Below are 144,179 nucleotides of genomic sequence, written 5' to 3'. Positions count from 1 at the left end.
AAAACCTTGTGATCCTAAACCTCCAAACCACCATACTACTCCTTTTATATTTTCATCTTTTTGTATTGCTAATTGAAGTACTTCAATACCAAGTACATATAACAACAGAGACAGAGGACAGCCTTGTCTTACTGATCTGCTTATTGGGAAGGGTTTTGTTCTAGCCCCATTTGTTTGTATGATAAATTCAATGTTGTTGTATAGTGTTTGAACCCACTGTATAAAAACTGGTCGAAATCCATATTTTGTGAAGTATGTGTATTATAAAATTGATTTCTATCCTGTCAAATGCTTTCTCTTGATCAAAGAGAATTAATGCACCTGACAGATCATTTGACTCCATGTATTCTATTATGGTTTTAATAGACAAAATATTATTTTGAATATTCATACCTTTTTCTCCGAATGTTTGATTTATATTAACAAGTTCTTCTATAAGTGCTTTTAATCTATTTGATAATATTTTACTTAAAAATTTTTTAATCAAGGTTTAATAAGGATATTGGGCGCCAGTTTTTCAAGTCTGTTTAATTCACCCTTGCTTTTATATATTAAGGTTATTATCCAAGTTCTCATACTTTTTGTCATTTATTTTTTCTTAATTATGTTATTATATAATGATTTTAGTAGTGGTTTTATTGAATCTTTTAATTTCTTATAAAATTCAGCTGTTAGGCCATCAAGACCTGGAGATTTATCTTTGTTGAGTTCATAAATTGCTTTTTTATTTCATTCTTTGAAATTATGTCATCACATTCATTTTTATTAATTTCACTTAATTTTGGGAATCATAAATTTTTTGTATAATTTGTTATTGTTTCTTCAGGAATATTTTGTGACATATAAAGTTTAGCATAAAAGTCTCTTATATACTCTAAAATTGCTTCTTTTCCTTCTACTTCCTGATCATTATCTTTTAACTTAGTTCTGTTCCTTTGCATTCCTCTCCTAATTTCTTCTCTTTTATATATACCTTTTCCTATATTATGTATATCTTGAAAGAGACCTGCTCTTATTTTTTCTCCTTTAGTTCTTATTTCATTTATTTCTTCAAGTGTTTTTTTCTTGCTTTGTCTTTTTCTTCCTGTTCTGTTATGTTATCATTTATTATTTTTATACACTCTCTCTCAATAATTTTACAATTTTCTGCTTGCATTCTTGAGTATTTTTGACTAATTCTTTTGTATTCTTGTTTGATCTGTTCCCACAGTTCATGAATATTATATCCTTTTAAATTGTTAGAAAAATTATTGATTTCTTCTTGATATTCTGGTAAACTTAGTACTGAGTTGTTTAATTTCCAGTGATTCTTTCCCCATTTGGTTGAGGATAATATTTTAATTTCAAGCGTTATGGCTTTATGATCAGATATGAAGAGGTGAGTAAAATGTTAGAACTGGGGGTGATTGAACCCTCCAACTCGCCATATTCTTCTCCCGTAGTACTAGTCAGAAAAAAAAGATGGAACGAACCGATTCTGTATCGACTTCCGACAGTTAAATAAAATCACGGTGTTTGATGCAGAACCAATGCCAGATATGGAGGGTCTATTTGCGAAGTTTTTGGGCAAACCGATGAATTTCCAAATTGGATCTGTCCAAAGGATATTGGCAGGTGCCCATTGTTCAAGAGTCTCGTGCATTGACAGAATTTGCGACCCAGAAAGGATTATATCAGCTCAAGATAATGCCATTCGGGTTAGTAGGTGCCAGTGCCACCTGTTGTCGTTTGATGCGCAAGTTGCTAAAAGGTTTAGCAAGCGTTGATAGCTTTGTAGACGACATATTCGTGTACACGAATACTTGGAGTGGACAAGTATCCATCTTGGGGGAACTCTTCATAGACTCCACAGAGCGAACCTCATGGTGAGACCCACTAAATGCAGTATTGGCTATACACAGATTTAGATTGTTTGGGTCATAGGGTCAGTGGTTCGGGTCAGTTGAAACCTCACCCCAAGCAAGTGGAAGCGATTAGAAACGCACCAAAGCCAGACAACAAAATGCAAGATCGTTCATTTCTAGGTCTAGCAGGGTATTATAGAAAGTTTATACCAAACATTGCAGCCATTGCTAGCCCACTGTTTGATCTGACAAAGAAGGTGCAACCAAACAAATTAGAGTGGGGACCGCCACAAGATAGAGCTTTTTGCGCGCTGAAAGAGAAACTAATCAGTGCACCTATATTAAAATTGCCAGATGTTAGCAAACCCTTTATTTTAAGAACAGATGCCTCTGAAACTGGGCTGGGAGCAGTTTTACTGCAAGAGCAAGATAACAATAAGTGACCTGTAGCTTACTCGAGTAGGAAATTTCTACCTAGGGAGAAAAACTATTCCTTTATTGAGAAAGAGTGTTTGGCCGTAGTGTGGGGAATTGGGAAGTATCATGCGTATCTTTTTGGGAGAGATTTCGATCTCGAGACTGATCACCAACCTCAGTTGTATTTAAACAAGGCCAAGGTCGCTAACGCTCGATTGATGAGTTGGGCGCTGACACTACAACCTTTTCGTTTCCTTGTAGAGGCAATAAGAGGAGTTGAAAATATAAGGGCAGACTACTTGAGTAGGGCATGATTGGAAATTTGGATCAATTTTTACCTAGTATAGAAAATCCAGATTGCAGTATAACCAGTGTAAATATTGTAACATATCATTAGTAGTTATTTTTGTTTTATTCTGTGAAAGTTTTTTTATTAAAAAAAAATGTGTACATTTTTTTCTTAGGGGGTAGGTATTGTCACAGAATTAGGCCCAAAAATTAACTTGGTTTTGCCTTAGAAGTATTTGACTATTTTTCGTTGTGCATGCGTACAACGTTATCTAGGGTGAATAAGTGCTTTTCTAGTTAAGCGACTGTAATAACATGTACCTTGCCGTAAATTACTTGCGACGAGGGACATTAAAAGCATGATATGAACGGGTATTTACCCTGACTATTACTCACTCTCCAATGGATTTAAGGAAGATCAATTTCTAACCGACACACTGGTCATTTTGGATCTCGTCAAGGAGTGTAAGCTCTCCATTGTGTTCTCCAGCCATAGGGCTGACTAGAGCTATCTAGAGCTGTCTGAAGCTGTCTAAAGCTGTTTAGACCTGTCCGGAGTTTCCAGAGTATTTAGGGCTGCGTACTGTCGATACGTCTGTATGTAAGTATATACGTATGTCTGTACATTTGGTGGAGCCACGAAAGTAGACGTAGCTAATTCAAGGGTGATGTATGCTGTCTGTACGTGTGTATACATATGACTGTACATGTGGTGGATCCGTGAAGGGTGCGAGCGGCCAATAAAAGTGTGGGCCAACCCACGGACTCGGTGAAACTGTGCGGTTCATCAGTTTATGAATCGTATGACTGTACATGTACAAGGGTCAAGAAGCATATGTTTGTTCCAATTGTTGTTTCACTTGGGTACATTTTCATTTACATGAGATTATTTTGAATCTTGGTTGTATTCCAGGAGATTATGTGAATCTCACTTACAGTGCATAACATTATTTGAAACACATTTAGAATACCTTGAGATTATTTGAATCTTAATCGTAGTCCATACGTGAGATTATGTGAATCTCTCTTACAGTGCATAATATTATTTGAAACGTATCTGAAGTCCATGACGTTTCTTGAATCTGTATTTCATATTGAATTCATATTTTTGGTTTATTTTCAATGTTTGAATGTTTGTATAGAGTGTTTGGATCAGTCGTATGTTGAGAGCGTGAGAGAATCATTGTATTTATACACCATATATTTTTTCTTTATTAATTCATTTCTTAAATTTCCATCTTTCACACATTGTGTTTGTGTCACTTATTTAATCCAAAACCCACTCGGTTTCTATTCTGCGACACACGCTACACCTTGAAAGTTCACTCTCAAGAAGTGCGTGGACATCTGTTGTTTCGAGCCAAAGATTTTAAGGATGGAAAATACATTCACGTCTATTATCACGATGATCATTTCGATATCATTGCCATATCACCGCATTCTTGGGATACAGTTATTACTGTGAGAAATTTGACTATGGCTATAACAATCGAGAGCAACACAAACATTGTGGACCGAAATCCTCAGGATGTTTGGCCTCTCAACCCTGTCTCGACGAAGGACAAGAACGAGTGCATTGCCCTGCTTGTCAGCGCACGTTTGTCAGCCCTGCCTGTTACCAACATCATTGAAGACACAAGGTTCACAGCAGAAAAGTGCTTGTCAACTCCTGAGATTGTGTCCGACTTGTGGACAAGGCATATGTATCAATAATGCCAAGGCACACGTATGTTCAGGAAAGAAATGATGTCACATTTGTCACCAAATCGTGGATTTGGAACATTAATGCTTCATTCAAAAATACAAACCCCAACAGGAAGACGATCACCACAAGAAGAAAGGCAATTTCATATTTTTTTAAATTATTTCGAATGCATGCAAGAGACCGGCATTCACATTCCTAATTTCTGTAAGGCTCACCGAGCGTGCGAGAAGTGCATCCAAGAGCCTATCTTTAGTCATTGCCCTCACTGCAGCAAGATTCCTGGAAGACGTGAAAAAATCTTTCGGGGACCGAACACGCAAACCGATTTCGCCCAATGAGGCTTTTAGACCCCGTCGACGAGACGTGGAGCCAAGAGGACATCGAACGTTACGGAGATTGTCATCGCCATGCCACAGCCATGGTTCACAATTTCTCGGGATACGATGGACAGTTTCTTTTGAGATACTATACGGAACATGGCACCGCACGTCCTAAAGTCACTTTGAACGGAGCGAAAATCATTTCCATGCAAGTGGGACAAGTACAGTTTAAAGATTCGATTATCTACATGGCCATGTCTTTGAGTCGAATGCCTAAAACGTTTGGACTGACAGAAATGGCCAAAGGTTATTTTCCTCACTTTTTCAATACCGAAGCCAATCAATACGCCATTCTACCCCATTTGACAGAGACTCACGACTACGACCCCGGCAACATGCGTACCGAACAACGAGAAGCTTTCTACGCTTGGTACCAAGCTCACTCCTCAGACCCTTTCGACTTTCAGGAAGAAATGTTAAGGTATTGTCGTTCCGACGTGGACATTTTACGGCACTGCTGTGGAAAGTTTCGAAAACTATTCATGGGACACGGATTGGGTCGATCCTTTGAAAGAAGCTTGCACCATTGCCAAAGCATGTTCCTTAGTGTACTGTCAACGATTCATGTCCAAAACCACCCTGGCTGTTATCAGTTCTCAAACAACCAACTTTGTCAAACGTCAATACTCAGTCAAAGCCCTACGCTGGTTACATTACTTGTACAACAAGGAAGACAAATGGATTCAGCACGCCCGCAACGGAAGAGGCGAAAAGACCATCGGAACGTATTTGGTAGATGGCTGGGACTTAGAAAACCCCAAGATCATGTACGAGTTTAACGGTTGCTTATTTCACGGATGTCCCATATGTTACCCTGAACGTGGCACTAAAAATCAGATCTTACAACGAACCATGGAAGACTTGTACCAGGCCACTTGTCAGCGACGCTTAAAGTTAGAACAGCAAGGATACCAAGTGGTGGAAATGTGGGAACACGAGTACGATCACCGTTTGAAAATCGATCCCGAGTTTAAACGCATCGTGGAAAGTTACAATTTTATGGACAGGGATAGTTTGTACGGAGGACGGACAGATGCCACCTGTTTGTTGTACCACACTAATGAAGAGAAGGAGAAGAAATCAAATACTTGGACTTGTGTTCACTGTATCCGTACGTGTGCAAATATTGTCGCTTTCCTTCAGGGCCCCCGTAATTGCTGACGGAACACATTGACCTGGACAACATTCGAGAATACGAAGGCTTGATCAAGTGCAAAGTCTGGCCTCCCACCGACTTGTATCATCCCGTGTTACCCCACCATTGCCAAGGAAAACTGATGTTTCCCTTGTGCCGTACTTGTGCCGAAGCGTGTAACCAAGAGCAACCTTGTCAGCACACCCAGGAAGAACGTGCCTTGACCGGAACGTGGGTCAACGTGGAATTGTTCAAAGCTCTGGACATTGGATAGCAACTGTTAGAAGTATACAAAATTTACCACTTTCCCAAGACAGAACCGTACCACAAGGGTGACCAAACTCAGAAAGGCATTTTCGCAGACTACGTGGATGCCTTTTTGAAACTGAAACAAGAAGCCAGTGGCTATCCTTCTTGGTGTCACACTCCCGAAGATAAAAAAATTCAAAGAGAAATACTGTGAACAAAAAGGCATAACTTTAGACCACATCGAGACAAACGAAGGCAGGTGATCGTTTGCCAAAGTGATGGTAAATTGCTTGTGGGGTAAAATGGCATAACGACCGTGTTTACCTAAAACGGAGTATTTGGCAGAACCTTCCCGCTACTTCCAGATGATTCACGACAAAACCAAGTACATGAAACACGAGGACGTCGTTCGCGAGGATTTGATCTTAGTCAATTACGAAGAAAATCTGGACTTTGTACAAGCCGACGATTTTGGAAATGTAATCATTGCGGCTTACGTGACATCCCATGCTCGCTTAAAATTATACGAAGCTTTAGAACTGTTAGGGCATCTCATCCTGTACTTTAACACAGACAGTTGCATCGAAATCGATCGCCCGGGTCAACGTCACACTGACATCGAAGGAGACCGTTTAGGAGCCTGGACAGACGAACACCCCGACGAGAAGATTTTAAGTTTTGCTAGTGGCGTACCTCAAAAATACAGCTACGAATACCGGGACAAACAAGGAGAAGTGCACGCCGAGTGTAAAGTGAAACGATTGACTCTCAATTATCGCACCAGTCGAGTGGTTAACTTTGGAGCATTGAAAAAAGCCTTGGAGTATGGAGAGGATGGAAACTTTAAAGTGACCACCTAACAACCGCACAAGATTGTACGTTTACCCACTCACCAAATCGTCAGTCAACTCTTGGAAAAACTGGATCAAATCGTGTACCAGAAGCGAGTGCGTCTTCCCAACCACTTCACTTTGCCGTATGGACATGTCGGTATGAAAAATTGGTTGTAAGAGATAGCCACCAACAAGAAGGATGACTTCGCCACAGTAAGAATCGAATAAGAAACCCAATGAGAACTCCAAGTTCAAACCCTACCATTTTCCGGTCTTTTTGCCTATTGTGATTGTGCCTGTCGATTGGAAACGTTTCAAAAATGGCCTACGGATAGGGAAGGATTACCTACTTCGAACATTTTAGCTAGAACAGGATTTGTCTACTTGGGACCTGAGACTGGATAGGGATACGAAGTACAGTGTTTCAGTTGCGGCCTGAAGTTACGAATGGATCTATATATCTATAAAGATTCAGCTATTCTGGAACATTGATGGTCTCCGCACTGTCCTAACCTTTCTATGGTCTTTCCACCCATTACACTACGGTACAATTATGACGGTACCTTAGAGAAAGTAGTACCATTCTCCAGGAAGAAAAAAGGAAGACTTCCAAAACTAGACATAAGAAAGGAACGATAGACAAGCTTGAGACTTCATTGCGACTAGTATAAAAAGGGACAATATGCAAGATCAATAGTTCATTGTGACTACCAAGACCAAGCGAACAAGATGAATACCTTCAGAGAAGCACAAAACAAGTTCAGACAGGCACACTTCAAGTTCGGTGATTCTCAAGTGGAGTGCGATGCTGTGCCTTGCATTGAGAGCGATGCAGTAAAGCATCATGGGAACTTTGTTCTCACTACTACTACTACCACTACACCTATGATGGAACGTGATGTTGTCCGTGTCAAACCTGGTGGATGCGAAAGCGATGCTCCTCGTCATCGTGGACTCCTTACTGGTTTTCATTGTGGATGTCAACCTTCACGTCTACCACCCTACGGATGTCGTCCATCCCTGAGCAAACTCCTGTCGATGTCACCATACCCTCATCGAAACGAACCTGTGAAAGACGAATATTCGTTCCTTGTGTGTTTGTCTGAATACTGCAACTTTGAAAATCGTTTTCAATCGTTCAAAGGAAAATCGCCTAAATATCTGGGAGGACCGACCCGCGAAGAATTAGCCAGAGCCGGACTTTTCTACTTGGGCGAAAGGGATAAAGTCAGGTGCTTCAGTTGCGGTGTGTCACTTCACCAGTGAGAACAACAAGATTCAGCATACCTGGAACATGCTCGATGGTCCCCGAATTGTCACTATTTACCGTTAGTGGGACGACATCAGTAATACCTGAATGGATACTTTAGAAGAGAACATTCATGGTTTGCCTGTGGAGTTGAGAGAACGCATTTACCGGGAACTGGTCAAAATACAAGTGAAACGCAAACTCAAAATCATTTCTCTATTTTTAAATTAAGCTCTTTTCCAAAGTAAAAGAAGACTGATTATGAGTGGATATTACTTCAGTCACTAAGGTAAACGAGGCTATTGGCCACCTCCCAGTGATTAAAAAAAGTTTATATACTTATGGATATTTTGTAAGAGAACATCTTGGACTTGCCTGAGGAGTTGAGAGAACGGATTTACCTAGAACTGGTCAAAATTCAAGTGAAACGTAAACAACAATTGCATCCATTACGTCAACGATGCTTATACCACTGGTACCTGAATGCTATAAAAGGACTGATTCAGATGAAAGTGTTTCAGTGTTCAGACTTTCATCAACTACCCATTGGTTCAAAGGATTGGTTTGCTATTGATGATTCTATTTGCTACAATGTAGACTTAATGCAACGAATTCCAGAGGAAGAGTTTGAGAGTTAACAATTTTTTTTTACACAACGTCAACTTAGTGGAAGAGGAAACTTCTGAACGGTGTCTTTTGATGTGCAAGTTAGTGACTGAACTATTTAGATTCGTTACTGGAATTAAATCATCTCTGTGCAGACAGTACATTTATTGTCTCCGACAAATGAGGTATAAAAACAGGCTACCAAGCCACGGCCTTTATCAGCAGTGATTCAGCAGATTCATTGGAAGGGAATCAATGACACTATTCAAACAGTGGAAGATAACAACACTTATTACGAAAATTATATCCATTCAGTTGGGGTCGACGTGTGGTGTGTGTCTTAGTGACTTGTTTTCTGGGATTTCGTTTACCAGCCGATTCCTTGCTGACTCTTTATAAACAATACTTGCCACTCAATAAAACATGAAAATGATTCCTTTAAATGTCCACGAGAGACTCATTTTGCTCAAAGTTTTGCGACCTCTACGGAAAAAAAAAAAAGATTCGACAACTTTTGGGTACCACAGATGTGTATGACGATGTGTTTGTAGCTTGTGACTAACACCCTCGTTGGACAGATGTACGTGACTGGAAATATTAGAGTTTTGAGACTTGGACTAAAAAAGTAGCCCATTATGCTCAAGAGCTGAGATCCTCCATTTCAACGTCCTAGGAAAAAAGTAACTTTTAAACCTATGTTAGTGACAGTGCCAGAAGAAACCGTCACTGAGGACAACCACTTCCTTCAGGACAGGACTGTCATGGACATTCCCGAAAGACCATTTCGGGAGGACACTTGTGTGACATTACCCCATGTAGATTCTGTAAGAACATTACGCATTGTCCATAGGACATCTTGGTTACCCAGAACAATGTTGTACAGAAACTTGTTTCTATTCTACTTTGATCGATTGATATGCATTTTATCGTTTTACTTAAACCTTTGGCTTTTGTGTATTTTTGTCTTTCGTGTTTATTTTTAAAAATCAATAAACGTGTCCTGAAAAAGCATAAAAACTCTCGTCTTGTCTGTCTTCGTGTCACAAGTGACATTCCTTACACTATGGCTACCTCTGCTGTCTCTGCTCACTCTTCCTCCACTTTCAAAGTCATCGACGAAAACTTAGATCGTGCCAGTTGAGAGGCTTTGTATCGTCGCCATCCCTTTAACATGCTCATTGCTGGACCTAGCGGTTCAGGTAAAACCGAATTTGTCAAACGTTTGATCGAACATAAACATCATTTGATCGATCGTCCACCTCAACGAATCGTGTGGTGTTACAAATAGTGGCAGTCGGTGTACAGTCTCTTTCGAGAATGTCAAAGCGATTCCACTGTGTTTGTGGAAGGCATTCCTAACGAAGACGACGGGATCATATCTGACCTCCGTCAAACCCATGTGGTCATTTTCGACGACATGTTAGGAGAAGACGAAGAAGAAATTAAACTTCGGTTTACGCGCAAAGGGCATCATTGTAATGCCAGGGGAATTTACATCACTCAAAATTTGTTTCAACAAAGTAAAGCCCACAGAAAACAGCTTCTACCCGCAAGAGAGGCACTTCAGCCAGGACGCAACCTTATATTCGCAAACCACGACCTGCAACGACGGTGACCGCGTCTCCGGTAGCCTCAGGTTTATCCACTTCTCCGTTGATGACCCCATGGAAGCCCGAGTCTCCAAGAACTTCTCCTCCAGTGGCGACACCCTCCTCTTTAGTGGCAGTGGCAACTGCTCACAAAGTACCTGCTCCTAAAATCAAAGTCCAAGAGAGATCGGACATGTTACAGAGTTTACTGGATTTGTCCAAGCAAGAACTGACTCGATTTAGTCCGATGCGAACTCCTCCGCGACGTCTGATGCCTGTCCTCAAGTTGATCCAACGTCAAGACAATCAGTGGCGACGCGTTCCAGTATAAAAAGGTCTGAGACAAAGCATGGGTATCAGTGTTTTTGGTGCTCCTAAAGACTTAAAGATGTCACCCCCAGAAACATCCGTCATCTAAACCCAAAGGAAAGAAAAGGAAAGGACTACCTTCTCGTTTAGTCAAACATGGTGACGTTGTTGTCTGTCCTGTCCAAAGCTTCTCCACCCCTGCGAAAAAAACTCATTGAAACGGCCTCCAAAGATGTCATCAATACCGTGTGCGAATGTTGTTTGAACGTCTTGAAAGACACGATCCCTTTTGTCGCAACACCAGAAGCAATGCTTAGGCAAACATCGTCACATTCTTCGCCAAATGGTTCAAAAGAAAATCCCCATTTGTCAAAAGAAGAAGATGTTGGTCCAACGTGGAGGAATTTTGCCGCTCTTGTTAGGCCCTTTTCAGAAAGGAGTCTTGGAAACCATGCTGGGAGGACTGATGGGAGCAAGATAAAAAGGACCTCTGGAGGTCCAAAATCTCGAATGGAAGGACGAAAACTAGCTTTAGTGCCTTACAAACGATGGATGGAATGCCATCGTTGGCAAGAACAACGAACCCCGCATTTGCCTCCCAATCTACATTTGAGCGAGATGTCCCAGTTACAACACGAATTGCAGAAAAATCGCAAAAGTACGGTCAGCTCTTGCAACGACTGCAACTCTTTCACCAGAAAGCTTTAGACGAAACAGCTCTTCCCACTCTGAAAGATTTCAAGACCCTGATAAAAAGTCCATCCCCCACACCACCACCACCACCACCATCCCCAGTGGTCATGAGAGACACCACCCCACGAACGTCTGAGGAATAAGAGATACGAGAAGTTTTTCAAACACCGTCAGCTGCTCCCATTTCTAGTAAGATTGCAGCGGCCTTGTTAACCACTTCCCTCACACCCCAACGAGAAGAAATGAAAGCTTGGGTTAAAATATTGATGTCCACTCCTCCTTCGACAGAAGTGAAAAAGAAAGAAGCGAAACCAGAAGTGAAAAAAGACAAGAAGACCAAAGCCATTCCATTACCACCTCCACCACTAGCTTTAACTTCTACTCCCGTGGCCCATCGGACACGTAAATCCGTTTCCAATCCACTCTTTCGCCCCGTCCAAAGTATCATCAGCGAAGAGTGGGTGACTTATTAACAAAATAAAATGGAGAATGTGTTAGCCAGCATTTACTACAACCCATCCCATCCTGCAGGTTACGGAGGAGTTCAGAAATTGTATATTGCTGCCAAAACTCGACTGAAAGGTCTCCGTTTACCTCAAGTGAAACGATGGTTACAAGAACAAACTACCTACACTTTGCACAAAAACCCATTCGACGCAAGTTTTCCAGAAGTCTCACCCAAGTGGAAGGCATCGATCATCAATGGCAAGCCGATTTAGCCGATGTCTCTCATTTGGCCAGCTACAATCGGGGCTACAAATATTTGTTTTGTCGTGCCATTGACTTCCAAATCGAGCAGCGAGTTAGTGCGAGACCTGCAACGGGTGTTGACACAAAGTGGTCGTCATCTTCTTCGATGGCAAACGGACAAAGGCACCGAATTTCTGAACCAGGCTTTCCAAAAAGAATTAAAGAAACGTGACATTCATTTTTTCACCACCGAGAATCCCGAAACCAAGGCCAGCATCGTGGAACGTTTTCAACGCACTTTGAAAGAACGCATGTGGAAATATTTTACGCATCACCACACTCTCAAGTACATCGACATTTTACCGCACCTTGTGCAAGCGTACAACCAATCTTACCATCGAAGCATTGGACGTGCCCCGCAAGAGGTGACTCCCGACAACGAAGTGCTGGTTTCTGATCGCCTGTTTGGTACGTCCCCGACGGTGGCTGTCCCCAAGAAAAGTGAAGTGTTGGCCGAAGGAGACTGTGTGCGCATTGGCAAAACCAAACGCACTTTCGACAAAGGTTACTTACCTAACTGGACCACCGAATTGTCTCGTGTGACTGGACGAGGGCATGGTCGTCATCCTACCGTTTATAAATTGGAAGACGTGAATGGAGAAGTGCTAAATGGAACGTTTTATTTGCCCGAGTTACAACGTGTCACCTAAAAGGAGGACGATGTGTACGACATCGAAAGCATTCTCGAATGCAGAACCCGAAAAGTGGGCCAACGACGTGTCAAAGAAGTCAAAGTACGTTGGAAAGGATATCCACCCAGTTTTGATTCTTGGATCGACGCTTCGCAAGTCATCGACTATAAAAAGAACTGACCATCATGCCCTTTCACACAGACTCAGCTACTGCGACCACGCCTTCACCCAGTTCTTCTCTGCAAGATTTACAGAAACAACCCTTGTGGGTGTGGTGTGGAGAACGTGTGCCTAAAACGTAATCGGTGCACCCATTGCCAATTTGAGTTTGCAACAAGGAGACGAACTATTGTGGACCATTTTATTGAACAGTTGCATCGGTTACCTGCTTCCCAATCCCTCCCTGAAATTCACCTCGAACGGGAACAACGGGAATCTTGTGTCCAGTGCCAGTCACCACTCCAACAACATCAATCCCATTTTGGGCGGAGACACTCCTCTGACTTCCAGTAACCCCTCGGACACCCACAGAACTCTGGAATTATGAACAATAACAACCAATTTCACTTAACCTTACCCAGTGACAGTTCCATGCAGGTGTTTCCCCACAACACTTTGTGCTGTCACACTTCCAAATTACCTCAGGCCATCCAATTAGATCACAAAGCCCATTGGGAAGTTGCTTTGGTAGAAATCATTCACCCGACACAAATCAAAAACATCACCGAAAAGCAAAACACTTTCCAGGTGGAAATCCTGAATGCCCAATTGCAAGAAGAAATAAAAAAAAATCGGGTTTTTAGGGGACACAAGACCAGCCAGCAATCCAGCCTTCAGTATCTACACCTTGAAAATTCCTTCAGGGTTTTATTTTAGTGGTGAACATTTGGTGGACACTATTGCGGACAGGTTCGACTTAGCCTTTGGCAAAGCCTTGAACAGAGCCAAAAGAAGTGTGAAGATTGAGTACCATAAAGTGGCTCATCGCCTCGTGATCAAATTTCAGGATACGGACACATTGTCCCTCAGGTTTAATGGTAGTTTGTTTGAAATTTTGGGTGGACATGCACAGATGGTCGCAAACAATTTGAGCCCCAAGATCAACAGTAATATGGATTTTTACAGGGCTTTTGGAATCCCGGTAGAACTGAACGAAGGACTGAATTTGATCTTTGTGTAGTCCGATGTGGTGGAGTACAACGTAGTGGGACGCACCTCCGTACCGTTACTGCGTGTCATTCCTTTCAAAGCGGATAGTACCACGACCAATGACCAGGAAGGTCCAAACACCTATCACGTACACCGCGAATTTGTACATCCTCACTATTTGTCCGTCAGTAAGTCGTATTTTGACACTGTCAACATTGCTATAAAAGGAGATCTGGAACAAAATAGTTCGTTCTTCAAAGGGAAAGTCACGGTGGAACTCCATTTTCGAAAACGATTCTCTAACGAATTGTAAGTCATGTATCCAGTGTACCGAGGCGTTGCTCGACAGCGAGGACACGGTTTAGGGGATGAAATACACCGACATCCACATAAGCAAATTCCCGCATGAAATTCCTCTGGAGGTTTGCAAGGAGGGATTCGAACAAAGGCTAACAATTAAAGCCAATAACATCAAAAGGGACACATACAAAGCTTTTCCGGAACACACAAACGGAAAAATTATTGTCCAAATAGACTCTAAGGACGCGACACAAGTACCCGAATTCTTTAAAATTTACGGAATAACGTTATCCACTTGGTTTTATAATTGTCACCTAACCAGACATTGTGCTACCTGTAAACAAACAGGACACAATATGTGGAAATGTCCACAAAAAAATGAATCAACCAGGCACAAGTGACACACATACAACACCAACATACGCACAAGCTGTGCAGAGAAAAAACAAACACTCGAGAAGGAACAGACACAGAAGATTACACACAGACAGAATCGGAGGAGGAGGAGATGGAGATCACTCCCCTACTTAGAAACAGAACACCATCCACCTCGCCAGCAACCTCACCTATACATACAGATACAGAGACTCTAGAAAACACACCAACCTTCACAAATTCAACAATTAACACAATGGAACTTGAAGAAACTTGACCCAAACAACTAGTGCATGACATAACACAGACTACATCAACTGTAGAAACAAAATATGCACAACCAAGCTTAGCAACACCTGCTAAAAAAACACAAGAAGAAAAGAAAAGCCAACACTCTTAGAGCAAACTTGTCTAAGAAAAAACAACTTGACACCCTAAATAAGGATAAGCTTAGTACCAAGATTGTTAAAAACATCTTCCAGGATTTATCAATCCAACCGTTAACTTCACTGGAATCTCAACTTCCATGTGAACGTAATATAGTGACTCAAACACCAGCTATCACTACGACCCAACCACAAAAAGAACTGGGACTAGAAATACCAGAAGGTGCCAAAACAACTCAAAAGAGGTGGACAAGATCTACCAAATCTAGTCAATAAACAACAAGCTAATATAATTTCAAGATTGAACATGTTAGATTCCCAACCATTATTTTATTGGCAGGGCATATATATACAACAAATAAAACTACAACAAAATAGAAATTTAAATTTTTCTATTCAACCACCACCTAGATGTACATATAAAATTAATATGACAATTAGGAAATTTAAAGACCATGCAAATATGTGGCAAATATTTGAAAAACCAATAATAGTGAAACAAATAAACGAAATAACAAATTCGGATCCTAATAAAATAGAAATTCAAATACCTAATGTAGATTGGCTTAAAGTGTGGAAACGCTGTCTTTTAAAGAAATAAAAGAACCAAATAAATATGGTAATATTTATCTATATCTCCATAATGCATGGTGCACACAAGAACACGCATATAGAAGAAACTAAATCCACTCTTTACCTAAATGTTTATTATGTAATACTGCTAAGGATAGGAAAGAACACATAATATTAGAATGTATACATTTAAATAATGAGAGAACTGAAGTAATAAATCAAATAACCAACAATTTAGATATTTTCAATCCACTAAACTTACTATATACATCATATATTAATGATAAAAAAACATACCAAATAGTTATTAATTTCATTTACTATGCAATTAATGAAAGAAATAGTAAAATATGGAGCACTGAAGCTGAATAATATCTGGAAAGCCAATTGGCTAGTTAAACACACCAGATATTAACTTCAATTCATCTTTTACAATAAGAAAGTTTCCTCCTGGAGAGCCTATAGGCTAGTGAAAACACACCAGGAGAGAGAGAAGAAGGTGTTTGTTTGCAAACACGGAATTAGTATTATAAAACCAAGTGGCTACCACGTGACCTCTCTATAATGAGAAACAAACAGACATTCTCTTCTAACATACATGAAGGATACTACGACTGCGGATAAGTCTGTCCGCCGTTGTAGCTTCATTGACCAGTACAAAAGGATTTGACCTACATCATAACAAGCTGTGGCGGGGCTCCAAGAGGGACAGATCATATCTGATTCTTTAACAAGACCCCTCAGGACTCCTCCACATCCAACTCAAGCAAAACAAATATGATTGAATACAAAATTTCAATTTATCATCTTATATGAAGAATCAAGTAGAGGAATCAAAACAGGAGATCATCATGATCCCCAAAAGGGGCCTGCAGAGATCCCTCTGCTATAATAAATGGAAAAACATTTTCCTGTAATTTAACTTAATTTCAAATTTTAAATTATAAATAAGGGAGGGATGCAATATGAGAGATCATATAAGTGACACCCGAAAGGGACTCATAATTGCTCCCCCTCCCTTATATTTTAAATACATAAATACAAATTATTTAATTTTAGACCATTGTGACTTGAAGATTTATATATAAATAAAGACGAGGCATGGGATGGAAAATCATACGAGAAATGATACCCGAAAGGGATTTCATCCGCTACCCTCTTCCTTATAAGTAATACAATAAAATTGAATATAACCAAAAATAATGGAAATTTCCATTAAGATACTATTGATTTAACCTTAAAATTATAACTTGATAATGAGATATCACAGTTCAATAGAACTTTCCAATTTGGAAAGTAATTAAAATAGATGAACAATGAATGTGACAGAGAGTTCATCTCAGACGTTTATTAAAGTTTCTGATGATGGAATCTCTGCCACAGTTGTATAACCATCTTATTTCAAATTCAACTCACTAAAACGTCTCCATATAAATGAAGAAGCCTGATGTAATACTAGCGACGTCCAGACGGACTCAGGCGGACTTTTTCCATCTGGACATAGATTCGAGAACCAATTATTCCATTACAGAGAATCCCGCTGTTTGTTGGCAGAAAACGCTCGATTCAACTCTAAATTGATCTGTCGCGCCATGCGGCAATTTTGCCCACGGGTCATTCCATGAAGATGGGTCCGAAGCAAAATTTTCCCAGTGGTATACACTGAAATCCGTTCTTGAGGAAAATAATACACAATTGAATGCATTTAACATACTAAGACCTATCACATGTATATACGTTCTACGAACGTAAACAATTTGACTCAACCGAAATAGGAATCTAATGAATATGTAATACTACACATAACGTATACATAACGATTAGAAGTACAAAGTACTACGGTACATCAATCAAAACTTAATACATCTCAACTCCCTGTTTGACAAACGGGGAAGGGAGAATTACCCCGAAATAAGATATACGCACTAAAATGTGCCAGTGTTTTGAACTATAAAAAGACCCTCACCCTTTAAAAAATCCAATAATATACAGTATGCTACGGCATACAATAAAACCCCCTACACCACATACAAACATACAAACATATATACACATTTATTATTCTTATATACTTACTTAAGAAAAGACTGGAACCATTTGATATAGATAAGCCAATATAAAAAATACATACGTGGAAAAAAAATATATAAAAAAAAACTTTAAAAAAAAGGAGAAAGGAGAACAAGATAATAAAATAATAACAAATGGGACTAAATGACTCTGGCAAAGTCAACTAAATATAAAACATAATAAATGGAAAAAAGGGGGAGGAAATTGGACCATGACATTAACATGTCGCTGGGACAATAGTACGACCCTAAATCGGAAGTCCAAACTTATGGAACTCGGACCTCTAAAAGTCCTAATGGAGGTCGGAAAGTACATAAGATTTTGGCTTCATGGGATTTAAAAAAAAACTTACAAATATGATGATAAAAAAGAAATTAACACTGCAAAATTTATAATTGACATTATTGTTTTATACAATGAACATATACAGATGTATTATGGGAGGACAGGGTCAACCCACACTAAATACACTTTTAGATATAATCAGGGTGTCATTTCTAAGTTCTAACCAGCTCTGTGTGCTGGGATGGGGCTAAGATGTGTCAACAATAGGGGATATGTTAAAATCAGCCTTTCGTTCGGTGGCTCCGTTGCTGAAACCGATGGTGACACGCGGATTGGATGCCTTGATAGATCCGGCGTTGACACAAGGCAAAGCATTGCTCCAAAATGTCATCGTTGACAAACAAAACCCTAAAGAAGCATTCTTGAGGTTCAGGCAAACATGTCTTGCTGCAAACAGGCAAAGACCTTTTGGGTAGACGAGAAACTCCTATAAATACCCTGAACGCTACCGAGTGAGACATTCCCGCTTCCCTGACGAATCAGCAAGGACAAGGCAGAAAGAGACGATGTAGAAAACACCCCTTCACCAGTCTTCACACTTCACAAGCAAGAAAGACAAAGGAAAGAAGAACTGTTCGAGACTTAGACGTTTTTGATTATTAGAAACAGAAATGATGCAACAAGAGTCTTGCACCTGTTCAAGTCGGAACTGGATCTGTTTGCCATGACACCCACCATGATGACGATGCAAGAATCGTAATGGGTCGAATTTCATCCGGTTTCCTCTTTGACGGATTCAGCTCCCATCGAGTTCGAAATCAAAGGACAACCCGAAGATTACATCGATCTGAATAGCAGTTACTTGTACCTGAAAGTCAAAGTGATCAAAACGGATGATATTGCTCCAGGAGCCGTTGCTAGAGTAGCTCCCGTCAACAATTTCATGCATTCCTTGTTCAGTGAAGTGGATTTTTATTTGAATAACAAACTGGTCAGCAGTAGCATGGCTACTTACCCTTACCGAGCGTACCTGGAAAATCTCTTGACGTTCGGAAAAGAGAGCAAGAACACTAATCTGGATGCTTGCATGGTATGGAAAGCTGACACAGCAGGCGAGAACACGTTTAACAACACAGCCCTGACAGCAGATGACGATCATCACAATGTAGGATTTAACGACCGTAGAAAGAAAATCCTGCAAGGACGAAGTTTAGAACTGATGGATCGTTTGCATTTGGACATGTGGTTGCAAGAGAAGTATTTGCTGAACGGTGTGGATATCCGCCTGAGAATGAATAGTAGCAGTACCGCATTCCATTTGATGGCCCATGCTGCCGTGTACAAAACCATCATTCAAGAAGCCAGACTCTACGTGCGACGTGTTGAAGTGTTACCTAAAGTGGGAAACGACATCAGTCACACTTTGAGCAGAACGAACGCCAAGTATCCAATACGACGTGTGGAAGTGAAAACTTTCACAATTCTTGCTGGACTTCGATCCAAGATCGAAGATCATCTGTTCCAAGGACAGTTACCCAAACGTTTAATTGTTGGCATCGTGAGCAATGCAGTACTCAACGGAGTCCACGATCAAAATCCATTCCAGTTTAAGCACTACAGAGTCTCCAAAATCGAAGTCAGTCGTGATGGCAAGGCCTTGTGTACCCGACCTTTCAAGCCTACGTTTGGTGACAGGAATTACTTGAGATCGTACTTGTCCCTGTACGAAGCCACCGGACAATTAGGGACCAACACCAGTCACGGCATTTCGTACGACGATTATACAGGAGGCTATGCTTTGTGGGCTTTTGATTTCACTCCAGACCAAGGCAGTGACGAGGGACATTTCCACCCTATAAAATCTGGTCAGCTGCGTGTGGAACTTCAGTTTGCAGAACCTCTACCCCAGACGGTCAACGTCCTCCTGTATGCCGAATTCGATAATACCCTAGAAATCAACAGCTTGAGAGAAGTCATTTTAGACTATTAGAAACCATGGAAGAATGTTATCCCTTTTTACATAGGCCATTATGGTTTTCTTTTGTCTTTTAGCTAGGAAACGTGGTGTACATTAAAAAACCCAATGACTTCCAAGAATGGAAATTTCATTTTCATCTACAATGTTGTCAACCTTGTGTTAATTGAAAAAAAAAATGTTTGTTATTTGAATTGAATTGTTAATTTTAAAATATTTGTGAATTGTTAGTGGTAAGTTATTGAAATAAAAAATGTTGTGTTTTGAAATAAATGCGTTTGTCGTTTGTTTTGCTATGGGTATCATGAACCATGCTCTTTGACTTCTCTCTATCCCTCACATCACACTAATTGAGCGATCCAACTAGAAACCATGTGGGGATGTTTTCCTTCGCGTCCGCGCTTTTACCATAAAAGCTGGGCAGTCTCCAGTCTGATCATCCATTGTTGACTCATCCTCCTACGAAGATGTGCTCAAGATTAGCCAAGCTGAACGAAGCCTACGTCAATTTGCATCGTAGCCTGAAGAGACAGAGAATGTCAGAATGTTACAAGTCACTGAAGATATGATAGTAGAGCTCTTCAGAGAGGAAATAAACAGGGAAAAAGAAAAATGGAAGGAGAAGTACAGACTTCAGAAACAGCAGAGAAAACAGAGAGAGCAGCAGCAACAGCAGCAGCAACAGGAACCTGACAGAGGTTTTGTCGACTGCCGTGTCGACACCAAAGAGTTTTCCTTATCTTTCCGAAGAAGCAGACCTTATCCAGTGAGAAAGTTTGCCACCAGACGAGGTCGCAATCTTAGATCCTAAAAGATTGCCATCACTTCGTTCACACAGAAAACCCCCCAGCCCTTTTCAGGGCTACCCCATACTCTCGAAAACAAATAATCATTTCATTGCCTATGCTAGGTTAGTCCGTTAGAAAAAAATTAGAAGTGCGTCTATAAGCACATGATTTCTTTATCTGGGTTAATAAGTGTGACTCTAAGTCCTTCGTTTCCGTCGCTTGTCAAATTTATTAAAAAAAATAGTAATGGTCAGTAGAAAAAAGTGAGTGAGTGTTTCTTTAAGGTCCGCGCGTTTTTTTTTTTTTTTTTTTTTTTTTTTGTAATCATATAGGTCATGTAAGATTTGGGTCTTAGGGGATGTTTTCCTTCACGTCCGTGCTTCAAGCATAAAGTGGAAAACGTTCCTCAGTCTGGCTACCCATCGTTGACCCGTCAAAAGTGCATAATGAGTAGAATGAGCAGCAGACTGACTAAGTTAATGGAACTTCAGATGCACCTGGAGTATGCCAGGCGGCTCCTGGACGAACTGTCAGCAGAGGCTATTGTTGAAGAAGCCAGGATAGAGCAGGAGGAGGAAGAGAGAAGACAGAAAGAAGAGGAGGAAAAGAAAAGGGGAATCAGGTCTCACGTAATGATGAGACCAAGTTGTGAGGTGAAGCCCATGGTGAGGGAACCTCCACAGGCTATGGTTGCACCACAGCCAGTAGCAAAACCACAGCCACAACAACCACAGCCGGTACCAAGAGCTGCTGTCCCCCAAATGGAAAACTGGGCGGAGGAATTGGAGACAGCGCGGGAGCCACGGCGGCAAGGACGGCATCCTCGGGTGTGGCACAGAAGAAGAAGAGAGAGGGAAATCTTCAGAATCCCAGAAACTGAAGATTGGGATGCTGAGGCTAATCATCAAGCCTCTGCACTCCCAACCACAAGAGTGAACTGGGAGAACGACTGGAGTAGACGTTGTGTCTGTGGTGCTAGACCCGGAAGGTGCCGTCATTAACCAGGTGCATCTGGAGTTCCAGAAAAACAGCCCTTTTCAGGGCCAACCAAAAATCTAGAAAAGAAACACTATTCAATTTGCCAATGTGTGAATGTGGAGTAGTGTGATTATAAATACTTACTCCTTTCCTGATGTGATTGTGTGTGTGTGTTTGTGTGTGTGTGTGTGTGTGTGTGTGTGTGTGTGTGTGTGTAAGCGCCCATGTACGTTTATGTGGATAGTATATTATAGTTATGTTATTGCTCCTTCCCGTGTGTGGATAGTAGAGGTTGGGTTTGATTTTACTTCTTCGATAGTAGATTATGGTTATGTTATTGCCCCTTCCCGTGTGTGGATAGTATATTTGTGGTTTGATTATTGGCTTCTTCGCGTGTGTAGATTATGGTTATGTTTTTAGCTTCTCCCGTGTGTGGATGGTAGATTTTGGTTATGTTTTTGCTTCTCCCGTGTGTGGATAGTATAGTTTGGGTTTGATTTGGCATATCCGCGTGTGTGGATAGTAAATGGTGGGTCTGTTTCTGCTTCTTGGCATGTGTGGATAGTAAATGATGGGTTTGTTTCTGCTTCTTGGCGTGTGTGGATGGTAGATTTTCGGGTTTGATTTGGTTTCTTCTCATGTGTGGATAGTAGATTATGGTTATGTTTTTAGTTTCTCTCGTGTGTGGATAGTATAGTTTGGGTTTGATTTGGCATATCTGCCTGTGTGGATAGTAAATGGTGGGTTTGTTTCTGCTTCTTGGCGTGTGTGAATAGCAGAGTTTGGAGTTTAATTTGGCTTCTCCGCGTATGTGGATAGTAGATGAGTGTTTAGTTTTGGCTCCTTCGCATGTGTGGATAGTATATAATGGGGTTTGTGGATAGTCAAGTAAGAGTTTGTTTTGCTTCTTCGCGTGTGTGGATAGTATAGTATGGGTTTGTTTCTGCTTCTTAGCGTGTATGGATAGGATAGGTTGGGTTTGATTTGGTTTCTCCTCGTGTGTGGATAGTAAATTGTGGTTATGTTTTTTGCTTCTCCCGTGTGTCAATGGTATATTTTGGGTTTGATTTGGCATCTCCGCGTGTGTGTGGATAGTAGATGGTGGTTATGCTTTTGCTCCTCCCGTGTGTGGATGATAGATTTAGGGTTTGATTTGGCATCTCCGCGTGTGTGGATAGTAGATTGTGGTTATGTTTTTGCTTCTCAGCGTGTATGGATAGTATAGTTTGGGTTTTAGTTGGCTTCTCCTCCTGTGTGGATAGTAAATGGTGGTTTGTTTCTGGTTTTTGGTGTGTGTAGTTGGTATATTTTGGGTTTGATTTGGCATATCCGCGTGTGTGGATAGTAAATGGTGGGTTTGTTTCTGCTTCTTGGCATGTGTGGATAGTAAATGATGGGTTTGTTTCTTCTTCTTGGCGTGTGTGGATGGTAGATTTTCGGGTTTGATTTGGCTTCTTCTCATGTGTGGATAGTAGATTATGGTTATGTTTTTAGTTTCTCTCGTGTGTGGATAGTATAGTTTGGGTTTGATTTGGCATATCTGCCTGTGTGGATAGTAAATGGTGGGTTTGTTTCTGCTTCTTGGCGTGTGTGGATAGTAGAGTTTGGAGTTTAATTTGGCTTCTCCGCGTGTGTGGATATAGATGAGTGTTTAGTTTTGGCTCCTTCGCGTGTGTGGATAGTATATAATGGGGTTTGTGGATAGTCAAGTAAGAGTTTGTTTTGCTTCTTCGCGTGTGTGGATAGTATAGTATGGGTTTGTTTCTGCTTCTTGGCGTGTATGGATAGTATACTTTGGGTTTGATTTGGCTTCTCCTCGTGTGTGGATAGTAAATTGTAGTTATTTTTTTTTTTTTGCTTCTCCCGTGTGTGGATGGTAGATTTTGGGTTTGATTTGGCATCCCCGCTTGTGTGGATAGTAGATTGTGGTTATGTTTTTGCTTCTCAGCGTTTATGGATAGTATAGTTAGGGTTTGATTTGGCTACTCCTCGTGCGTGGATAGTAGATTGTGTTTATGTTTTTGCTTCTCCCGTGTGTGGATGGTAGAGTTTGGGTTTGATATGGTATCTCCGCGTGTGTGTGGATAGCAGATGGTGGTTATGTTTTTGCTTCTCAGTGTGTATGGATAGTATAGTTTGGGTTTTTTAGCGTCTTCTCGTGTGTGGATAGTAAATGGTGGGTTTGTTTCTGCTTCTTGGTGTGTGTATGGTAGATTGTGGTTATGTTTAAAGCTTCTCAGCGTGTGTGGATGGTAGATTATGGTTATGTTATTGCTCCTTCCCGTGTGTGGATAGTAGATAATATGAGAAGAGAAAAATAGGGGATGTTTTCCTTCACGTTCGTGCTTTAGATGTAAAACTCACAGCGTTCGTCATTCGCGCTATTCTACAGAATAAAGAAAACGAAGATGGTGGCAGTGACGGAGTTATTTAACAAATTGAGAGATAGCTATTTCTGGATAATAGATGGAATATATGTGATGGAAACGTTAGAAAAGGAATTCAAGTATGATGGAATTGAAGATTATGTGACCAGTTTGAAAATATTTAAAGACCTGGTACAAGGAATGACTGAGGAAGAAGTGGAAAGAATTAGAGGATTGATTGACCCACCTTATGTCAGAGTGGGAAGTTTAAAGGAAGCACTTGAGAATGTCATCCAAGTCAGGTGTGTCTTAGAAAAAATAGTGTATTGGACGGAGTTGTCTTATGTGAAGAGGGGTCTGGACAGACTGAAAAAAGAGAAGAAATAATGAGACACGTGATGACCCAAGAGGTGAATAACATCAAAGAAAAATGGTCAAATGAAAGAAAGGAAGAAGAGAATAGAAAGACAAAAGAAAGCTTTGAGAAACTAACTAAGAACTGGATTAAGATCCAACAAAAATTCGGAGCGATGGGTCATCCTGACTGGATGCCAGAGTCTGAAAAGAAGGAGAAGAAGAAAAGAGTATTAGGAAAAGCCAGGAACTGGTGGAAAAAATGGAGAAAGTAGAAGAAAAAGAAGCAGAAGAACCCAAAGGCCCTTTTCAGGGCCCCTCATAGGTCTCGAAAAGACACGACTTTCTTGCCTCAAATTATTTTTCTTCATGTGGTATCCATGTTTGTCTCTTGTCTGTTGTCTATTGTCTGTGTTATCTCCATCTCCCCTGTTCAATTCCCATTGTCCCTATACAGTCCCACCATGTTCAAGTTCCATTGTCCCCAGAATGGATATACCATGTTTTTAATGGTAAGTCATATTGTCCCTAGACAAGCCCATCCATGTTCAAGTCCCATTGTCCCCATAATGGATAGACCCTTTTCTAACGTTAAAGTCCTATTGTCCCTAGACAAGCGCCCCTCCCCCATGTTAAATTCCCATTGTCACCATAGTGGATGTACCCTGTTTTAACATTACAGTCCCCTTGTTCCTATAGCGTCCCACTATACTACTCGTATCCGACCTCACCTATGTGTACACACCAGCAAGATACTTACGCTCCTCTTCTGACAATCGTATACTCATTATTCCCACTATGAAAACAAAGTCATATGGACAGCGTTCTTTTGCATACCAGGGCCCAGTAACGTGGAATGAACTGCCCACTGAACTTAGACACAAAGACACAGTGATCCAATTCAAGAGTGCTCTCAAAACTCACTTATTTCGACTGCAAGAACAAACTTAAAGACCTAACAATGTTTCCTACCTTAAATATTTTCAGCATGTTTTTTATGTTTTCTAATTTCATGGTGTTTGTTTTTGTAATCATATCATTATATATGTTTTTTTATGTTATAGGTGTTGTCTAATGTTGTAAAGCGCTCAGAGCTTCTAAAGATTAGGCGCTGTACAAAGTCCTCATTATTATTATTATTATTATTATTGTTGTTATCCTGTCTTCTGTATATTACTGATCACCGCTCCAGTGGGCTAGTGGTTATAGCGTCCGCCTCGGATACGGGAGGTCGAGGGGTTCGACCCCGACGGAGTCATACCAAAGACTTACAAAAATGGCACTAACAGCTGCCTCGCTTGGTGCTCATCATTGAGAGGTTAGTGTTAGGACTGGTCGGCCTGGTATCAGGATAATGTGACTGGGTGGGACATCATGCTGCATGTCTGCGGCATGATGCCCCAGTGCTAGACATCACTATAAACTGCCACACTGCAGACATGGTAGCGATATGACTGAAATGTTTTTAAAAGCTACGTTAAGAATCCAAATCACACACACACACACACTCTCTCTCTCTCTCTCTCTCTCTCTCTCTCTCTCTCTCTCTCTTCTTGATCAATGTAATCCCGCATGTACAGGCAGATTTTCAACAAATACATTTCTTTTTCTGGGATGTGCGTCTTCGATAAACTTAATGTTTACAGTAACAGCCGAAGCTGACACAATATCTAAACATTATTCTTCTGTGCTATTTACATAACCCCAAACCGACGTCGCCGTTTCTGAAATCTGGAAGTTTTACTTAATTTATCTATGTCAGGCCAAATGCCTAGTACGTATTTTATGGGGCAGAAAGTTGTGGTTTTACAAATACACTCTTTTTGAGTTTCATGATATTTTTTCTTCTTTCTTTTCTTCATAGTATGCAGTAGTGCTCCTTTAATAATAATTATAATTAAAAAAAAGTTTACGAGTTTTGGGTTGTTTTCCACTGGACAGGTTGATCAGGTGGTTCTTAGCAGAATTAAGTTATTTCCCTGTGGATGGATTAGGTTATGAAGGTTCTTTTACGATGTGGGATATTTGCAGATTGTCAAATAGGGACGGTAGAAAATGCATTTGTACCTCTTAATCTTTTATATAAGTAGCTAGGGCTGGACAATTATTTCCTTATTTCTTGTATTCTTGTTTTAACATCAAGTATGCATAATTATTTTATGTTGTGTTTGGATACTATTTGAGAGGAACATTTGTTTAGATTATTCATTGTAACTATGAAGTGCTCACTGGACTAAAATATTATTCTGGGACTAGTGTGAATTCTTTAAAGTATTTCTGGAAAAGGACATTATGATGCATTATGGCTGTTGGCAGACCAGTGTATTTGAGGATCTGAAATTCATTCCGAACTTTCGATTCTTGAATATAACCTTTTATGATTATTCTGGATTCAGTTCACAATACTCTAAGTTCTTCTTACATTTTCATTTTATAACCTTGATAAGTAAATTATTGTTAAGTTTGACAAAACTTCTAAGTTTTGCTTCTTTCTGTTATTTTGAATGACCATAAGTCGAAATAGTTAGATGGCATTTTGTTAGCAGTGAGCCAGTCAATCAGAACGTTGAACTGCTTCAAGTATGTTAATCAGTTTCAAAATCCTGTGAGAAGGCGGACAAAGGTTTTATCTTCGGTTTTATTTCCTAATTTATTACACTTTGTTGAATTTGTTTTCGTGTATCGTATATAGGTGCGTGTGGATTTTGAATATTTTGCTATGATAAACTATTGCTTTAAATTGTATTAAGGATTTAGACTAAGAAAAATATTTGATTAACAATAATATTTATATAGTTTTAAAAATAGTTCATCCTGGTGATGCATTTTTTAAAATCATTATTACTTTTTAAAATGTTACTATGTCTTATCATTAACAGTATATTTCAGGAAAATAACTATTACTATTGTTTATTTTGATCATTCCAGAATTCGATAAACTATTACGTATCCTTTCAATTATCTATTTATTTATCGCATAATGCTCAGCATTATTATAAACTCTGTTACCTCAGCACCATTTGTGGGCTGGTTTGTTTGTATACATATAAAGATGGCGCCTCCCATAGCAGTGGCTATCTGCTTCATAGCCGGGTTAATCTTGCGTCTTTCTCTGTTTAGAACTTCATTATCCCCCTGGTTTGCAGAAAAGACTGAAATTTCCACACCAGTCACATCATGGGAAAGAGGTAGGTTGCCATTTTTGTGTTGTTTGATAATGTGGCACGCTTTTTCATGTGAACTCGGCGCTATGAAGTACGGATGCATGTACTGTATTTAGTACCACAGGTGCTCGACGCGAGCTTGATGTTGAGGAAAAAAGACCCCCCCCCCCAATAATCTGAAGGAAAAAAATCATTCAGAGTGATGCAAATACCTTAGATTACCCCCATGACCCGTTCTGACAGAACTCTCTCATATGAGTGAAGGTACGTAACTTCCAAAGAATTATGGAGAACTCGCCCTGGGAGAACTCATCCCAGGTGTCAGGAGAAGTTGCCTCATGGTGGTCAGAGAAGTCGCCCCATTGCGCCTTGTGAAGTCGCTACAAGGATCATAGATATTAATTCTGAGATGTCGCCACATGGTTGTTATGGCTTTATTTATTGTTGTTTTTCTTCAACTTAATAACTTACTAAATCTGCAAAATGTGCAACTTTGCAACTTTTCTATTTGATCAACTTTGCTTTTGTACTTAACGAGAAAGAAGTGTTCTTTGTCCTGTTTTGCTCTGCTCTTCAAATCATTAGATGCATTTTAGTTGGAAAAATAGAGCGGGTGTAAGCATGATGTGACATTTGCAGTTTTATATATGTAGCAAACCCAGTCTAACACGGACAAGGTAACAATTTTCCTGGAATTATTACTTTATTATGATCACCGAAAGTAACAGATTTCACGTGTCATTGGAAATAAGTGCCAATCATGCCGCGGTCACGTGACACCTCTCTTCTTTGTTGCAAAATGCAGGTTATTAAAACTTCATGAATATTCATGAAGTTTTCAATCCAATCAGAGGAAATGTAAACAATTTGGTCAGTGGTTGTAGCACATTTCTATGATATGCATACACAAAGAAATAATCCCTAAAACTTGATGCAGATTTGACCAAAAGTTTGGCAATTTAAATAAATGCATCATGCATCATCAACATTGGCATATTTCAAGCTTTATTTTGCTACACAGTTTATATATCGGAAACGTTTATAAACCAACCGCAATGAGCATTGAATTTGTAAAACATTTGAATCTCCGTGTTGACATTGTCTGCCATATTTGAATTTTCTAACAACTGATAATGATGTTAACCTTTCCGCAACTGATGTTCCAAAACTAAGTTATTTTTAATTTTGTACAAATTGGTATGCCAGAAGAACATACTAAAATGATTTTTAAAACATTAGTTTTTATCTTATTAATGCTTGTTAGACAGTACACAGTCACAAAATGAACATGCATAGCGTAGATTTTCATCCACTATAAATAGGCTCAATTGTCTGATGAAATAATGATTAAAAAATTGCACCCCTATCAGACAAATGTAAAGTTTCAGTATGACAATTTAAAAAAAAAATACTTTGATGAGTGTAGCAAAATAACTACACACACACTTAACCCTTTACCTCATAGAGCATAGTTACAAAGTGCAGTGCGCTATAAATAGAACATCTGTTTCCTATTTGACTCCATACGTGTAGGCCTGCATGTTAACTGTTAAGCAATATACTGTATGTTACTTTTAACAGCAATTTTAACCATTTTACATTTTGGTACATATTTATTATGTGTGGAAAATTTTAAGAATAAAGTCTGATTGTTATAACTGTGTAATTATTTTTCATGAAGAATTTTTATGTGCTTTAAAATCTTGAGAGAACTCGTTCACCGTCATGTCAGTGAGGCCGCATGATCAACCATAGCTGCCATTTCTCATACTCGAAATTCACAAGTTTTTCATCTGCGTCTACATCACTAAGTCATCAGAATTTGATAATTTATAAAAACTAATTGCTGCCTACATCAATATCAGAGCCTTTACCTAAGTTATTGAATCTTTCATAGTTGTGATTCTAATGGTGAAAACTTAGCAAATACTGAATGAAATCTGCGACCTCCATTTTGGAGAGTGGAGATGACCCAGTTACTTTAAATAGCAGATATCGACCAGAGCATAAACATGACCACGTGATCTGACATAATTGTCATTCGCAGAAATGAATGTAGTATCTAATATGGAGTTTTCCCCGAAGAATGAGCTACGAATAACCGGCTTAAAATGGCTGATGTTTATAGCAGGCATCAAAAGGCGCTTCCTTGCGAATGGAGTAGAGGCGTCAAAAGGCGCTTCCATGCGAATGGAGTAGAGGCGTCCAAAGACGCTTGCATGAGGTAAAGGGTTAAAGTGGGTTCTTAAATTCACAATGCATTGATAACATTTGATAGGATCAATAATGTTTTCAAATTAAAAAACAACAAAAATACAAAGTCTAAAAGTGATAAATTATTTTGCAGATACACAATATTGAAATTTTTGTTCTAAGTGAAAGACAGCAGCATTTCCTGGTCCATTTTGCAAGGAGCTAAATATAACATCACAAGATTTAGAAGATCAAACCAACTTGAATTCTATTTATGAGACTATGTCTTGCAACATTGTTTCAATGACAATTATGAATAAACATTGCATTTTTTTGTTATTTGAAATTGTTTTACATATGAACTATTGCTAATGTGATATATTTGCATTAAGTTAAATACCATAAAGGTTATGACGTGTTTATATGCTTTTCATTTACAAATGAAAATATTTAAGGTGGACCACATATTTAATGAGAGCAATGAATTCAGCAGGAAAAATGCAATCAGAATATCAAGTTTCATAATAATATCTAGAGTGGCCGAGTGGTCTAAAGCACTCACCATTCCGGATCACTGTCATCTCACTTCTGTCTGCGTGGGTTCGAGTCCAAGGCTCGGCTAGCGTGGGTACGTGGGAAAGCCTGCCAGTAGCTTCTCATGGGCCGGTGGTTCTTCCCTGGGTTTTCCAGGGTTCTTCCTCCACCAGTTATACTGGCCGCCATCTATAGCCTATCTTGTGCTGAAAAATGGTGTTAAACCCTAGAACAACAATAATATCTCAAAAAAGAAAGTTATAACATTTTTTATGGAAAGAACATTTTACTTCGGTTCCATAACTGCCACCTAATCTGAATTCATTTAAATAAGACACAAATTGTAGAAATTTGTAAATATTTTGGAACTTAAAAGTTGCATAACTTTTTTCCTAATAGAGATATTTTAAAAAATTAAACTGTTTTGGAATGCTGTTAAAAAGATATATATGAAGAAATCAAGTGTTTGCAGTTATTTCAATATCAGAAAAATGTCTGGGGTTGCTAATATATGAAAGGGTTCCAACCTAATAACCAAAGTCATCCTGAAATGACTTTATGGCAAGACCTCTATAACCCAAAATTGACTGAATTGGTGCTGACCATCAGTAAGCCAGAGGGTTATAGTATCATCTCTAATTGAACAATTTAATCTGATTTTTCATGGAGATTTGCTAACCATTGACGAATGTTACTTGAACTCGACAAAAAGCATCATTTATGTCTACTCAGGAAATGTGGTCACTACTGAGTTCAACATCATAGCTAATGCGCAGAATTCATATGGTTTCTGAAAGCTCACATGCACTACGCCCATCATTTAGTTTATTTCTTCTTTTTTTGTCAGTGTTCATAATTTTATTATTTCTCAATAAAACAAACTATTTAAAGTTAAACAAGAAGTTTTAAAAATATTTCACGACTAAATTGCTGATGCAAAATAAACAGGATTACGTTATTTTATTATATATAACAACAGCATGATTACACGTACTAATCGAATTTTGTTACCTTAAATGAATTTTTGAACTGCTCGACGTACTTGGGACATGATGATAAGATCATCTTTAAAAAACAAATTTAAATGTCACATTTAAATCCTGGACTAAACTGAATAATATTTCACCTGGTCCGAATCAGCATACTTACTCAAAAATGACTGGCTACTTAATAGTACTTTTGATAAAATTAATTACATTTATTTGAACATCAATGAATTTAAATAAGTTGCACACAGGATTTTGTCAAAATTGGTTAAGGGCAGAAATGTTTATATCAGAGTTACAAACAATGAACCCCTGATACCAACAATACTAATTTTTAAACAAGTGTTCCTGTTGTTTTAGTGGATGTTCGATGAAAAGTAGGATCTCAGCAAATTTGGATACAAATGCAGCATATAATCTTGAACAGATGGAGTGAAGCCATCAGATAATTAAGCTGTATTTCAGTTATTCTAACCCAGGTTTGTTTCTATTTAATAGGGTACTTGCTGATATAATTTAGATATTACTAAAATAAGAGGCAAAGATTAAATTCCATTGAAAATAATGGCATTCATTGAAAATAAATAGTTTAATGAACTGTTGCAATAAACAGTCTGCTCTTTGATGGATGGAGACAAAACTTATGAGGGAAATTAGGAAACTGTAAATTAATCTGTTATATGATGTAACACTCGGGGTTGCATAAATTTCTTACCATCTTGGATACCACACAGATGATTATATCATCTCATGTTTGGTAACTTTCAGACAAACAAGTCTGCTATAACGCTTGACAATGGTAACAGTACTAAACGGCATCAACAACAGCAAACAGTAATTCTGCATTGATCGGTAATAATAGTCTGACATATACAGGCTTAAGTAACAGGCTTAAGTAAACACTTGCAATGGAAAACGACGTGTGTGGAGTGGTATATCTGAATTTCAGTGCGAATGTTAATCACAATGAATTATAATCTCAGTTAAGTAATTGAATAATTCAAAATGCGATCAAATAATGTGGTAACCACCATGTGGCAACATCTTTGCTGCTAACAGCATTGTTCTGAGGTACACATTTATATCTTTTAAATAACTTATTTATTTCAAAGATAAATATGAAACAGGTTTTCTGGGTGACATGTTTTGGGGTAACTTTCCAACCATTTGGGGCGACTTCTCCAACCACTCTGGGGCGACTTTTCCAGATATGTTAGGGCGAGTTCTCCATGGGGTGACTTCTCTAATTCTTGCATAGAACAGGATTCCTAAAGTTGAATCGAGTTAATGGCAAGTAAAACTTACTTTTGCATTTACGCTGTTCTGTAATTCTAGAAGGGATGTATCTTAGAGTTACAAACATGGTGCATTTAGCTCTTTTCATCGGTTATCACACGTGCTCGCACTTGTCCCAAGAGGCAAATTTCGCACAAAATTCCATGTTTCGGAGCCAGTAACTTCAGTTTGGTTCAATGCAGAATGAAATGAAATGTTGCTTTACAGTCCCAATAGGCATAATATATTTTTATTTGTTTTGTTAAAGAATAATGTTTTAACTTAACCCAATTTTGACATTCCTGGCTTTCATCACTTTCCAGCCAACTGAAATGTGGGCCAACAAAACTTGAAAACAGGTCCTTTTCTTTTGCAATATTTTGATTTTGTTAGAGAAAAAATACCAGGGTAAGTAACGTCTGACAAAAACATTATAACTTAACTTTGTAGAAAAGCGTCATTATTGGTTGCCAGTTGTGTGTGATATTTCTGAAAATTTGACTTTTGTTATACTGTTAGTCAACATCAAAACACACTACACAGCGCCGTTAGTTAAGCTGTAAGACCCATCACCTCCAGAACAAAAATATTGGGAGAATTGTCTTACATTGTAGGACTAGGATGCATGAATTTTTAATGAAAATTCCATTGCATAAACTATATATTGTGTCCAAGGAATCGGTGAGTCACTTTCCAGAAAAAGATTCCTGTTTAATTTATTTTATATTTTTAAGTGAGTAATGATAAAGTAAAGTTTTGAGCATTTTAAAAATGTTATTGATTTCAGTTTCCCACCAGTTTAAGGTGATTGTTTTGTTAAATTATGCAAAAGCTATAATGATTAACAAAATGCATTATGCTTAGTAGATGCATAGATAAAATAATCATACATTACCACCTCCAAGATACAAAATCTGTTACGGAATAAACCATTTTTATTGATCACTTGTATTTGCTTGTATCATGTGAGTACAGCATTGAATAGTCCCATAATGTAAGACGTATCACATGTTATTTATGTTTTAGTGCTATATCCCAGATGCCCAGAACATAAATATCAGCATCAAAGTCTTACATGTAGGACTAGACATTGACATATACTCTCGGCTAAATGAATATGGTTTTCTCCAGGTTTCCATGACAGCAACATGTTTCTGGTCATTGTTCTCGGGATTAGTAAGTTGAGGATTAAGTGTGCTTTCATTTTTTGTTGTTACAAACGTAAGTTGACATTCATTTAATATTTTCAAATTGTACAATAACATGGGTAGTTTTGGTGATATGACATGATGATTGGACCTCTGATGTCATAGAAATAAAGATTCATGTAGTCATGTGACTAGAAATTCATTATGTCCACTACCAGGTAAAATTTCATCAGTGCTGTAGTTTATCAGTGATTTAAAGACATGTTAAATCTTATACTTGCAATTTCTGAGAAATAACTCATCTGCAAAAGCACAACAGTCACAAGTACCAGAATTTCAAAAGCATAATGGTGAATTGGAAAATCACCTGGCAATTATCCCACCAACATACAAAACCAAGTAAAGATGCTCAACAGCTATTAACAAATATGATTCCTGGAATCATAATGGTCTCACAAAACTTTGGTCATGCTGGGATTAAAGTAGACATTGCACTTAGTGCGCTTTGGTTGTGCTACTTAGTTGCAAGAAAGATGGATTTAAAACTACTACCATATTGATTCACAGCAGTGCTTGTATGGTCCTGAACTGCAAAGACAGCAGCACCATCAGTCAATGATGAAATTGGCAGAGGCATTGAAAAGATTCTTGAAATATTGGAGAAATACACCAGTGTATGATCTGGATGGATTCTCAAAAGATGTTGTTGTTATGGGGTTTAATGCCATATTTCAGCACACGATAGGCTATGCATGGCGGCCAGTATTAATGGTGGAGGAAGAACCTAGGAAAACCCCAGGAAGAACCACCAACCTACAAGAAACTACTGGCGAGCTTTCTTACATACGTTAGCCGAATCCTAGACTCGAACCCATGCAGACAGGTGAGATGGCAGTGATCCGTAACAGTGAGCGCTTTAGACCACTCGGCCACTCGGGGCCCCCTCTCAAAAGATGTAAGTTGAGGTACATCTCTCACTGTATCAGCTGTTTGATGGATCCAGTTAAATAACAACAACTATGTGGGTACAGCCAAGGTCAGTTATAAACATAAAAACATTGACAATCAATGTTTTGAATGGGCTATTTTGTCATTATATCCAGCTTGTGATCACCAAGATATGCCTAAAAAGTTCCTGTAACACCTGGGTGATGTTAACTTTGGCAACATTGAATTTCCTATGCAGGTTACCAAAGCCACACTGAACAAATTTGAAGCACTTAACCTAAGTATTGCTGTTAATGTGTTCACTTATGACAAAGGCTTTTATCCGCTGGCACTATTCCTACATGGGCAGCATGGACAAACCCAGATTGGTTTGTTGCTTTTGAGTGAAATAAAAGAATCAGAATTGGTATCACACTATGTGTGGCTTAGAGAATCTTGCTCAGTCACTTAACTAATATGGCAAGCATGAGGGTAAAAATATAAATGCAGATGTTGCATGTATGTATTTAAGACTCAGCAGCTACTCACCAGTCATGACTTTTACTGTGGTGATGAAAACCAGGGTGAACCATAATGCTAGATTCTGGTAAAAACATTGTCAGACTTACTTTGTACAATGAAAGATGAAAGACCCTTATATCATCTAAGCCGATTTTGAATGCCTGAATGTTTCAGTAGAAAGCTCTGCTTTCAAAGATGCATCCAGCTCTGCTATCAAAGACAACTGTGTCTGATATTGATCAAACTGCAAATCACTGAACAAATTCCATGCAGGTTCTGTTATGTAGTAGTTCCATGTGATAGTAAAACAGCAGCCAGTCCTTATTTTGTGCCCAGGGTACTCCAATCATAAACATTGGTTCGGAAGGCAACATTTCATTGCTGACCCACTTAAGCAGACAGTTGTTATAGATATTTCTGCTTTGCTAACGCTGAAAAGTATAAAAAAAACTCAACATCATTTAACCTTTAGTTTTGTATTTAATTGTACTTATCTGTAACAAACACAATGTAGACTTTGTATAGTAGTCAATTTTTTGTGTTATGTTGTCATATGTGTATTTATATTTTGTGACTTTTGTGCCCCTGATAAAGGAATCCGAATATCTTAAAAACACTTGGGCTGGTTTTGCACCTACTTTTGCTGTTTGTCAGTTTTTTATTATATTTGTTATTTCCCTGAACAACAGGATTATTTTTGATCCAAAGCTCATGGAAATACTGTTATTTGTTTGTGATTTTTAACTCATATATGTTCACACCACACACACGCACACTCACACACACACACACACACACACACACAGAGCTTAAAATCATTGTAATGAGGTAGTCGGGTTCATAACTGCCAATCATGTTTTGTATGGAACTGTAAATAGTACCACATTGGCTGTTGAATTGCTTTTATGTCATGCACTGTTATGCTTTGAAAAGGATTGCAGTCCTCTACATGGGTAACCCAGCATATTGTCTTTTCTTCATTAAGTTTTTGAAAGTTTTTTTTGTGTGCAAAATGTATAATCTACCAGAAAATATTGTTTACTTTCAGCAATGGAGGGTGTAGCCCTATCCAACATCATGATTTCTCCCTATTCTGGGGACCTGTTCCATGAGGTAGGTATGAGAGTGTACATACTGCAACTCTCTTGATAATTGAGGAATATATATATATATATATATATATATATATATATATATATATATATATATATATATATATATATATATATAAGTTATATTGGACAGAAAGTGTACGTAAATGTGTATCATCTTTTGAATTTATAATATAATTTAAATTTAAGTCATTGAGACTATGAAGTTATATTTTATATCCTTTAATTCATGAAGTTATATTTTATATCCTTTAATTCAATGGAGACTGCTCCGGTGGCCTAGTGGTAAGCCTCGGATGCGGGGGTTGTGGGTTTTGAACTCCGGCCAAATCATACCAAAGACTTGCAAAAATGGTACTTACAGCTGCCTCGCTAGGTGCTCAGCATGAAAAGGTTAGTGTTAGGACTGGTAGGACTGCTTTGCTCCACCACATTTACTGACTGCTGTATATAGGCTGTTGTGCTTTAAAAAATGGCATTAAATCTCACAAAAACAAAGACAAAAACAATCTCATCTCATTGAGACACTGCTAGCAGAGATGCTGGTGGCAGTGGAATGGGATTCCTTATAGTTGATTAATGGAATAAGCAGAAAGATGTTGGAGATAGCAGTTTTTGGTCTCAAATTTCTAGTGATTCATGTAATTATTATGTCGAAAGATGGATCACTGAAATTTATTGTCAAGGGTCAATAAGAAAACCATAGCCATAACAAATTAATATTTGCAATGTACAATTATTGTTAAGAGATGATAAAGTTACTTTGATTATGATAAGAACTTCAGTGACACTGACATAGCATGGTTTCTTTATGATTAAAGATTTAACAATTTAAGTTACTGGTAGGTTTATATCATTTGACTTATTGGTAAGTTTATATTATTTGACTTATTGGTGAGCTTATATTATTTGGCTTACTGGTGAGTTTATATTATTTTTTATGTAGAAGTCTTTTCTTTGTATGCACATTTGTCTAATAACCCATATTGATTTATTTTAAAACTATCAGACACCACTGATGCTGAGATTCCTGGATTTTGCAACCAGAGCATTTCCAAATGCTGTAGATTACTTATTTGTGGTAAGTCATGTACTTGGTAAATCATGTGCTTGGTAAGTCATGTACTTGGTAAGTCATGTGTTTGGTAAGTTATATACTTGGTAAGTCATGTGTTTGGTAAATCATGTGCTTGATAAGTCATGTACTTGGTAAGTAATATAATTAGTAAGTCATGTACTTGTTAAATCATGTGCTTGGTAAGTCACCTACTTTGTAAATCATGTGCTTAGTAAGTCATATGCTTGGTAAATCATGTGCTTGGTAAGTCATATTCTTGGCAAATCGTGCTTGGTAAGTCATGTACTTGGTAAGTCATATACTTGGTAAATCATGTACTTGGTAAATCATGTGCTTGGTAAATCATGTGCATGGTAAGTCAAGTGCATTTGACGATATTGTATTCAAGAGTAGAGATATTAGAGAGAATAAAAAGTAACTGTTTTGTTTTAACTGCTTACATTTTGGAATGTTCTTATTCTCGAGAAAAGAGTCAACTGATTCATCAGATTTGTTCACATGAGTATTACTAATTTTGAAGCAAGGTCGGGAACTAGGTCAGCTTTATGTGTTTACAAATGAATCAGTCAAGGTCAAACTATTTTCTGGAAAAGTATCATGTTCCTAGTAAACAAAACTACATTATTTTGACATATAATGAAATTTTAAAAAAAATAAAAAGATTTTAAAACTTACAAGCAATTAAATCAGATATAAATTAAATCAAATATAAATAACATAAGAGAATATATGAGGTATGTGTGTTTGATAGAGGGAGAATCTGTGGTGTGTGTATTTGTCTGAGAGAGAAAGAGACAAAACATCATTCTGGGATGATCCCTGATTAAATGAAATGGATTTAAATCATATCCTGTTGTATGCAGTGTATTTTTTTTCTCCAAGTTTTAATGAACTGATAAAAAGAGAGTGGATTATGGTTTTAGAACAGGCAAATGATACAGAAGGGAAATTAAAACTCAGTCAAAGCTTTATTATTATGGTATTGCAAGGAAAAACAAATAAATTCAGAACTTTGTAGATGATTCAAAGGATTGCATACAAGTCACATTTACCTTGCTATATATAATAGTGTACCACAATGCTTTGTCATTGGAAACATCATGAGGAGCAACATTATGTTTATATTTATTCAAAACAAATATAACATGGTAAAAATGATGAAGTGATTAGATTACCTCTCTGTTATAGATAAATATAGATGCATGGCTTAGCCGTTTCCTTCAACTAGTAGGCTCATTTCATCAACTTGTGGTTAGAGTCTCTCTCTCTCTCTCTTTCTCTCTCTCTCTCTCACACACACTTCTTTTATCTCAAATAATACCTAGATTTCATTCCATAACGCTAGTATGTTGAGGGATATTTTTGGGAACATTGTGTTATTGTCCTTGTCATTGTCATCTTTGTCACAGCCCTTTGCAAGTATCTTGCAGATGCCCAGATACATTTATAATGAAATTACTTGCACAAGATTAGGTTACACAAAAGTTTTTCTTATACAGGTATCTGGACCATCAAAATACATAACATTAACTTGTGCATAAAACTTGTGAAAATTGTGTGCATAAATTTACATTGCTTCATGAAACGGGAGCCAGGGCAAATGCTTGGACTGCTTCCTCCAACCCTCACCTTGTATAATGGGATGCATACTTATACTCTACCTTGCTCAAGCTGCACCATGTCCTGACCTTGCAGACCACTCCCTTTTGCAGTTTGGTTGCAAGATAGAGGATGCACAGAGGGAGGCAGATGTTACTCCACCTTGCTATGCATGCAGCTGCTTATACCTTACAAATCATCTCTGATCCATCCTCAAAGATGTGATGAGAAGAGATGAAACAGATAGGTGATCATTTGCATATACACCCTAAAACTAGCTTTGATCTCAACACTATATACATGTGAATTGGTCTTGGAAGGCAGTCTTGTAGAGGGAGCAGGAAACAATTTCTCTGCTCCGAAGCCTTCATCTTGTTACTGACCCATGTTCCCACCTGATCATAGACAGCCTTCCGGTGGATGCCAAACTCTTGCACTTCAAAAAGTGTTTTTCCACAAAGCCAGTGGCTGATCCAGACTGTCATGAAGGGGCTTTGGATCTCATTTTGCCAAACTCCTCCTATTTCTTACTGATGGAATTTACTCTCAGATTCTGTAAAGGGTACACTTTTTTCACAAGAGATCAGGAAGCACATCAAGAAGCAGATGTTTAGAATCCACAATCTTCAGGATTGGACTCCAGGGTTTTTCTGGTTGGGTAGACTAATGTCCAGCTCATGTCTCAGGGTGATCATCTAGCCGAGTAAATTAAGTCAATTTATACTTCTCTCAAAATTCAAAATGGAGATTTCATGATCAGTCTCCCTCCATCCATTTGAATTAATTTGCTTACAGTTTAGATCTGACAGATGCATATTGTCATGTTTCCATTCATTTGTCCTCATAGAAATTTCTTCGGTTTGCATATCAAGGTAATTGTTATCAGTTTTGCAATCTCCCATTCAGCTTGAGTCCTTGGACCTTAAGACAAACCAATCATCTGTGTTATTTCCCTGTTTTATATGGCCTCTATTTCTAAGGTGGTATACTTTGACAGCATTATCCAGAAACCTGGATGTTTTTCATATACATAAACTGAAGTTCAGCTCAGATCAAGGGAAAGAATGATCTCTTATCCCATTTAAATCATTTAAACTTTCTGATTATTTGGGAAAAGTCCAGTCTTTCTCAATTCCAACAGTTTGTCTATCAGAGTATGGAATTTCTCACCCACCTCAACCATGTACATCTTCCTTACATTCAGGTGGTCTGAATCATCAAGCTTGTAGAGTCTGTTTTCAAACAAAAATGGATCACAGTCATGAATGTGCTCCAGTTACCGTATTTACTGTATATGTTGGGACACAGTATTTGTTGGGACACCATAAATTAATTTTAAAAGTAATTTTTTTGTGCACTGTATGTTCTGGGACACATCGTTTTTTTTTTTTAGTCGTAAGTTGTGGGACACCTGTTAAATCATTTGAAAATTACATGTCGGAAATTGCACTCCAACTGAAACTTTATTTTAAAAAATATAAAACTTGAGATAAAACTCTTTAATCCACTGCAGCAGTATCTCATCAACACAACCCTTCTCCTGCACACGTACAGTCTATTCTTTTGGTACATGAATATATTTTTTAGCTTTCTCATACCATGAAAAATTGTTAGAAGCAACACACCACCTGAAGCGGAAACTGTAAGAACAAAAGTAAGATTTTGTTTCAAATCTGCACTAATCTTGCTAATTCTGACACTTTTGACATCCATCTTATCGTCAGTCCATCCAGGAATGCGATCAAAGTGCACTAGAGTTTCGTCCATGTTAATGATTATATTGTTGGCGAAATGATCTGTTTCTCTTCTGGCCTTCACGAATTCATCACACAGTGTATCCCCCAGGGGTGTAAAACTGAGGGTTAAAAAAAAAACCTTGGTGTCAGAGCTGGGGATCAAATAAAAAATATGGGGGTCAAAAATATACTGACAAATTTTCATCCGATTCCTACTTTTTCAGCTTGAAATAGGATATTGCAACTTGCACAACATACTCTCTCTCTCTAAACATACAAATAAACCCACATGCACAATTAACAAACAAATGCATTGTCCATTCAAAGAATAATTTTATTAGTTCATTTTTCTTTTAAAATCTTAATTTTAACAGTCTCTTTATAATTTTTTCGAAGCAATATTATAGACCAACATATTATATACAAGCCAATACAAAAAGCCTAATAAATCTTTTTAACCAAATGGCAGTCAATTTACTGCCTGTCATAAAAGCTGTACTCAGTTTCATTGTACTTCATCCTAGAACAAATTTATCCAAAAATCAAGAAGGCTAATGATTCATCTTGTTTCTAATAAGTTACACTTGAACTTTAAGGTCTTTCTTTTATTGCAGCAAAGTTAAAAACCAACAAAATCTGCAATAACCCCTGACTATGTAATTGAAATAAATGCATTTGTCTCGGCAAGTTTACTGATTTCTTTGTTGTGAAAGAATGTCTTGGGTTATAATGTGTTCTTCAGATATCTTGTGGCGAACGAGGGCAGATTTGTTAAAATTCTTAAACCCTGTCACAAAAGAATTATTCACTTTTGCAGTCTTCGCAGTCACGCTATCAGTCACACCGGTAATCCTAATGGATGTGCCGTATTCCAGTCAAGGGAATTATTTTCTCCATTTTCCATTAAAGTTAGATCCACAGTTACTCTTGTGTTCTGCTTCTTTCACTTTCTTTGCTAATGATTTTTAGTGCATGACATTTTAATCTGGAGATCACTTTCTAGTGCAGCAAGCATTGAGGTTAAACATCAAGATGACATCTTGCTGAGTTCAATGGAAATCGCATGAGAGCTTGAGAGATTAGGGGAAGCTGCTCCGTCATAACATTGCCTATGCTAGTCTGGTTTCTTATTTCGTATGTTCACTGCGTTCCACTCCACTATACGAATAGAGGAGCCCAACACAGGGAGTAAACAAAGCGGGGAACCAGTCAATGCCTATTCTCGAAGTACACACAGTGCCACCCTTAGTCCAACGCATTGAATATTAAATAAATCCTGATCGCGTTATGCGAATTCCTTGCGGCAACAAAATGTGTGTGTCAGTTTTCTCCATTTTGCGTCCCTGACGCACAAATGTGTGTAAAGAGAGACACTGATCACGTGATTTTATTTTCTCCAAATCTTCTGGATGATGCTGGGTCATCGATGTTCGCGCACGAAGCACTCTATTGTAAACTTTAAAAACTGTTCCATTGTTTCACTTTATTTTAAAAAATTTCGTGAATACTGGTGAAAAGAAACCAAAGTTAGCTTCCATATCTCAGCCGTCTTTGTATATTCGGAGCTAAAATATAAAAAAATCGGCACACTTAAAAGAATCCAAGTCGGCTTCTGAGGTCAGCATGCTTTGCAATAAAATAACCTTTGTATTGATATCCTTTAAAAAAAATTTCAGCTTCTGAGTCCAAAGTCGGCTTCTGACGTTGGCTTGCTTTGTAATAAAAATAACCTTTGTCTTTGATGTCCTGTCGGTAAGTTCAAAGACGAAGTTTACTGTTGGCTGCCAGTTGTTTTTATTTACCACCAGGGCTTCTATGTGCTTGGCATTTGTAGTAATAATTATTACAAAGGTGCACTGATGTCTGCAGATAAATAGTAATGATACTTTTGTAACCCACGCCGGCAAAACGCACTCAAGTGAATGTGTTTTCACATAAGGATTTTTATTTGTGAGGTACTGATATACAGTAGACCTGGATATAAATTAATCTTGACTATTTTGCACCTAGCACCATGCCATGCGTGAATGGCAGTTGTCTTCAATCTATCGGTTGATTATTTCCCTCTCATTTGCAAAATCGTTTGCTTCTCTTCTAGCCTTCACAAATTCATCACATTTTATTTTCTCCAAATATTCTGTGTGACGCTGGGTCATCGACATCTGTGCAGAAAGCACTATATTGTGTCACTTCAGAATTTCCTGTAAATACAGTTTAAAAGGAACCCAAGTTTGCTTCCATATCTCGACCGTCTTTGTATATTCAAAAAAATAAATTTAAAAAATCGGCTCACTTCACAGAATCCAGTCAGAATCCGATGTTGGCTTGCTTTGCAATAAAATAACCTTTGTATTTATATCTTTTACCAAAAAAAAGTGACCAAAGTCAGCTTCTGAGATCGGCTTGCTTTGTAATAAAAATAACCTTTTGTCTTTGATGTCCTGTCGGTAGGTTCAAAGAAGGAGTTAACTGCTTGCTGCCAGTCGTGTTTATTCACCACCAGGGCTTCTATGTGTTTGGCATCTGTGGTTACAATTAATACAAAGGATCATTGATGTCTGCGGGTAAATAGTAAGGATAATTTTGTAACCTGAGCTGGTGAAAAGATTGTCAATTACACTTAAGTGAATGTGTTTTCAAATAATAATTTTTATTTGCGATATACAGTCATACATAAACACTGCTCCGGTGACCTAGTGGTTAGAGCGTCCACCTCGGATGCGGGAGGTCGTGTGTTCGATCTCCAATTGAGTCATACCAGAGACTTACAAAAATGGTACAAACAGCTGCCTCGCTTGGCATTCAGCATTAAGAGGTTAGTGTTAGGACTGGTCGGCCTAGTGTCAGGATAATGTGACTGGGTGGGACATCAAGCTACATGTCTGCAGCATGATGCTCCGGTGCTAGACATCACTATAAACTGCCACATTGCAGACATCGTAGTGATATAACTGAAATTTTTTTAAAGCTACATAAAAAATGAAAATCACATCACACATCACTGTCATACAGAAGACCTGGATATAATTCAATCTTGATTATTTTGCACCCAACACCGTGTCATGCGTGAATGGCGTCTTCAAGATATCGGTTGACTATTTCCCTCTTTGCAAGTTTGTTGGCTCCAGTTTTCAGTCACATAACATGTTCAAATCTTGGAGCACAACCACACACGATTGTTTCTCAATGTTCATGTGAACAACGTGCTGTGTGGTATCGGAAATAATTGATACACGCTACTGTATGGAATCCTACGCTTATGGATTTCGTGGAAATATTTTATTCTCTAATGCTTATGTTGAAAAAAGGAATAAATGATAACACAAGGTTAGTTTCGTTCTTTTTATTATCAATTAAGCGTTTTATTTATCTATTTTATTACAACATGCAGTGGGGTGAGGGGGCAAGCACAAATGCAATACAAATTTATTTTGTTTCTTAAGTCTTGGGACATATGACCAAAGTGAAAAAATGTTTCACCATAAGTTCTGGGACATGAAAAAAAAGAATTATTTTGTCATGTCCCAACATATGCGGTAAATACGGTAATGGGACTGTTCAATGCAGCATTAGACCTCATGCACCCTTTGCAGATGGCCTTGATGTATAAGTGGCACCATTTTTCAGTGCTGCTCGATTACAGAATCAGGGTAATGAGTGATGTAGTACCATTCCTGTATCAGCTGAACAACCAAGGTTAGTTGACAACAGGAATGCTTCTGGAACAATCCATTTGGATATGACTGTGTGTATGGATGCAGGTATGTATGGTTGGGGTGCCCATCTGCTGCCAGACTTCGACACTCTCAGTGGCTAGTGGGATCAAGGGGAGACACAGGTTTCCACTTCAGTCTCTTGGAGATGAAAGCTACCTTTGAGTCCTTTCACTTTTGAAGAGACCATCTTCAGGACAATGGCTTAGCTCACAATGCCGAACAGCCTGATGGTAATGACGCATCTCCTCAAACAAAGTGGTACCAGGTTAACCAAGCTCTGCATTCTGGTCTGGGAGTTTCATCTTTGTTGTGCACTTCACAAAAATTAAGATCTAGAGCATATTCCTGGCAGCCACAATGTCCTGGCCAATTCTCTGTCCAGGAATGGCCAGATTCATCACACAGAATGGTCCCTTCAATCTATCCTTAATTTTGCCTTCTTTTGGGGATGTCAGATAATTGGCCTTTTTGCAAGCTGGTGAAATCACAAAATGCCCAGCATCAACTCTTCATCTCTGGATCCCTTAGGCTTGCGCTTGTGATGCCCTTATTGTCACTTGTGAGGTTTTGTGGGCCTTTCCCAAGTTCCTAACACTTTTGGTTCCAAACACTATACAGAACTGCAAAATGATTCTGATTGCCCTTCTTCACTGGGACAATTCTTGGATAAACAGTCTCCACAATCTAATGATAAATCTACCCAAGAAGATCCTGGCTAGGCCTTATCTTCTCCAACAACCTCAGGTCCAAGTGATCTGTCCTTGCACAGATCAACTTCTTTGCACTTGACTCTTGTCAGGAAAACCCTACTGCATCAACAATTTAACCCTTTTATGATAGAAAGAAATACACAAAGATAATGGCCTTCTAATTTAAAGGCTTATTAGGGATGGTGGCAGGTCTTAATGGGACCTGTGCAAAATCAGTTTCATCGTCTCTTTGAGTGCCACAATCCCACGGATAGCCAACTTTTTTCTCTGGGAATTTGAGGAGAAAGTGTTGCCCCCAATTTCTTTTAAGGGCTACCTCTCTATATCAGATAACCTTCTATCATATGGCAAAGAGGATCTGTGTGATGACAAGACCTCCCAAACTGTTTGGCCAATTTTGAGATGCATAAGCCTAAATCACTCACTGTTTCCCAAGTGGAATCCTTTCTGGATCCTGACTTGGCTAAGTTCAAATAATTTAGACTCTTTCGGCCAGAACCTCACGGAAATTCTTATCATACAAAACCTGCTTTTTGATAGGATTAGCTTCGGCATACAGAGTCACTGAGTTGCATGCTCTCTCTGTTGGCCCACCCTGTCTTCTATTTTGATCAGGTAGCTTATTTGTCTTCATGAGGCAAATCTGTCAGTGGGCAATCAGAAATGTTTCATATGATCTCTCCTGTATTTATATATCCCAGAAGGCATTGAAGCATGAGACAGAATGTACTCTCAAGCTTTACTTGAAGCAAACAAAGTAATTTTATGGATCTTGAATGTGAATATATATCTGCTTGTGAGATTAGAGCAATTTCAGCAAGCCTATATATTTCTAGCCAAGACATTGTCAAGATCTTGTAGACTGGCATGCACAGCTGACCAAGAATTTTTAGATACAATATTTAGCTCCGCATCGGTACACTCTGGATCTGGTAGGCCTGGTCTGAGCTTTACAGTTGGCTAACAAAATCATCTGACATCAGCACAACCTCCAGACAGACACTCGTTACAGATTTTGCTGAATTCACCCAGAAATTTTATTTGTTGAGAAGATTTTATTTATTTTCCCATCCCACAAATAAACCATGTCACCTCCAGTTGTGCTGATTACAAGACAGGAGAGTGTGCTATCCTTCATATGAGGAATCAAAACTTCTTCCCGAAAAGGTTACCTGCCATATAGGTTATATGCTTAACATTCTCACCTCCTATTACCTATTTTCCTAAAATTAATGTGATCTGGGAAATTGTGTTCCAAAAAGACTAAGCATGTTTTTCAATAAATTGTTTCTCTTTGAATACTTACCCAATCAAATTGGTTACATTACCTCTGACCACTTCCGCCTTATGCCAACATCCTTTTCACAATGTTATGGCCAGCTTTGAACTAGATCTGCTTGGTGGTGGTGGCAAGAGGAGGTAATGTGCAAGAGCTATTGCCCTTTGTGTATTTTCACACACACACACAGATATATATATATATATATATATATATATATATATATATATATGAATGATAGACTGGAAAGATGAATTTTGATCTTTTGGAATGCTTAATTGAGGAGGTAAATGGGGTTATATTAGAAATGCTAATGTGATTGGGTAAACTTCTAGGGAAAACATGATTTACTGAAAAATGGGCTTTCACTATATATGTAGATGATGTGGTTCACTGAGTAACATTTTTGGTTTTACATCAGGAAAGAAATTTTAAATCCTTAAAGCTACAGATCATATATTATTAAATTATTAACTTTATTTTTCAGTTTGTGGACATGTTAAGTGTCATTGTGCTGCTGAAGATTGGAAATCTTTTTGCCAGGTATCTGGTAAGTACTTTAGTAAATGAAACCAATAAATCCATATTCTTTACCAGCCATATACATTGCAGATACATCAAATACAGTACAAGTGTCATGGATTATGGAAAATCCATGTTTCCACAGTGGAATTTATTCCATTGATGCAGTTTCTCTGGCAAATACATTATCTGATCACATTATTGTCTGAAACCCAAATTAGATGTTCCTCTGTTTTGATGCTGTGGCATAAACTCACAGTTGTTGAGAGAACATGTCTCTCACTGATGTCACATACACAACATTTGTTTACACTGATCAACATCGAGTCACACCAACAGAAACTTTAGTCGAAAATCCTATTTTCATTTGTGAAATGATACAAAGATACATACCATGAATAAAACACATTTCACTGATTCTCTTTTTTCCAATCAGTAAGTCCACATAAAAATCCTTATCTACTATTCTGATGGGCAGATAAACTTCCCGCCATAATAAGCATCCAGACTGAAACTGTTAGTCTTGTTTCTCACAGCAGATAACTGCATCAGTAACACTGGATACAAGAGTGTACAACATTATAAAGTTATATATGTATCTGACATTAGTGATATTCTGAGGTGCTTCTTTTGTAATTATAATTTATGGAAATTTGCATGAAACATAATTTTGTGATATATTTTAACTAAATCATCACATATATTGTTTCTTATTTTGAAAAATTACAGGAGGATTTTTTATCTGATAAATAAGACATTTCATTCAGTTGTAAATTTTCATTCAGCCTTTTTAGAGAATCTCAAAATTTAATTTATTTTGACCAAATTTATTATTTATAAATTGGTTTGAAAATGCTAAGAATTACAATGAATGAAAACAAAACCATCTCTAGCAACATTATGTCTTCTGTCTCAGATTATCTGCAGTTTTAGAGACATAAGTTATGATGGATACAAACCTCTTTTAAAGTTTAAAAAAACAGTAAATTCAAAGTTTCTGTACATTACGGATGCTAATTAAGTACTGGAAAACAATCATACACTAAATCTAATTTTTTTTAAGCATAAGTAAACATTTTTATCATAATACAGTCACAGTTTTCCCCCAATTTTGATTATTTTAGCTTTTGCAAAAAAATCTTTTCCAGTATGTAAATTATGATAAATAAAAGAAAAACTTTAGGAATGTTAAATAATTTTTTTAATGCCAATTTTCTTATAAACTTTTTCTATGTGCTGTTGATGTTACTCTGCCAGTATGTTATTTAATCCAGAGCATCTATACAGTGGTGTTACAGGAAGAAATAGACTTCTGTGAGGTGCATCAAAATGGGTGACATACTAGATGATCTTTACGAGAAGGGGTTGTGTGGATGAAAACTCCTTAAGAAGAGTATGAGAGAATATATGATTGACATTTCTAACCCATAATTAGCTAATTAACTAATGTATCCAAGAAATGAGAGATATTATGAAATTAGGATATTTCTGAAAAGTTCGAAGGAATTGCTTAAGTGCAGGATACATTAGGATACTTTTCTTTACTACCCCCAAAATCAAGCCCTCCCCAAAAAGATGGAACATAGATGAAAAGGGAAGCAATTCTTACATGTTAACTCTCCTTTCTACCTGCTAGGTGGCTACCATTATGCCAGTTTGAACCCATTTTTACTTTCCCTGCGATGTAGTTAGGTGTCATCCAGTTAAATTTGATAAATTTTGTAACTTAATCATCCACATTTCTTTTTCAGTGGTTCAGTACAGTATTAGTCCCATAAATTAGACCCCAAATCTTTGTTGATGCTGATGGATTATTTGTGGGTCATATAGTAGGCATTCATAAAATTGAAGAATTGTTTGCTACATATTGGTGTACAATTTAGATTATTTCTCGTGTCTACTGAGCTACTGATGGATAACTGGTCCTTTCGGTGGTATGTACAGAATATTTCTGGATCAGATTCTATGTTCGATGATTTGTAAATCCATATAGAATAATATACCCCCCTGCCCAGTGGAAATTTGATTTTTTTTGTGTTAGATGTGGTTCTTACCAAGTAGCAGTAAGTGTCTAAACTGTACATGGTTGTGTTTTGGCTTTCTTTTCAAGTTGACAGTCCTTATGACTGAACCGTGGATTTGATATTTCTTCAGTGCCAAGTAGAGTCCTACAACTCCTTGTACTCAATTTGCCTTAATCCCTTTGAACCCTCTTTGTTTTCCCACTTGACAAGTTTGATTGAGATTTTGCTGCACAATTGACATTTGTTCAGTTGCATCTTTTAATGGATTTCACAGACTGTATGATCAAAGTGTCACTTACAGAGTCCAAACTCAGTCACCACATAAGCACCAAGTATGACAGTAAAGATGAGGAATTGGAGTCAGGTGATATTTAAGATGACTTGACGATAATAGAGGATTTTACTATATTTGGTCACTTATATAATGAAAATGACATTATTGTGACATTTGTAGGATACCATGAATCACAAAAGTGTGGATTTGACTGTCATTATTTGTAAGAACTCTGGAACTAACATATTATGGGATGCTGTGAACCAGATCATTCTGGGCTACTATTTTTATACCGGTAAGCTGACCAAGTCATATCAAAGACTTTTAAAAAATAGTACTAACAGATGCCTTGCTAAGTGCTTAGCATTAAGAGGTTCATTTTAGGACTGGTTGGTCTGGTGTCATGATAATGTGACTGGGTGGGACATGATGCCACATGTCTGCTGCAAGATGCTGCTGCAGTGCTAGACATCACTATAAACTGCCACACTGCAGACATCATAGTGGTATGACTGAAAAATTGTCAAAGCTATGTTAAAAATCCAAATCACAACCACATATGACAGTTTGTGATCTGTAAATAGATTGAAAATGTCAATCATTATGGATTTTAATGGATTTTGGATATGAAAATGAACAAAATGCAAGTTGTTAATTTAGCTGTGACATATCTCCATTTGAGAAAGAAAATATAAATCAAATCAAAACGATTTTCCTGAAAAAAAAGCGAGACCAAAGTCAAGAGCAGGATGCCTAAGTGATCTCCAAGCATCTATATAACTAACATCTCCCGCTGTACTAAACTAACCTAGGAGAATTTCATGCATTAGTAGAGTAATCATGCTGCTCCCAAGTGACAGGTATTGGTAGTATGCTCAGTATTGCCTCCTCTTTCATATTTATGGACTGGATGTAGTGGTCATTGTGTATTGTCCATGTCAGGACTCATGGACATATTAAGTATGATCGCACCAATTAGAAAGTTGCAGCTTTATCCATTTGTAAAACTAGGTGTCCACAATTTTGTGTGGAACTTATTTGTTGGCTGAGCCACAGTACACAGTGCAGAATGCTTTTCTTAAGTTGTATACAGTGCTATTTAATATTCAAAGACTTGCCCACTAAAATGCATAAGAAGGAAAAGAGATTCTGCTTTTAAAGAAATAGAAGGAAAAATAAATCGCATGCAAGTATTAGCAGGTTTCATTCTTACTATCAAATAAAAAATTGTGAAAAATACTGTGATTGATTTTTTCATTTCCCCATCCACTTTTAAATTATTTGCTTAACATGTTCCCACACAATAAAACATAACCATTATCCAAAATACAGCCTCTACTTGTCCAGCCTCTGTAGTACATGCAGCTGAAATATATGTGCCTATGAGACATTTTTTCAGGAACTTGACACATGTTCACTTTTACCATAGCCCTACTGTTTACCTAGACTCCATGATGCATGTGATGCAGATTCAGTAGATAACAGCTTAAAATATATACTTAAGATTGCTGATTTGATAATCTGATGGATGGCTGAACGTGATGAAAAAGCAAAATCATTGAATTATTTTCAGTAGGAGATAATCTTGTATGTTTTATTTTCAGTTAATGTAGATACAGTTTATCTGGTACCTTACATTCTTTCAATCCATATGATAGATACTAAAAAACTATTTATGAATGTCAAGCAAATATTGTTATCAGTTTATTTCCAAATTTGTTACTTTTGGATCCAATTATCAGTTTTAAGAAGTTGATTTGAATACAGGTACAATGTTTGGTTGCCAAAGAACATAGACCACATGTATATTTGTACAGGGTTTAACAGTTAGGCCAACAATGTCAAATTACTGTAATTATGTCCATAATTGCTCCAAGGGTTTGGAAACGGTAAGCTTAAAGTCACATGAACAAACATTGAACTCCAAAGCTGAGTTATAAGCAGTCATAATCCAAGTTTAACTACCTGAAGATATACATTGTATAGAAAAAGTGGGACAGGCATGTGAACTGTCACTTAATGCTGGGGTTATAGTATGGTAGGCAGTGGAATGTGTCTACCAGTGCAATGAAAATGTTACTAGTACTTGCTTGGCTGTCACAAAAGAAAGCCTTAACATTCTTCAGGACACATATTCTCTGGGACACAGACACATCAAGAGAGCCTATGATGAATTTCCTTGATTTTTGTTGCGAGTGGAAGCATCTGGAAGGATGGAGACTCTTCATCATGGTTGATGTCAATCTACACTTTAACTTAATAATCATTTATGGTGGTTGAGGGTGGATGGCATTCCAGAGCCAGCAACACGTAGTATATCTCCTCAATGGCAGAATTAAAACTAAACTCTGTCCTCTCTCTGGTCAGATTGGAGTTGGACTGTTGCTTATGACTATCGTCACACTCACTGTGGGAAGTCTCCTTTTCATGGTTTGCTTTCATTTCAGGATAAACCATTCCCTTTAGCAACAATGTTGCATAGCCATCGTCTCTATATAATTCATGGCCAGTACCCTGCAGGTAAGAAGTGAATTCAGGACAAGACAGTTCTATTTGGATGATTTTGTCTTTCCAGTATGGACAGTTGGCTTGCCACATGGAAGGCAGTCAGTTGGTGCTGGTACAAGTTATGCCATGGACATGGATCAGAGATCTCAGAAACGCTTAATTACGCATATTTGGACACCAATTTTTGATCTGAGACACAGAAAATCACTGAGGCGGGAGTCCTCCGTACGCATGTAATAGGTGTGCGGCAAAATTCAAAGACTTGCCAGTCCTACTACAGCCACCTGCTTTGTGGGAAAATGTGTTGATCAGTTAGCTGTGCTGATATTTACAATGACAGAATTCAGTGACTGAAAGACCCCTTGATGTACATTCGTGTTGCCATTTTATAAGAGTACATAAAAATGAACATGATGCAATAGCTGGGTGGCAAGTTCAAAGGCTTTGACTGGCGGCCGGGTGGAAAAATGTACTGGTAATTACAGTGATTGAATTCAGAGGCAGAAAGACCCAGAGACGTACATGTGGTCATTTATAAAAGTACATAAAATAAACAACTTTAGTTTTCGTTATTGTGTTCATTTCCGAATGTAGCGGAATAGGCAGTGCACATGACCTCAGAATCAAGACATGTTGAGACTTAGACAAAATGCCATTCATAAGTGGGTGACAAGTCGCCTAAAAATGTAAACTTCGCCTTCTTCTGTTAGGAAAGTGAAAACGACTTCACCCTGTGATTATTTAAGAGGTACGTTGACTGACCATAACATATTTTTTTAAATGCCCCTCACCTTAGCCCGGTTAGTTCTAGTGTTGTAGTGAAATGTATTCATCAAGGCATCAGTAGCTTGGCCTAGTTTTTATATCCATTACGTTGACAAACAAACTCTTGCCCATTCACAAGCATTATGTTTTGATAGCTGATTGACTCAATTTCCTACATGCTATCCTTTGATGATAAAACATACAAACTTGTGTTTTAAGATCAGAATCGGTGATCTGGATATCTATTAACTGCCTCTTATACATTATTTTGTCATAAAATTAGTTTGAAACTGTAAGTGAACTAGTAGGCCTAACGGGAAATAATGGCAGACTTTGCTAAGTCTGGGATGTACCAGTTTATTAGATTGTCTGTTTTCTTAAATCTTCAGGCAAATATATTCAGAAAAAATATACAAATCATTGAAACCAAAGCCTAGGTATTATTTTATTAAAGATTTAACTTTAAAATGCAAATTTTGTTGGTCAGAAACATATGGGACAATGCTATGTTGTGGAATTCTCGAGATGCGCTTTAAGGTCTAAGCTGTTTTCTGACTTGACATGTATTTGCGAAAATATGGGAAAAAACAGCAAATCAGATACTATTTATTTGCCTAAAATTACTACAATTATATATACAAATAAATAAACCATAAATTTGTGATCCTGTCAATGAACTGTTGTAATGAAGCTATATTATAGTGAGTGATTACATTACGAAAACCTCTCCATCTAAAAATAGATGCACTCACATCTGTGTTGATTCTGTAGGAAAGAAGGGACTGCAACTTTTGATGGTGAGACTCCTATTTTTACCAAAATGGGAGTCCTGGGCTCCTATTTTTAAAATCCTAGCGAGACCTCTGTGGATAACTGATGGGTCTATCACTAAGAACTGATGGGTCTATCACTAAAGCCCCAATCATGATACAATTTTGTAGCCTTATGCCCAGTTTGATGGATGGATCTATCACTAAGATTCCCATGATTGTAATTATATGTAGTCACAGGCATCTGATCATGGACAGATGTATCATTACGATCTTTGTAATTGTAGAGAGATGAAGTCTTAGGAATGGTGAGATGGATGGATCTATCACTAAGATTCCCATGATTGTAATTGTATATACTTCTGGCATGGTAGAACAGATAAAACTGTAAGCCTGGTGAGACCTATTGATCTAGATGGCTGGTTTAGCTGGTTGGACAATCATGAATTTGTCGAGCAGTGATACGGTAGTATAGGATGCATCCATTAGAAACCATGCTGCCTGACTTACACGCCTGAAGGCTATGCTCAGACATGCATGGGGACTTGTACAACTTGGACTGCCTAAAAATGGTATACACTCCCCAGTTGTATCATAAGTTCCTGTTGGAATTTAAAATTGCCATCACTCTCTTCGTCAACTTTGCAAAAACTAGTCCATAAACACTCAAGACCATATGGTGCGCACTGCATGGTACCGATGAATACATTTTGTACACACGAGGCATGACTCTTGCATGTCTTCATTTGCCTTGAACTTAAACTTAATGCCTTTATTTCTCTTTGTCAACAGGTTTTCACTGAAACAACAAAATAAAACAAATGTATAAATTAACAATGTTATTAAGTCATTAAAACAACACCTGTTACTAACTGGGTGAGAGCAATAGTCAGTTTGTGTAAACTGTGAATAACAACATGCATCAGGATGCCATACCACATAGTCTAAAAATGACCAAGTTCGAAGAATTGGAAAATTTCACAAAATATTCACAAAATTTGAAAAAATAATATTCATCACCTGTTTAGGAATGAATATTAATCCAAATAAATCCAAAATCTTGTATGGATGGTTTTGATTTAAAACAAGTTTGACTTGGATTGATGGGTGTGTGTATCTTGTACTGTACTCTTGTACAGATATGAAGCTTAAAAATTGGAGACACCTAGAAGTGGCAAGGGAAGGTTATGGGAAGAATTATTGCCCTTCGCTTTTATGGTAAGAAAGAAAAGACAAATTTTCATCTTTTATTAGGGCTGGATTTAGGAGGTTGCAGGCTTATATTCCTAATATTAATGTGATAGGAAATGCATTCAAATGAGAAATGTGTCTGTGATTTTATTAAAGAATGTCAAAAGTATTCAAAGTGTAATTGATTACATTCTATAAATGCAATCATGAACTCTGTCTAGAAATGAGTTATTGTATTTTTAATCTAAATTTTCAAAGGTAATTGTCATTTAATGATTATGTTTAAAAGTACAACTCCATCTCTGTAAAGAATATTGTAGTTATGGTTATGGATCCCAGTTAATTATATAGTGGTTAAATTACATTTGTAGGGCCACATGATTCCTATTAAAGTGGTTATGGTTTTGACCACCATTCATTATATAGTGGTTAAATTAAATTGGAAGGGCCACATGATTCCTGTTAAAGTGGTTATGGTTTTGACCACCATTCATTATATAGTGGTTAAATTAAATTGGAAGGGCCACATGATTCCTGTTATGGTGGTTATAGTTTTGACCACCATTCATTATATAGTGGTTAAATTAAATTGGAAGGGCCACATGATTCCTGTTAAAGTGGTTATGGTTATGGACCACAATTCATTAGATAGTGGTTAAGTTACATTTGTCAGGCAACATGATTCCTATTAAAGTGGTTACAGTTATGGACAATTCATTATGTAGTGGTTAAATTACATTTGTAGGGCAATTGACAGCAACACTTTTCATTATAACATGAATATGGATACATCATTATCTCATCACGGCTTATGATATTTTTGTGTTAGATTCATCCTGGAGGATACTTTCTGCCATGAAGAAAAATTGATCACAGTTGCATATTTTTTTGCTCCAGGGACTTTGCAGGGTTTTTGGATTATGCCACAGCAGAGCAGAGGCATAATATAAATTTCGTGCTAATAATTTCATATCTTGTTTCATTCAGTTACAGAAGCAAGTGAATGATATACAGTGTGTTTCTACCAAAGCTGAAAAGATAATCATCACAAAGGCATCAGTCGAGGATTTACACCTCTATCTTGCAGCAGCGTAAGTTTATTACCATTGTGTCCTCTTTTTTATCTTCTCTCCTTGGGCCACATGATTCCTGTTTAGGTGGTTATGGTTATGGACCACAATTCATTATATAGTTTATATTCAGTGGTGTAAATACCATATTTTTTTTTGCAGTTGGTATCAAGCTGGATTAACTAAATTCTATTTATTTCTTAAGGTAGTACACTTTTTTGGAATTATTGCACAATTCAAAATGACATGATCAGTACCTAATGATATCATCAGTATGATGCCACTTTTATTTTGGTGTATTGTAGCATTGTGAAAGCCTGGAGAGAGTTAATGTCAAATGGCACTATTGTAACTTGTGTCTCTTATTAAATAATGACACTTTTGCTTATTGCATGAAACAAAAGGATATACAGGACCTTTTGAAATTGTTAGTGATTTGTATTCTCTGTAAACCTGCTGCACATGCTTTTGCTTGTGGTGTGATTTTATTAATTTCGTCAAACTGAAAATGTTCACTCATCAATTTTCTATTTTTTAAAATTTATTTGATAAGAGGAGTTTGATCTTGAGCAATTTCAAACTTTATGTTTCTTTTAAAGTTTGTATTCAGTAAATTTTTTTTTTGGACAATTAGTGAGAGGGTGTATTTTCGCCTCATACAGTTTGTTTAGGCCATGTTATTGGGAAGCACTTTTCTGCCAGCAACATAAAAAAATTGTTAAAAGTTTGCTTAAAGCTTTTCATATACATAAACAACCCTGATAGATTCTTATCACACTTATCAGTTATGAAGCTAAGACAATACATTCTATAAAATGCTCACTCACCTCGTTTTGCCTTGGTTCAAGGCTGCAATAATTGATAATTGCATTTAGGTTTTGCTTAAAATCTGCTACTGTTTCCTAAATCCATGATAAATTCTCATCATGCTTGGTATTAATTACATTGAAGCTTAAATAATTAATTCTGTGATATGCACATGATTTTTCTCCATTTTAAAGTGGAATTCCTCTTTTCTCCTGACTTGAATCCAATTTTTCTTGATATAGTCTTTTTTTTTTATCATCTCCAATCTGGGTTTTTAAAAACAGTCTGTTCTGTCCCATTCTGCAGTGACCCTTGTAACGTATTCATTCCATATATTAGTTAGTCCATGACTCTCATAAAGAGTATTCTGATTGGTCAAAAGTTTAAATTCATCTAATAAATCTTTGTGTAATGGAAACTGATTGCAATGGAAAGAAGAAGCGTGCTCGCAAAAAGTGACATCCCGAGTTGTTGAGAGAGACCATGACACAAAAAGTTTAGATAAAGGCTTAAAACCCATATGGAAATGAGAATGGCTGGAGTCAACAGTCAACAGAAATTTAGTTGGTCAGTTTATAAGAAAACTGGGTGCTAGAGGACTGGCATTTTGTGACCTCTGCTCTACCACAGGGGTTTGTTACAAAGAAAATTTGGAGTATCCATTCATGAATCAAGGGATGGGGGTTCTAACCTGTAAGAATGTGTTATATTGTTACAGGTTAGAACCCCCATCCCTTGATTCACGGATGGATACTCCAAATTTTCTTTGTAACGAACCCCTGTGGCTCTATGGTAATCATGGTTGGAAGAGTTTTGGGACAGTACCTACAAAAGAAGCTGCATATGGAAAAATTGAAGCTCAGAAGGCATCTGGAAAAAGTGCAATTGATTACTATAAGAAGAAAGATCTCTTGCATGAGAGAACAGATGTAGCTGTCAGAATATGCACACTGCATGTCGCCAATACAAGCACCACAAGCACCAGCATTGAGTCAAAAATATCGGTCAAAAAGGAAGGCTAAAGAAATCTTTGCCAAAGCTGCAAAAAGAGCTCAACTGGAATATCAACAGGCTGTGTCCATTGGAGAAAAAGACAATGGGATTATTTGTATATAGTTGATGAACTTGGGTGTTTATTTTACAAATTTGTTATGAAAAGAGAGAAGTATAATATATTTACTGCAAAAATTGAGAAATTATTGTGACTTAAGTATGATGTGAACACTGACATGCACATGAAATAACTTAAGCACCAATAGTATTGGAGAACAAATTCATGTGACAATAAAAATTGTGAAATTATTCAAATCAAAGTGAAATTTTTTGGTAAGTTTGTTAGTTTTTCAAATGATTATTTTGTTATAAATTATGATCATAAGTTGCACCAGAAGCAGTTTTTTATGATTGTAAAATGCATTTTTGGTGAGGGCATTCGGCCTCCTGGGGCACTGTCCCTTGAGACCTTATTGGGAGAGGAGCCCCCAAACCCTCCTTTCAAATTTTAAGCTTTTTTTGTGGATTCCAAAATCATGTCTGGACATGCTTGCTTGCTCCAGTGGCTTTGTGGTCATGGTCACTGTCATAGAAGATTTTTTTGGTTATGTTTTTAGTTAAAGTTTTTTATTTGCTTGTATTTTCTGGACCTCTATGGACTCGTTTCTTTAGGGTGACTCATTACGACACTTTTACATATCATGTGGTGACATACACACTTGCCCCTTTGACCTTGGTGTCAAGTTGATAGGTAAAATTTGTGTTACAGTTTTGGTTTCATTTATCTTTCCACAACAGTTTAATAGATTTTCTGCAACATCCACTTTCTCGAATTTGATTTTTCAGGTCAAGGTCAGTCATAGAAAGTTTGCTTTGGGGGCGCTCACCAGTTATTATATACCTTTGAGAGAGGGGCCCCGAGTGGCCGAGTGGTCTAAAGCGCTCTTCGTTACGGATCGCTGCCATCTCACCTCTGTCTGCAGCGGTTCGAGTCTAAGATTCAGCCAATGTGGGCATGTGAGAAAGCCTGCCAGTAGCTTCTCGTGGGTCGGTGGTTCTTTCCAGGGTTTTCCGGGTTCTTCCTCCACCATTAATACTGGCCGCCATGTATAGCCTATCGTGCTGAAAAATGGCGTTAAACCCCACAACAACACCACAACAACAACACCTTTGAGAGAGTGACATATGTAAGGTGAAGTTGTTTGCATTTAAAACATGTACAATGGAGAGAATGGTGGCATACCTCTATGCTACATTAATGTAATGTGGATGATATTTCTTTGGATATTGTACTTTTGGAAATTGTACATGATTTAAATACACTGCTAACTAAAATGAATGTTCCCTTGTGCTAAAAAATGAGCCTGAATTAATCTAAAGTACACTATCCATAGCAGCTATTTAAATAGTGAAATGAATTTTGCCAGACTAGACAATACCAGCTTCTGAAAGTGCAATGAATGAATTACCAAATATATCAAATGTAAAAAAAAGTTATCGGCTCTTTTTTTTACAATTTACCTCTGAAGTTCAGGAAGTGAAAATGACCAAGTGGAGCTAGCACTTTTTTGAAAGGTGCACATCTGGAGTAAAACCAAGCTGTATACTCTATAACCCATATTACACCCATCAATCATGTACCAAAATAAAGGGAATTAAAGGTTCTTTGAATTATACCTAAGATATACAAGGTCTTTTTTAAATAGCCAGTATAACCAGTGAGGAAAGCCAAGGAAATTCTTTTTCTTTAAAATCCTAACCGTATGCAAAATATGAAACTATAGAGTGCCACCTTTAAGGTGTTGGTCAAATGTATTGTATTTACTTATAATTCTTTAACCCTTTGATGAATTTTATTTGTACGTTTGGCAAATTATTATGATGCTAAGACAATTCATTTTGCAATATACTCACTCAATCTTTTGATCATGGGTTCAGAATCTCACATTTTAAAGCAATGATTTGATTGTGCATTCAAGTCCTGGCCTTCTTGGCTAGGTAATGACCATTCCCTACCATGGGGATACATTTTCAGCTAAAAGTAACATAAGAAAATGCACAAAAACCTATGAACTTATAGTGATTTTGGATTGCTTGGATCAATTTCTAGTTTTCTTATTTAAAAAAATCAATTTTTCAGAGTGAAATTACCCAGAATTTGACAAGTAACCATTCTTGGTATTGCTACCCATTAAAATGACAGAAATATTAACTTGTATTATTGATTTTCTGCCATATGATTCAGTAATAAATTGAAGTCAAGAATTGATTGGATAAAAGTCATTCCATTGCCCAGTTAAAATAAATGAACTAGCTTTTTGAGATATGCAAGCATTTATATTTCATTTATTTGGAATGTATTTTTTTGCTGAAACTTTCTCATTTAAAGATCAGTTTCCAGATAAAATTGTCAGTTACCATATTTTTGTGGGCTTGTATTGTGGCAGTAACCTTGCCATAGGCAGTGGCTATTAACCAGTTTTGACACAACTAAATCAGGCCATGTTGTCGATGTTCTGTTCAGGAGCCAGTGTTGGACAATTCTTACATACTAAACACCAAAGAGGTGTAATGATTATTGGTGGTCATTTAGTTTACAATCCCAGATCATTTTTACTAACATTCAAATGGTGTTATTTGGCATCAGTCTGTCTTATAGAAAGATAGAGATTATGGGGTTGAAATTCACTTGACCAGCTGGAAATTGTGAGTAAAAAGTTTTGTCATTCATGTGAATTTTCCAATCAATTGTCTGATTAGGCAAGTACTGATTTGGGTCTGACTGGTCTGTATTTTTAATGAAAAGGATGTATTGTCAAGAACATTGTCAGCCTTTTTTCATTGAAACACCATACTCTCTTCTGGAAGTTTGTTTTCCATTTATTCTGATTAACCTCATTCAAGCATCTCGCTGTCACTTTTCATTAGTAATAAACACTTACAAGAGAGTGTGTGTGATTTAGATTTTTCATGTGGCTTTAACAATTTTTCACTCATATCACTACAATGTCTGCAGTGTTGCAGTTTATAGTGATGTCCAGCACTGGGGCATCATGCCATAGACATATAGCATGATGTTCCACCCAATCACATTATCATGACACGAGGCCGACCAGTCCTAACACTAATTTCTTAATGCTGAACGCCTAGTAAGATAGTTGTTAGTACCATTTTTATAAGTCTTTGGTATTACTCTGCCAAGGTTCGAACCTGCAACCTCCCGCATCAAGGGCTGATGCTGTAACCACTAGGCCACCAGAGCAGTCCTTACAAAAAAGAGAGAGAGAGAGATTAACATCATAATCTTTTATAAGTCTTAAAATAGTGGTTGAGTACAGGTTTATTCTGGGCTTGTAAAACATTTTAGATTTTGCTTGACTGAGCAACTGGAATTTTTTAAAACCCCTAATATTACTCCAGATCTAACAATGAATAATCATAATCCTCAACAATGCTGAATTCAAAGAACTTCGATTTTCCTAACATTTTGCTTTAATATTGTACTTCATTTGATACAGAAATATCCTGTATACACATACTTGAGATGCATAATATCCATGTTGTTTCTTATTGTGCTATTTATATTTATATATATATATATATATAGAGAGAGAGAGAGAGAGAGAGAGAGAGAGAGAGACAGAGTATAGTTTAGTATATAGGGAATATAAAAACACCATATGTTTTTTTCTCTCTCTCTTTTCAGACATTTATTTAATCCATACAGTGTAGCAGTTTGCCTTGGCAAGTCCACTGCAGTTTTCAACAACCTAGCTATCTACTTTTCTTTTCTTTTCCTTTTACAAGGTGATGTTATATTTATAGCTCAAGAGTTTTGTAAAGTTTTCGAGTTCTGCATTTGTTAACCCAATGTATTTATTTGAAAGTGTTGAAGTTTATAAGAATTAGAAGGGTGTTTGACTGCTATAAAGTAATACCAAATATTATCATGTTTCACCCTATTTCTTGTTATCCAAGTGTTCTTCATCCATATTGTAAATTTCTGTGAAAATACCTGTTTAAGTTTGTTCCCTACACACTATCAGTGTCAATTTTTTTATTATCAGTAGCTGTAAACATTCTGTACAAAATAGAGTGTACATGTAATAACTGTGATACATGAGTTTTGCATTGTCAGATTTCATATATAATGCTCCCTTTTTGAGTATCACTAATTAAGTTACTTATATATTTTCTTCATTTGTCTCCATTTTGTTATGAATACAGTGCATTAGTTGCATTGAGGCTGTCTTGCTGTATGTGAGATATTAAATTGGACACACCATATACACATCGGCATGGTTTATTTTGCATTTTCAGGGAATGGTTTCATTTTCAGGAAATAGTTGCATGTGAAAGTTTTAGTGCAGTTTACCTTTCTGGAACCACGCAAATCATAGCTGTTTAAAAGCCAGGTTGACCTACTTACATTAATGCTGCTTTCTACTGAATGCAAGTAACAATCATTTGATGGCAATTCTCCAGGAAAAAGCAAAGCAAAAACTTGATTATTTTTATATGGGATACTATAGGATGCCATAACAGCTGATTGGATCTGTAAGCATAATGATGAAACATATAATAAAGCCATGGAATCGAGCTATGTTACAAATGAGTCATACTGCCATATCTTCCAACCAGGGTCTCATAATTTTGCATGAGAGCACAATAATAGGGTATTAAATGATGTGTGAAATTGTGTTACAGGTAGCTCTCATTAAAAAAAAAACCCACCTAAAATTAAGTGAAGGAAGTAGTGTAATTAAAACAAAATTTCCCTATTTAAGTGGAATTCATGACCAGATGTACATTAAAGAATTTGATAGTGAGTGAAAAGTCTAGTTTCACAGTTTGGTAACATGTACTGTAGAACTGAAACAGGTTAAATCTCATTGGACCTGAAAATCACTTAAGTGATCCATAGTCTACAACATGGTAAAATATAATTATAGACATTCTATGGGGTTATGTACTCCAGTTCATCTGATTTTAGATGTTTTGAGCCAAATTAAAATTTTAAAATTCAGTTCACTTTATTATTCCAGGAAATGAATTGCTTTGTTTATTTTCCGTTGCCATGGCATCTTACCAGTCTCTGTATCCACTGACATTACTGGCTCCTGTTGCACTGTATTTCTACACAGTAAGTTATTAATTTAGAAGGTTACACGTTTTTGCTGAGCACTTACAGAAGTCATGAGTGAGCACAAGACATGAGCAAATTATTCAGCATAGTTGCAGTTCTTATATATATTATTCTATGTATAGTAATTCATATCTCTGTTTTGTAATCAGTGGTTCTTTCTGGGGCTTTCCCCTGGTTCTTCCTCCACCATTAATACTGGCCGCCATGTATAACCTATCTTGTGCAGAAAAATGGTGTTAAACCCTATAACAACAACAACAACTGTTTTGTAATTGAGAAAGAGCTGCAAGCAGTACAGATATGAATAAATTATGATTTGATGATAGAGGAAATATCAAGCACAAATGTGATGTCATACATCAAAGTGTTACCAAATATGCAGATGATTTGTATACAGCTTGTTGATAACTTCAAGCAGGTATTGGCAAATCTTTCTTAGCTAAGATATCTGTCACAAGACCATTAATTAATTAGTAAGTTATTTAATGAAGTTATGAGAAATTATTTTAATAAATTTTCTGGTACATGAAGATCAAACTTTCTATGGTTCATAGAGAATGTATTTTTTACATAATTAACATGAGTTTGTGACTGCCTGATCCAGAGATGTCAACTATTCCAAAAAGTAATTCTGTTCTATTTTCTAGTTGGATACATTTTTATACAGACAATCACAACTTAAATACTGGTATTTGTAGAATACTGCTAAGCTTGTAATTTCTGGTTTTACAACTCTATGGTCAAAAAGAAAAGGACATGTTTAGTAAAATCAGCAAATAATTTATTTCTCTAAGTTACAGAGTGAAAATTTAAGAGATACTTACAGTATTGTGAATGAAATCCCAAAATCCTAAATGTCTTTTCATAAGTCCGAGAGAATAGAATGTTTTGAATGAATTCCAATAGCCTTGAATGTGCTGATATATCAGTAGACTTGAATGTACTAATGTGCAACAATGATGTAATCCAGAATGTCTTTGAATGAACTCTCAATAATCCCAAAGTAGTGTTTTAGTCCAAAATATCAAGGAGCACTTTGTAATTCCAACAAATAATTTAAATAAATAATTTTTCTATAATTGTAAATGTACACAACTGCAAACTTTGATTATAGATTTCCAGATATTGTTATGAAGCAGGAATGAATAATTGTTTACAAAATCCATATAATAATTTCACTTGACCTAAGACAATACAATTTCCTGGGAAAAATCCCAGGTTTTGAACTCAAATCTGAGTAAACATATTGTTTGCTTCTTAAAATCATGACAAAAGTCAGGTAGGGCATTTACCTTAATCAGAGACAAACATTAAGCACACACTATGGATATGCATTTCACTGGTTGTAGTTCAGTTATGAAAGATACATAAGCACTTGTACCGCAAAAGCAATCAGATATCGACCAATCAGAAATCATGTCCGCTATGTGTTCCAATTCAATTGATGAAGTTCAAGAAAGATCTTGAAACAACAGTGACAGATGTAGATTATACTTGGACAGAAATTTTAAAAGGCTTGTACAAGAGAAATTCAAAAATGGATGCACAAGGTATCGACACTAAAAGCTATGCCTTTGCAGTCTTTTTTCTTGATGGACTTAAACATGACTTAATAGAGGAGAAAACTGTAGGAAGCAAACTTCAGAAAGAAATTACTTTCAATCTGTAATATTTATTTTTGTTTGATACAGATGTGAAGTATTCCAATTATGATGTATTGTGTAACAAACTAATCAGGAGCTTGTTTGCAGTAGGTCTTGACTTGAAAGCAAGTGTATATGGTTAGTTTTGGGGCTTCCTGCAGATATCAGTGTCTTATAGGATATCACTATAAGTTTGTGCAAGAATTAATCTTTTCAGTTGAAGAATGGACATATATATCATAATTATTTTTTTTAAAGGGAAGCACACCATAATGTTACATGGATAAAACTTTTGCTATGTTTGCTGTTAACATTTTTCACAGTGATAAAGGATATAGCCCACTGTATGTTGTATTTTTTTTTTAAGAAAGCATACCTTATCTTATGATGCTAAGTGACCAAATAATGTCTACATTCCTTTGTGTAACTAAACCTTTGATGGGGACATTTCTGCAAAGTCTTTTATGAAGTAACTTTATCACAAGAATTATATATCTAAATTTTTTGTGCCATTTTTAGAATTGTAATAGTCATTTAAGTCATTAGTAAAGAAATCCACCTCGAAAGCTGTACCATTTATGCTGGCAGATGTTGAGACATTGGAATAATTTTCCTGCTACCAGAGTCATGGAGATAGTCATCAATGTTACTTTGTTAAGATTGTGTATTTTAAGTTTTAGCAAGTCAGAATCGGTGTTTAAAATCATAGTACAGTTTGCAGGTTAGATAGCAAGCTTGGTGATCATAAAACTCATAGCCAATCAGAAATAACCTTTCAAAGGTAATGTAATTTGTGATTGGTTGAGGCAAAGTTTCAAGATTTTGATAAATCTTAGGTCACTTCTGTCAATTTGTTGTATTGCATTTTAAATCTGATTTAGTCTAATTCATTGTGGATATTTCAGGTAAGAAATCCCAAAAGGTTGACCAATCTGTCCGCTGATGCAGTCAACAGTTATGTTCAAACCACTGTGCTGGGTTTATTGGCGGTTACTGGTCTTCTAGTTATATCCTACCTTCTTGAGGGATCTACCAAGTTCCTATACTCCACATATGGTTTTATGTAAGTAATGGAAATGGCTAAAATGGTTAAATATTTAGCAAGGAATCTTAATCGGTTAAATACATTATTCACAGTTAATGATATCATGTAATCATATATTCCTTATCGCAAGCTATGGGCAAAAATCTATAGGGCTTTTCTTTCACTAAGGGCTACCTGTGATAAAATTTCCTCTTTTCTAATGAATATGCATGAAACTGCTCTGCCAGTTGTTGCCTGAGTGAAATTGTCTTGGAAAGTTTGCCCAAAAGGACCTTTCTTTCTCTTTTAATGAGCCAGTCTTCCAAACAGTCACCTACCAATAACATACATGCTGGCCATTATGCTTTTGGTAAAATCATTACATTTTTTTCTTCACCAAATTACATCTTATGCTAGACTGTATGTGGATTAAAAAATAAAACTAATGCAATCAGAAGTTGTTTTTGTCATTTTTATTATCTTTTTAATTTCACTTATATAAGTTTGAGAATATTCTTAAAAAGGTGTCAGCTGTGTAAGAATAGCTTAAGAGTACTTTTCTTATTTGCTATTTATAACAACTGTTTGTGACCCATTTCTCAGAAAACAAACGGGTTTTGTCATATGTGAACTTTTGCCTCACAGATTTATTTTATTGATAAGTTAAGCTAGCTAGTTAGTTAACCAGTCTGTACTTTTTAAAAAAATGGCACCAGAGTTTTAGTGAAATGCTTTACTGTGTGAGTTTTGGATGTTATATCATGGAAAATGTTAGAGCAGATGGATCTTTTCATACTTTAAAACATCTCAGATCAAAATAAAAAGGACAAATCAACACCGCTTTACAAACCTTAAAAGAAGAATATGAGAATAATGTATTACAGCACTCTGAGCATCTGACTATAATCATTACCATATTCCAGATCATGGTCATTCCGCAAATGTTACACATGTTAAAGTGAGTGCTTAATATAAAATAATTTTTCAGTATATTTTATGTTTTTATTCTGATTTGTATCCATATGGATTTTGCCCTTTGTAACAAGAATTTTGACCAGCTGCAGAACCAGGTTAGTCATAACAATGTATCTTATTCATACTTGCAGTAAATTGTAATTCTGTCATGTAGAGATGCCATAATTTTTGAAAACGTCTTCCTGATACCTGATGATCCGAACGATCGGTTTCACAGGTACCTGATCAAAGGGAAATTGTATTAAATGTGAACTTAACTGCTTTGTTTTAGGTTCACACATGCCAACCCCAAGAGAAGTATAAGCATAATTACTAATATAACTGGCTAAAAAGCATAATCTGAGCATAAAAAGAGCAGTCTATATATTACATGCTATAATTACAGAAAACTATGTGTTACAAATTGGTGAAATCCATGTGGATTAGTAGTTAGTACAAGAGTATAGACACAAAAGAAATTGATAAATTATGTATGCATAACACTCACTTTAACTATTGTCCATGTCTACAATACTTTTTGCTAAAAGTCGTCAAGTCCACAAATGATGACTGTTGTATTACATCACTGTCAAATTCTTGTTTCAGAATTTTTAAAGTGCTATTGATTTGTTCTTTTCTGGTGCAGCATATTTGTCAGTTTCACAAAATTCCTCTCTAACATTTTTCAGTCACATCCATCAGTCACATTGATGAAACTTGTGTTTTGCAATATCTGATGGCATTTATTTTCAGTTTAGACTGGTACACTATGTATGTGGTATCAAAATGCAATAAATTTGTGACACATATTGTTTCACATTCAAGAAACCCATCTGTTGGTACTGTTTGATATACAGTAAAACCTGTCTTGAAAGACCACTGCTATGTGAGACCAACTGCATTGAAAGACCATATTCTCAATGCACAGATTTATTGATTGTATAGTGGTATGAGCTTTTATGGGAGACCACCTGTTTTGAGAGACCATACTTTTTGGGCAGAAGGGGTGGTCTTTCTAGAGAGACAGAAAATAAGGAACTTAGATGATTTAACCAGGAACACAAGGGCTTGTATTGTTATTGCCAATTTAATGATCAGTCATATATGTACTATAATAAAAACAAAAATAAGTTGTAAATAGGTGCAGTATGTCATTTACCTTTGGCCATTGAGAGGGCAAGTATTCCATTCAGTGACTTGCACTTGCTTATTAAGCGGGTGCAGTCATGGTAATGTCGATTGGAAACTTGGTAAAATGGTCTGGCATTCGTTAAAGATCTGATAGTAAGCCAAACTGGACAGGCATACAAAGTTGAATGCCTAAGCTAAGCATCGATACCAAAGAAACGCAAAATCTAGCTTGAAATATCAGCATTGATTCTTAAATTGGTCATGCAAGAAAGAAGTGTCCTCTCATGTATTATTATATAGTACATGTATAACAAGTAATTTATAGGCAATGATATGAGCCCCCTGTGATGATGAATAAATGCATACATGACAGAAGCTTCAAACTCTAATCCTTATTCTATATCTCAATCTGAACTTGGAAACTTTTTTTGTTAAAGAGGTATCGGTTGTCCATTTTATAACCAGAGTAATTGTCAACAGGGGGGTACCCACATAACAGGTTACCAGTTCTCATCTTTACTGGCACGTAATATATTGGTTAAAATTTTTACTCCCAGATTGTGCTTTTTTGCTGCCTATATATTTACTCTAAACTCTAACTTTTATGCTATCACCATGTGCAGTTTTATGCAATATATGTACTGTCCCTTTATAATTCCTTTTCATCATTTTTCATTAACATACAACATTTATATCCCCCGTTGATCGGGAAGCTTTATTTTGCACCGTTACCATCTTACCATTTTAATTTCAACTATTTGTTTTTTATATCGCTGGTCGATATGAGACTTTTTATAATTTTTAAAAGATTATACATACAACATTTTGTTTGGCGCTAAATAGCCTAACGGTGCTGATGTGCAGTTAAAAATAAAATCATTCAGTCATTTTGCTGCCTATAATATCAATAATTATACCTATGCCTCTCTGACAGGGGTTGGTATGTATGCAATAAATAAAAAGGGGCACATTCATAGCTAAGTAAGATCTTGTTTCAGTATGTTGTGGATGACATTTCTGTTTATGATTAGTCATGAGGAAATCATGTCAGAGCAGACACAGATGAAAAAGAAGGCATAGCAGATTTTCACTTATGGCTTGCAATGATGTGAAATACTTAGAATTTACTTTTTTGTCATGGGATACCTGTTTTCTTGGATTTCATGTTTGCTATAGATCATAAAAGTAAAAACTCAGTGAACAGTTTTGATCCCTTGCCGAACATGAATGTAAAGACCCAGTAAACATTTAAGATTGCTTACAGACCATGAATGTAAAGACCCAGTGAACAGTTAGATACCATACAGACCATGAATGAAAAAAGACCCAGTGAACAGTTAGATACCATACAGACCATGAATGAAAAAAGACCCAGTGAACAGTTAGATACCATACAGACCATGAATGTAAAGACCCAGTGAACAGTTAGATACCATACAGACCATGAATGTAAAGACCCAGTGAACAGTTAGATACCATACAGACCATGAACGAAAAAAGACACAGTGAACAGTTAGATACCATACAGACCATGAATGAAAAAAGACCCAGTGAACAGTTAGATACCATACAGACCATGAATGAAAAAAGACCCAGTGAACAGTTAGATACCATACAGACCATGAATGTAAAGACCCAGTGAACAGTTAGATACCATACAGACCATGAATGTAAAGACCCAGTGAACAGTTAGATACCATACAGACCATGAACGAAAAAAGACACAGTGAACAGTTAGATACCATACAGACCATGAATGAAAAAAGACCCAGTGAACAGTTAGATACCATACAGACCATGAATGAAAAAAGACCCAGTGAACAGTTAGATACCATACAGACCATGAATGTAAAGACCCAGTGAACAGTTAGATACCATACAGACCATGAATGAAAAAAGACCCAGTGAACAGTTAGATACCATACAGACCATGAATGAAAAAAGACACAGTGAACAGTTAGATACCATACAGACCATGAATGAAAAAAGACCCAGTGAACAGTTAGATACCATACAGACCATGAATGAAAAAAGACCCAGTGAACAGTTTAGATCCCTTACAAACCACAATTGTAAAGACCCAGTGGACAGCTGAGTTCCCTTACAGACCACAAATGTAACCTTCTGCTTCCATTTGCTAGTGATGGTGGCAAGTTATTTCACACACTTTTTTCAGACAGTAAAATTGCAAAGAATTACTTGTGTGCTAGAACAATAACAGTGGCTATGTTGATGAGCTGGCAATGGACAGAATGCTCTCCTGGGATACTGATATACAGTGGATTCAGAGGTCAAAGTTGAAATATTCATGTGGAGACTTTTTTTTAACAATCATCTGAATTATTTTAAGTTAGGACTTATTTCTTATTTCAGTGCAGTACAAAAATCTCATAGAATTCAGATCATCAGTGAAAGATGGTATATTGGAATCAATAATGATTTTAAAAAAACAAGGTGCATAGAAGGCTCTTCTAAACAGCCTTTGTCTGATGACTTACTTTGAAGGTCCAAGAATGCATCACATGCATGTTTGACATTAAATATTTAACTAAGTTATTGTCCCACTTTACTGATGGTTGTAGATGTTGTAAATAGTTAAATATGCGTTAAAGTTTTAAAAAAAGTATTTGTTCCTGAAAATCAGTAATTTTTTCATAAACAGTAAGTATTTTTATACTCTGGGGTTGGCAGCTATGAATATATGTTGATTCTCAAAGTTGGGGTTGTGCTTATTTAATACACAAACTTTTAAAACAAAAACCTAACAGTCAAGAATGGACTAATTTTGTGAGAATTATGATATGCATATTAATGTAATGAGTGACTTCTTATTAAAATTCCTATTAAAACTATGCCTGTAAAATGCCCCATCTCTAACTGACCTTCTCATACCAGATGTCAATTTCAGTCTTATTTTGCAAGTAAAATGTCTCAGCTCTAACCAAACTTCTCTCACTGAGTGTAAATTTCACTGTAAAATGTCCCATCTCTAACCAACCTTCTCTTACCAGGTATAAATTTCACTCTTGTTAAAGCTATACCTGTAAAATGTCCCATCTCTAACTGACCTTCTCTTACCAGATGTCAATATCAGTCTTATTTTGCCTGTAAAATGTCACATCTCTAACCAACCTTCTCTCACCAGGTGTAAATTTCACTTGGCTCCACTTAGCAGTTGATTGTGTTTGACCAATATGTGGATTATCATCATATTCCTAAAGAACTTATTGCAGGTGGTAATATCATTGGTCATAAATTAATAAAATCTGCTACCCAACAGCACAGTGTAGCTCAGACCTGATTTCACCTGTAAATCCAGAAGATTTCACTGTGTAGTTGGGTGTATTTCTGTAGATGCTACATAGTCATGAGTAGAAAATGGTCAATACACTTTGTACTATCCTTGCTTAAAACATTGTTACACTCAAGTATGCTCGGAGCAGAATGCAACAAATTTGAAGTAAGTGTACTACCATTGATTAGTTCTTTTATGTATTCAGCCTTCACTTGCAACTCAAAATAAGAAATGGAGGAATTTATACAAACCATTTAGAGATCCCATTTTGTAAAATTTCTCATGTTCCTCTTTCAGGCTCAGTGTTCCAGATCTTACACCCAACCTAGGTGTGTTCTGGTATTTTTTCACTGAAATGTTTGAACACTTTAGGACCTTCTTCATCTGTGTGTTCCAGATCCATGCCTTTATCTATGTGGTACCACTGTCTATCAGGTTAAGGTAGGATCCATAAGCTTAATCTCTAGATTCATTTAATTTCAGGCTGTTGTTCATATGATGGTAATTTCCATATTAATAATTACTGTCTATACTCACTTATAAGTCAAGTCAAACTGCAAACAACAAAGATCCTGATCTGCCATAGCATAATCTTTCTGCAGATGAGGGTCTTTTTTTGTTGTTCTACTGATTACTCCTTACAAACAGCACAGATCCAGATCAACTGGCACATATGCAATGGCAGTTATGGATCTGTACAGTTTGCAGTTGGACTCATAAACGAGTATACAGTATACATTCTATATTGTAATAGATTACTTATGCAGGTTAACTCTTTATTGTTTATGTGTGAATGAAAGTAGGAATTAAATGTGTGGACAATGCATTTCATGTGAGGTTTAAATTTTAATTACTAATCAAGGTAATTGAATGAACTTGGCTTCTAACTGTGTTTTACAGGCTGCCACCATAGGATTATTACAAAGTCTGATTTCACACAGTAAAATCTGGTTTTAGGGTTGAACAATACCATTAGCCTCAGAAGCAGATTTAAAAAAGGCAAAAAAAATTAATACCTGGTTTTTATCAACTCATTATAGTACCTCTTCTTTGATATCATTAAATTAAAATGCTTCTTTTTTTTGAATTTTTTATTTTTTGCCCTGTCACAGAGTCCTGCAGTTGTTGCTAAGATACCATTAGTTGCAATATAGTTTTTGCATGATATTTTGGAATTGAAACTTGTTTTTATGAAAACCTTGTTAGCATGATTAAGTAGAACTCAGAAGGTAGATAAATTAAATTTGGCAAATATATTTGTAGATGTAGATGACCTTTTATGTTTTAGGCCATTATTGTTATTGTCAGTCTTTTTATCTTTTAAACCACTTGGGTGGCCTATTGGTTAGAGTGTCTACCTTGGATGTGGGAGGTCACAGGTTCGAACCCCAGCTGAACCATACCAGATACCTATAAAATTGGTACTAGTAGATGCCTTGCATGGCGCTCAGCATTAAGAGGTTAGTGTTAGGACTGGTTGGCCTGGTGTCAGGATATTGTGACTGGTTGGGGGCATCATGCTACATGTTTGCAGCTATAAAATGCTGCCTCACTGCAGACATCATAGTGATATGACTGAACAATTGTTGAAGCTACATTAGAAATCCAAAACATGCACACACACATTTCGTATTTTAAAACTTTTGGACTTTTTTCTTGTGAGAAAACCTTCTTACAATGATTAAGTAAAAACAGCTTTGGGGAGAAAAAGAAATTGATATGTATATATGTAGATGACCTGTTTAGATTGTCATGCCATCATAGCAATTTTTCATTTTTCTAAAATTTATTTACCTTTATGTGTTGAATATTTTGGTATATAGTGGGGTCATTGATGCTTTACCAACACAAATCTACTCACATCAGTTGTTTAACAGAGCCTAGAACTTGTTTTCTAGTACTGTCAATAATGCAGTTTTTGATAAAAGGCACCATTGCAGTCCAAAAGTCAATATAAGAAAAGTTTCAAAAAATATTACAACCTAGAAGTGGATGTCTTTGCATATATATTTTAAAATTGAATGGTAGTTAAGGTGAAATTGAAATTACATTTCCATAAAATGTTACCAGAAAATGACGAAAATTAAACATGACCTAGGCCTTCTTAATGTAAAGCCTAGTAAAGATTTTATTTCAGTTAAATTTATGGAGTAGAAATTACAATTTGTGATGGACAGGATGAGACGTGATGTAATATTATATGCATCTCTTTAGATATAATGGAGGCATCAAAATCAAAATTTATGGGAAATTTTAATTGATTAAAATTGTTCTTATGGTCTTAATGTCTTCAAGTACTGTTGATGTGTAAATAAATAAATGTTTCTATGTTTATTTAATTATGTGAAGAACAGAAAAGTATATTGAATCACAAGGGACCTGGACAGTGCATCTGTTATACACTTACTTAGTACCTCTGTGGTCCTGAGTTCTTACAATGGTTCCAGTTCATCCTGTATACCCCTGCATGAACTTGAACCAGTGTAAAAACTCTGACTCTTAAATGATGAAATAATTTTTAATATCTGCTTTCCTTGCAGAGACCACCCGGTCTTTCTGATGTACATTCTGGTCGTTTTGATGAGTATTTTCAAGTCATATCCAAGCTATGCAGATGTTGCCCTCATGACCTCTCTGTTACCACTTTGGAAACATATTTTTAGCTGTAAGTATCTGTAACCAGTATCAAAGCAAATTTGTCCAATTCTAAACATATACAGTCATTTCAGTGTTTGATAGAAGTAGTTGTTGTTTTGGGTTTAATTCCATTTTTTCAGCACATTATAGGCTATACATGGCAGCCAGCCTATTTGGTGGAGAAAGAACCTGGGAAAATACTGGGAAGAATGTCAACCCTACAGGAAGCTACTGGCAAGCTTTCTCACATACCCACACTGGCCGAGCCTGAGACTCAAACCCATGTGGAACTATTTAAGAAGTAAAATGTTTTTTTTATTATTCAGTAAAAGTAATATAACAACTTTTGTTCTCAATAATCTAAACATTTTGGTAAACAACATCGAAAATGTACAGTTTTAAAAAAATAGAAAGCTTTGACATTTGGATATATGCTTTTTTTTTAAAGATGCTTTCTTTCTCTATAAATTTTTTTATTGAAATATGTCTATTGGTCACATAAACTGCATTGTGCTGATAAATTTTGGTTGGTCCAAATGAATCATGGGAAACAAATTGGGTCTTTAATCATCATTCGAACTTAATTTGAAGAGCAACGATAGAGCTCGTCTTGAAATTTAAAAACAGACATGAATTTCAGTGAGTCCAACTTGTTTCCATTGCCTTGCAGGATGAAGCTCATGTTGATTTTGTTCATTATGGACTATTATGTTATTGAACAAGTCCTGGACAGCTAAATAAATATATGCAGATAATAACTAAATTGCATTTATACCTTCAATAACACAGACTTAACATTATTTTGAGGTCCACCCATTTGGGAAAGTTTGGACAGTCATTGATGCAAGATGAGATACCATTTCTCCTTCAAATACGTTCCCCGATCACATTAACATTAGGATATAAGCCTGCTACCTCTCGAATCCAGCCCTACTAAAAGACGAAAATTCGTCTTTTCTGTCTATCTCATATAGACCAAAGGGCAATAACTCTTGCCCCTTACCTCCCCTTGCCACTGCCTGGTGTCACTAGTTTTTAAGCTTCACTTGTACTGATAACACGTACATTATACCTCCAAACAATCCAAGCCATCTTAGCATTAAATTGGACCATCCGAAGTTAAATTTGGATTTATTGCATTGGACAATCATTCTTCTACAGGTTGTATACATTATTTTAACAGTTTTTTTCAAAATTGAGTGACTGTCACCCTTACGGATTTCGTTTACTGAAGACCATGTTACACACGCTATCGCAGAACTCGTGTTGTCAATTAAGAGTTAACGTGACACTGACTAATTTCGCTTACTCCGTTAGTAACAGTTGTGGTATTAGCGAATTAATAACATGCTGAATTGATAATTCGAGGAGAAACAGTTGGCCCCAATTACTATCAAAGGCTACCGCTCCATGATATCAGACACATTCCTCCATCATGGTAGATGTGATATTGGGCATAACAAAGATCTATCAGATCTTTTAGCCAATTTTGATTTCAATCGACCAAAATCCCTCACCCTGTTTCCAAAATGGAATCTGTCCTGGGTTTTAACATGGCTCAATTCAGACAAATTTGAACCTTTAGCCCAAACTTCGTTAAAGCTGCTATCATTCAAAACATGTTTCTTGATAGCCTTAACTTCAGCATGCAGGGTGAGCGAGTTACATGCCCTTTCCAGTGACCCGAACTTTCTTCAGTTCAGATCAGATGGTTCAGTGGTCCTCCTGATGCAACCAGGCTTTGTAGCCAAAAATAGGTTACCATCCATTGGCAATCAAAGAATCATCATTCGCTCGCTCTCTTCCATAGATAAGTCAAGAGCAGCAGCCATGCAAGATCCTGTTCGTGCACTCAAGCACTATTTAAAATGCACAGAGGCGTGTCGGGACACACGTAAGCGCCTCTTTCTTCCGGTCAAAGCTGGTAAACGGGATATCACCCCTCAAGCCCTTGCTTCATGGCTGAAGTGGGTTATACGCTCAGCGTACTCTGAGGTCTCACAAGATCAGTGTCGCCTCATGAAGATTACAGCTCATGAGATAAGAGCAATCTCGGTGAGCCTGGCATTTGAACGCAAAGTTTCGATCCGAGATATAATAGAAGCTGTTGGCTGGCATGCAGAGTCAACATTCTCCAGTTTTTATCTCAGAGATTTGGCTTCGCAGAGGCAAACCTTGAATCTGGTATGTCCGGTGTCGGCAGCCCAGATGACCACCAGACACATTTAAAACAATCAGTACAGCCTATCAGCTTCACTGGATTCGCCACTGAAATTTGGTAGGTAAGAAGATTTCAATAACTATCTTCTTAACCGTATATAGGGGTCACATATCATGGGACCCTAGGCTGTGTTGCTGATGAAATTAGGAGAACGGGTTATCGTTTAAATGGGGAATCCAGCCATCATTCCCTAGAAGGTACCTGGGGTGGAGGTAGGATGCTCAGCATTCCCTCCTCCTATTACTTATTCTCCTAACTTTAATGTGATCAGGGAACGTATTTGAAGGAGAAAGCAAATTTTTAGTAAATTGTGTTTCTCCGAGAATACTTACCCGATCATATTACTTAAAAACCCTCCCAACCACCCCGCTATGCGAGCATCCTCATATAATATATATCGCTCAGCTTAAAAAACTAGTGACACCTGGCGGTGGCAAGGGGAGGTAAGGGGCAAGAGTTATTGCCCTTTGGTCTATATGAGATAGACAGAAAAGACGAATTTTCGTCTTTTAGTAGAGCTGGATTCAAGAGGTAGCAGGCTTATATCCTAACGTTAATGTGATCGGGTAAGTATTCTCGGAGAAACATAATTTACTAAAAATTTGCTTTCTTTGATAAATAGTGCATCTTAAAATGATTATCAATACTTAATTAATATTTGATACCAAACTATAAAATGAAAATCAGTTATTGGAATTCAACTAATTTCTCAAAGAAATATATCGTAGTACAGTGGAACCCTGCTATAACGTGGTAATTGGGGTCCTAAAAACTGGATCGCGTTAATATCGGGGTCATGTTAATGCGGGTTGTTACATGTATTCATGTCTAAAGTATATGATGAATAGAGTATCAACACCGTTTACTCTCATGCCATTGTGGCATGCAGTTCAGCCATAATGCATGTAATTCCATTGAAAAATTGCACACAGATTTACAATATTCAATAATTTTGTTCCAGATCATTGTGTCTGAATTCAACGTCTAATATACAGCATGAACAGAGTATTAATATCATTTACATGCCGTCTGACATCGTACCATCGGGGCTTGCAATTAATCCATAATACGTGTAATTCCATTGCAAAAATTGCATACATATTTAAACTATTCAATAATTTTGTCACACATCGTTATGTGTCTGAATTCAATGGGAAAAATTAACAGCAAAATTAGGTTAAGAAAGATGAAGCATGTGTATGGTTCATTACGTTCCAGGGTCTATGAACGGTGTCTGTACAAATATCATACTGATTAAATTTTTTCATATGCGTTTCCATGTACATTTATCCATTGCAAATTTCCAATAATTAATGCTTGTATGCCTATTCATTTGAACGACTACAGCAAGAATAGTTAACAATCAGCACATGCTTTCAGCATGCATATAAAAACTTCAGATTTTGTGAATATTGAAAGAAACGTGTGAAAACTACTATACTAATCATTGCACAAAGTGCAGAGTGTTTGTGAACTTGCTTCCCCATAACGGTAAAAAGGCCAGTTAACATGTTGGCTACTTTCATTTTTTGATGTTTATTAAATTGTGAGACTCTTTTATCAACTATCACATTGTCTGCTGCTTGGTTGTGTATGCAGTTAAAGAAGAAACACATGTTGGCTATTGTTTGAGCAACGATTGTATACAGAATTAATTGAAGACAATCACAAAGACGACTTACTGGCTTTACTGATGGATCAGTAATAAGTAACATTTCCGATAATGTTTATTTTGGCATAACACTTCAAGAACCTGGCGAAATTGTTAAATATCAAATGCTATGCCACGATCATATTATATTACAATTCATATGCTAACTCTTCCTCAAAATGATAATAAACGTTTTACACACTATTTCTTGTACTTAAAAAAATAATTCCCGGTACGAGAAAAATGCACGTACATGTATTTAAAATTTCAGGATCCACACCACGAGCGTATTATATTCGAATTCATAAGCGATCTCTTCCCCAAAATGATAATAAATTTTTTATACACTGTTTCATGTACTTGGACCAAAAAATATTTTTTCACGTGCAAATGAATATATGAAATTTAGGGAGCCACACCACAACCACGTTATATCCGAATTTGCATTGTTGCAGGGCGCATTATAGCAGGGTCGCACTGTACTGTTAGACGACCAGAACTGCAAACATGCCAACCCTTGCAGTTTGACATTAAACTTACTGAAATGACCCTTAAATTGTGGAATAATTGGAAAATTACAAAAATAAGATCATTGCGATTAAATCTGGGTATTGGCTTGTCTGTGTTTGTTGTATATCCATATTTCATATTAGATTCAGTGGAATTTTTCAGGGAACCAGTCTAACTTTATAGAAGTACCTCATATGCTTTAAAATGTGCATATTTATTTATGCAAAATGCCTGCATTATCATGCTTTTGGTTATGTAGCATTTTCTAAAACTTTTTTATAATGATTAAAAACATGTTGCAGATGAAAGAGACAATAAGCCTGCAAAAAAGTGTCAACAGTCATTACATAAATGTAAAAAGGAATATTCAGTTTCTTTGGGGGTAAAAAGCAGGAAAGGCAAAAATTATGTTTATTGGACATCATGTGTTTATTTATGTATGTCCTGTGGCAGAGAGATTATAAAATTTATTGAGTTATAAATATTTTCTCTGTTAGAGTGTTTTAATGTAAAATTATGAAACACAGATTTTAGAAGACTTGCATATATCTTTGTTTTTCAGATATGAGAAACAAGTTCATTGTTACCAACATGTTTGTATGCTGCACTGTGTTTGGTCCTATCTTGTATCATCTTTGGATTTACGCTGGTAGTGCTAATGCAAACTTCTATTTTTCAATATCTCTTGCCTTTTCCTCGGCAGAGGTAAGATCTATTAATTTTTCTATTTTCTTGTATGATAGATATGTGATAATTTTACTCAAGTAGCTACATAACTACATGTCAGTTGATTGCATTATACATGTCAGTTGACACTGGATTTCAAATGACTATAACTACATGTCATTTGACACCTTATTTCAAATGATCACATAACTGCATGTCGGTTACACTGGATTTCATATGACTGCATAACTACATATCAGTTGACACTGCATTTCAAATAAAGGAAACTTTTATTTGAATAAAAAATAAGTTGTTAATTGTTATCTGTTTTTTTTTTAATTAATCTGAGATTATTTGTTCATACAAGTTCTTGCTTCTATTTCAGATATTAATTATAACTTATGTCTGAAGGGATTTCTTTTTTTGACAGCTAATTTTCAGCCATTTTCACAAGTCTGAATTTAAAATAATGATAATAATAATGAGGACTTTGTATAGCGCCTAATCTTTAGAAGCTTAAAGTGCTTCACAACATTAGACAACACCTATAAGATAAAAAACATATAATAATATTATTACAAAAACAAACACCATGAAATTAGAAAAACATTAAAAAATAAAAAACATGCTGAGAATATTTCAGGTAGGAAACATTATTAGGTCTTTAAGTTTGTTCTTGCAGTCAAAATAAGTGAGTATCTTGCTGGTGTGTTCACATGGGTGAGGTTGGATAGGTATGTTGGACTAGAGTCCGACAGTGAAACATAGCCCAGAGAACAAATTTTGTGTTTGATTCTGGATCGAATGGATAGCCAGTGTAGGGTACAGAGCAGTGGGGAGGTGTGCTCTGATTGTGGTACTCTTAAGTATGGTCCTAGCAGCTGTGTTTTGAACTTTTTGAAGTTTCTGGAGTAGATATTGAGATGAACCAGACAGAATTGAGATACAATAGTCCAGTCTTGAAAGTACAGATAAACACACAAGTGTTTTAGTGACATATTGGTGCAATGTGAGAGTACTGTCCAGAGTAACACCTAGGTTTCATACTGATTGTGTGAATTTAATGTTGATGTTGCTGATATTTATTGTTTGAGGTAAAGGATGTGAATGAGAAAGTCTTTTTGTTGTGATCAGAATGGCCTCAGTTTTATCATCATTCATCTGCAGCTTGTTCCATGTCATCCATGATTTCACATCAGAAATCCACCTCTCTACACCTTGGATGGTAGCATCAACTTCAGTTGGGTGGCTAGATTTGTATATTTGGGTGTCATCAGCATACAATTGGTGAGACACTGGATGATGAGCTATGACACTTCAGAGGGACTGAGTGTACAGAATGAAGAGAACAGGTCCAAGAACAGACCCCTGTGGAACACCACAATATAGATCAACTGGGCTGGAGTGTATTCCATTTGCAGATACAATTTGTGTCCTGTTGACCAAGTAGGACTTGAACCACAGTAAGGCTATATCATGAATGCCAAATACATGCTGGAGATAGTGAAGTAATATATCATGGTCTATTGTGTCAAATGCTGCCGACAAATCAAGGAGGGTGAGGACTGTAATCTTTCCGCTATCCAACGCAGAGAGAATGTCATTAACTACTTACAGAAGAGTAGTTTCAGTACTGTGGCAAGGGCGATATGCAGATTGTACATTGCTAAAAAGACTGTTTGAATTTAGATAAGATACAAGCTGGGATAGAACAACCTTTTCTAAGATTTTTTATATGAATGGGAGATTTGAAACTGGGCGGTAGTTCTTTAAATCGTTATGGTCTAGTGTTGGTTTCTTCAGCAGAGGCTTTACAATGGTAGTTTTGAAAAATGATGGGAATTCGCCTGATGAGAGAGAGGTATTAATAACATCAGTTAGTGAAGGTAATACTGGATCTAAGCACTCAAGCAGCAGTGATGTTGGAATGGGATCAAGTTCACATGACTTTGGTGCACTCTTCATCAGGATTGTATGTACGAAATCCATAGAGACAGGTTCAGATGCTGCTAATGATTATCGCTCAAATTCTGTATCCCAACTGTATGGTGACGACAAGTCAGTTGAGATTGTGGTGTCAAGCTTATCTCTAATGGTTTGTATTTTGTCACGGAAGAAATTTGCAAACATGTCCAGAAGGTCAACTGGAGAGAAGGTAGTTGGAAGTGGTGTTGATTTGTTCCTTGACATTAGCTTGTTAGTAATCTCGAAGAGCTCTTTGCAGCTGGAACTTTCCATGATCTTAGTAGTGTAGTGGGCTGATTTCACTGCATGGACTATATTTGTGACATTCTTCTTAGTGACTTCATAGATTTGCTTATGAATAGTGAGTCTGGTGGAAAGCCAAAGCCTCTCAGCTTTACGGCGGTCTCTTTTAGCAGTGCGAAGCTGGTCCCTAACACTGCTATACCATGGAGAACACGTTTGAATTGATACTCTGCACTTGGTAGCTGGGGCATGTTTGTCAAGCAATGAACGCAGACAGTTATCGAGTTGTTCTGCGGTAGGAGGTAAGCAAATTGTTAGGTTAGCTTGGATGTCATGCATTAGTTTGGTTCTATTTATCATACGGAGGTTTCTCTTAGTAGCAGATAAAGGTGTAGGGTTAGGGACTAATACATCAGGATGGCATATAATGCAGAGGTGATCTGATGCAAGTTCATGGGATACCAGTTAGGACCGTAGAATGTTATCATCAGGTCTATGAAGAATCCAGTCTAAAATGTGACCATGTTTATGGGTGGGTTGGTTAACTGACTGTTTGAGGTTGAAAACATTAATGGAATCTAAGAGTTTTGATGTATTTGAGTTTCTGGGACAGTCAAAGTGAAAGTTGAAATCTCCAAGAATAATCAGGTTGCCACCTATCAAATTTCCATAGTCCAGGAGATTCGGAAACTGCTCCAAAAAGAGAGAGTCAGCCAGCTTGTTTTTTCTACTAGGAGGAGGGCGGGATAGGCAGAAAAAATGGACTGACCTTTGCTCCAGTGTGAGTGTGGTTTGGACTAGTTCAAACGATGTGTGGTCGAAATTGAATGTTGTGGTGTAGTTAAGACGTTTTATCATGGAGTTCTTTGTGATGACAGCAATACCATCTCTGCGAGAATTACGGGGGAACGACTTGATGGAGTAGCCAGTGGGTGTTAGATCCACACACTTGGGCTCATCACCTGATGTTTTTAGCCATGTTTCTGTCAGGAAAAATATGTCATCATTTTGGTCGTTGATAAAATTAACTATTTCTGTGCACTTTTCCGGTGGTCCTACTGACTGGGCATTGAATAATGCAATGCGCAGAGGTATTTCTTGGATAGTTGACACAAAGGTTGATGAATTAATAGGGATTTGAATTTGAATGAACATGGGATATATTCTTCAAGCTGTACTCAGTCAACATGCAGTACAGAAAGAGAGCTAAAGGATATTTCTGACTTACTTAGTCCCAAAAAAGTACAGTGCGTAACAGAGCCTTTGGAATACATATTAATTAGGAATTTGGTCAGTTAAATTAAACATTTTGTTTCCAAGAATTGAAAAGTCTTTACTATATTTTTTTCTATTTACAAGAAATTGAACAAATATCAGTTCAATAAATATGTGTATAAAAATATATTTTATTACTCATGTTGGCAAATTATAACCCAGATGTGTATTTTTCATATCATATTGTAATGTCTTCCAAGAAATTGTGAAAGAATCAAGCAACATTTATATTCATTAAAGAACACTTTCTCATCTTTTCAGGTTTTCTTAGCAACAGATCTTCTGTTTGCTTACCTGAGAAGGGAGTTTGACCTGAAGCATGGAATAGAACAGAAGTTTGAAAATGGAAAAACTGCTCAAGTTACATTAGAATAGTGTCATGAACTGTTGTTTTGACTTCTTTTTTTTTATGGTTCAGATATTGACAGAAGTATTTTTGGTACATAGTAACTTCAGAAACTAAGTATTAATAGAAATTCTGATCAATTAGGAATTAATGACCAAGCTTTTGCCTTCATATATGGTTATATTGTGCAAATATGGAATCTATGGGGTATTAAGGTCACAGCATATATAGATATTTGATTTTTGTTCATCCCCCCCATTTTTGGAATAATGCAAGCCTTATGTTATCATTCATTGGCATCAGTTCAATGCTAAAGCATTTTATGATCACATAACTCTGAAAATTACTCAGGAAAAGGTTAGATGCCATTTTAGCTGAACCCTTGTTGAATGTAAGAAATGGTGCTGATTTGAAAGGTTCTAGATTTAAATAAATATAGGAAAGGAGGGCACTTAATTTAAATAATGTAGGTAGTTGGGATTGGCCTAGTTAGTTATATCATGCTGAGGAAATGGGAGCTAACTAGAGAGCTAACCCTGGCTCACCTGTTCAAGTACTTAACTCAAAACTCCTGGATTATAAGTCAGGTGCTCTGTCAAATTAGGTGACATGGTTCATTAGGTGATTGTTATAATCAAGACCTTCATTAATTTTTGTGTGCTTAAGTAATAAGAATTTTATGATTGGAGTCTTCATAAAATGCTTTCTGTACTACCCCACTTACCAGCTTTGAACTAATTTAAATATGAAACAACTCAAGTAATTCATTCAACATTTAATAGAAGGAGTTACAATACAAAATTTAAATTCTCTTAAGGTATATTTAGTGATAATTTTATCACATTTTGCTGTTATATGTTTGATGAAATCTGTGTTTATTACATTTCTCTATCACATTAGAAGGTTGCATTTTAATAAGAGTTGAAGTTTTACATACATTTTTGTGCTCTTGCTGTATATGTACTATTCACTTTCTGTTGTTTTTTTTGTTTCACATGATTTTTTCATTTATTACTTTGGTCTGTAACTGGATCACAAGTAGGTGAAGTTTTCCATCATAGGACTGAAATTCCTTCCTTGGAATGTCCACACAGGTCAAACCTCCAGATTGTGCAAATCCATTGTTTTTTGGGGTGGGGGTGGGTGGGTAAGGGGTTAAAGTGGTTGGAAAGTGTTTAGTAGGAAAAAAAGTAAATGCTTAGGGATAGTAAATTTAAAGTTATGATTTACTGTTAAGCAAGCAAACAGAAGTTTACATGTGGTATTCAATTCACTCATGGCACCTGAGATGTGCTTTGCTGAATTGCAAAGTTCATACTTCACTCCATGATTCAGTGCCCTCTAATAACTCAGTCATTATATTCCACTGCTATTCAATTCCTACATTTGCATCAAAGAAATGATAGCAGATAGAGGGTGCTGAATTATTTGAGTGAGACACCTCGACCAATTCTATGCCTCCATGTATATCATTCAACCAATGTTTTTTTTTAATCCTGCTCCCTTTGCTTCATAGAAAGATTTTTTTAAAAAAAATTGTTGCGTTATCTTGGCTTGGTAGTTGTCAGTCAGGATGATTGGAATTAATCCCATGCTAAATTCGTAGAAAATAACTATTTTTTTCCTCTTCTTTCTAATGCAATACAGTTACAAATGGATAAATTCCTTTTTCCTGAGTTGAAATTTGAAAGCATAACTGTCTACTTCTCCCAAATGCTGGTCCTGTATTGAGGAAAATGCGTTGTCTATTTCAGTAGCCTTATACAATGATTCATGCGGACCAACTTTAATGGTGACAACAGGAGAATGACTTTATGTAAAAGACAGTCAACATACAAAATTAGTGCATGCTAACAGATTTAAGAATGAGAAAATATTATTTGTTGACTAAGAGAATGAGAATGAAATTGTTTAATATCAGTCATTTAGAATAAGCAATTATACTCGAGGATTTATTCAACCATCTAAATGATTTATAGAACTATTGTCTTGTTTGTGTTATATTCAGTTTTGGATCAAGTATATATATATATATATATATATATATATATATATATATATATATATATATATAAGTCTATTCTAATTTATAATGTATCAAACATTTCTATATGAATTTTATGTTTAGCTCCTAAATTTTCACAATTACAGAATAATAATGGAAATCTTGTTTTGAGATAAAGGAAGAACTTTTTATTCAAAGTTTATGATGATAAATTTATGTATTTATGATTATGGGAAAATATGCATAATATAAAAGAATCAGAACTGTAGATTTTTCAGATACAATTTTCATGCAAAAATATAGTGTCAAAATTACTCCTTTATTAGCTTCCTTTGACCTTCAGCCTATTTTTCAGTATTGAGTTTTTTTTGCAACTTTTAGCAATGAATAAGTGAAGGAAGGAAGATAGACAGAGAGAGAGAGAGAAAGAAAGAGAGAATATTTGCTATTTGAATTTTGAAATCCTTGGTACGATGCAACGATTTCAGAACATATTTCAGTGTTCATTGACAGGAATCTGAGGAAATAAAATAAGAAACTTATATCCAGTGAAAATCAAAGTAATCAAGAAGGAAGTTAAATTAAGAGGTTGGAGATAAAAAGAGGCTAAAATACAACCATAGCTTTTGATACTGTGGATTTATCTTCATGAGTATCATTTTTCATGTTTTGTATATAGAATGACTTTTGTTGTGAGTACATTAATACTTTGGATGATTTCAACCCAAGGAATGATGCCCATCTTTGGTAGCAAATACTGTATTTGTTACTTGTAATAACAACAAAAGTTATGATCTTGTTAAATTTAGTATCAAAATATAAACTGACTGGACTTTATAGTCAATTTTTTTGTTTGTTGGCGGGGTGGGGCATAAGTCAAGGAAGGCAACTCAAGTTAAGCTAAATGATTATTTCACAAAAATTCCTCAGAATGTATATCAGATGTATATGAATTCTCTAGTGACATCAGAAGAAAGGAAATTTGGAAAAATGATTATTACAGCAGTAGCATATAGTATCATAAATAGTACTGTCTCAGGGTTGCATTCTTTCATGCGATCTCCTGCAAATTTGTATAATTTGAGCTCTCTGAAGATCAGTATTCTCAAATCTTTAATTGTATGTGTCTTTAAGTTGCAGTTTTTTTAGAAATATGATGCCTTTCATAGGGTGTTAATTCATGGTTTGAAGAAGACTCAGAATCCATGAGGATTGAGCAGTCACAACAAAAGTATTTTAGCATGATGCCAAGAACTTTACATTATGCATCTCATGTTCAAATGTTTGCATTAATGACAAGTTGAATGCAGTGCATGACAGTCTTGTAAATGCATCTTGTTTTCAACTTCTTTATAGATCACCATGAAACTTTGTATATTACGGTCATCATCTGCAGATTTTTGACAAATTACTTTGGTCTCATTTTCTTGGTTAGAATATTGCCAGCAGCTTGCTTTGCTGATTGTTATGGATCATTGTGAAACTTTGTATGTAAATATGTGCTTATTAGCATATCTTCATTCTCCAGCAGTTTTGCAAGAGCTATTACTCTTTTTGATGTAAGATTTGACAGAATTTTGTGAATGCAACTACTCTTGCAGAATGTAGTGGATTGCTATGAATTTTACCTAGCAATGGCTGTAACTGGAACTTTGGTACAATTTTATTCTATGCCTGAAATTTGTAAATGGATTTATTTCTGTCCATTATATACATAACAGGTTTGATGCTTTTTTTCTGCAGAACCCTTGTTTCAGCTACCCTAGACTCTTCTACACACAATCTCAGTCTCTCCATCAGTTTGTCATTGTTAGTTGGAATTCCTGAAAATGTCAGGAATAAGAAGAGATTACTCCTTTGCCTAGAAGAGCCTTAATGAAAAATTTCCTACTTTCTGCAAAATGTTTCTTTTCAGTTTGATTTATTGCTTAATAATGCATTTCTGACAATGTTTCTGTAAAGAAATTTTGTCTGTTGCATCATTTATATGTTCTATATGCACATATATATACATTTCAACATACTTTTTTTCTAGTACTGCAATAGTTCCTGTGTTTTAGTGCATAATCAAATGTCTAATTAAGGTAGTAACTTGGATAGTTGCACAATAGAAGCAGATTGACTTTGAAAAATTCATTCTTTCAGTTGCAAAATGTTGTTCATTCCATTTAGTTAGGGCCACCTATGGTCCTTGAAGATTTCCTATGAAAACTTCTGGTAAATACCTCATATCATTTATTCAGAAAGTATGGGAACCCTGTTCTTTGGTCTACTGCTGCAGAATAAAACTCATTTTAAATGTCAAAAATAACAACTTGCATCTATGCCAGTAACTTTAAACTTGTTAACACTTCAGTTGTCATGGTTATTTTGTTATAAAAGATGACTATTTGTAAAGACTGAGGTTTAAGAAACATCAGGCAAAATTTGTTTTCATGACTTTCTCATACATGTGTCAGATACCAGTATTTTGTATCAGGATGTCTTCATGTTTTCTAATGACTTATCCAAATAAAGATTTTTTGTATTAAATCCTGTTTTTCCTCTGGTTATGACTCCAGTTCTTCATTTTTCAAGTTACAGTATAAAATTCACTTTGCTACAGTGTTTTCAGCCAATGTTTTATGTAAATTACTCCCATTCTGTACATCTTACTGAAGTTTATGAGTAGTCTTTTTTCTAAATGGAGAATATAGTGTTAGGAACATCTGTGTTGGATATGTTCTAAACATTTCCTTTTCTTTTTTGAGGGAATAACAGGGGTCTCAAGATCTCTTGTCATGCGTATGAAGGGAAATTTAAAGAATGCTATTTCAGGAACGTATAATAATTGATTATCACATAGCACACTTTACCTATAGTGTGTGCAGTTTAATATATTTATACTACATGCTAACATATCACTTTATGGTCCAAATGAGCCCATGAAATTCTTGCGCAGTATTCTCTTTACTGATTGGATGAGATCGTGGGAAAATGTCATTACCACGCCTACTGGAACTTTTTTTGTTTTTACTATTACTACTAACATCAACAGCAATTAAAAGTAAGGAAATTGGTCAAGGGACTTGTTTCATAATATGCATTTTGGACCAGTTACTGCTCTTGATATCGATTGCTAAAAATCATAACAAGGCTATCACTGCTGGGTGAACATTCTTTATATTACTTTGGAAGTGTAGATCGGCATTGAAAATTCTGAATAGTATCATGACATCATGTACATGTACTTATTGTGTTGATAAACATGAATAATAATTATAATAATAATAATAATGATAATATTGTATTAAAAAATCGACAAGCAAATGAAAAATTTATCTTTGAGAATTTTAACTTATATTTTGCACTAAACCAATTTAAGCAAGTTTTTTTTTAAAGTTTACTAATATTTGTCAAATCAGTTTTAAGTATGTGTAGTATAACTAAACTGTAACTAAAATCAGTGGAAAAACAATCACTATCCTTGCAGATTCAGAAGACAGTAGCCTGTCCCCACCTTTTCTCCCATTAGACTGGTACCAATTTTACTCTAGTGAAATCTACTAGTCTCTAATATGCAAAAGTTAGTTTCAAACCCTGAAAATGTCTACACAAACCCATTTTCACAATCCTGGATCTAAGTCTGACAATTATCTAAATAATTTTCATTAAAATAACATTCTGTTGTTTTGATATTTTAATTTAAAATGACATTCTAAGCTTTGGTATTTTGATTAAAATAACAGTATTCTGGGGTTTGATACTTTAACTAAAATATCATTATTCTATAATTTTGGTATTTAATTTTAAAAGAAAAACATTTTCTATAGTTTATGCATTTTAATTTTAAATGACATCATTCTTTAGTTTTTGAATTTTATTTTAAATAATATTATTCCATAGTTTTGTTATTTTATTTTAAATAACATTATTATATAATTTTATTAATTTATTTTTCATCAGTGCAATCATTTTTCACATACACAAATAAGGTCTCTGTTCCTTGAAACTTTAATCTCAATGACATGCCTTTCAGCGAAAAATTCAAATGCAATGTCTTTTTTTCTCCAGTTATGTTCCTTTCATCACTGTTTTTGTTTTCTCTACTAAACAGTCATAAATAGTCATTAATCTGATGGAAATTCATTGCTGAAATTTTAAAAAAAATCTCCACTGAGCATTTTGAGAGAGCAGTAACACATTATGAAATGTTGGATGTCAACATCACACTTAGACCTATTATTTTAACTCTGATGCATCCTTTTTTCTGCAAATGAGGACGTAGGTTAGTGATACCAGCATAGCCATTGTAATTGAAACTTTCATTGTTCATATTTAAGATTTCTTTTAATTGTTTGACAGTTAAACACTGTAAATCCTCCAGGCTATAATTGATAATACACCTCAAGTTCTGACATTTTGATCTTTTGTATATCTCCTAGCAGTGAGCACCTCATTTTGGAATTGCAAGATTTTGTGAGATAACCAGAGACCACTATTTTCAGGTATTGTGAAACTGGTCCTTGACAGCATGCATTTGGCAAGGGGTGGGGGGAATACCTATAACATGGAATCCACCCTATATACAAGAGTGGTTTAAATGTCAACTTGTAGGAGTAAACTCACCACTGATCACAGAAGAATGTGGACATTAACCAGTCTTCACACTGGAAAAATGCTATCCAACCTCAGCATGTTACACCATAAAATAGCTCTTATCATGTGATGCTGTTCTGAATGTCTAATACAGTAAACTGTTCCAGATTGAATGATGGAAATATCTGGTCACAAATACATTACTGTAAATCTGGAATATCTGCATCCATAATCATCCCTTCACATACCCAACAACTTGAATGCTTAGAAGTGAAACTGGTAATGACACACTTGCTGTTAAACATTTCTCTATGTGACATCATACTGAGCTTGCATACACATTCTATGTTGAAAAATAATTCAAAAATTCAAATTTTCTACTTATTCCCAAGGACAGTTGCTTTTTGAAGTATCATCAGTAAAAATTAAACTAATAAATTTTACTAGTTATAGAACAGCACACAAAAAATTCCAGGACCTATTTTTTATGTGCAACAAATAAAAGGTGCAGCATCTGAGTAAAAATGAATGAAATTATTTCTTCATTCACCCCTATTTTCATTAAAATAAAAACTGTGATAAACAGAACCTCAAATAGGTCATGATCTAATGTTAAATTTAAGAAACTCATTGAATAATGTCCAGCTTTTGCTCACCAAGGCTCACAAAAGCTGGATGTTATTCAACTTGTTTGATAAATTTGGTATGAAATCATTACCCATTTGAGTAAATCGTTACCCATTTGAGATCCTCTATATGTCACTTCACAAAACTTGTATGTCCCTTATATTTAGTCTAGCAAACTGCAATAATGTTGAAACAGTCCTACCTTTGTTATACTAGAACTGTTACAAGTCCATATAAGTACTAACTGGTAACTTTATTACCATGACTTACAGTTGACAGACATGTTCAGAGGGGCAAAAAAAGAACACCAGTTTATATTGCATAATTTATTTTGATCATCATGAGATATGAAAAAGTTTTTATAGGTTTGAATTACATGAAAGCTTTTCTATTAATACATGTATAAATAACCCTAATGTTTACTAAACTTAAATAATAAATTTACACTCAGCAGACTGATTGAACTGAAATGAAAATGTAAATATCCAAGAATTCAGAAAACTTGTTCAGAATTAATAGAATTATAAAGATTTTCTTCTGGTTGTTTATGAGAAAAATGACTGAAAATGTTAGATCACTGCGTTCCATAATGTTAACAGCAAGCCATACAGATAAAACTTGTTTAAAAGCAAATTCCCAACAATTCAAAATTAACCTGGAAAACTGGACACACATTCTGAGATTTTTATTCAATGTTTGCATATAAAACATTCCAAGAATTTTATGTAGATTAAAAAAGAGGCATCTTCTTAAATAAAGCAGTGAAATATACTGTAACTGAAAAACAATGAATATGTACAGAACTTCCTCAATTACCAACCCAGATTTTGTATAAATCTGATCAACACAGGTATATTCAGCCAGTGGATCATTAAAAATAATGATGCAAAGATTAATAGCATGAAATTTAATAAAATTTAGCTTCTGACATATTTACATAACATTATAAGTTACATAACATAAGAATGACTTGACTCGAGGTTATATCGGCTTTTAATTAATCCCACTCATGGTGATCTTTGTTGCTAACAATAAAATACAATGGCTGTTGTTGTGTCAGCTGAGACAAGCACTGTCATATACTGAGACAGTGACTGTCAGCAAGCACTGTACCTTATACTGAGACTGACTGGCAGAAGGCACTGTACCATGCACTGAAACTGACTGGCAGAAAGCACTGTACCATACACTGAGAATGACTGGCAGCAAGCACTGTACCATAAACTGAGACAGTGACTGGCAGAAAGCACTGTACCATAAACTGAGACTGAATTGAATGGCAGCAATCCCTCTGCCATGCATTGAGACAGTAACTGGTAATAAGCATTGTGCCATACAGAACTGGTTTTTTCTAGACAAGTAGAAACCAACTGAAAATAAACTAATCACTTTTTGGAGACAGTCATTAATTGATATCACCAACTGAATCATTCTCCCAGACAAACTGGCAGATGTTTGAGCTCTCTTATCATATTTATATATCATTTGTACATTTGCTTGCCTTGGCCAACAGTGAGGGTGGCAAAAAGGGGGAAATTAAAGAACAAATCAATTGACTCATTCAGTTTTATTGACTGTAATTGAAGGTGGCAAGGGAACGAGGGCAAGAAATTGGAGGAGCACTGTATATATATAGTATAGCAGCACACATTTCACAAATTCTTTAATTCATTGTTGCAATATGTCAGCAAACATACTTAGCATCTCCTTATCTTATTAAGCATGGGTATTATAGACAGACTGCAAGTTACCCTCTTGCACTGGTACCTTCATGTTTGTTCCAAGTAAGTGGACAGAATAAGTTTGATATGATGCATGCCCAGACATATTCACATGCCTTACCAAATATGTCCTTTTCTCAACTCAGAACAAAATACTAACCCAGCTTTTTTTTTATTAACACCTCCTTTTTGATGCTCTTCAGATAGTTTCTGCTACAAGGTGTCAACAGAATTCAAAAAAAAATTTTGATTCAATGCACTAATGAATGTTAACGTGAGGAAATGAGACTAAACACCAAACTAGTTTCAGTCTTGGTGTGTGATGCAGATGATATGTTTATTGTAAACCAAATAAAACGTCTACAATTCAGTATGTAATACAATTACACAAGACATTTATCAGGTTGTGGTATCTAAGCTGCATTCATTAAGGTTAGCATTTAGTAGTGCTTAGCTAACAATCATACTATATGCACTGCTAATGGCCGTTACTTGGCAACACTTTACTAGAAGATAAACTTGCCATACTGTAACATGCTTCCCATAGGTTGGCAGAACTTATTGGGGTCTATCATGTGTTAAAAATGGGATTAAACCCCACCAAACCAAACCAAACTGACATGTCAAATGAGGTAAAGAGAAACTAGTCATAATATACCCTAGATGTTGACATGTAATGAAACCAATTTACTACAAATATTTACTGAATATACAATTTATTTAAGGCCAGTAAAGTTTATATGTAAATTTATGAAGAACACAGTTGTAAATATTGCAAAAATTCAATGCTATGCTAACTCTATGCAAGCATTTGTCCACCATTTTGAAAATTACTGTGAGAAGACAGGCCATTCAATATGGCCATCCATTTTCCTGGACATTGCAATTAACGAGCTACGAAATGTGTAGTTTTCAGATCTGCCAATGCAAAATGTGAAATTATAAATACATGCAGTTTATAACTATGGTTCTGACATATTAAAATTTATTGAATGAATCCTCTGAAGTAAAATAATATGTTAAACTACCAACAATATTTTTCAGATCAAAACAAGGGTCATTCTCCATGAGCAAAAATGTCCAATATACGTCAAAATTGTTTTTGTTAAACCTACAAATGACACGATATGATTACAGTGTAACCCCACTAAAACATGCCCTGCTATAACACGAATTCGGATATAACGTGGTCGTGGCTCCCAAAATTTCATATATTCATTCGCACATGAAAAAATATTTTTTTTTCAAAGTACTTGAAATAGTGTATAAAAAATTTATTATCTTTATGAGGAAGATATCGTGAATGAATTCAAATTTAATGTGATCATGGCGTGGTTCCTGAAATTTTAAATACATGTATGTGTATTTTTCTCGTACCAGGAAAATATATTTTTTTTTAGAAGTATGAGAAACAGTGTGTGAAACATTTATTATCATTTTGGGGAAGAGTTCGCGTATGAATTTTAATACAATACGAAATTATAACAATATCACCAGGTTCTTGAAGTGTTATGCCAAATTAAACATTATCGGAAATGTTACTTATTACTGGTCCATAAGTAAAGCCAGTAAGTCATCTTTGTGAATGTCTTCAATTAATTTTGTATATAATCGTTGTTCAAACAATAGCCAACATGTATTTCTTGCATAACTGCATACACAACCAAGCAGCAGACAATGCGGTGGTTGATTAAAGATTCTCACAGTTTAATAAACATCAAAAAACAAAAGCCTCCAAGATGTTTGCTGTGCTTGGTGATGTTATTAGATGCAATCAGTTGACCAGTAAATAATGTCCACTTTATTAGCTGGAAATTGAAAGGGTATGAAATTGTACATGTGTTCAGCTTCAAATTTTTTTTTTATAAAAGTGACTAGTGACCATTGCAGGCCTACTGTACTAAGTTCTCATGTTTTACATGTGTATGGGGTTTGCTTGTGAACTTGTTATTAATTTCCTATTTTTTTATAAAAATATTTTACCGTTATGGAAAAGCTAGTTCATAAACGCAATTTGTTCTCTGCACTTTGTGCAAAAATATTTATTATCATTTTTGGGAAGAGATCGTGTATGAATTTGAATATAATATGATATATAATACGATCATGGCATGGTTCCTGAAATTCTAAATACATATACATGTATTTTTCTTGTACCTGGAAAAATACTTTTCTAAAGTAGGAGAAATAGTGTGAAAATTGTTTATTATCATTTTGGGGAAGAGTTCGTGTATGAATTCGAATAAAATATGATTGTGGCTTGGCATCTGAAATTTAACAATTTCAGCAGGTTCTTGAAGTGTTATGCCAAAATAAACATTATCGGAAATGTTACTTATTACTGATCCATGAGTAAAGCCAGTAAGTCGTCTTTGCAATTGTCTTCTATTAATTCTGTATACAACCATTGCTCAAACAATAGCCGACATGTGTTTCATCTTTAACTGCATATAAAACCAAGCAGCAGACAATGCGGTGGTTGATAAAAGATTCTCACAATTTAATAAATAGCAAAAAATGAAAGCCGCCAACATGTTTGCTGGACTTGGTGGTGTTATTAGATGCAATCAGTTGACCAGTAAATAATGTCTGCTTTATTAGCTGGAAATTGAAAGGGTATGAAATTGTACATGCGTTCAGCTTAAAACAATCTACAAAAGTGAGCAGGCCTACTGCACTTTGTTCTCTGGTTTTACATGGGTATGGTGTTTGTTTATGAACTCGTTATTAATTTCCTATTTTTGATAAAATTATTTTACCGTTATGGAAAAGCAAGTTAGCAAACGCAAGTAGTTCTCTGCACTTTGCGCAATCATTAGTATAGTAGTTTTCACATGTTTCTTTTGATATTCACAAAATCTGAAAGTAAAAGTTATATGCACAATGAAAGCATGTGTAGATTGTTAATTATTCTTGCTGCAGTCGTTCAAACAAATAGGCGTACAAGCATTAATTATTGGAAATTTGTAATGGATAAATGTACACGGAAACGCATATGAGAAAATGTTAGCAGTATGAAATTTGTACAGACACCGTTCATAGACCCTGGAACGTAATGAACCGTATATGTGCTTTGTCTTTCTTAACCTAATCTTAATTTTTCCCATTGAATTGAGACACATACTGATGTGTGTCAAATTAATGAATAGTTTAAATATGTATGCAATTTTTGCAATGGAATTACATATATTATGGATTAATTGCAAGCTCCGATGGTACAATATCAGACAGCAAGTAAACGGTGTTGATACTCTGTTCACACTGTATATTAGACATTGAATTCAGACACAATGATCTGGGAAAAAAATTATTGAATATTGTAAATCTGTGTGAAATTTTTCAATGGATTTACATGCTTTGTAGATGAACTGCATGCCATGATGGCACGATAGTAAACGATGTTGATACCCTATTCAGCATATACATTCAACATGAATAATGGTATATGTGCCAATGAGTTGTTCTCTGAAAAAAGTAAAATACTGTAAAATTCTGCAATAACGCGACCCTGATCATCTTGTTATAGCGAGGTTCCACTGTACCATCAAAACAAATGGATAGTATATCCCTAGCATTACTTGCAACGACAAGCAAAAGTAAAATATCAGTACTTCTCATACAACCGTTACTGCTTGTAAAACATAACCTGATAAATATTTTTATGAATGATTTACACAAGAGGTCACTTTGGTTTAGCATTATATACATAAAAATTATATGATCACAAGGTAATATAATATTTTTGATCCACTGCTATCTTTAATGTTAATTATTAAAATCAACTACTGATAAAAAAAAGCTATTCCATTTAAATCTGTATGGGGGAGGGGTCTGGACTTATTTTCTTGTCTCTTATTCTTTTCAATTTGTAGTATCCCCACTCCATCTCCAAAGCAACAGAAGTATCATCTTTCCCCTTTCAAAATGGAACTGCCCAAAGGCATTTAAGTGTTTGTTCTGTCAGAAAAATGACGCACATATTTAACAACTGTTCTAAAATATGATGAATGGAAAAGAAGACTAGCGATATAAATGTTACCAAAAACTGTGAAGACCCCAAATAATCAGTTAGTTTATGTATTGCTACAGTGTATAACCTATTGTAAATATTGCACCATTCTGATATTCACATTTAACACCAATAAAATATTTAACTCCTCAATGTTAAACTATATATTCTTGCTTATAATTCAAGATCAAACTACAAACAATGTTGACCCTGATCTGTTATCATATAATGCACCTGTAGATCTGGGTCTATGTTGTTTGTTCTACTGATTACTCCTACGAAACTGCACAGATCCAGATCTGCAGCAAACTATGTGATAGCAGATGTTGGTCTCAGGAGTTTGCAGTTGAACTAGACTTATAAGCAATTACATATAGTAGTATGTTTCTCCATCAGATACTCAGTTAAAAATGTTTATTTTCAAGCGTACAGATCTCACAATTGAAATCTAAGTGTAATTTTAAAAATATGATAGGAAAAATGAAGTTTTTTGTGTTGTAGAAAGAAGATATTTAAAGTTAAATTGAGATTATTTTATTTTGCTAAAAAGTCAACTTTTTGGGAAAAGCACAAAAATTTCACATCAGATCTAATAAATTACAAAGGGTATATATAATACTTTGTTTTATCAGCCAACCATGATATGAAGCATATCGTGTGAGTTTTCCAAATTGCAACATAAAACAATGAAAACCATCTACTGTAGGTTACTAAATTAATCTTCAACTAAGATATATATTTCATATATAAATGTATTTATCATGTGAATTTATAATAATAAATCATACCTGTTGATGACATTATGAAAATTCTCATAAAAACATATTTGAGAACCACATATGGCAATCATGTCCATTTTCTGACCAATTCCCTACTGAGCTTGGTAATTGATTACTATATCATAAGACATGAATTAAGGAAAAGTTTCATCAAAATATTAGTAGAAGTATAAATATTGACAGCCTGCAAAATGAAATGGGGCAACACATTTGAATCTTTCCTTATTGTAACCTTGATCTTGAAGCAAGTGATATGATTGAATATTTAGATTCTGTCAAGAGAAATAGACAGCTAAAGTTTCAGTGAATTCTCCTTGGATTAAAAGTTATATCTGTACATAGAAGTTGATTTATATTTTTGCCTGCTATGATCTTCGCTGTGAGGTGGGGCTATGGTATGTAATATGCCATCTGTATATTATATATAAATGGCTAAACTTTCATTAAGATATATTCAATGCATCACAGGTTATCCTCCAGACATGGATTTAAGAGGAAAAATTGCATTTTTCCTTAGCTGTGACTTGACCATCATGCAGGGGAGTTGCTATGGTATGCAATCTATACATGATACATGTATATAACTGGCTAAAATTCATCAAATATCCTAAGTGGGTCAAAAGTTACACTATCGACAAGGATAAAAGTTGGATAAGTACATCCAATAATTCCCATGACTTTGATTCTGAGGAACAGAATACAGCTATGGCACATGAACACAGCCTAGTAAAAAATATATACTCTAACAATGTTTTGTGAAAATTTCCCCAACTAAGTTCGAGGCCAGACAAACAAATGATACTGAACAGATGGATGGCCAACACCGTAACACAATACACCCGACTTAAAACAAGCATTTAAAATGAATTACATAAAAAAATGAGAAACCTCACTACATCCCTGAAAAAGTAAATATCCACAAATACTGACATACAACATATCAACAGGATCATACAGTTACATGTAATTACGTGTATTATACATAAAAGTCCACTGCGATAGCTAAAAAATTCTATTAAAATAAAAGTCATGCAATATGCAGAAGAGGATTTAATCATTAAAGAACTGAATCTAGATGATTTGTTGATATGACTTTCATTGAACAGGAATTAGTGGAATAGTTGTGCACTGATGATATGTGTATAGAGAGAGAAGTGACTTTTCTTTCTGCTGCATGTATCTGCAAATCAATTAAAAGTTGAACACTGAAACAAAAACCAACACTCAAGTCAATATGATGAATCATCTACTGTTTTAAATGTCTTTTTTTTTCTTTGGAAAAAGTTAACAAATCTCAAACACTAGTTAAATTAACAGTTCCCCTTCTAAACACCTAAAAACTATTTCACTTTAATTTATTTGGCAGCAATGGAGGGCCACCAATTCCTTTTACCATAAGTGCAAAAAATATGTGTATCAAACCCTTTTGTTAGATTCCAAAAGAATATCTCAGACCTCAGTAGAAATGTAAAATATCATCTTCAAAACAGGAAATGAAAAATGAACATATTTTAAAATATGGGTTGTGTCACATTTTGTTTTGCCTGCCAACCATGACCATTACATATTACATGTTACATCAGTTTCTACAACTTTTACTAAAAACTCAAATGTATTATTAATGTTACTGGTAGCAATGTGAACAGCTTTGCCACCAAAAAAGAGACAGTGCATATACTCTCTTATAGCTACAAACAAAATAGACTCGGATCTACCATTCCATAATAAGTTAGTATACATGGTACCTATGTTTTACTGTTGGGCTAGTCTAATTAGTTAGCATATATGGTACATATGTAGCACTGCATGCTTAGGATGACTAGACAATGAAAACAATCTACTCTAGTTCTAACACGAACCTTAAACTTAAGTGAATACTTTATGTATAACTGTATGTTAGATATGAATTTCTAGAACAGTATTATCTTTAGCTGTACAGAATAAAGTGGAAATTCTTGCAAAAATGTATAAATAATGAATTACATCAAATAAAAATGATACCTTATAACAGCCCTGAAAAGATAAACATCCACAGAATTGACGTATAAGCAGGATCAAATATCAACTTTTATTTACTATTTGCTTCTCTCTGCAGCAGTTTGACATTTTTTAAATTAAAAAAAGTGATAATACAACTAAAATGCAAAGAAAGCTTTTTCCAATCAAAGAATTAATACGACAAAATGACTGATAACATAATTTTGAATTAAAAAAGGTGCAATGAAGATGTGCCTTTATGAAGAGTCAATATGTTCTGGAAAGTAATTTTATTTCTAGATCTATCATAGGTCGGTAAAGCTTTCAAAATGTTAATGCTGTATTTAAAACACCATCTCTACAAGCTGTATTGTGTGGAAAGTATTTTACAATTTGTATTCATTATTATAAGGGATGTACGAGTAATTAAAGGTAAAAATAATTATTATAATTTTCACATGTACCTAAAATGTGCAAAATTTCATTAAGATAAAAATGTTGTTTTAATTAATAATCACAGGACTAAAATTAATTTATAAATTTTGTTATGATTGTGACATTGTAAACAATTATAAGGTATAAAAATGTATGTGTGTGTGTGATTTGGATTTTTAACGTAGCTTTAACAATTTTTCAGTCATACTGCTATGATGTCTGCAGAGTGGCAGTTTATAGTGATGCCTAGCACTGAGGCATCATGTTGCAGACATGTAGCATGATGTCCCACCCAGTCACATTATCCTGACACCAGTCCAACCAGTCCTAAGACTAACCTTTTAATGCTGAACGCCAAGCAAGGCAGCTGTAAGTACCATTTTTATAAGTCTTTGGTATGACTTGGCCAGGTATCGAATCCACGACCTCCTGCATCCAAGGCGGATGCTCTAACCACTAGGCCACCAGAGTGGTGTTATAAAAATGTAAATAATAAAGTACACTCAAGGAAAAGGATATCAGACTTGGTCTAAATAAATGTTCTTGTACTTCTAAAAAGTTAAATCTGAATGCTAATATAAAAATGTCTTTTCTGCACCTGATGATTTACAATGTATACACTTCCACTCTTTATCACAGCACATTCCATTCAGTTAACTTGGGAGAGACGAAGAAGCGCCCTTTTTAAAAATCATAACCATAACAAAAACAGGTATATTAAAGTCTTTTAGCAAGGTCCCTGACCCACTAGGAAAATAGGTTACAGGTGTTCCTCCAATCCCCTGGTAAATTTTAATGGAACAGTCCTAAATAAGAATCAGCAGTTTTTTTATATAAAAAACCAGACACTATGTGCTCCAGTCGCAAAGTAAACAGTTTTGTTTTGTTTGGTATGGTGTGTATATGGCAATGCAACACAAATAAGTTATTGAATTTTTAGGCAATTGGATAAAGAGGTCGCTAATAATATATTGCAGAAATTGATCCATCTATATTAGGATTTATGCAGAATATCAAGTCACATTATCCTGTAATAATTGTAAGAAACATTACATACGATATTCAAAGACCTATTACTGTTAAAGATGTCCCTATTATATGACCACACTGAAGTACTGTGGTTACGCTAGTAACACGGTAGCTATGCAAGTGTGATACTTCTCTACACGAGAAATAATATTCAATGGAGTTTTAAATCTGGCCCTTAGATATTTTATTTACCCAAGGTTTACTTGTAGCATTGTAAATTTGACAAATGTTGCTGGAAGCTTACAACTATAATACTTCTTAATAGAAAAAAGTTAAGTAAAAAAGTTCAATATTTTACTAACTTTTAACATTTTGCATTCCCTCAATAAAATTAAGAAGTGTTTGGAAAAATTCAAGAACATTTCAAAGATAAATAAACTTTTTTTTAAATGTAAGATTTCATTGCAACTCCTTAAATTAAGGATTTTTCAAGGTTGTATGAACCATGTTCATCTCGTAAAAAGGGACTTTGAGGTAAATGAAGCTACACTTTGTGTTAAGGTCACCTTTTTAAATGCATGCATTTCTAAACAGACAACATAAATCCTTGTTTTGAAAGATAATAAGTAAAGATGTATCAGTAAACAATCAAACAACTTCATTTAACATATTCAATGGTGTTTGTGGAGAATTCAAAAAGGTTTGGAAGAAACTTCAGTAGATTCTAGCAGCAACCAATAAATGTTCATGTTTCTTTGCCAAACAACCCATGGTATAGTCATCATAATATATTATCATTATCATAATTAACTATCTAAATATCTTTAAGATGGGTACTATCTACTTTCATTTCTTTTGTTAAGATTCAGTGCAAAAGGTCAAGATTATTCCAATTTCCATATGTCAAAACTGTGTAAATGAAGGAGGTCTGCACTGTGTCCTCAGTGAAGCAAGGGCTGTGGATGAAAATCATCATCACTGTCTTCTGTGTCAGCAGAATGTTCTGAAAGGTTGGGGCTGTATGATCGAATGCTGCCCACCATTGAGGTGGTGACCTGGGGATTGGTATGCCGCAACCTGTATTAGAATTAAAGAAATTACCAATTATTTTTGTCTGTAAATTCATTTACTTTCATATGCATCATATTGTGGAGCTGCAGAAAAAATTTGTTGGCTCTTAAATTTGTGGATATACCTCTGTGAGAAATATCCTTTATGCCCAAGAAATGACTTTTACACCAGAGAAAGGAACTTTATGCTTGAAAAATTACCTTTATGCCTGGGAAAGGACATTTATGCTTGAGAAAGGACCTTTATGCCTGTGAAAGGACCTAAATATTTGAGAAAGGCCCTTTACACCTGAGAAGGGTCATTTAAGCTTATGGACCTGAATGCCTGAGAAAGGACCTTTATGCCTGGGAAAGCAAATTTTATGGTAAATTACGTTTCTCCAAGAATAATTACCGGATCACATTCACGTTAGGAATATAAGCCTGCTACCTCCTGAAAGATCAAAATTTTTATCTTCTGATAGCATATAGCCAAAAGGTAGTTATTCTTGTCCATTACCTCCCCTTGTCACCACTAGGTGTTGCCAGTGTACTCACATACCAGGGTGGTTGGGAGGGTCTTCAAGTAAGACCCAGGACAGATTCCATTTTGGGAACAAGGTGAGTAATGTTTGGTCTATTCAAGTCAAAATTGGCTAGTAGGTATAATAGCTCTTTAGCATGATAAACTTTGTCTCCTTATAGAGTCTACAAAAACAGTCAGCTAGTTGAAATATTGAGGCACTCAAAGGGATGATAGTATTGACTCTACACCAGTCCCTGAAAACATACCAATTTCCCTCATAAGCCTTCAGAGTAGAAGGCCTTCATACTTTTAAGATTCTCTCCACAACTGAAGATCTGAATTCTTCATCTTGCAAGGAGCCATGTGTCAAGGTGAAGACAGTCCAGGCATGGGTGAAACACACTGTGAACTTGATTGTTGGAGAAGATATGGTTTGGCTGTAATCTTCCTGGGCAGGTCTATTGCAAGCTAAAGTAGAACACTGACCCAGGACATTTCCTATCTGTGAGGGGCTTTCAGAAATATCTTACAATTCTGACTATGTACTTTCTGTATTAATTAATGTACTAAGAGGGTGGGCAGGGGTATGCAAAGTCTCATATCCCTGCACCTGACTGACATTGTATCCACACTTGAAGCTTCTGTCCAGGGCCAGTAAGACAAAGGTGGGAGGCTTGTAGTTCCATCTCGTTACAAACAGGCTGATCATCTGATGCCACCAAAGTACACAAATCCAGTGAAAAACAGACAGAAGAAGGGATCATTCCATAAGAATTACCCAACCCCATCTAAACAGAATGTCAGCCAGAACACTGAGTATGCTGGGAATGTGTCTGATTTGCAAAACTGATCAAAAGTTGGTTTACACCAACAGCAAAAAATTGCAAACCAGCATGCACAGTTTGGGAAAAGTGGTGTACCCCCACATTTAAAAAGTTAAGTCACCCTACAGAGTTTCCCATTACTGCCCCCCCCCCCCCAATCCTTCCTGAGCTAAAAGACATTTATAATATTATAATAGCTTTTCTTTCTAGAAGGTTGATGTGAAGAGGTCATTGCCCTGGTCCCTATTCGATGCTGACTTTATCATAGCCAGGTAGCATGTGGACTCCCCAACCATTATGTAGTGGCATCTGTACATATCATCATTTTTGGTTGGAGTTCCTTTTGTGAACCAAATGTGGTTGTCCCACTGACACAGGAATGATCAAATCTCATTCATGATATCAAATGGACTGGAAAAGGTGCACCACTGAGCCAGTGAAGTCACTTGTAACAGGTGCACTTAAAGGCAGCCCAGTGGGATAATATCCACTGATGCATGGAGTAAACCATGGAGTTGCAGGAACTCTTTCCCTGATCCATTCCAGTTGGAAATGGGCTCTATCAGCTTAATAATCTGTAAGATGTAGACATGACAGAGACATGAGATGCAATTGGTTATAAACTAAATACCCATTTTGATAAAGCACTGGGATGGGTGAAGGCAGGATTTCTACCAATTCACTAGAAAACTGAGATGATTCAAATAGGATAGAAGATTATTTCTGCCCCTGAGGAGAATAGCAACTATCATGTTTTTGGAGGAGATTGTCCAGATATGCTGGAGAGACCGTTGACTAGATCAGAACTTGAAACTGGTAAACTTTGTTATGGTAAGCAAATCCAAAGAAACCTTCACAATCCCAGTTGAATAGGGACATGAAAGTTGACATCTGTGAGATCAAGACTGATTGCATACTCATCCCACTGAGAGTCCATCCTAGAGTCAGACAGACATTGCCATCTACCACTTGAACTTTGGTGGAAGAATGAATTGCCTATTGTGACTCAGTTCCATGACCAGCCGCAACATGCCAATGTTTTTTTTTTAATAAGGAACAGCTGCGAATACAACCCCAGAGATTGTTGTTGATTTCAAACAATCTTCACTGACCATTTGTCAATTTGTGACTGTATCTCCTGCCTTAGAATATGGTCTATCTCCTAATATGATAGCACATCTGTTAGAATGGGAGGAAAAAGAAGGAAGAGGGAGTTGGACAAATGAAATCTGACTTGAGTCACCCATCTGTTTTGCCAAAATAGGCTGGTCCAACATAATCAGAACTGCAGGAGTCTGGTGCACATCAGTAAGCTGTCTCTGGGTGATAGGAATGTTAAGTCAGCATTAGCAAGTGGGAGGTTTGGGGTAAAGAAACTTGTGTTTTTTTAAATTTCTCTGAAAAATTGCCTCCTAGACTGGTTTAGCTGTCGTCTGCTAGCTAAAGGTTACAGGAATGACCCTTAGGGTGTGAAAGATCCTTTTGGTGTGGCTTGCTCATTGTCCCTGTATTGTAGCAGGGATGGCAGGTTCCTAAAAAACAATATAGGTGGAGCAGCCAGCTGGAGGGGCAGTTCCTCCCAAATTTGCCCCCAAACTGCAATGATGAATAAAAAAGAGAGTCATCCTTAGAGCCAGGGCATGATGCAGTTGTAGCAATGTGGCACATAAATACACATCACAATATATCAAGTCATACATTAGCTGCTCTGTTAATGACCTGAACAATTTTGGCTTTCAACTCCCAAGCATGTTGGTAAGCCCATTTTTCCACAAGTCAGTGAGGCAAGATCCAGCATTGAAGATGTGGCAAAAACATTTAGAACCAACTTCAACATGGCAAGAAACACATTCTTTTCTACCTTATAAAAGGATGGGGCAAACACTGTCACTGTCATTACACTGTTATCTAATTCCAATTGTTATCCAATTCCATGAAGCCAGTATGGTAGGGAATGAATGTGTCCTGTACCAGTGTAACAAAAATGTGGCTGGTATCTGGCTTTCAGAAAAAAGCTTACAAATTTTGTGGGTTCCAAGTTTGGTCAGCGGACTGTTAATCACCTTGAGTTCTACTGACTGGGGAATCAATAGTCATGCATGGTCATGCACATTGACTCAACAGTCATGCATGGTGGTAGAGGGTGTTCTAAAGCTGAGAACAATCTGTTTATCTCTACGAAAGAAGCCTCAAAACTAAATTCTGTCCTCTCCCTTGTCAGATCAGAGTAGGGCTATTTTTCTGAAGTATCTTTACACTCTCTATGTGAATTCTCTTGGTCGTTTGATTCGATTTGAGTATAAACCATGTCCTGAGCTAACAATGGTGCAATGTCATCATTCTTAGTAAATCACTGCTAATACCCAGCAGGTAGGCAGTGAAAATATGGAAAGCAGGATCTGCAGTGTGATTTTGTTGCCCCTGGAAGAATAGCTGGCTCAGCTGTCAGACATGCCATACTGGTCAGCTTTGTTACTGGTTGTGCCTGAAGCATGGCTGAATGGACAGATTTTACAGTATCGTCTTCATCCTGATCGGCATGTGTAACAGTCAGCTTGGCAATATGTTAATATCTTTCACTAATATTACCACCCTTATGAAGCCATATGTCTGGATTATAGGTTGGATCAATCACCAAGATCCCCTAAATGAACACATTGGGTTGGAATGTCTGGACAGATGGTGCAGCTCTGGATTGGGAGAAATTACTACATACAAGATCCAAAAATACCCCAAATGCCCTGTCTTACAGGCCTGTAGGCCAGGCTCATCATAGACTTGTGTCCACCATATCTGGGGTTGTAACATATCTCCATTCATCTCCCTGAAATCTTCCAATATCTTTCTGATTTTGGTGGGGAGGGGGGAATATCCACTATATACGATGCCTGATATGAAATGAATCGAGTCACTGTATTTCTTATACACATTCACATGCATTATACACAGTTGAGGTACTTATCTACTGAGGTAGCTTATAACAACATACAAGCTATGGAATCAAAATCAGGATTTCTTTTCATGATCCATAGGATCACAATAATATAAATGAAATGTTGGAAAAACTGACCTTCATTTGTTATAAACATGAACAGAGCTGAAGAACACCAGATTTTACACAAGTCAGTGATGTGTGAATATGGATCCCAGTGACCTATTTTTGTTACAAGATTGTAGTACTAATCAAGCTGCATCCTCTCACCAAGTTTCATGATTCCAAGTATAACAGTATGTAAACTCAAAATTTTATCAAAAGACAGATATTGCTGGGAAATTGATTTTTAATATAAAATCAAACTATATCTAAATGAAATCCAAATTTACTTCTACCAAAAGTTTGGGTCACTTGAAACTGTCAACTTCATGTAAAACCTTAAGGAATTAAGTCATGTCACAGTAAGGGCTATTACTGCTTTACAAGGTGAATAGCTTATGAAGATGGTGACACACTATCCATCAGAAAAATTGTCAATCATGATAAAGATGGTAAGAAATTATCCCTCCCTTACAAGAGTATTGTAAAGTGAACTCTGAAGACCCACAAATGATTGAAATATTTTATATTTAATAAAACTAGCATGTCAAAAAACATCATATTATTCTTTAATAGCATCCATCACTACAAGCTTGGGTTCTTCCTCCACCAGTTATACTGGCTGCCATGTATAGCCTATCATGTGCTGAAAAATGGCATTAAACCCTACAACAACAACTGCCAGGAAACAGTAATGCCTTAAAAAATAGAAAACTTGCAGCCAATGTTTTATAATCTTATAGTTTTAAATAGGTGGTATGCCAGTTTTCTTGTAAACTATAAAAGGTCAAGTATAGGAGTTATCCTGCATGCTTGATATGATGTTACACAGAAACAGGAATCTATTTTAATCTGTCAATATAGGAATTATCCTGCATATGCAATATGATGTTATACAGGACCTTTAATTGATTTTAGTCCTGTCTGTCTGGACAATTCCCAGATAAAATAAAATTGAAAGAAACAATTTTTTTTTAAATTTCCTATCTCTAAGTATTTTAGAAAGTCTTTGTGATATCACATTAAAATGGATTCAGGATGGGTGAACAGATGTACTGCTGTACAAATAAAAAGTGTGGACAGAAAATGGATTTGGCATATAAGGAATGTATTTGTCAATTAAGGTTAATGGAGCTATATGAGAAAAACTAACTTCCTCATACAAATGAATAACAGCTTCCGATTGTTAATACTACAACATTGTCAGATTAAAGAACAGATTTACTAGTTAAAACCACACTAACCTGGTTTGGGCATGTTCCAATTGGACTCGTAGGTTCTCAACTTGTTCCTGTAGCTCATCATTATTTCGCTGGACTTTCCTTACATTATTGGTCTGAGAATCCACCTGTACAAAGATCATATACCCATTTGAATCCAATTTTAATGAAGTATGAGATAGGCAAAGCCTAAGAAAAGAGAGCAAATCTCCAGTCATGTATTTGGTTGTGCTGACTGTTACAGCAGTATTGTGTATACCAACTTGACACTCTCCATAGTGGAGGAATTCAAGAAGTCTACAAAAGCAAATCTGTGTGACATCATGGAAGTGTTTTCCATAGGGGCATGGGCATTCTTCACCTGTGCAAAGGAAATATTATTGCATTGTACAGAATATTGATTTCTTAAATGAATATCAACAATATGATATAAGACATTAATTTTCATAAATAAAAAAAATAGTTTTCTCTGCCTTCTTATTCTGATTTATCTTCCTGAATAATCATTCTTTAAGTACTCATACAAAGTAAATCAAGAGAAACCACAAACAGAAAACCAGAAGAAAAGGATTTTCAACTGGAGCACTATACTTAGGGTAGGAGCTCACATTGCAAGTGGTACTCTGTGCTGCCCACTACAAAAAAAGTTTGGTGAATGCTTTATAAATGCAAGTTTGTGTAAGAAAAAACAAAGTAATCACTTCTGTGGTATTACCAGCAGCAGCATTTTTAGCAGCTTTGTTATTCTGTATTACTTTAAGTTTATTATTTGAGTGTCAACTCAACACTGAGAAAATTTGAGTTCCTGCTGCATTTTTGGAATGAATTATTACACAAATTGTAATATAAAAACCCAACAGTTTAGAGTATCATTCAAATATCTTAATTCATATGAACTTTGTGTCACACTGGCCTTTATATATGATAAATGCTTTTAACTGTAAATTGTACTGGTGACTTTACAATGGCATAAGACTTAATAAAAATGCTAATCCATAACATTTCTTAATTTTTCAATTTTTTCAAATCATAAAACTGCTTTTTAAATCCACACAACAATATGGTTTCATACTTTTGGTAAAAAAAAACTTAAATGTCTTTTTTAATTTTGCAACGTCTAAAAACACTACTCTGAAAGTATAATTTGAGGCTTACAGTACAGTTTATATGAAACTAAATTAGACTTCAAACCCAAATGGTCACACTGATCCAGAGCTTTCAAGACATGTATATGTAGCTCTTAAAATAAGCGTACAAGTGAATAATTAAAATACTCATTTGTTTCTATTGGTTTGAACAGCACTTTTAACATGCTATTGGTTTTATCATGCCAAGGAAACTGGAGCTAAATGCCTTTCCTGAGGTCTCATACAACCAGCCAAGTCAGGCATACTTATTTTGTATACAACAGGTTTAAAGGCTGCAATGAAATAATTGAGAATTCTGTTGGGTAGGGATCTATTTCATAACAAGTGTTCTGCTGATCCTGGTTTTTCACCAACATCCATGTGTAAATATAGCCCCCTTGTATTTTATACCTGGCTTGCAAAAACTTTAACACAGAATTTAAATGCAAAACTTGCTGATGCTACTGCCACTGCTTTTGTAAGAGTTATATTTATGTTGCACCACATAATACAGATGAATCAACATTTTTAAACTTTATGACAGCAACACATTTCAGTCAGCCAATTACATGCAAATTTTCTGTCACAATCCAACCAGCCCATCTAAAAATGAATATGCCGCATTTAAACCTGCCTATTTATGAATGAATTTAATGTCACATTTTGACCTACCCATTTACACACAAATCTGATGTCACATTTCACTGCATACATTTGGTAGTACACCACTGCTTCATTCTTTAAATTCTATGTTCAGTCTCTCATTTTAGCACATATAAGGGCTAGTGTCCATCCATCATGGTCAGTGGTTGCCTTTGTGGCTGACAAGATGTAGTACAATAAAATGTCAACTGGTATCAATTTACCACTTATCTGGACCAGACAATTTAAATGCCTCCTGATGGGTCTTGGTCATGAATTTTATTGCTGTATAGGTTGTCAAAATGTATTGCACCATCAACATAAGTATATTTTAATTTTCCCACTCATACATATAAATGTCCTCTGTCCTCACCTCATCCTCTGCAGCAGTAAGGTCCCTCCTCAGTTCCTCAATGCGGTTCCTTAATTTTTTCACCTCCACTTCATATTGTTCTGCTCTACGTTTTGTATGCTCCAGCTCCATCACTCGCTCCTGCAGTGCCTTTTTCAGCTTAGAGTGGGCATGGTGAAGGTCAGCTAATTCCTACAGCATAAAAATATGTAACTTAGACATTTTATGGGCACATGTATTTTCAAAAACAAGGTTTAAACTTGATCCAGCAAAGCTGAGGAAATGTGTTATATCAATATCCTATCTGTAACAAAAAAGTCAGGTAAGGAACCAAGCTGATGCTCATCAAAAAGATTTCTTCACTTCTACAATCAGAATGACAATAAAACAGTTCAGGAAGTCCTTCAAATTAGTATATACCATGTCTTTCAGCTGGCCAGATTATTTCAGAGAATATACACTTCCACACCTCACCCTTCCCTCTGCACAGACAGGAGACAGAACACTAAACAAACAAAACAGTTTTAAATAAAACTCTTGCATCAATAAAAAGATATAATGAGAAATGAGTTTTAACTCTTTACCTTATAAAGTGTATAGCTTTGCAGCCAGTTGATATACATGTACCAAAGTTACACAGTGCAGTGTATTTGACCCAATACACAGGGGCCTGTCTGTTAACTGTTAAGCAGTGTAGTATATGTTATGTTTAACATTAATTTGAACCATTTTAGATTTTTGGTGCACATCTATTAGGTATAGAAAGATTCAAGAGTAAAATCTGATCATTATAGCTGTATAATTATTTTTCATGGAAGAATTTGTTATGTGCTTTAAAATCTTGAGAGAACTCATTCACCGTCAATTCAGTGAAGCCATGTGACCAACCATAGCTGCCATTTCTCATACCTGAAATTTACAAGTTCTTTGTCTATGTCTACGTCGAAAGATCATCTGAATTTGATAATTTATAAAAACTTAATGTTGCCTACATCAGTATCAGATACTTTAAGTTACTGAAGCATTCATAGTAGTGATTACAATCATGCAAACTCAAGAGAAAGTATTGAAATAAATTTGTGGCCTCTATTTGAGAGTAGAGAATACGACCCAGTTACTTTAGATAGCAGATTATGACTAGAACTTAGCGACTACATGATTTGACATAATGGTCATTCACATCAATGAATGCAGTATCTAACTGGATTTTTCCCCAAAAGGTGGCACAATGAAAACAGCTAAAAATGGCTGATGTTTACAGCAAGCACTGAAAGACGCTCCCATGAGAATGGAGTAGAGGTGTCAAAATGTGCTTCCATGTGAATCTGGTAGAGGCTTCCAAAGCTGTTTCCATGAGATAAAGGGTAAAAAGACACATAGTATACACCTGAGAACTGACATCAGTGACCCCCTAGATCCCAATTAGGCACAACTCTTAAGGGCAGTAATGCAACAGAAAGTAAAGGAATATTAGATGTTATTACAGTTTACATTCCAAATACAGCATAAATTAAATTAATTTTTTGTTTGTTGAAATGTCAGTTATGGCCCCATCTGAAGACATAGCCCATGAGCAGGAGTGGTACATATTCAAGATGACATGTAAATATGTGATTATGTTATACTCCATATATGTGTTGAATTGGTAAGACTGTATTGAAATAAAATGAAGAAAAACCTGATTAAAAAGTCTCCTTCTTAATTCCTTATGGCTACACCCAAGGATATACTCCTGCAGCATATAAAAAGTGCAAATATTAATGAAAATGTTTGAGGACCACATTTATGTTTCTCCAACTTTTTGATCCTCCCAACCATGCTGAGCACTAGATGGTTGGGCACAAGATGATAAGGAAGTTTTCATATGCTGGGCAAATAAATATCATTTTGAAGCCTTGGCACTCGCTGATATAAAACAGTATAATCTTGATAAAATGTCAGAGTAACCCATATAAATAAGTGTAACCTGCATAAAACATCACTGAAACTTAGCAAAAATATCACTGTAACATATCAATAAAGACTGACTAAATAGGACAATTTATTTGCAGACCCAGATGGAACTAGAGATGTAGATAAATATTTAAGAGTGATGGAGTGTAAAGCAAATCAAATATTGTAAAGAAAAATTCAATCCAAATGGGTATCTACAGCCCACTTAGAGATCCAGGTAAATCATATACAGATGAACAGGTGTCCTGTATATGGGGTCCCCTGAATCTCTCTTTACTTCCAAATTTTAAGGAAAATGAATATTTGAAGTAAATATGTTTCTTCGCTATAACTTACTAATCATAATATATAAGATCATCCATTACCTAGAAAATACAGGCCTCACAAACAAAAATATATATCAATCACAAAATATTTTGGTTTGACTTACTGATAAAATGCTAAAGCATAGTCTGTTTGTCGAGATGGCTGTCCAATGAGAATGGTCTCCATTTGGATGAACAAAGTGGCACCAAATCCCACCATTGCTCAGCTACTATGAGAGCAGACGTGCATGCTTTTACAAGGGTTTAACTGTGAGGAAGGCATGGGAAGGAGTGACTGTTTACACTTTTTATATGCCGCAGAAGTATATCCTTGGGTGGAGTCATAAGGAATTAAGAAGAAGACTTTTTAATCAGGTTTTTTTCCCTTCATTTTATTTCAATACAGTCTTACCAAATTCAGTGCATATATGGAATCTAGTAAGTATTATCAAAGGATCATTTTATGCCAAAACGTGGTTTCTTTGAAAATACATTACCTGACCAAAATGCATTAGGAAAACAAGTAAAAGATGACAGGAATTACATCCCTTAAAAGAAAGTCGGCCTTGGTTCAGCATCCCAGCAAATATGAAATAGCTTTGAGCTTGGTGTGAGATAAGTGTTAGGGTTAGCACAGATAATCAACAAACAAAGTCTTGAGATAAAAGTTTAGTTCTCACAAATCCAGTAGAAAATGAGTAAGTAAAAATTGTCATTATGAAGCTGCTGAGTGATCTTGGAAAGTCATCCTGCTGTGCTGCCAATATAGGTCCCACCAGGTCAATTTGAACTCTTTGGGTCAAATGTCATACACAGACCTCCATTCCATGGCTTGAATAATGTCAATCAGAGAACGATTTCACTTGAAGACTATGCTGGTAGTAACAGCCCTAATTTTAGTGAATCTATGCAAGCAAAATATTCATCTGGTCTTGGGTTAATTCCTAGTAGGCTGAAAAAGTACAGATCCAAGATGAAAAATCCTGAGTGGAAGTATCCTTTCCTTTCTTCAAGTGGAAAGAACTAATTAAGTCTCCCTTTCCTAATCATCTTGGTACATTTCAGGTACCACTACTAGAAGATGCTATTGTCAAAAAAAGTTTGATGAGATCTGCAGTTTCAAAATTGACATCAGTGACCCCCTAGATCCCAATCAGGCACAACTCTTAAGGGCATGAGTGCTACAGAAAGATTTATTTTCAATGAGCAGAAACCTGTTTTAGCAATGAAATCAGAGAAGAAACTGAACCATCATGATGAAAATGCAAATCAATAAACAAGGCAACAATTCTCCCTATCAAGGATATAGGTTGTTTTGGAAACAAAGAAAAAATAATTATATATCAAGTGCAAGGAAGAGAATGGATAAGTCTAATACCTGACAGGAAACATCCTCCTCACATAGGTATCTTTATACTAAATGAAACTAATACCAGGAAACAGGACTGTCATGTGGCACAGTATGAGATATGCCCTTTAGGAGATTGTGAAATGTGGAATACAAATGATATATTGGTTTTTATTGATAAATACACTAAGAATAGTTTTTGGTCCTCTCCAAAGGATATTTTGTTTTCTCATATCGAAACAAAATACTGCCATCTATGTCAAATAATGATAAAATTAAATAATGAAAACATAGAATTGGTTAATTAGTGCAAAATTTACTGGGGAATAAAGCAATATATGGCATCTAGTATGGAATTATAGTAAAAACAAATGTGATCAATAAACAAACAATTACACAATATAAAGGTCATGGGGAAAAGTGGTAGCCTAGGAGAAAATTCTGGAAGCAATAGTTGACAACAATTTCCAATGGAATTAACATATCAAGGTTCTATGTTAGAAATAAATGTTTTGTTATAAATTAAGGTTTATTTCAGTCAGTCATTATTTTTTCTTCCAAAACATAATAAAGAGTATTCAAATTAATAAATATGTCCACATGACATGGAAGCACCCATTACTATGATGCAAGATCAAAAACAGAAAAACTAGGGGCCATAACTCAATCAAATTTGGATGGAAAGGATACAAATCAAACTTTACCTGTTGGCAAATCTTCTTAATATAATTCAAGGTTTTTTTAAATTTTAGTAATGGTGGCCACAAAACTTTCTGTCTCATATATTTGCTACAATTTGACAGATCTATGGTGAATGGATGATGGTAAAGAAAAGAAATGATCAAAAGAAAGAATTTTTGGAAAGAGATAAAAAAAACTTTTTATGAACATGTTATGGAAAAGGAAGATTGGTATTTCTAAAGCCAGATATATGATAAATGAATGATATGTAGTTTATACACTTCAGTTGCCAAATTTTTCTATGAGTAACACAAGTTAATGTCATACCGGACAAAAAACAGAATGTATGTCAAGGTGACATAGAATTATGCATATCTTGCATATATGTAACAATGTTTACAATGTATACCTTGTTTTTCTCCGACAATTCCATCTGAAGAGATCGCATGTCTGAATCAACCACTGTGGATGCATGTTGTGTTTTTCTCTCCAGTTGTTCTTCTAGATCTTGTATCTGCATGCGCAATTTTTTGTTCTCTCTCTCTAAACAAAACCTTTCCGTTTCCAACCGCTCCTTTTTACCCCACTCATCTGCATTCTCCTTCTGCAGCTTTTCAAGCTAACAGTGTGAACAGACAAGATTATGATTAACATTATAACAAAGTGTATTAAACCATAACTAGTTTGGAAAGGACATCAAAACTGTTACAACACAAAAAATACACACAGAAAACTGCAAGCATGGTCATGGATTAACACTTCTTGATGCTAGTTTTATAACGGATATAAACATGGTCATAGACTAACACTTCTTGACGCTAGTTTTATAATGGATATACCGTATTTACCGCATATGTTGGGACACGATAAAATAATTATTTTTTTTCCTGTCCCAGAACTTATGGTGAAACATTTTTTCACTTTGGTCATATGTCCCAAGACTTAAGAAACGAAATAAAATTGTATTGCATTTGTGCTTGCCCCCACCCCACTGCACATTGCAATAAAATAGATAAATAAAACGTTGAATTGATAATAAAAAGAAAGAAACTAACCTTGTGTTGTTATCATTTATTCCTTTTTTCAACATGAGCATTTAAGAATAAAATATTTCCACAAAATCCGTAAGTGTAGGATTCCATACTGTAGCGTGTATCAATTATGTCCGATACCACACACCACATTGTTCACATGTACATTGAGAAGCAATTGTGTGTGGTTGTGCTCCAAGGTTTGAACATGTTATCCGACTGAAAACTGGAGCCAACAAAATCGCAAACAATAGGGAAATAGTCAACCAATATCTTTAAGACGCCTATCACGCATGACACGGTGTTGGGTGCAAAATAATCAAGATTGAATTATATCCAGGTCTACTGTATGAGAGTATGTCGCAAATAAAAATGATCATTTGAAAACACATTCACTTAAGTGTAATTGACAATCTTTTCACCAGCTCGGGTTACAAAATTATTCTTACTATTTACCCACAGACGTCAATGATCCTTTGTATTAATTGTAACCACAGATGCCAAATACATAGAACATAGAAGCCCTGGTGGTGAATAAACATGACTGGCCGCAAGCAGTTAACTCCTTCTTTGAACCTACCGACAGTACATCAAAGGCAAAAGGTCATTTTTATTACAAAGCAAGCCGATCTCAGAAGCCGACTTTGGTTACTTCTTTTTTTGGTAAAGGATATCAATACAAAGGTTATTTTATTGCAAAGCAAGCCGACATCGGAAGCTAACTGGATTCTGTGAAGTGAGCCGATTTTTTCTTTTTTTTTTTTGAATATACAAAGACGGCCGAGATATGGAAGCAAACTTGGGTTCCTTTTCAACTGTATTCACGGGAATTTTGAAAATAAATTGAAACAATGGAACAAATTTTGAAGTGACACAATATAGTGCTTTGTGCACAGATGTCGATGACCCAGCATCACCCAGAATATTTGGTGAAAATAAAATCATGTGATGAATTCGTGAAGGCCAGAAGATAAGCAAACGATTTCGCAAATGAGAGGGAAATAATCAACCGATATATTGAAGACAACTGCCATTCACGGATGGCATGGTGTTAGGTTCAAAATAGCCAAGAATAATTTATATCCAGGTCTACTGTATGACAGTATCTCGCAAATAAAAATCATTATTTAAAAACACATTCACTTGAGTGCAAGTGACAATCTTTTCGCCAGTGCGGGTTACAAAAGTATCATTACTATTTATCCACAGTCATCAGTGCACCTTTGTAATAATTATTACAAAAAATGCCAAGCACATAGAAGCCCTTGGTGGTAAATAAACACAGCTGGCAGCCAACAGTAAACTTATTCTTTGAACTTACCGACAGGACATCAAAGACAAAGGTTATTTTTATTACAAAGCAAGCCGACATCGGAAGCCGATTTTGGACTCGGAAGCCGAATTTTTGTAAAAGATATCAATACAAAGGTTATTTTATTGCAAAGCAAGCTGTCCTCAGAAGCCGACTTGGATTCTTTTAAATGTGCCGATTTTTTATATTTTAGCTTCGAATAAACAAAGACGACTGAGATATGGAAGCTAACTTTGGTTTCTTTTCACCAGTATTCATGACATTTTTTAAAATAAAGTGAAACGATGGAACAGTTTTTAAAGTTTACAATATAGTGCTTCATGCGCGAACATCGATAACCCAGCATCATCCAGAAGATTTGGAGAAAATAAAATCACGTGACGAATTCGTGAAGACCAGAAGAGAAACATCATTTTGCCGACAATATGATCATTAACATGGATGAAATTCTAGTGTACTTTGATCACATTCCTGGATGGACTGACAATAAGATGGGCGTCAAAAGTGTGAGAATTAGCAAGACTAGTGCAGATTTGAAAACATCTGATTGTTGTCCTTGCAGTTTCTGCTTGGGTGGTGTGTTGTCTCTAACATTTTTTCAGTATGAGAACATTAAAAATATATTCATGGACCAAAAGAATAGATCGTACATGTGCTGGAGAAGGGTTGTGTTGATGAGATGCTGCTGCAGTGGATTAAAGAGTTTTATCTCAAGTACACAGTTTTATATTTTTTTAAATAAAATTTCAGTTGGAGTGCAATTTCCGACATGTAATTTTCAAATGATTTAAAAGGTGTCCCACAACTTACAACTCGAAAAAAACGATGTGTCCCAGAACATACAGTGCACAAAAAAAATTACTTTTAAAATTAATTTATGGTGTCCCAACATATACGGTAAATACGGTAAGCGTGATCATGAAATAACACTTCTTGATGCTAGTTTTATAATGGGTACAATCATGGTCATAGACTAACACTTCTTGATGATAGTTTTATACTGGATATAAGCATGATCATGGGCTAATACTTCTTGATGCTAGTTTTATAATGGATATAAACATGGTCATAGACTAACACCTCTTGATGCTAGTTTTATAATGGATATAAGCATGGTCATGGACTAACACTTCTTGATGCTAGTTTTATAATGGATACAAACATGGTCATAGACTAACACTTCTTGATGCTAGTTTTATATTGGATATAAACATGGTCATGGACTAACACTTCTTGATGCTAGTTTTATATTGGATATAAACATGGTCATAGACTAACACTTCTTGATGCTAGTTTTATATAATGGATATAAGCATGATCATCTATGGAATGCCAGAGCTGTCTTAAGATGAGAATTTTTATTATATGATGTGCATTTGTACTTATATGATGTGCAAACTTCTTTATATGCTGTGCATTTGTACTTATATGATGTGCAAACTTCATTATATGCTGTGCTTTTGTCCTTATATGATGAGCAAACTTCTTTATGTGCTGTGCTTTTGTACTTATATGATGTGCAAACTTCTTTATATACTGTGCTTTTGTACTTATATGATGTGCAAACTTCTTTATATGCTGTGCAAACTTCTTTTTATGCTGTGCTATTGTACTTAATATATGATGTGCAAACTTCTTTATATGCTGTACTTTTGTACTTATATGATGTGCAAACTTCTTTATATGCTGTACTTTTGTACTTATATGATGTGCAAACTTCTTTATATGAAACTTCATTATAATAAGATGGCCGATAGCTGTCACCAGAATACAACATCAAAGTAACATGAATCTGTCATCAACTTGTTACCAGCAAGTGTGAATTTCATTTATGTCAAAATTAATTGCTTTTAGACTCCCAGCTAACTGTCCAGTTATAATGCCCCTATTTCAGTTCCCTGTGTTTGAAAGCTAGCTTTAAATATGGGATTTCTATATTGTATTGTGCATAATAGATTGTAGGTCTATATTTTGTACCAAAATAAGATTAGCTGACTGTTATTGTGATGTGTTTGATTAACAGGCACTCCAAATACATTGTCTGAATAGTGTTGTGATTTTTTTTTACAAGAATACTAGCTTTATTTTAAAGACACAGAGCATGTAATATAATCAAGAATTCTATATTATTTGTATTCAGTATTTTGTAATATCACATACCCAGTGTATCACATACCTACACCTACTACTGTGAGCCTCAGTTTGATATATATATATGTGTGTATGTGTGTGTGTGTGTGTGTGTGTAATTGTAGAAATTACATAGCTTTATACCACAGTAAATTTTTTCTGTTTATAGTATCATTTCAGTTTAAGTTCAATAACAGTTCAATAGCAGTAAGTTCAATAACAGTGCTCTCTTCAAAATCAATTTTGACAATTTGTTTAATTTACATATCATCAATAGGAAAATAAATATCAAGTTCATTAACTGGATGGGGAGGTAACATTTAATATCACTGTGGTATATTATGTTACACATTTGTATTAGAGACTATAGTAATTTCATGAATCAGGCAGCCAGTCACATCATGGTTATTGGTTTGGATGTTTTTTTGTGGATTTAACACAAGTTGTCAGCACACGATAGGCTATACATGGCGGCTAGTATGGCAATCGTTTTAGACCACTAGGTCTCTCGTGTTCCCTGTTTTCAATGTCCCAGCCTTAAGTATTAGATGTTTGTAAATTTTTAGTGGTATAATCATTTAAAGTTTCTTTATTGTCAACATATAAGTACAATGTTTCTTGGTATTTGTGATATCCAGGGAGTGATATGAATAGGTAAGAATTTTAGAGTTTAGAATATAATTGTTTTGCCTTATTGAGTGAAGAGAGATGTGTTAAGATATAGGCAAGTTCACAAATGTAATATTGGTATAATCATAAATAGGGTAAGAGCGAGAGGGAATTCTATCAAACCAGAAATACTACTAATGTACAGCATATTTATTTTTATTTGCATTACAGAAGGAAATAATGTTTCAAACAAAATTTATTTCAACAGCATAATTTTTTTTACTTGTCATGCATACACACAAATCAATATATATCATACACACACACACACAGGACCAGATTATCCATATTGCAAAATGGGCAACATGGCCAGGGCCCCTGAGGCTCAAGGGGCCCCGTATATTATCTGATTTCACAGGCAGGGCCCCCGAGGCTCAAGGGGCCTCGTATATTATCATCTGATTTCACAGGCAGGGCCCCCGAGGCTCAAGGGGCCCTGTATAGTATCGTCTGATTTCACAGGCAGTATAGTTAATAGTACTGTAACCATATATATGGACAAGGCAGGATAGCTATGGGCCCCTATGTTGGCTGTGCCCAGGACCCCCAAAGGCCTTAATCCAGGCCGGTATATATAAATTACAATACAAAATAACAGATACTGATTATGCACCCATGTATATTGCAGTAGCATAAAATAGTTATTACATGGTTTGTAGAGTGCTATACTTTACATTTCAACCTGTTCTCATTTCTTAGGGATTTATGAGAACTTGGCTGAGAACACTGACAGGGGTCTCCTTTCTCTTCTGTTCAGTTACTGGCCATCATTATTTTAGCTTGTATTTTAAATAAAGCAATATTTGTTTACATATGAGAAACAGAATGTTACTTCTGCTCACTTGGAAATAAAAATCAGAAAATACATAAAAAGGTCTCATCATTTCAAATTATTTGATTCATGACGTTCATTTGAAATGAGCAACCTACATGCTTAGAATTGGAAACAAATTTCTTTGTAGCTATAAGGATTAGTAGAGTGAGAAATTTACCTGCCCTGCTGATCTTTCAATATTTCACTAGTCATTCACACAACATACTGTCAAACAGGTATCAAGAGTAACTAACCATTGAACTATTGAAATTATGTAAATTACTAGTCAGACAGAAAATGTACTAGTCTTGGACTAGACGACTACCAGCAATTTCGACGCCTATATATATATATATATATATATATATATATATATATATATATGTATGATGTGCAATGTCATCTTGTTGCTGAACTGCAATCAAACTAGTAAATGAATACTACTGATGCATATTTTCAAAACCTTTAATTGAGAGCAATGATTTTTTTTTCTTCAAAAGGTTTATTATATGTGCATAATTTCCTTTCTTATCTTCAAGTTATTAAAGAAAAGATGAGCTTTTGGGATGGCATGTTGCCTGTCCATTAGTATATTTCTTATCACCACTTATCATAATCTAATTTGGAGGATTATCATTACACTTTATGCATACATGTTCATTATATGGTCTACTCGGTTGTAAACGAAAATGGTGTTACTCCGACATTTAATATGGCTACCACAGCAGGCATCTTCAAATCTTGTTATTACTGCTAATAATGGAATTGAATTAATGATAAAAAACTTAAAGTCGCCTATGCATCGGGTGCTTTTGCAACTGGTTAAGTCTCGAATGTCGAGATTCTGAATTGTATGAATGGTGCCACTACAGTTCCGTGTTTATGTGTGAGTGTCACACTTCTTAATTGGTCTGTCTGGACGAGGTAAAAGTGGAAAGAAATTTAGGATAGGCTCTCAAAATCAAACAAACAATTTCCAATCTGCCAACTAATAAGAGCGTTTTATTAAATTCAATTAGCATTTCCAATAATAGTTAACACCAAATATTCCCAGCTAAAATAATTAAGTTATTGTGAATTCAGCCCTCAATTACATTTATTCAATCTTGGTTTCATATTACAAGTTAAATTTCTACAAGAGTATTAAACTACCAATCAATTTTGAGTTAATACATGTATCTCGAACCTTGCAAGTTGCAAAACCAGCCAAAGAATTCAACCTCCAATCAGATGCAGCCTTACATAGTTAGTATGTTTGAGTTAACTCAAGGATAAAAACTAGCCAAAGGTTTCAACTTCCAATTCGAGTTTACATATCTGATACTACCAAGTTAGAAAACCAACCAAAAGATTTAACTACCAATCACATTTGGTTTTACAAAACCGATACCACCAAGTAAGAGTACGAACCGAAATTTTCAAATGCCAATCAGGTTTACTTTTGCGTAGTTATTTCAATCAGTTGATACAATGATAGCTTGCACACAATATCGGGCAAGATTTTCTATTCTTCAAATATCCCAATGTAAGAATCTAAATTCAGTTGTTTAAGAACATTAGACATCGACTCTGCCATTTTAGCCTATTTCACCAGTGTTCCATAGCTTGGCAACTTCAAGCGCATGCGCAAGTTCTGTATTGCTTCTCGTTATAATGAAGTCTTATATAAAGACAAAAGCACAGCATATAAAGAAGTTTGCACATCATATAAGGACGAAAGCACCGCACATAAAGAAGTTTGCACATCATATAAGTACAAATGCACAACATATAAAAAAGTTTGCACATCATATAAGTACAAAAGCACAGCATATAAAGAAGTTTGCACATCATATAAGGACAAATGCACAGCATATAAAGAAGTCTGCACATCATATAAGTACAAATGCACATCATATAATAAAAATTCTCATCTTAAGACAGCTCTGGTGTTCCATAATCATGGACTAACACTTCTTGATGCTAGTTTTATATTGGATATAAGCATGGTCATGGACTAACACTTCTTGATGCTAGTTTTATAATGGATATAAGCATGATCATGGACTAACACTTCTTGATTCTAGTTTTATAATGGATATAAGCATGGTCATGGACTAACACTTCTTGATTCTAGTTTTATAATGGATACAAGCATGGTCACTTGATGCTAGTTTTATATAATGGATATAAGCATGGTCATAAACTAACACTTCTTGATGCTAGTTTTATAATGGATATAAGCATGGTCATGGACTAACACTTCTTGATTCTAGTTTTATAATGGATACAAGCATGGTCATGGACTAACACTTCTTGATTCTAGTTTTATAATGGATACAAGCATGGTCACTTGATGCTAGTTTTATATAATGGATATAAGCATGGTCATAGACTAACACTTCTTGATGCTAGTTTTATAATGGATACAAGCATGGTCACTTGATGCTAGTTTTATATAATGGATATAAGCATGGTCATAAACTAACACTTCTTGATGCTAGTTTTATAATGGATATAAGCATGGTCATGGACTAACACTTCTTGATTCTAGTTTTATAATGGATACAAGCATGGTCATGGACTAACACTTCTTGATTCTAGTTTTATAATGGATACAAGCATGGTCACTTGATGCTAGTTTTATATAATGGATATAAGCATGGTCATAAACTAACACTTCTTGATGCTAGTTTTATATTGGATATAAGCATGGTCATGGACTAACACTTCTTGATGCTAGTTTTATAATGGATATAAGCATGGTCATAGACTAACACTTCTTGATGCTAGTTTTATATAATGGATATAAGCATGGTCATGGACTAACACTTCTTGATGCTAGTTTTATATAATGGATACAAGCATGGTCATGGACTAACACTTCTTGATGCTAGTTTTATAATGGATACAAACATGATCATGGACTAACACTTCTTGATGCTAGTTTTATATTGGATACAATAAGCATGGTCATAGAATAACACTGTGATGCTAGTTTTATAATCATCATGGATATACGTAAAAACATATGTTTTATATACAACGTTCGGATTCATTAAGAAATGGTATCATATTTCCACATTCCTTTTGCCATGCATTTGAATATCCTATACAATCACAAAGATTTAATTTGAAATATCTAATTACAATATGTCTATTTACATGCATATGAAAGAGTACACTCTCTGTCCACTCATTCTCTTGAAGGACACTAAGTGGACAGGTGGACAGAATATTCAGGTCCACGAAGGACACTATCTCCCCCACCAATGGAGTTTAATGAATAGCTAGGTGGATGCCTTTGCAGGACCTGAGTGGATAGACTTCTTTCTTGTTCATAGATGAGTGGGAAAGGTTAAGGCCACTATGACTGTACTGTCTATACCCTTCAAGAGCCATTGAGGTGAATGGTAGCTACCATAGAAAGAGTACCATATCAGATTAGCAAATGCCTCTGGTTCTGCTCTATTACTGGTAAGCTCATCATTTAACCACACATATGGATCCATCAAAATGGCTTAATTTAATTCTATCATTGTTATCTAATTTAGCTCATTTTATTTTAACTCACAAATTATGAAAATTAAACTGCATCAAATCAACTTTACATGAAAAACTGAGAACAGAATTCTCTACCTCTCTTCGTAGGTCTCCAAGCCTTCTGTCCATTGTAGATCTGTTTGAGGACTCTTCCTCCAAATCTGCTGCCATTCTGTCTAAAGCTACCTTGTGATCCTCTTTCAATTTGATTATCTAAAGGAAAAAAAATGTTACTTAATGTATGTTGAAAATAGATGCAATGCTTTAGTATGCTCTACCTGTAAAAATAATATCTAAAGAGTGTAATTTTCATTCCAAATATGTTACTAAGAACTGTATGAGAATTCTTACAACAAAAGTTTACTTTTAATCCCCCCAAAAAGAAGGGTTCATCTTTGTAGTCTTTTTGTCCCACCGTATCCAAATGGACGTTTTCATCTACAAAATAGCTAAGAATTATGGGATTATGTGTTTCATGGTAAATTCTTCCAGTGTCAGCACAACACCTAAAACTCATGTGGGAGCACACTCGAAAGATACATGTACCATATAATGGGTATTATTGCGCAGAGGTCTCGCTAGGATTTTAAAACTAGGAGTCTAGGACTCCCATTTTGGTAAAAACAGAAGTCCCACCATTAAACTTTGCAGTCCCTTCTTTCCTACAGAATCTGATAGACGTGAATGCATCCATTTTTAGATGGAGAGGTTTTCGTAATGCAATCACTCACTTTAATATAGCTTCATTAGAACAGCGCATTGACAGGATTGCAAATTTATGGTTTATTTATTTGTCTACACACTTGTAGCAATTTTAGGCAAGGTTAAATAGTATCTGATTTGCTGTTTTTTCCCTGTATTTTCGCAAATACGTGTTAAGTCAGGAAATAGCTTAGACTTAAAGTGCATCTCGCGAATTCCACAACATAGCATTGTCCCATAAGTTTTTGACCTATATAATTTGCATTTTAAAGTTAAATCTTTAATAAAATAATACCAAGGCTTTGCTTTCAATGATTTGTATATTTTTCTGAAAATATTTGCCCAATGATTTACGAAAACAGACAATATAATAAACTGGTACATCCCAGACTTAGCGAAATCCATCATTATTTCCTGTTAGGCCTACTGGTTCACGTACAGTTTCAAACTAATTTTACGATGAAATAGTGTACAAGAGGCAGTTAATAAATATCCAGATTACAGATTCTGATCTTAAAACATATGTTTGTATGTTTTATCATCAAAGGATATCATGCAGGAAATTGATAGTTGCTACCTTACTCAAAAAAGGGTTAATGATCAATCAGCTATCAAAACATATGCTTGTGAATAGACAAGAGTTTGTCAACATAATTTATATCAAAACTAGGCCTAGCTACTGATGTCTTGATGAATACATTTCAGTACAACACTTGAACTAACAGGACTAAGGCAAGGGGCATTTTAAAAAAAAGTATGGTCAGTCAATGTGCCTTTTAAATAATCACAGGGCGAAATCATTTTCACTTTCCTAACAGAAGACAGCAAAGTTCACATTTTTAGGCGACTTAGTTACCCAATTCGCCTGGTAGCATGACCCTTGGCCATCCCCAAAAAACTATGAAAATTAGAAGAACTATTGGTTGCCACTGAGTTTAATTTCTACATTCTTTATAACACAGACAAAGCTCTTGTTCGTCCATCAGAGTGAGACTGAATTTTGTCAATTCAAGTTAAGGACTTATTCAAAACACTAAGCTAGGCATCACACACTTTCTTACACTTAGCTACTGTCCCATCCGAACTATCAGTTCTGTTGTTTAACCCCAAAATACTTGTCCAAATTTACGAATGGCATTTTGTCCAAGTCTCAACATGTCTTGATTCTTAGGTCTCATGCACTGCTTATTCCACTACATTCGGAAATGAACACAGTAACGAAAGCTAAAGTTGTTTATTTCATGTACTTTTATAAATGACCACATGTACATCTCTGGGTCTTTCTGCCTCTGAATTCAATCACTGTAAATATCAGTACATTTCCCACGGCTGCCAGTCAAAGCCTTTGAACTTGCCACCCAGCTATTGCATCATGTTCTTTTTAATGTACTCTTATAATGGCAACACATATGTACATCAAGGAGTCTTTCAGTCACTGAATTCTGTCATTGTAAATATCAGCAGAGCTAACTGATCAACACATTTTCCCACACAGCAGGTGGCTGAAGCAGGGCTGGCAAGTCTTTGACTTTTGCTGCACACCTATTACATGCATACGGAGGACTCCCGCCTTAGTGATCTTCTGCATCCCAGATCAAAAACTGGCATCCAAATACACTTAATTAAGCGTTTCCGAGACCTCTGATTGCAGAATGATATATATATTAACATTTGCATATATTAACACAGGTTTTTACTTGGACACTGAATCCATAAAATATTGACATGATTTTTACAGAAATTTTATTAAAAATATTAGAACAAATAAAACATAATTAAGTTGATGGCATGCCACTTCATATCCTCTTACTTTCCATCTATGTCACTTGGGGTAATGACCTAACTAATTGAATACTTTTTTCCCCAATTGTACCAAATATTTTATAGCTGATCATTTTATGGGAAAAAAAGTGTGTGTGTGTGTGATTTGGATTTTTAACATAGCTTTAACAATTTTTCAGTCATATCGCTATGATGTCTGCAGTGTGGCATTTTATAGTGATGTCTAGCACTGGGACATCATGCCTCAGACATGTAGCATGATGTCCCACCCAATCACATCATCCTGACACCAGCCTGACCAGTCCTAACACTAACCTCTTAATGCTGAGTGCCAAGCGAGGCAGCTGTAAGTACCATTTTTTAAAGTTTTTGGTATGCCTCGGCCAGGCATCAAACCCACAACCTCCTGCATCCGAGGCAGACACTCTAACCACTAGGCCAGGAAAAAGTATATGTTTAAGATCTTTTTAACTATATATCATGCATATACACAGCAGGTTAAAGTTCTGTTTAAGGTTTTGGTTATATATCATTGCTGGAGCTGTACATTTAAATTCCCATCTATGTACTATTGAGCTGCATTTTCTGGGTTGTTTTTGTTAGTTTTCAATACAACTTTTGCTTACATTTATTACAATCTATAGTGAAAAATATATATATTTGCTCTCTATCAAGTCCAAGTTTTTAAGTCTTTTTTGTCATCCTGAGGCCAACTTTTGATTTGGTTTCAGAGGGAAAAAAATCTTTGTATGATCAACAATAAAGATCAATGGGTATCCTGTATTAACCATATATGCCTCCCCATCTGCCTATCTTTTCTCTCCATTAAACCTGGGTTGAGTTTTGCATTACCAAAGAAAATTGTTTGTTTTGTGGGGTTTTTCCCAAATATTTTTAACAAAGCATTAACAAACAGAAAAACTTAAATTTGATTTATTTGTTATTGGTTATCACAAGGATCTGATCATTACATATAGTTTTACAATATACAGTATATGTACTATGTACAATAACATAATGAATATATTATTTAAAGGTAAATTGTAAATTCCCATGTAGGGTATGCAATAAAGCATTTAAAAAGTTCTTCTACTCCAGTCACATTATCCTGACACCAGGCTGGCCAGTCCTAACACTATCTTGTTAATGCTGAGCACCAAGTGAGGCAGTTGCTAGTATCATTTTTATAAGTCTTTGGCATGACATGGCTGTCAATTTGTTAATCAACTGTCAGTGCCTAATGATTATTTTGATCAAAAGACTAGTTACATATTTTGACACTTCTCTTTGATATACATTACTCAGCACAGTGTAAATCCATTATATTATAAATCCTTACGTGGAATAACAGCATTTTATTGAATACCATATTTAGAAAAATGTTGCCAACATTTTGTGTCTCATTCTGTTTGTCAGATGAATATGAATGTCACAGAATTGCATAACTTCTTTTATTTATTAAATACATGTACTCGGGTTTCATTTTTTGTGTACAATGATACCCGAGGGCGATTTATGTATATTGTGTTGTATTTCGAAATAGTGAGTTCGGTTCATCCTATTCCGCACGTGCGAATTACTCTTGATGGGAAGAAACGAATGCCTTCAGTGCACAGATTATATCTGTGTATAAATACCTCACCATAGGTAAAACTCTTTACATTACAGATAGTCAGTCACCAGTCTACTTTAAGGACTTGCACATCTTCAGCTGTAAAGGTAAGTAAGTTTATTAATTTCTTGTATATAAGATATAAATATTGTACTACCACGTTTATTTATGTATGTTTGTTATGTACCTTGGGTTTTATGCAGTATAATGCACATATTTCTATTCTTCTTCGTGACTTAGCAAGGGATTTATATTAGTAATATAAAGCTACATTTTTAAGAAATGTTTAGTACAATAGGACTCTTATCAAGCAGGGTTAGGTTTATTTCTGAACCTGTTGTTTTGTAATTATTGTGCCGATAATGTAATCTGTATAACTTACTGTGCATAACGTCATTATGTTTTACCTTACATGCAGCTGTCATGTATAGAACACGGTATTGGGTATATTTTCAGCTGTCCAGAGTGTCTGGAGTGTCTAGAGTGGCCAGTGTGGTTGGAGTAGTTGGACTGATTGGAGTGACCCGAGCATTCAAAGTTATCGGAGTGATTGGGGTCAACGTGGTGCAAGCTGTAAAGCCAACCACAGGAAATAACTGTAACAGCTGTGAAACTGAACTGTAGCAGCCGTGGAGCTGACATAAAGTTTGCTGATGACGGAGTGTATCTCCTTACATATAATCTTTTAGCCATGGCCTAACTTTGGGGTTCGTAAAACCCATTGTATCTTCGGGACTGTAAAGATGATTTGTATATCTGTCCCTTTTTGTTTGCATAATTTCACTATTCTGAGTGAATTCATTTTACTACACGAGTAAAACTCTACATTGTTTACTAGTTGAGTAAACCGTATCCATCTCTTCATTGTGAAATCACTGTGAACCATTCACCCCATGACTTTGTATTTTGTAAAGTAATTTATTTGTATTTTTCATTATTAAGTCTGTGCATTCTTATGTTAATTAATCCAATATTTGGATTATATATAAGCACACATTATTCATAATTATTTGCCCATTCAAGTCATCCATTATTAAACATTGTATTTATATCATGGTCAAAAATGTTCTGTTGTGAATCTGGAAATCCCACCCGGTTATCTTGTTACAATGAACTTCCATGTTCATCATTATAAATCATCATTAAATCAGGTATGGATAAACTTTTGCTCTTGAGTGATTAAGATGTGTACTTTACAGATGGCAACTTTACGTAAGTTCTTTGCTGTCAAGCACAAGGCTGCAAATGAGCATTTTTCTCTCAAGACTGGTGAATGAAATTATTAGATGCATCAAGTTTTGATAAACGAAATAGAATGTCAAATGAGATTGAGAGATATGTGGAATGAATCATGGAACAGGCCATTCTCATGCGCTGAAAAACACTACAACAATGGAACATTATTTACTTTATGCATATGTTGACATGACCATGGAAGGAAAAATTAAATGGTAATCCAAAACACCAGATCCGAAACATAATGATTTTGACTCCAAATCTGATGTGCATAATTATTTTAAATTTGTTTTGTAAAAAGGGTATGCTGTATGATACATTGCTTTAAGATTAAGATTAAAATAGTCGAATGGAATATGTTTCTTCTTTCAGTGTCTTGGAAAATGTACTAAACTGAATTCAGAGATCTCGGAAATGCTTAATTATGCGTAAGTTCGAGAATGGTAAGGTACTGGCATTTACAATTGTTATAGTTGTACAATCATACAAGAAATAAATCACAATTACCAATTATTGACTGCATTACTACAACATATTTCATAATGAAAGAGAATTAGTAATCTGATGACATATAGATCAGTGACACAACAATACACACATAGTCTTTTAAGTTACTGTATGGAAAAAAGTACAATTATTGGGACTCCCAGGTTTAGGCTGGGAATACATTTTGTTCCAAGGAAGGAATACTGGACTGCAACTTTCAAAATCCAATAGAAAACCCTGATAATAGAACTAATATACCTTGAGGTCCATGGGCAGAAACATAAAGTGTACATAATATTTTCACTAAACTTCAACAATATTCACAAAATCTCCACCACCACCCCTTTTCTCACACTGAAATGGAAATTTCCCACAAGTTTCAGTTCTAAAAACAGACCCTAATGCAAGTATTTCTATACCCTTCACAAACATATAGACTATGAAAACTACTGTTATTACCTGAAGCATGGCTTCTTGTTTGGATACCTTCATCTCCTCATACTTTGATTTCATAGAGTGCAACTCAACCTGCAGTGTCTCTATTGCTTTCAATAGATTTGTTTTCTCACTAGAAAAATAAGACAGGTTGTGAATATCCAATCATTTTTGTTCAAAGTCATGTCTTTAAGAATATGTAAAAATTTAACCAAATACTGAAAGATTAGTTAATCAGAATGAACGGTCACATATTACAGAGTAATTTGCCAGTTTGTTTTTAAACAAATTTCACAGATAATGCTTTCTTGAAATGATTCTGAAAGTAATATGCAAAAAAGTAATATAACTAGAATACAATCAAGACTGTATATAACAATGTTTTCTGGACCTCAGCATTTAGCACAATAAAGCTGATATCACTATACTGCTGAGTTGCTTAATTTTAGTGCCACTCCAACCATTACCCAGACATACCTAATAGACCAAAATATGCTTACCATACATATCAATTAAGACTATGACATTATGTTTTAACTACAGAATGAACTTGTTAAATCCACATTAAAACATATGCACTAAAAAAATAATTAAAATGTGTAAAATAAATTCTACATTCCATTTTTTTCACGGAAAGTTCTACTGAAGTCAAAAGCACTTCCGTATAAAAGGGCCCAATTCTGTTCACTTTGTATTCAATTTATTCCCTTTCATCCCTGGCCCCAGGTGGCTGATGTCTAAGGTGCTTGCCTTTACCTTTACAGATCAATCACACATCTCACCTCAGTCTGAGTGATTTCGAGTCCTAGGCATGTGAGAAAACTTGCGGGTAGCTTCCCAGGTTATTCTTCCACCAAATATACTAGCCACAGTTACACTGGCTACTAAAAATACTGAAAATTGGCATTAAAACCAATGAAACCAAACAAGACTCTTTCATCCACTGATGTGAGTTTAGTTGTGTAAGGAAATTAGACAGCACTGGATTTATGTACTGCCATTAATTTCAATATCTGGATCCTTTCATTTTTCAGATATTTTATATTCAAAATTGAGTAATCATTTTCAAAAACTACATTAAATTTCCTGAAACCATGATATTTTTTAAAAGAATATGAAAAACATTCAAACTGGAATGTCAAGCAAAGACTGTTCTACCTGTAAAAAACAAAACCAATGATAACCATAATTTTGAAGTCATCACAAAATTTTCATGGAGAAATCATTCTACCTTGAATTTGTTGTAGTTCTAAGCTGTATCCCATCAGTGTGTAATGCTTAATAATTAGTAAAAGATAAAGACTATGGTCAGTTCTTCCTTCACAAAAAAATCATATTCATTTACAACCATCAACGTCATTTATGAAAGATAGAGAAATTGTAATTAATACAGGTAAAGAAAATGCAAAACAATAATAAAGTTTAAAACTTTATGATTGAACAGAAAAGTCTGTTTAATCCATGTGTGCATATGTTTTGTAGGCTGGCATGTGACAGACTAAAAGAAATAATAGTATGCAGACAGTCATAAAGGTGCATACCAGATCTTTATTAGTTATCCAATTTCTTTGACATTACGATGTTTACAACTGTCCACATGTTTAATCCTTAAGCTAGTAATCTTAATCCAAGAGTTGATTGACTAAAACAATAGTCACTGTGGGAAAGTTTTATGAAGTACACTAATAAAACCAAACTAATGTATTGCCAGCACTCTTGAATGATATAAAGAATTCCTTTAAATTTGAAAATTATACAAAATGATCAGTTTTTATTTTAGAAAGGTGGCACACTTATATACTGAAATATTATTATGTAACTGTTCTTTTTCAGCAAGCAGGGAAAATATATTGTAACCTATTTAACCCAGTCCACATCAGCTGGCATTGAATTTGCCAAACACATCAGTACAAACTATACATATTAATCTTCTGGACAAGATGTGTGGGGAAAAATGATCATTTTTTTTATCAGCATAGAGAATATGCAGATAGAGCAAAAATAATTGTTCTGTATGTCCCCCAGTTTAAATCCTGGGTGCATTTATGCTTCAGAAAAGCTTGCATCACATGACTCTATACAAATCAATATGGTGATAATCAAGAAAGCCACCTTTAATTGTGGCATTTTCTTTTGAAGTCAAAGCTCCTTTAATGATGTTCTTTTGGCTGCATCTCCAGGCTTCAATCACTTAAAACATTAGTATCAAGTGAGATTAGAAGTCATGGTTGACATGACAAATTTCATAGACACTGATGGATTAATCTAGATACAGGTTTGAATAGCTGTTGAATGCTTTGGCTTGGTGCTTGATGGTACAGTAATACAAGTAGGTTATTTAGTGTCATGGCAATTGTAGTTAAATTCCTTGCCCAAGGACACACCACAGTAGCCTATCCAAGGATATCTGATTGTAGGATTCAAACCTGCACCCTTTTAGTCGATAATGTGCAATCTAACCAATAAGCCACCATGACTCCTCAGCTCTGAATAGACGTTGATATAATGTATGCCATATACTCGCTTATAAGATGAGTCCAATTAAAATGTAAAGAACCAGATCTACCACCACACAATGCACAGGCCTATCTGGGACTATGCATTTTGTTAGGAGTAATCAGTAGAACAAATAACATAGACCTAATCTGCAGGACTGGTGCATTATGCTACAGGGCAGATCAGGATCTTTGTTGTTTGCAGTATGACTTGACTTATAAGCAAGTATATACACATTACTGCTAGTGTATACACATATGCACTGAGGTTATTGGTTACAGGAACATCTGTTTGTCAAATATGAAATTAAGAAGACAGTAACTGTTGCTTGAAATAACACAGTATTTTACAGAACCATCAAAATAAAGAGTTTAAAGTTTATTCAATATAGACAACATTTTGAAGAAAAAAAAGTAGTAGATCACTTAAATCTGACAATAATGAATTAAAAAATTAAGTACAGTCTAACCTCTTTTATTAGAAAATGATAAATATTTAAAAGATAAACACCATATATACTCATGTATAAGTTATTCATGTACACATCACGTCCTAGTGGAAACAACATAGATCCTGCTCTGCCCTGGCATAATGTGCCAACAGATCATAATCGGCGCCATTTGTTGATTGCTCTAAGCAAACTGCATAGCCCCAGATCTGCAGGTGCATTATGCGATAGCAGATCTGGGTCTGTGCAGTTTGCAGTTGGACTTGACTTATTAATGATACAGTAAAACCTGTCTTGGGAGACCACTGATATGAGAGACCACATGTCCTGAGAGACCAGGTTGTCCATTAACAGATTTAGAGATTATATAGTGTTATAACCTGATATGAGAAACCACCTGTCATGAGAAACCATTACGTTTTGGCAGAAGGTGTGGTCTTTCAAGATTAGTTCCAGTGTATATGGTAAAATAAATAAATATAACTCAGTCCTAAATAGTATGGGTTGTTTCTTCATGGCAGATAAACATTAGCATTAAAGACAACTTACTCTCGCTCTGCAATGATTGTCTTCTGTGATTCATCCAGTTTTAATTCTACCAAGGCAACTCTATCATCCATAAGACTTCCCTCTGAATCATCAATGGAGCATGAATCCTTTGAATATTCAGCTTCTTCCTGATTTGCTAAGCCAGGCTTTGGAGTTGTTTTGGGAGAACTCTTATTATCAATATCATATACACCAACCATAATCTGCCTGTCATCAATTTTCTTAACATTTTCATGAGTACTGGATGCCCGCTGAGCCAATTCAAAATCTTTGATGCTTGTATCAGTTTGGTTTTGAGAGGTAGTAGATGAAGGAACAAAGTTTAGCCCATTTTTAAGTTGACTGTTTTCTGTCAGTAGATCCTCCTTTTCTCTTTTTAAAGCAGTGCAATCATTAATGACTGAATCAAGCTTAGTACGCAGTTGTCTATTTTCATCTCTGGCCTTGTTTCTCTCATTGCGCACTTTACACCACTTTTCCCTCCAGTTGGCCGTACAATCTGACCACCATCGCATCGTCTTCTCCATTTGAGCTGCTCTAGCTCGTGCTTCCTCCAACTCTCGCAACCGAATCTCTTCTCGATCATCCCAATCATTGTCCATATTAGGGGCCTGAGCTATGGGAGTTTGAGTCTTTTCACGGCTTGGTGGCACAGGAGTTGGTGTTTTTGAAATAGGCGGAGAGGCAGTAACTGCTCTTAAATTAGACACGTCCCCCTTTGGTAGTGTGCCCTGTCCACTTTGTTTCTGATTCATGGCTTAATCTCAGAATTCCAGGTTCCGTCATACATTCAGTTGATCATATTCATGTCATGGTTCCTCATTTAGCCAGACTATCTTATTCTCAGAAGCCCATATTATTAAAGATATATTTCTATAATGTTGAAAGAAATAGTTTCTTTGAAGTTCAAGGAAACTAGTCCATATGTAATCTACATGAAACACGTTGCATTCTTCAAAAGTACCTGCAACAGACAAATTTTCAACTCATATTAATCACTTCCAAAAACACATCACCTGGCAGCTTTGCTCACTCATCTGGCTGACATTTGCCTAGTAGGCAAATGAAGAGCAGTTGAACAATAAATTTGGACCTGTAAGATGCCTTCTACAAGAATTTCTTCCTATACTACTGATTGTGGGCGTTATCACAAAAAAATTAATATAAGATTTCTATTGCTTTTATATCTTCATCCATATTTGATGGAACATCAATAACGTTTATCCATTAGTAATTGTGGTCATATGTTATGGCAGACTGGCATCATTCATATAAAACTAAAAGCCTTTAAAGCCTCGATGTTTTCTGGCAAATTTCATTAAATTCAGTAGCTTTTTTTATATAGCTTTCTTTCTTCTTCTATTTTTAGAAACAGCAGCAATATTTGACTGTGGGGCATTATATTTGTATAAATTGAAAGCCTTTCATGTCAGAATGCCTTTGGTCAAATTTTGTCACACATGTTGTTGTTTTTTAAAGGAACACCTTCAAAGGTATTTCCATTTTAGTAACTATAGCCACACTGGATGATAGATTGACTTCCAGTGAACAAATCTGAAAGGCCTTGACAGCAGTATGCTCCCTTTAAAATATGCAAATTTGTCAAGCAACTTCTGATAAGATGTAAATAACAATTATGAATATATGATGCACAATAGAAAAAGGACCATACCTCAAGCTCACCTGGCATTATGGCTTGGTGAATAAAAAATTGCAAATGCACATATTTCACTAAATGATTTTGGTCAATGGCTACAAACTTAAAGTGGAAATATATGAAACATGGTAAATTCAGATTTTAATGTAAACACTTGTTATAACATATCTCATTATTATTGATTCATATTAGAAAATAGGTAAAGCATAATAGTGAGCACAGCTGACTGGCTGTGATGCCATGCTAACTGACATCATGTTACTTATGCCCGTCTCAGAAGGTGCTGAAATCAAGATGTTGTGGTATGCAAGTTGCAACCAGAACACCCCTCTGCTTAATGAAACACTAATATAATTTGATTCATCATTATTATCAACAACTCTAACAACTACTCACCTTAAAAACTGGTGACATGTATACATTATAACAATCCTTGTCAAGCTGAATATTTTGAGCTGGCAAGCTCATGAACTACCCAAAGCAAAATTAGGACCCAAAACTTGGCAAATCTCTGAAATGTACAAATATTATGATTAAAATGTAGATAATAAATTAAAAAATATAAATCTGTATTATTGTTTGTCAAAAGTTGCTTTAAACAGTAAATATTCACATCATCAATTCAAAGCTGACTTTGATATTGACTACCAGTTAGAAATGACATAAGACAGATTAAAGAAATTGTGGTGAGTTATGTAAAAGGATGCAGTACTCATAAAAAGGTGCTAATAAATATAATGTGGCCTTTTTTAAAAGTCACATGCCCTGGGAATGTGTCTGAAACATCTTTTCTTTGAGCATTGGTAAGGACCAAAATTCGTTCATTATAGTAAGAGACTATTGTTTTCAATAAATGCCAGATTTGTTCTTGACCAACATGTCTTTATTCTGGACTTTATATATCTGACAGATATATAAAACAGTGGTGGGGAACAACTTGTTGGTCTGAACTTTTCTTCAGCAGGTTTCGAAAACTTAACTGGAAGATTCTACGTAATGAGAAGCTAGTTATATCATCTAAACATAAAATAATATTTAAATCCAAACAGAACCCTTTCAGTGAAAGGCACGCATGAAAAACTATTGTCAATTATAGTCTGACAATGCAAACCCGTTTGTTTGTACCCCCGTACTGATTGAAATAATGGAAACCTTTAATGTGATAAAAAGTGCAAGGAACTTAGTCAATTCATTCATTGATTTATAGTTTTTAACCTGATTGTTATTAGAGTGGCCCTAACACCGTCAACTTATGCGCGTTTCATGCTTAACGGAAGTTTTCAGTGTAATAAACGGACATGCTCGTATCCATTTCCAGTTTCTGGACATGTTCATTTCAGCAAAGGGGTGTATCATGACTAAAGTCGTCTGCTTCCGATATTTACAATGTCGAATCAAGCAAAGGAAAATAATGACAACTACAAATTTGCTTTTCCTGTGGATTTAACAAGCTATTTAATTTCAATGTTCATATATGCAAAGGGATATAATTCCAAACTCTCTATGTTATGTAATTTACGGAATTATCCGGCAGTTGACGAACATGATGAAGTACGTCATTATGTCGTCTCATGGAAATAAACTAGCCTACAGTGTACGCAATATGGCGCCGTGTTAGTATGGAAAGTCCGTTAAGCATGAAATGGTGCAGTGGATGCCAGCATTAGTGCCATTCTGGTCAATGTCAGGTTCGAAATTATAAATCAATGATTCAACTGACTTAGTTCTGTGCACTTTTTATCATATTAAACTTTCTCGTTTTTGAAATCGGTGGGGGGGGGTACAAACAAACGGGGATGAAGAGTCAGACTATAAATCAACATCGAAAATAAGTGACAAATAACAATGGTGATATTAGGAACTTAAATGTTTCTGTTGTCACACTTAGTCGCTTTCATTAACCAACTATTTGAAATAAGAAGTTCATTTTACATCGAACCTTTATCTTCTGTACAAATTTAATGATATTTCAAACTAAATTAACGTACAAATTTAAGATTATTACCATGAAGAATTGAACTGATGATCTCAATCATCATCAAACAACCGCTTGACGAGGGTACATTTATTTATCCGCGTACGCAGCCGAGACGTTAATATAGTGTTTGTGCATTGAACGTACGAAATAATTAGTCAGTCAGTCAATCAATCATATGCAAAATGAGAAACATGTATAATTCAAGTGAGGACGTTTGCATGATTGTGTGTATATGGAATAATAACAATGCTGCTGCGGATTATTATTATTATTGTTGTTGTTGTTGTTGTTGTTGTTAATATTATTATTATTATTATTGTTCTTCTTCTTCTTCTTATTATTATTATTATTAGTAGTAGTAGTAGTAATAGGCCTCACTTTCATAACCTCTTAATGGCATTTTGAGCTTTCTGTCGCGTTTTTCCATTGCATTAAATATTAAAGCATTACTTCATTTCCACGAATGCCCCTTTCTGTAGTAGGTCTGGCCTTAGTGTTATTCCTAGACAATAATACACGAATGTATCATAGAATAATGTCTGGGAGAGACAGTAGATTACCCGTTGTGCAAATGGCACATTGTCAGTATGTTTTGTAATAAAATAAACAGCTCCAATAGTTTGTTAAACCGAGATATTTATTTCGTTTATGACAATTTGGATAAAACTAAAATTGCTTCAACAGATATCATCACATAATTAAAACTAATTAAATTCCTATTTTAGCAATTAGAAGCACGAATACAATACATTATATACATTTTAGTCTTTGCATTTAATGTGCAAAAAACTACACTCAAATGACCTCTAAATGCACGTGTGTGTGTGTGTGTGTGTGTGTGTGTGTGTGTGTGTGTGTGTGATTTGAATTTTTAACGTAGCTCAACAATTTTTCAGTCATATCGCTACGATGTCTCCAGTGTGGCAGTTTTTAGTGATGTCCAGCACTGGGGCAACATATGGCGCAAACATGTAGCATGAAGTCACCTTATCCTGACACCAGGCCGATTAGTCCTAATATGAACCTATTAATACTGAGCGCCTCGCGAGGCAGCTGTTAGCACCATTCGTATAAGTCTTTGGTATGACTCGACCGGGGTTCGAACCAGCGACCTCCCTCTTAGGAGGCGGATGCTCTAACCACAAGCCACCTGAGCGATCTAAAAAGCACAAGGATAGCTGTTACAACATTTCAGATAAGAATAATTGTTGCTATGTTGAATAGTTGGTTATTTCACACTTTGTGACGTTTTGCTGGGTGCAACGGCGTTGAACAGTTAGTTGCTTTGGTCACGTCTCCAATCTATGCATGATGTAACATATATCGGGAAAAAATAGTTTATATAGTCATTGATATAAATAATGCTTTATACGGTTTCGTTCTTTTTCTTTCTCCTTTAACTATTTTATTTGTTCCAGATTTTCATCAATTCCTTTCGTATCCTCACAACTGCATTATCCTCTGTCTCTTGCAAAATGAATAATTCGTTTATTCAATTTTTCCCAAACAAAATATCCACAATTTTTCTTTGAAGTTAAAGTTGATTTAATACGCTTCTCAAGTTGTTATTCTTTATCTGACTGAGCTAAAGTTTCCTCTGTATCAAACACAGCTATATTGGTTTAATAGTGTCTTCCTATGTTTTTTCCTCTGCTTAAATACCTTCAACTTGATCTAAACCATTAGGATGCTTGTTTCTTCGTCTGTTCGTGTTGTTTTGTTTGCTTCTGTTGCTTTCTTTAGCGCTTGTTAGATTCTACATGTATGTTGTATAGTGTGGACAATAAGGGCACTGCTTAGGCATAACAACTATTTAAATAGCTAAAAAATACGTAAAAAAATAACTAACTAATTTCACTAAAAGTAACAGTCAAAATCTAATGTATTTTTTTCATGATATAGTTTCAATTATCGAATGATATAACCGATAAAATATTATTTTTTACTCAGTACTCTATATACTGTTCATTGGGAAGCTTAAGTTTAATTCCTGCACGCCGAGCCTTTCTGACGTCACTGGTGTCTAAAACGTTTTTATTGTAAAGTCACAACTAAAAACAGCCATAATCTAGCGTAATGCTAGTTTTAGTTACACAACGGTACAAACAGGTTAATGGTCAAGTTCAATGTATATAAAACCTGTATTTTTTCTCGAAAGAGTGTCAATCATCGAACAGCGGAGTGGATACAATATGCTTATTACACAATGCCCTAAATAAGCTGTTATTGCTATTATGTGTGTGTGTGGGGGGGGTCAGCATTTTCCTATTTGTAGCCCTACATTGTTATCATCGACCAGTCAGAGATGGACTTAAAGGAGTATGCAGCTGAACAGAAATTATTTGTTTAACCTTAAGTTTGTTATCGAGATGAGAAATAAAATTTAGACAAACTTCTATTTTGCTGTAACAATTGCAAATAAAACATGTTTGGTCAGGAGAAGAAAAAAAAAAACACGAGAGCATCCATTTTGACAAACTCTCAACTTTAGGTAGTGCATTGTTTCCCTAATACCACATGCAAGTGAATTTCTATCATAGTACATAAAAGTATAGCCTATCACGTGCTGAAAAATGGCGTTAAGTCCACAAAAACTAACCTTACACTAGTCTCGGTTTCGAAAATACTTAATAACTGTAGAACGGAACCATCTGAATTTACAGATGCTCTGGTATACCTTTATACATCACTTGGTCTTTCGTCAACAAAATTGTATCTGTCCCTGGCACTAATGCAAACTATGGATATAACGAGAACAACTACATTTCCATACATATACAGAGAAAACAAACTGCACATGTAGATAGACTTTTAACAACAGGGCAAACTCATCACTAACATTTCATTCAGCAGAGTGGTTATTAAAAAGATTAACTGGCGAACAGAAATAAAAATATAAAAGTTGATTTTTAATCCTGTAATATTGATGAAAGTGAATTTTATTGGCAACACGAATGCAGGTGTTACTAAATGTTTAGAATTCGAACCTCAGTACCGATGATCAAAAGGCGTTGACAAATGTGAAATTATTGAAAATTGTCTATCACCGTTATATCGTGTCATCATATATGGTCAAAACGTCCGTCCACGTGGTAACTTCAGCTTTTAGCACTCCAATAAACCGTATACCAGGATAATGAGACCCCAGAGGAAATATTTTGTTATGTCATGGTTGATGTGAACAGAAAAACAAAAATGAAATGTTATTTTCCTCAGGCAACTTGGACAAGCCTATGTGCAGAAAAAGATAACAAATTATATGATACTGTACAAGAAAAAATAAATTTCCTAACGTTGATTAAATCGTTTAGTTCTTATGCGAACATGAGAGTTACTCAAATGAATCCTTGGATGATTTGAGTGAATACTCAAGCAGTAAAGAATACATCTAGGAGCAAATCAATTAAGCAAACGTTATAACTTTTAATATAAGAATGATATCCGAACTCACCAAACTTAAGTATATCTACGACAGGTGGATAACGACGCAGAAAATGAGCGACGCAAACTGGGAACAGTTTTCAGAAGATATTAGTAGTGAAGTGGGGCACCCTACGTACAATGGGAATTAGCATTACAGGGACCCCTGGGTCAATCTACGTACAATGGAAATTTAACATGGCGAAAAATCGTGGGTCAATCTACGTACAAGGGGAATTTAACATGGGAATAAATCGTGGGTCACTCTACGTACAAGGGGAATTTAACATGGGAATAAATCGTGGGTCAATCTAGCGTCAAGGGAAATTGAATATAGGATTTTTTTTAAAAAATAAAAAAAATTTTTTTTAAAAAAAGGGGTAGGCAATTCAAAGACTATCTCTTTTCGAGATATATGGGGCCCTGAAAAGGGCCTTTGGGTTTTCTTCTTCTAATTTCTTCTTTTCCTCCACCAACTTCTTATTTTATCTCCAACACTCTTTCTCTTCTTTTTTTTCTCCTTCTCTTCTTTCTTCTCTTCCTCCTCCTCCTCTCCTTTCTTCCTCTTCTCATTTTCCTCTTCTTTTTCAATTTTTTCGTTCCATGTTCTTATTCTTATCTTTTCCTCTTCATCCTCCTTCTCCTCCTTTATTTCTTTCAACAGATCACTGATGATTACCTTCATTTTTCGTAAATTGTTTATCTCCATCTTCACTCGATGGGGACTATATGAATAGTGATCCTCGTTTAGGTTAACCAACATTTGCTCTATCATTCCTAAATTGTCGAGGACGTTTTGCAATTTTTCCATTTTGTCCATTTGGTTAGAAGCCATCTTCTTTGTATTCTTTGCAGAATGGTTTGAACAACGAGCACTGTGGCTTCTTATACGAAAAGCGCGAACGTGAAGGAAAACATCCCCCTAAAACATAAAATGGATCTTACCTAGATGATGACCCAACATCGCGCGAACGTGAAGGAAAACATCCCCCTACTTTCTCATTTCATATAATAAAACCCTAACTATACTCTTCACATACGCTAAGAAACCCATAATCTACTATTCACACTAACATACCTGAGCTCTTACAAACACAAACACACAAACACACAAACTCATACCCTCACACTATCTAAAATAAGAGTTAGTGTTTATATACACACTACTCTACCTACACACATTGGCAAATTAATAGTTATTTCTTTTCTAGAGTATTGGGTAGCCCTGAAAAGGGCTGTTTTTGTTTGGAACTTCATGGACACCTGGTTAATGGTGGCACCTTCCAGGCCTGGCGCCACATACACATCTTATCCCCCAGTTACTTTTTACCTTTTGGGGGGAGAGAGCAGAGGCAGGATATGTCGCTTCAGAATCCCAATTTTCGCTCTCTGGGATTTTGAAATTTCTTCTCTCCTTTTCCTCCTCCTCTTCTTTGTTTCTTCTTTCCTCTTTATATCTTCTTTCTTCTTCTTTATATCTTCTCTCCTCCTCTTCTTTGTTTCTTCTTTCCTCCTCTCTTATCCTTCCCTCCTCGACAATGGCTTCCGCGGCCAGTTCATTTAATATGCGCCTGGCATATTCCAGATGCACATGAAGCTCCAACAGTTTCTCAAGTCTCGTGTTCATTTTTTGGTGTTGATCAATCAACAAGGGTAGCTGGACTGCCGAACGAGTTTCAATTTATACTGAAAGCGCGGACGTGAAGGAAAACATCCCCCTAATAACATAAAATTCATCTTACCTAGATCATGACCAAGAAACAACAACAACGCGCGGACCTAAAAGAAACACTCACTCACTTTTTTATGCTACCCATCACTATTTTAAAATTTTTTTATAAATCACTTCAATAGACTATCCACATACGCAAAGCAATTCAATCTAACTCCAAATATACACCTCAAACACTAAGAAAAGATATCATTTTAATCTACTATCCACACCAACTTACTTTAGCTCTTACAAACACAAACACACCAACACATACCCTCACATTTTTAAAAAGAGTTAGTGTTTATTTTCACACTACTCTACCTACACACACATTGGCAAATCAATCGTTACTTCTTTTCTAGAGTATTGGGGTAGCCCTGAAAAGGGCTGTTTTTTTGTTTGCTATGGCATTCTTTTTTTAGTTTCTAAGAATGCGATGTCCTCTGAGGATAGACTTTCTGGCGATAGGTCTGCTTCTTCGGAAAGAGAAGAAGAACTCTTTGGTGTCGATACGGCAATCGACAAAGCCTCTGTCAGGTTCAGGTTGCTGCTGCTGTTGTTGTTGTTGTTGTTGTTGTTGCTGTTTTTGAAGTCTGTACTTCTCTGTCCATTCTTCTTTCTCCCTGTTCACTTCTTCTCTGAAGAGCTCTTCTATCAGGTCTTCAGTGATTTTTAACATTCTCACATTCTCTATTTCTTCTGGCTTCGGTATCAGACTGTGTCTGACCCTATGCAAATTCACGTAGGCTTCGTTGAGCTTAGCTAGTTTGGAGCACATCTTCTTAGGAGGATGAGTCGACAATGGATGGTTAGACTGGAAACAACCCCGGTTCTTAAAGTGAAAGCGCGGACGTGAAGGAAAACATCCCCCACACGGTTTTCGAGTCGCAACGTTCAGTGATTGTCATGAGAGGGATAGTAAGAAATGAAAGAGCATCAATTCAACATTCTTATAGCTAAACAAAAGACAAAGGCATTTTTTCAAAACACAACATTTTTTATTCAAAAATCACTTAACACTAAACAACAACATTTCTAACATTTTTAACAATAATCCAACACTATAACATCAAATAATTTTTTCAAATCACAAACTTTTTTTCTCAATTGACAATCTACTTTAAACAGGGCTGACAACGTTGTGAATGAAATTGTGATTTCCACTGTTGGAAATCATTAGGCCATTGATGGACACTACGTTTCCTAGCTTGAGACAAAAGATAAGCATAATGGTCACAAAACCATCGATCTACTTTCACATCGTTTCTAGCAGAAGAACGAGGATCAAAATGAGTCACTAAATGTTCTAAGGAATAGCCCAGGCTGCGATGATGCAGAAAATACACACAGTACTGTCCACACACCAAGGAATCTGTGCCTTGTAATTTCACGTTATTGAATCGGGTGGTTTGAGCATTTCTTCTCATAAAGTCGATGATATCGTCTTCCAAAGGGGGCAATCCGTACGAATCGAAATATTCCACACATCCTTCTTGAGGAAAGTAGACGGCTACCCAGTGGGTTCCTGGGAGATGACTTTCGTCCGTGTTGATCACGTAAGCTTGATGGTCTTTAGGTTTGCGATGAGGGAGTTCATCTTTAGCACAGACGACAGGATTCCAAGAAGCCGTATACGAACTATGGTTCAAAAGGTAATAAAGTTCCCAGGTATCCATTGATTTGTGTTTTTTTTCTTCTTCACAGGTAATAATAAGTCGTCAATTCGATCCTGACTTTTTGCTTGAAAATGTCTGACGAATAAACGGTTATTCGTTCTGTTTCCTCACTCTGATTCAGGAGAGCTTCGATACGATGGATCTCTTGAGTGGTTAATGGTGGACAAGAATGTTCACGCAAGTCTTTATACCACTGGTGCAACACGTCTTTGTTTGAGATGAGACTCCAAGCTTCGTCCAGATACTCGTCCAATTTTTCTTCTTGACTCAACATCAGGCATTTATCGTGTTGAATTTGACTGGGATGATCGTTTTGACATCCATAACAATTTTTCTTGATCAATTCCGTCATTTTGTCGACCAAGTGTTTGGCAAAACAGGAGACTAAATGGGCTTCTTGTTCTGGCCATCTCGACTTCATCATGACAATTTCTTCGTCTTTGTCTTGGGATTCTCCTTCCACGGTCTCCTCACATTTCATGTCCAAAGTTTCTTCACTAGGTAAAGAGGGATAACAGTCTTCCATGGCTTCTAGTAATCTAGAATGACTTCTCTCAAACTGTTGATTTCTATCGTATTGTCAAATTCTGCATACAGGATCACGTTCAACGTTGGATCAGCAGGGTCTCGATTTGCAAACTGAATTTCCACACGAATCTGGCCAGATTTTATAGGGTGGAAATGTCCCTCGTCGCTGCCTTGGTCTGGAGTGAAATCGAAAGCCCACAAAGCGTAGCCTCCTGCATAATCTTCGTACGTAATACCGTGACTGGTATTGGTTCCTAACTGTCCGGTGGCTTCGTACAGGGACAAGTACGATCTCAAGTAATTGTTCTGGGCAAAGTTAGGCTCAAAGGGTCGTGTACACAAGGTCTTGCCGTCACGACTGACTTCGATTTTGGACACGCTAGAGTGTCGAAACTCAAAAGGATTTTCGTTATGAAGTCCATTGAAAGCTGAATTCCTGACGATACCAACGATCAAACGCTTGGGTAACTGTCCTTGGAACAGATGATCTTCGATCATGGATCGCTGTCCAACAGGAATGGTGAACGTTTTCACTTCCACACGTCTTATGGGATACTTGGCGTTCGTTCTGCTCAACGTCTGACTGATGTCGTTTCCCACTTTAGGTAACACTTCCACACGGCGTACGTAAAGTCTGGCTTCTTGGATAACAGTTTTGTATTCGTTGGCATGGGCCATCAAATGGAAAGCGGCAATGCTACGATTCAGTCTCAGGCGAATATCAACTCCGTTCAGTAAATACTTTTCTTGTAACCACATGTCCAAATGCAAACGATCCATCAGTTCTAAACTACGTCCTTGCAAAATTTTAGTTCTACGTGTGTTAAACCCCACATTGTGAGGATTGTCATCTTCTGTCAGGGCTGTGTCGCTAAACGTGCCTGCACCTGCCGTGTCAGGTTTCCATACCACGCAAGCATCCAGATGAGTATTCTTGGCTTCTTTTCCGTACGTCAAGAGATTTTCCAAGTAGGCACGATATGGGTAAGTATCCATGCTGCTGCTGACCAGTTTGTTATTCAAGTACAAGTCCACTTCGCTGAACAAGGAATGCATGAAATTGTTGACGGGCGCTACCCTATCATTGGCTCCAGGATTGGTGTTGTCAGTTTTGATCACTTTGACTTTCAAATACAGGTAACTGCTATTCAGATCGATGTAATCTTCGGGTTGTCCTTTGATTTCGAACTCGATGGGAGCGGAATCCGTCAAAGAGGAGACGGGATGAAATTCCACCCACTGGGATTCTTGCATCGTCATCATGGTGGGGGGCATGGCAAACATATCCAGTTCCGTCTTGGAACAAGCACATGACTCTCGGTGCATCATTTTTTCTGTGTCTCAATAATCGAAAACGTCTAAGTCTCGAACGGTTCTTCTTTTCTTGGCTTTTCTAGCTTGAAGTCTGGTGAAAGGGTGTTTTCTTCGTCGTCTCTTTCTGCCTTGTCCTTGCTGAATGCCTGACTCGGTAGCGTGCAGGGCATTTATAGGTGTGTCTCGTCGGCCTAAAATGTCTTTACCCGTTTGCAGCAGGACATTTTTGCCTGCCCTCATGAAGGCTTCTTTAGGGTTTTGTTTGTCGATGATGACATTTTGGAGAAATTCTTTGCCTTGCGTCAGTGCCGCATCTTTCAAGGCGTGCAATCCGCGTGTCACCATCGGTTTCAACACCGGGGCCACCGAACGAAAGGCCGATTTTAACATGTCTCCTAAACCGTGTCCTCGCTGTCGTGCAACCCCTTGGTACACTGGATACATGACTTACTTACGAATCGTGAGAGAACCGTTTTCGAAAATGGAGTTTCACCGTGACTTTTCCTTTGGTAAATGGAATATTTTGTCCCAGATCTCCTTTTATAGTAATGTTGACCGTGTCCAAATACGACTTGCTGACTGGCAAATAGTGAGGATGGACAAATTCGCGGTGGACGTG

The 144,179-nt window shown here is 35.9% G+C and overlaps 2 protein-coding genes and 1 long non-coding RNA gene across 4 annotated transcripts; 2 read left to right on the top strand and 1 right to left on the bottom strand.

Moving 5' to 3' along the window:
- The first annotated feature begins 27,330 nt into the window (after window positions 1-27,330).
- Window positions 27,331-86,441, top strand: LOC149780915 (GPI-anchor transamidase component PIGU-like). 2 transcript variants are annotated; one of them, XM_089938012.1, is made up of 12 exons: window positions 27,331-27,466; window positions 36,076-36,140; window positions 37,149-37,220; window positions 46,745-46,807; window positions 55,305-55,402; window positions 60,888-60,988; window positions 62,227-62,324; window positions 64,876-65,033; window positions 70,672-70,815; window positions 72,915-73,039; window positions 77,956-78,098; window positions 81,804-86,441. In XM_089938012.1, the coding sequence occupies exons 1-12, from the start codon at window positions 27,331-27,333 to the stop codon at window positions 81,915-81,917; spliced, it is 1,317 nt and encodes a 438-aa protein (XP_089794138.1). In that variant the 3' UTR covers window positions 81,918-86,441. The 2 variants fall into 2 exon arrangements, with proteins under 2 accessions (XP_089794138.1, XP_089794137.1); XM_089938011.1 differs by having other exon boundaries at window positions 55,299-55,402.
- Window positions 86,442-89,768: 3,327 nt separating this feature from the next.
- On the bottom strand, window positions 89,769-134,974 carry LOC149780913 (coiled-coil domain-containing protein 102A-like). The gene is made up of 9 exons (XM_089938009.1): window positions 134,936-134,974; window positions 133,327-133,441; window positions 131,274-132,237; window positions 127,805-127,913; window positions 121,624-121,740; window positions 112,459-112,668; window positions 107,784-107,954; window positions 105,666-105,769; window positions 89,769-100,065 (listed from the first exon to the last, which is right to left on the bottom strand). Exons 3-9 carry the CDS (start codon window positions 132,026-132,028, stop codon window positions 99,930-99,932), a joined length of 1,602 nt encoding a protein of 533 aa, XP_089794135.1. The 5' UTR covers window positions 132,029-132,237; window positions 133,327-133,441; window positions 134,936-134,974; the 3' UTR covers window positions 89,769-99,929.
- LOC149780914 (uncharacterized) lies at window positions 124,131-127,071 on the top strand. Its single transcript, XR_016414917.1, has 3 exons — window positions 124,131-124,357; window positions 125,680-125,730; window positions 126,080-127,071. It is a non-coding gene; the product is annotated as an uncharacterized LOC149780914 (long non-coding RNA).
- Window positions 134,975-144,179: the final 9,205 nt, after the last annotated feature.

Source organism: Sinohyriopsis cumingii, chromosome 16 (assembly GCF_028554795.1).
Source record: "Sinohyriopsis cumingii isolate HCF-2022 chromosome 16, ASM2855479v2, whole genome shotgun sequence".
NCBI lineage: Eukaryota > Metazoa > Mollusca > Bivalvia > Unionida > Unionidae > Sinohyriopsis > Sinohyriopsis cumingii.
This window is presented reverse-complemented; position numbering and strand designations above follow the sequence as displayed.

Coding starts and splice junctions, on each gene's coding strand:
- LOC149780915 (XM_089938011.1), top strand. CDS start 27,331: ATGGCGCCTCCCATAGCAGTGGCTATCTGCTTCATAGCCGGGTTAATC. Junction 36,141..37,148: donor CTGGGGACCTGTTCCATGAG/GTAGGTATGAGA, acceptor TAAAACTATCAG/ACACCACTGATGCTGAGATT. Junction 70,816..72,914: donor CCACTGTCTATCAGGTTAAG/GTAGGATCCATA, acceptor CTTTCCTTGCAG/AGACCACCCGGTCTTTCTGA.
- LOC149780913 (XM_089938009.1), bottom strand. CDS start 132,028: ATGAATCAGAAACAAAGTGGACAGGGCACACTACCAAAGGGGGACGTG. Junction 127,914..131,273: donor ACAATCATTGCAGAGCGAGA/GTAAGTTGTCTT, acceptor TTATTTTTCTAG/TGAGAAAACAAATCTATTGA. Junction 105,770..107,783: donor TTACTGCTGCAGAGGATGAG/GTGAGGACAGAG, acceptor ATCTTTGTACAG/GTGGATTCTCAGACCAATAA.